Source organism: Mytilus galloprovincialis, chromosome 14 (genome assembly GCF_965363235.1).
Source record: "Mytilus galloprovincialis chromosome 14, xbMytGall1.hap1.1, whole genome shotgun sequence".
NCBI classification, from domain to species: domain Eukaryota; kingdom Metazoa; phylum Mollusca; class Bivalvia; order Mytilida; family Mytilidae; genus Mytilus; species Mytilus galloprovincialis.
In genome coordinates this window covers 48,037,993-48,182,171 of record NC_134851.1, presented here as the reverse complement: position 1 = coordinate 48,182,171, position 144,179 = coordinate 48,037,993, and the positions used below count along the sequence as shown (strand labels likewise).

General features: G+C 32.5%; 2 protein-coding genes and 2 long non-coding RNA genes across 4 annotated transcripts; 2 read left to right on the top strand and 2 right to left on the bottom strand.

Moving 5' to 3' along the window:
* Positions 1-2,265: 2,265 nt before the first annotated feature.
* LOC143058769 (high-affinity choline transporter 1-like) lies at positions 2,266-9,375 on the bottom strand. The gene is made up of 6 exons (XM_076232212.1): positions 9,246-9,375; positions 8,112-8,260; positions 7,452-7,598; positions 5,919-6,048; positions 4,396-4,613; positions 2,266-3,213 (listed from the first exon to the last, which is right to left on the bottom strand). Exons 2-6 carry the CDS (start codon positions 8,226-8,228, stop codon positions 2,680-2,682), a joined length of 1,146 nt encoding a protein of 381 aa, XP_076088327.1. The 5' UTR covers positions 8,229-8,260; positions 9,246-9,375; the 3' UTR covers positions 2,266-2,679.
* Positions 9,376-38,747: 29,372 nt separating this feature from the next.
* Positions 38,748-98,479, top strand: LOC143058105 (uncharacterized). The gene is made up of 17 exons (XM_076231567.1): positions 38,748-38,855; positions 40,095-40,141; positions 48,726-51,623; positions 52,524-52,594; positions 53,272-53,327; positions 53,986-54,055; positions 54,563-54,626; positions 54,909-54,968; positions 75,495-75,696; positions 76,452-76,529; positions 82,632-82,843; positions 85,251-85,294; positions 89,982-90,049; positions 91,074-91,166; positions 92,179-92,285; positions 93,854-93,995; positions 95,114-98,479. The coding sequence occupies exons 1-17, from the start codon at positions 38,748-38,750 to the stop codon at positions 95,171-95,173; spliced, it is 4,380 nt and encodes a 1,459-aa protein (XP_076087682.1). The 3' UTR covers positions 95,174-98,479.
* A 14,854-nt stretch (positions 98,480-113,333) lies between these two features.
* On the bottom strand, positions 113,334-119,240 carry LOC143058854 (uncharacterized). The gene is made up of 2 exons (XR_012973256.1): positions 119,137-119,240; positions 113,334-115,605 (listed from the first exon to the last, which is right to left on the bottom strand). It is a non-coding gene; the product is annotated as an uncharacterized LOC143058854 (long non-coding RNA).
* Positions 119,241-128,724: 9,484 nt separating this feature from the next.
* LOC143058389 (uncharacterized) lies at positions 128,725-139,735 on the top strand. The gene is made up of 2 exons (XR_012973039.1): positions 128,725-128,782; positions 136,768-139,735. It is a non-coding gene; the product is annotated as an uncharacterized LOC143058389 (long non-coding RNA).
* Positions 139,736-144,179: the final 4,444 nt, after the last annotated feature.

Sequence of the window (144,179 nt, the reverse complement as noted above, 5' to 3'; positions counted from 1 at the left end):
ATAATAAAAAAAAACATACAATGACAGAAATATTGAATTGCTTAGACATTAAAACAAGTTTAAAAAGACAAATTCAAAAGCGATTTGATTTCAAAAAGAAATTATAATAGCTTCCGGCCTCACAATGTTCAAAACGTACCTATATCGTTTACATAGTTTTATAATATAGTTAATTGCTACCTCAGTTTTATATTAATAAGAATTAAAATGTGCTTTGTTATTAAATGCAATATCAGTATTTAGTTCAAATATATAATCTTAAATTAATCCTAATTCTATCTTATTCATTCTTATGTGACGTCATTTTTCATTTTTTGATGCTCTGTTTTACTAATTCAAATGACGTCATTTTTTCGTCATTTTTCAGTTTCAAATAGGACGTCACTTGGCGTAGAGGTTTAAACGTATTCGGATGTATCTACTTTTGTGTTTCAAATGTCTGGTTATGTAAATGTATTTCAGTTGTTTCCTGTAATTAGTTAATACTTCAACTTTATCATGTACATCTTTTGTATATTCATTTTATTAAATTTACTGTTTGCAAAAGTATAAATTACTCTAAATTATAGGGATTTTCTGGTAACTTAACAGAAACCCTTGCCGTTTTTGGCACAACCTTTTTGATCTTTTGGTCCTCGATGCTGTTCAACTTTGTACTCGTTTCGGCTTTCAAACTTTTGTATCTGTGCGTCACACATAGGTCTTGTGTGGACAAAATACACTTCTGGCGTATAAAAATTTTAAACTTGTTGCCTTTTGTTGGCTGTTGTTCGTGTGATTCTTTGTCAATTGTGTTCTCCAATTTATTTATATTGTAGTCCTGTGTTGTCATTTTGATGTTATATTTCATATGGCCATAAAAGTGCGAGGTTTGGCATGCCACAAAACCAGGTTCAACCCACCATTTTTTCCTTTAAAAATGCCCTGTACCAAGTCAGGAATATGGTCATTGTTATATTATAGTTCGTTTCTGTGTGTATTACATTATAACGTTGTGTCGTTTGTTTTCTCTTATTTTTGAGTGTAAATTCACATTGCGATAAGACGTGTCACGGTACTTGTCTATCCCAAATTCATGTATTTGGTTTTGATGTTATATATATATGTTATATTTGTTATTCTCGTGGGATTTTGTCTATGTGTGTTACATTTTAGTGTTATGTCGTTGTTCTCCTCTTATATTTAATGCGTTTCCCTCGGTTTTAGTTTGTTATCCCGATTTTGTTTTTTGTCCATGGATTTATGAGTTTTGAACAGCGGTATACTACTGTTGCCTTTATTTAGTGGACAAATTGTAAGACACTGCAGTTGTTAAAAAAAGGTTTCTTTGAGGAAGCAAACTTTCTTGAAGTACACAATCTTTAAAACCAAGTTGAAACAAAATATAAAATATTACTTTAATATTTTTAGTACGAATACTGGCTTAGTTCTTAAGGTGAGAAGACATTACAATTGAATAGGGATACTACATTTTGAAGGGTTTGTGATATAAAGTTAAAAGGTGCCTTTCAGTAAAAACAGCGGATATCAAATTAGAACAAAAACATACTTCTGCTGCCTTTGAGCGAACAGGATCCTTCCTTCCATTGTCCTGGATAGAACTAACAAATGAAATCAAGGCAAAATACTTTGTGAAATGACTAGTAGAATTTATTTTAAATATCTGTTCTTAAAAGCTTCGTTTTAAAATGTGTACACAATTTGTAAAGATGAATGGGATCCAGGTCGCTAAGATTTCTGATAAAGATATTGGACACAATTTTTAAAGTTGAAAGTCGCAAATATTGCTGAGAAAGATATAAGATATGCATTTATTCGTTTGGTGTGTTTTAACTTTTGATTGTGCATTTGATTAGGGATTTTCCGTTTTAAATTTTCTTCGGCGTTCGGTTTTTATTTTAATATACTTTTTAGTGCTATTTTGATCTGATCGATTTCACACGGGAAAGGTTCAGATTTAAAAAAAAACAGTTCTATCAACCATATAATTGAATGTGCCATTCTAATTCCTGAACATTGTTAGTGGGTGTTTTTGTCTATATATGTTTTGTTCTCTTATGTGATGTGGTGCTGATAGCAGATATTTGAATTCAGTTACTTTTATTAGACACAGGATAACTTTGATTTTAAAGAATACAACTTTGGCACGGAATGTATAAAAGAAAAATTTACGAAATGTGCGATGTCCGAGTGTTTAAAAATAGAATTTGTTTAATGTTCACGGTAAATACTACCAACTTAAAAGATGAACATGAGAGGCAAAGCCTTACCTAGTGATATATATTTAAACATTTTTAGTGATTTAAAATATAACTTTTTTCAAATCTTGTTACTCCTTGTCACAACTGCATGGCTGTACTTAAAGGGTCTGGTGCTGAGAGAGTCCGGAATTTGTCCGTCACTAGGAATTTATTTAAAATATAGTTATTCCTTTTTTGCCGCCAACCGATTACTTTAAAGGCTACAATATGTACATTTACCAACATTTAACAAATTATGAATTCTGTATTTCTTTTATAATAAATTTTCTGTATCCTACAGCAAATTGTGTAGCGGATCAAATAACCACTGTCAATTTTTTTTTCAGACGTCATTCTGTTGTACATTTGCATCGCGCAAAAGTTAATATTAGAAATTGAAATCCGCACCTATATTTTTGTAGATCTACGAAAACTCATTTTAAAGGAAAACATCAAGTTCATCCTGTTTTTCATCAAAAATGTCATCTGTTTTTAATTGAACAGCATTGCTTTGATGTCTATCTTTTTGTTCAATCTCGTTTTGTTGAAAGCAGTTGAAAATATCAAATTTCTTATCAACTTTATCATTTGTGAAAATGTAATCTGTGAGAAGAGAAACTGATATAATTGAAGTAAAACAAGACATCATTGCAAATGTTTTATGTGGAAATAGCTGTCCCGCTGCTGGATCGTACCAAGGATATTTGATAACTGCTGGAAGTGATAAAACTGGTTCTCCACCAAGTATGCGTAAGAGCAGACCAACAATGAATCCTACTAAAGAACCATAACCGTTAGCCTTTTCAAACCATAATGCACATGTTAACTCTGGCATTTGGATTACATACATGGCGTCCACACATAAAATAAACAACCCATATACACTTTCAACGGCAATAGCGATAACTGCTCCCAATATTCCTGTCAATAGAATGCTGATTCTGAGAACCCAAGTTAATTCCCGCTGAGATGCCTAAAATAAGAATTTATTATTTACATGTCAATGGCTAATGAAAACCAACTTTCTCTTCAATAAACTTTAAAATGTATTTCAATAAAATAAAGATATCCTACACACTCATGTCAACAGTTTAAGTTCTGCTTATGAGAAGTCGCCTTTGGTATTTGATTGTCATTACGAGAGTGAAGTGAAGATTTTAGTGAAAATGGGACGTTATTTAGATATTCTTCGCTAACAATTTAATATTAGTTATTCTTGATCATGTTGATAAAGGTTATCAGGTTAGGTTAACAGTGATTGTTTGAAGAGACTGTCATACAAGTGAGAGGTTTATCTAGCTTTAAACCAAGGTTTTATCCACCATTTTCTACATAAGAAAATACCTGTACAAAGTCAGGAATATGAAAGTTCTTATAATTATCTATTCGTTTGATGTGTTTGAGCTTTCGATTTTGCCATTTGATTAGGGACTTTCCTTTTTGTATTTTCCTCGGAGTTCAGTATTTTTGTGATTTTACTTTTTTCTATGTCTGTCAAATTGTCAGAAATAAAGTCATTTACTGTTTGCTTGACTACGGACCTACTCAACAAATAAATAATGTATATCAAATGTCTGCGAAAAGTAATTAACAAACTCCGAGGAAAATTCAAAACGAAGGTCCAGTTTAAAATGACAAAATCAAAAGTTCAAACAATTAAACTAGTGGAAAAACAATGTCATATCCCTGACTTGATACAAACATTTCCTGCAGAAAAATTGTAGATCAGCTATGTTTCGTCAGTCGTAGCTGTACAATGATTCATTTTGTATCATAGCATATGATATTTTAATGTACATGTCATGCGAAACAACATAATTTATGTATATAAAGCAGGAATTGCTCACATTTCTGAAGGGTCTTGTTCCTTTTAACTATTGATTGATGATTATGTTTCTGTTGTCGGTTTTTGTCTCATGACGTTTTTATGCCATCAAGCCAACAGAATGTAGTGATTCAGTCTGAAATCGCTTTTAAGTGATGTTTTATAGCCAGTAACACTTACCTTGAAACTCTCCTCAGTTTTTTATATAGGGTTGCGTGCTAAAATGGATTTTGACATCTGTTAATACTGTTATCTTTTATTTTACTTTTCCCCTATTGTTCACTCTTTCATTTCTTTGTACGAAGTTTTGAAAACGTTTGTTTTGTTTACCTTTGGTCTGAAACAGTTTTTATATAAGTTATGGCTGATAACAGATCCAGCTGCCAGTACAATAGAATCTGCTGATGACATCACGGCAGCACTAACTGCCCCTAATCCAAAAACAGATACAGCCATTGGACAAAGATATGCTAGCACCATAGGTAAAACATTACTCCATTCATTTTGTGACAATTCTGGGTTTCCATTGTACATAGTCTGATTCCAGTCTACAATGTAAAAGGGTGTAGATGGGGTTAACAGTATAAAGAAAAGTATACCAAAATCTGCAGAATTAAGGACCGAAAATATTAAAAAACAAAAGTTGAGAAATACAGGGTAAAAAGATACAGAATCGAGAATAATTGCTTGCTAAAATATAATTCTATTAGAGAACAACAGGCAAAATTAAGAATAAATAGTGAAAAATGGCCTCAAAACTAAAGAATACAAAAATGAAGGACCGGATTTTTCTTGGTGATTTTATTTTCATAATAAAAATGACAAAATACTACTAGTGAACATGTCTTTTCCTTAATATTGCACCTCCTAATTTTGCCGTGGCTAATATTCCCAGATTTCAAAACTTTCTTCTTTGTACTGTTTTTGTGGACCGCTGTTTGTCTATTCATCATTTTCGTTTGGTCATTTTTTTTCTTCGTTGTATGTTTTTCGGTCGCGCCGATATGTTCTCCGCTTGATAACTGCACAGTAAATAAATACTTGAGGAGAAAAATTAATGTTTAGTTCCAAGATTTGCTGACAATACGTCAAATCATAGACTTGATGCTGGCAAGAACTAGAAAATGTATTTTGTGTATTCAAAATCAATGAATAAACTCATCATAGATGCCAGTATTAGATTTTGTATTTACGCCAGACGCGCGTTTCGTCTACAAAAGACTCATCAGTGACGCTCAAATCCAAAACATTGTAAATGGCCAAATAAAGTACGAAGTTGAAGAGCATTGAGGACCAAAATTCCTAAAAGGTTTCCTAAATACACCTAAGGTCATCTATTCCTGAGGTAGGAAAGCCTTGGTATTGCAAAAATTCAAAAGTTTTGTCAGCAGTTAATTTATAAATAGGACCACATCAATGATTATTCATGTCAGCACAGAAAGTATCTTTACAGTACATTGTGCTGAATTGTATGAATATTTGCCACTGGGCGTATCATCGCAAACTACAATCCAATCCAGTTATTCACTTTCAAAATAGAAGTACATGATTTCGTATTTCGATACCTTTCAGAATGCTTTTCAGAAACATAACATTAAAGATTTTTTTATCAGGTTTTGTTTTGCAAAGAGGGCCGTTACAAGTGTGTTTGGAGTCTGGGTCAAAAGTACATACAACCCACCTGTAGCTGCTCAAATTACACCTGGTAAAGCTGGTGGAACACCCATCAATAAAGCTAATCCAGCGCTGACTAATACTGAATCTCACCTGTAGCTGCCCCAATTACACCTGCTATGGCTGGCGGAACACCCACCAATGAAGGTAATACAACGCTGACTAATACTGAATCTCACCTGTAGCTGCCCCAATTACACCTGTTATAGCTGGCGGAACACCCATCAGTAAAGCTAATACAGCGCTGACTAATACTGAATCTCTTGCAATTCTAGTAGTTTTACATGCATGTACACGCTGATAGAATCCCTAAAGTATTGAAATATAATAAAGTTACATGTTTTCTATAAATATTCCTAATAATTTATTAAAATGTATTATATCGTTGATCAGTATAATAATTATCAAAGGTACCAGGCCTATAACATTACGCCAGACACGCTCACGAGTGACGCTCAGATCAAAATAGTTAAACAGCCAAACATTTATAAAGTTGAAGAGCATGGAGGACTCAAAATTTCAAAAAGTTATCCAAAACACGGCTAAGATAATCTATGCTTGGGATTAGAAAATTCTTAGTATTTCGAATAATTCAAACTTTTCCAAACAGTAAATTTATAAAAATGACCATATATTTGATATTCATGTCAACACCGAAGTGCTGACTACTGCATGGGCGGGTGATACACTCGGGAAAGAAACGTCTACCAGTATTGGCATCAACCCAGTGGTGTTAATAGTTATCAAAGGTACCAGGCATATCATTCTTTTACGTGACGATCCACCTTAGATATTTTTCCATTGCACCAGCTACCATTTTACTTCTTAGGTGAATCATACATAATGTTTTACTATTCAAAATATCAAATAATGTACTGCATTTACATAGTAGATGTATACATTTCAATATATATTTATTAACGAATAAATAACGTCCTTAACCACACATGGTACACTGTTCGGCATTGTGTAAAATATCAAAACGCATTGTATCATATATCATAACGCGTTGCAGCATATATCATTAGGCATAGTAGCATGAACCATTACGTATTGTAGCATATACCGTTACGTATTAGAACACTCACCATTACGCATTGAATAATAATCCATTACGCATTGCAGCATACATCATTACGCATCCCTGGATGCACCGTTATTCATTCCTATGTACACCATCACGCATTGCAGCATACACTATTATGCATTGCATGCAGCATATATCATGACGCATTGCAGCTTGCACCTTTACGCCTTACCTCATATATCATCACGCATTGCAGCAAATACTTTTACGCATTGCCTGATATTGCATTATGCATTGCAGTATAAACCATAATGCATTGTAGAATATACCATAACGCATAGTAGCATTTACCATGATTACTCATTGCAGTATACACTATTACACATTGCAACATACTAAGACGCATCATTTCTAATTAAGCGCACGAAAAAACGTTCTTTAATTACACAATTCACGTTTCATTGGGAACGTTTTGTCACAAATCTCCTGAAGTTTTTAATGCTTTCAATAATTTGGTTTCACTGTTATGCATCATCGGCTTTTAATAGTTTGGTTTTACCGTTGAAAATATTATTCACACAGAAAAGGTTTTAAAATTGAAATAACTGAACGGCCAGTTTACCTTGTCTTTTAGTTCCTAAATTTTTCATTATATACAAGTCTATTAAAATGATGTAATTCTTACCTGCCACGTGAAACATCCCCCAATTGTCAGTAACCACAAATCTATATATACACCTATGAACCCTGGCTCCAAAGATCCTTTCCATTTGTCCTTTAATCTGCTCATATCAACAGCAGGATTTGTCCAGGCAAATGGTATTATCAAAATCTGTGTATAGATTAAATGTATCAAACATTATTCGTTTGTTGCTTTGTTATATATTTGTTTTTTCGTTCATTTATTTTGTACACAAATTATGACGTTAGTTGTCTCGTTTGTATGTTTTACATTTGTTATATATCGGCCTATGCGGTATGGGCTTTGCGAATTGTCGAAGGCCGTGCGGTGATCTATAGTTGTTAATTTCTGTGAAATTTTGTCTCTTTTTTCTATTTATAGGTCAACATACATGAATGTATAGCATGATTCGAACACGTATTAAAAAAGTATCAAGCAATTACACCACTAGAAATAATACTTAACCTACTGATATGAAATCATACCGCCTTACACTAATAGGTTTGTTGTTTCGTAGACATCATGCTGACGGGTTGACATAAATTTGGTACATTTCTCAATGAATGAACTTGCGTTCATTCAACTAACTGGACAAGTATATTGATGTCACGAATAGGTCATAATGAATGTATGAAAGTGATTGTTACATAATGAACTACGTACCAGTCCAAGTGACATTAGAAAAAATTGTGCTATATCTGTATACGCTACAGAGTATAATCCTCCAAAAAATGTATAAAACACTGCCACACAGGCAGACACTATTACAGCCGTCGACATATCTATACCAAGTATTATACGTAAGGTCGTACCTGTCAATAAGAAAAAGATGGAGAAAAATATATAAAACACAAGGCAGTAGTATACCGCTGATAACACACTGCCACACAGGCAGACACTACTACAGCCGTCGACATATCGATATTGAGTATAATATGCTAAGCCGTACCTGTCAATCAGAAAAAATACAGAAAAATATATAATTAGTTATCAAAGGTACCAGGATTATCATGTAATACGTCAGACGCGCGTTTTGTCTACATAACACTCATCTGTGACGCTCAGATCAAAATTGTCATTAAGCCAAACAAGTACAAAGTTGAAGAACTTTGAGGACCAAAAATTCCAAAAGGTTGTACTAAATACGGCTAAGGTAATCTATTCCTAAATGACATCCACAGACAGACACTACTACAGCCGTCGACATATCTATATCAAGTATAATATATAAAGTCGTAATTGTCAATGAAAACGAATACAGAAACATGTAAGAATCACTTCAACAGGCAGACGCTACTACAGCCGTCGATATACATATGCTTAGTAGTATACGTAAATGTATATATATTAGTAAACATGATAAAGTCGTAATATTTAACGTGGTACCTAACGTAGAATTTACATATATATATATATATATATATATCCAACAGTTAAGACCGCTATAGTAACTTAATATGTGGTAGCTGAGCACAAAGCATCATTTTAATGTAAGTGTCATCTGAATTAATTTGTATTCTATTCGGCTACTTTCACAATTTCAAAACTCGTATATTAATGGACACATTTATAATAAATAGAATACGTGATATTAAAACACTTTAAACTCCGTAACTTTCTCAGATATACTTTTTCGCGTTTAGTTCATTCTAACCGTTATTGAGGCGATTTATTTTTGCGATTTCCTTAACTTGCTAATTCGTGTATTCAAGAAAGGGAAAATCCGTGCTTTCCAAAGATTTATTGTAATAACAATTAGTTCATAGATCTAAAACTTGTGTGATGATATGAGCATACCTAGAGCAGAGAGTATTGCAGATTCCCAAAATACATCAGCCAATAACTCGTTGAAAAAAAGGAGTCCACCAATTCTTTTTCCATATTTGTCTTGTAATATGTCGAATATTGTTGTGTAATTCTTTTCTCTTGCCTTGGGAACATACACCAATGCAGCTTAAAATAGACAAGATGTAAAGATATGTATGTCGATGTTGTGACGCGGAGCGAGGATTGCAGATATTGAGATATACATGTTTCTTATATTGTACTGTTATACCACTGTCCCAGGTAAAAGGGGGTTGGGATCCAGCTAACATGTTTAACCCCGCCACATTCTGTATGTATGTGCCTGTCACAAGTCAGGAGCCTGTAATTCAGTGGTTGTCGTTTGTTTGAGTGTTACATATTTGTTTTTTGCTCATTTTTTGTACATTGATTAGGCCGTTAGTCTTCTCATTTGAATTGTTTTACATTGTCATTCCGGGGCCTTTTATAGCTGACTATGCGGTATGGGCTTTGCTCATTGTTGAAGGCCGTATACTGACCTCTAGTTCTTAATTTCTGTGTCATTTGGTCTCTTGTGGAGAGTTGTCTCATTGGCAACCATACCACATCTGTTTTATATCATGTATAATGCTGTTGTATTCATATATTATATATATATGGCATTATCGTTTTTCTACCTGACATTTGAGTCTTTCTGTGTTCAATATCTATTTTTGTTATCAAGATTTTTGAATTTAGTATTGACAAATTGTCCTAGTTACACCATAACACATCGATGATATATAGTTTTGATGTTTAGCTTACTTTAAGAAAGTAAAACTGACATTCGAATTGGATTCGTTCTTTTCATTAGCGAAATAACATGATCCCCCGAGATTTATGAAAAATATTGGTTTTGCATTGGATTGTTTACTGGAAATTGCAAGAATAACATTTAAAGAAAATCATAACTCTAGTAGTAGTAGTAGTAGTAGACTACAAAGATGCTGATAATTAAAAAGTTGGGAAAACTGAAATGAATGCGAGAATGAATTCTAAATCTAATTGATCATCAAGTGCGTGGTTGATATGGGGTTTTTTTTAATATGATAGCGGGGTTTCATTTAGGAAGGGGTTCTGATCCCGGACCCCGCTTATCGCTTTATCATTTTCACGCAAATAATTTGACTTTTAAAGTATAACGCTTACAAAACACGTGTATACTATTATTTAATAATCAATGTTAAAAAGTCACTAATATGTGCTAATATTAAATTTTCAAGTGTTATTCGGTCATTACAAATGTTATTCTGATAATAACAGTGTTATTCGGTCATTCGAGGTACCGCAAAAATAGCTCAATTGTTTTACGTTTGATAGATGTCAAAAAAATAAGCCAAGGATTTCTTGAGACCAACTATGGAATTTTAGCTCCCGGTGAATAAAAAAATATATATAATAATATTCTTACATGTTTGTTGAAAAAGTAACGTTTTACTCTCCTACCTATAATGATTCCTATGGTAAAACCGACAGGTGCGACACACCAAATTAATCCGTCTCTACCCATAACTTCCGCTGTTCCGTTAATGTAAGCACCTCCCACTAGTGTTGCTGTCAATTGATGAATAATAATTAAAAAAAAAAAAACAAGTATGGTTTATTATTTTTATTACCAAAAAAAATGATTCTGTCATCATCATCATTCTATTTCTTTTTCAAGCATAATAAAGACATTTCGAAATATTTGTTTTTAAAATTGAGAACAGAAATGAGAAAAGTGTAAAAGAGATGCAACAACTTGACAAAAGTGTAACACCCGGTTATAGTAAATCTTAGATCATTAACTTTTGTATGCTTCAATCGGGCTTCCATCAAGGTGGCTATTCTTGTAAACTTATTATTGAAATACATCATAAGTTTACTTATAATAAAAGGGAAAGTATTATTTGGTTAGAGGAAAGCTAGAAAGTTTTATCGAAATTATGTTAATCGTCGGAAGAAAAAGCCGCTTGTGTCGTCTGCCTATATGAAAAGCATGTGTAAATTCATTAAAAATATTCTGTACAAACATATCACCTGTATACGTCATGACCGCGACAAAAAATCCTAGATTTCGTCCAGCCAATAGCAATTCATCTGTATCGCCTGTTTTGTTCTTCTTTCTGCCAGCGATTAGTCCAATTACCAGGATAAGGAGGTAGAAGATAATAATACCTATTAGTCCGGGTATATGTATTGCCATTGTCCTTTGGGTCTGAAAGAGAAAACTTTGCCTAAATCACATGACACAATAATATTTATAGTCCGGGTATATGTATTTTCATTGTCCTTTGGGTCTGAAAGAGAAAATTTTGCCTAAAACACATGACACAATAATACCTGTTAGTCCGGGTATATGTATTGCCATTGCCCTTCGAACTAAAACACATAACTTTGCAGTAGTCAACTTACAAAATGATATAAACATTTAAAAAGTTACAAAGATAAAATTACAGGTCTATATTAAGTAAGGCAAATGATACGACGTGGAAGAAACATTTTATAGATACCATTTAAGATCATAGGCTATTTAAAAGATTCTCCTGCAATCTAATATTGTAGTAAGATCGTTGACAATTGTCGTTATCGATCCTTTAACATTGAGTTTATTTTTATAGTATAATCATGTTTATTCATAACTTAAACGAGTATTCAAAAATGATCAATATATGAACACTTATACTACAGTCTGTCGATTTTTATATTTTGGCATGGTACAAGGCCTTCTTCGATTTTTAAACTGCTTATGACATCTTCACAAAGAATTTATTTGAAGGCGTCTGATTTCAATTTCTGGTTATTGAACAAGCTTTCAGTAATTCTGAGTACTATTCAGATTATATCCCCAGGTAATGACTGCCGAAGCCTAATTAGCACTTTTAGGGACTTTCGGTTTTTTTATTTTTGTTTTTCCTTTTTTATTGTGCTAAATACCAATCTGAACAGTCAAGCCTTTCCAAACTGATTAAAAGTGGTTTCTTATGCGTGCTGGTTACCCCCACTCTATCATGTTCGGAGGCGTTGAAAAAGTATCGGAAGATATTAAGTATAGTTTTAATTTACTGAAAACAAAATCAATATGCATACCATTAAAACAAATACTAAATGTATAATAATTACAGTGTTGAATTGGTAACTTTTAGAACAAATTGATGTAACGTCAGACGTCAAACGGTCTTTTTCGGCCATCATAAACGATTTAAAGTATTTATCTGGGGCCTTTCAAAAGTCGTTTTTACCAACCGTGCAAGGGCTGTTTAGCCGGCCAAGGTCGTTAAAAATTGTTGCATTTGTTTGTTTGCAGTCGCTTTTTATCGTTATATTTTTTGTTTACAATTTATCGTCATGCATTAAAAATAACGACCCGTTAACATCATTTTTCAAGATTTTTTACCAATATTCGCAATGAAGGTTCCTCCATTACAACCATCAAATAACATCAACGTAAACATTAGGATGTGCTATTTTGTTTGAAATAATATTTCTACAGAAACCGCCAAAACCGAAAATTTGTATCCTATGGAAAAAATAGTAAAGGTTTTAAGTAATTTGATACCATTCATTGAAATCTAAAACGTCACTACATACAAAGACTAGCGAACGAATTGCGACATATTTATAAACACCGCAAGACGTTGTTAACGGAAATTCGTCGTAAAAAAAATAGAAAATCGTCCCTTGTTTTCTTCGGATAGTTTGGAGCACTTTTTTCTGCCATTTTAGCTTTTTATGAAATGAGTGAAAATATTTCTTCAATATTAAAATAAAGAGTAATATGGCATGATTGAAAATAAGACAACTATCCAATAAAGTTTAAATGAAGGTGATGCAAGCAGTTATAGACAATCATAGGGTCTTCAACAATGAGAAAACCTCATACCGTATAGTCGACTTTAAAAGGAATAGACATGAACAAGATGAAACTATATATTCAATTTAGAAAACTAACGGCCTGATTTATAGCGACACAAATTTACGAAAAACATTCGATGCTCAACAATCAACTAATGACTTTGGACCGGATCTTTTTTTTATATAGAATACAAGTTCCTATTCTATATGTATTTTTTATGTAAATGAAAGGAAAACGTTATTGGTTCCATCGTGCGCTTAATGCATAAAACGCAATAAACGAGGCGTCGAAAAAGAATAATAACAGGAGGAAAACTATCATTTTGAGCCGTCTAAAAATAATACTTTAACCCATAAAGATCAATTTCATCCCGTTCGGGGTTTTAATTTAAGTGTTTGTTTTGGTCAATTTAGAATAAGAAAAAACATACACGTTAAACTGTTAGAATAGAGCCTTGTTATATCCTAAAATATGTTAGTGAATATAATTCGAGCTCGTCGAGGTAACACAACGAAATTCATGTATTTGATCTGTCTTATAAAGTAAGTATTTCGCTTGATGAAATCGGTTTTACATATTAAGTTAGATAAATACTTAGAAAACATTATTTAAGAATTGAAGGCTTCTTTTTGTAAATTCATTGAGGTGTAAAAGCGTTGACCGAAGTACATTGTGTATGAAGCGCGGATGCTCTTCATTCTAAACATGTGCTCACTATCAACGCTTTTACAACCATATAAAATTACAAAAAGAAGCATTTAATACTTAAAATTACATTTTTTAAAACTACGATCATGAAAACACGATTTCTATCATTATTTTTTTTAAATTTACCTGACGTGCACTTCATTGTGGGACTTCATGTCATCATGAATGTTACATCTCATTGTGTAATGAATGTTAATTTCTGAAGGACGCGAGAGTGCTTTTAGCCAATTGGAATAACGTATCATTATGATACATACATGCAATGTAATTATTCAGTAGTGAACATTTGGAAACTGAAAGCATTTTACATAGTAATTTTAGTTCTCTGTCACATCATCGAGGACTTATGAAAATGTAAGTCAATCCTTTAACAGCTTGACAATATCGTATATAAAACTTTAAAATCTATCTTAAATATCATCTAATTATGATATTTTTACTTTTAATGTAGGCTTTTGAAGTTTGATTTATGTGCGTTTATACGTAGTTCTTGTCCCAGCCACTTTTTAAAAAATCTGTTTGATCTTTATAAGTATTTTTTGTGCAGTTAGTTCATTTAATTAGATATAACATTTTTAAGCAAGGAAACATACTATTTTTATAAGGATTAATTAGATATTGATTCCTAAATGGTTCAATATAAGCAAAATGGCATGTCCTTAGACCTCCAATTCAACATTCATACTCTAATTTATTGTAAAGAAAGGTAGACATAAATGTTATTTTTACTTAATATAAGTTCTTTAATTATTCAACAGTGTGTTTAGAGCCAACATATTTTAATAAACCGTTTTTTACAAAAAGATTTTTAATTTTAGAAGATGTGTCCCTGACATTTCTGACAAAATGTCCGCTACGCAAAGAAGTCATTAAACTTGGCTAATAAACAGTTTTATAACATCAATGTTTGCAAGATATATAAACATTAGGGTCTTACAATAGAAGTGATGCTATTATAAAGGCAGTTAAATTATTTGCCCCAAAAAAATGAGCACATCAAATTGACGCCCTTATATGTGATTTAATGCAGCTTAAACGCGCCCGTCGAATAAAAGCTACAATTATAAAACAAAACATTGCAACTTACTTTTAGTTCAAATGAAGAACCATCTACCTATTTCCAAATGAAAGCTGCATGTCTAAGTTGAATAGTTTATACTCAAACTGTGTCCAATAGAAAGCAATAATAACCAAATTTAGCCTTACACGGTCTGCAGACTGATGAACAGTACAGATATAACAAATAAAAATTAATGGGCTCTAACAGTATTGTCATAATTGAATATTAAAAACTAATGAAACCACTAACCGTTATGAATATTTATCAAAGGTACCAGACTTATAATTTAATAGCCCAGACGCGCGTTTCGTTTACATATATAAGACTCTTTAGTGACGCTCAGATCAAATTATAGTTATAAAGTCAAACAAATACAAAGTTGAAGAGCATTGATGACATAAAATTCCAAAACGTTGCTAAATACGACTAAGGTAATATATATCTGGGATAAGAAAATCCTTAATATATACTTTTATAAACATATTATGGTGTTTCTTATCTTGGATTGAAATCAGAGAGGTTTCAGTCAATTAAAGTGTAATATATTTTATATGACATCATAAAACTACTGTATTTCTAAAGCAATATCTAAACATAGGTCCACAAAAACATCAAACATAAAATATGTACATGTAAATGTAATAATTTAAAAGTATTACGAGCCACACCACACACAGTGGGTGAGATTAGGTGCTATCTTCTAGTCAGCAGATTTTGCTCCAATAGTGACAACCATCGTACTGCTCATATAATAGTTGGACTAATGTGAATGACATCGCCTTAAGCGTTCTCACGATTTAATTTCCTTTTTTTTTTTGTTCCACTAGTATCTTAACGATTGATCGATCGTTGGTTGCTTAATGTCAAAATATTTTATGTACAGAGTGTGGCCATAAGTATTCGTCACTTGAGATTTTTCGCTATTATATTGTATATAAAACTACAAAAGAAACTTTGTGAGCATCCTTCAAAGACTCATCATTGCTACAGAAGTCATCTGATAAAATTCCAAGTGGATATGAAAATCTACTTTATATTTCTAAATGTCTCAAAAGTTATAGTATTCAAAATGAAATAGGTATTGCAAAAAATATTCTCTTTTCAATTTTGTTTGCTATATGCATATGTTTCAGTGAATTTGTAAAATCCCTGAAATTTCAGGATTTTATATAATCACTTAACTGATTAGTGATTTTATAAAATCCCTGATAATTACCAGGGATTTTACAAAATCACTGAATTAATTAAGATTTATTTTACAGATTCCCTAATTGATTCTGATTGAATTCAGTGAATTTGTGAAAGAAAATTCTTTTTTGTAAAAAAATCTTTAAAACAGCAGTAACACTAATCAAGTTTGAGGTTAGTTTTTTTTACTAAGTAAGCAATTTTCGCTAAACAAATGACATACTGTAGAAATGTTAGTCTTTACAACAAGAGCAAACTTTCACACAAAACTGAGTCATTTCAATAATCCAGGGAAACATTAAAATGTAACATATGGAACCAAGAAACATATGAAGAAATTTTCAAACATTTTGCTAAAAGCCCACAGAAAAGAGACAATATAAGCTCTTCATTATTTTCCTTTTTCGAAAGTAAGTTAATATTTATCATGTAGTGTTATTATTAAAACATGTAAATAGGCGAGCGACATTTTCAGAAAAGACGCTTAGTTAGTGACTTTAATGCACCCACCTAACACACAGCTGAATTTTTTATAGGCGTTTTTCAATAAAAGCGTTCCTTTCAGACCTAAAATAAATGGAAAATCAACTAGTCTAAAATTTATTTTCAAGAGTTATTTTGAATACCTCTATTATAGACCTGTTTGTAAACAAAAAGTGCAATCTTAAATACTCTTTAAAATTATATTATTTTCATAATTTGTGTACTGTTTCGTAGGGGACAAAAACGAAACTGGTTCTAAACACACATATTTTTGCAATTTTAAATGTTTCCTATAGACATTCCAGTTTGTTTACTTTATATACTAGAAAAATCTCATTTTTTTCATAATTGGAGAACCATTTTTTATCGATAAAGATTAGACAGTACTTCACATATGAAGGTACTACTCATGTTACGTATTGGACATTTTGATGCGTTTCGTAGTTGACAAAACCGTTTCGTAGTGGACAAAAAGTTTTGTAGTTGACATCAACCCTATTCTATGTTAATAAAAACATAATAAAAATTACATGAAACTAACCTTTGTTCTTTGCTTTGCACGAATATAATTGAAAAAAGAGTAAAAAAAGACTGCATGGTAGTGGTAGTGTCCACTACGAAACGTTTTTCTCCCAAACTTGTTTCGTAGGGGACCGTTTCGTAGGGGACGTATTCACATGTTTTACTTTTTTCTCACAACCCCAATATTGCAATAGTAACGTTAACAAGACTGACTGTATTCATCAAAGCGTTATTAAGCTTTACACTGATATTTTTTTCATAATTTTAAAACCAGTTACTGAAGGAGATTTGATCCGTTTCGTAGTGGACATTTACAAAAATACGGTATCACTCTGGTCCATTTGATGTGCTCAATTTTTCTTACCAACAGTTTAATTACCGTTATAAAAGCATCACTTCTTTTGTAAGACCCTAATGTTTATATTTCTTGCAAACAAAAAATTACATTGATTTTATAAAACTGTTTATAAGCAAGTTTTAATGACTTCGTTTCGTAGTGGACATTGTGTTAGGGACACACCTTCTGAAATAAAAAATCCTATGTTAAAAGCTGTTTATTAAAATATGTTGGCTCTAAACATAATTTTGAATTATTAAAGAACTTATATTAAGTAAAATTAATATTTATTTCTACATTTTTTTACGATATTTGAGAGTGTGAATGTTGAACAGGCGGTCTAGGGACATGCCATTTTGGTTGTTTTGGACCATTCAGGAATCAATATCTTATCAATCCCTCTAAAAAATAAACTGTTTCTTTGCTTAAAAATGTTATATCTAATTCAATGTACTGACTGCACAAAAAAATACTTGCATAGATCAAACACATTTTTTTAAAGTGGCTGGGACAAGAAAGTACGTTTTTATTGAAAAACGCCCATATATGTTATAGTATAATATCTAAACTTCCTTTTTTGGTCGGTCGTAAAAAATCGTACGGTGCAATTTTTGTAAAAATTGAATTAAAATCGAGAAATAATTTCAAGTTGAAAAATGACCAACAGTGTTAAAGCGTGAAAAATTAACATGTAGCTTTATTTTCTGTTGTCACAATGCACAAATTGTGTACGTTTAACATGTCAATGTATAAAAAAATACTTTTCAAAAATAAAAGAAGTAATTTTTGCGAGAAAAAAAGAAGATTTTTGTAACATTTTTGGAATTTTTCATAAAAATGGTGCCAATTTTCATATTTTTCTTCATTTCTTAGAAATTTTCGAAATTAATGATGTTCGTATTATTCAAAAGTTCATTACTCGTTTAATAAATATTGTTTTCACTGTATCATTCTGGATTTTATACACTTTTACATACTTCCCCTTTTCAATCAAATTTCCGAAATCGCTTTCTCTGTTAGTTTTCCTCAAGTTAACGGACCTAAATGCTTCGAAAAAGAGTATGAATAACCGTGAAGGCAATTTTTTTGGTACAAATATAGCGCAAAGTATTAAAAAAAAATCAAAGGACCATAGAAGCTGAGATGTCAACGTTTTTTAGTCTTGGTAGAAAACCAATATCTTATTATTCTTAGTCAATTTGCACTTACAAAAGGTAACGATTATGAATAACTATTGAAAAATACTTCTTTCTCAATTGATCAATGCACATTTTAGTTTTGCAACTAAAAGTACGCAAAAATGTGTCAAGTCTGATATTTTCCCAATGAAATTTTAAATTTCCTACCGTTTTAACCATCGCATACGGTAAACTTATTGATGATGCAAATATGTTCAGTATTTTAGAGGAAGCATAATGTATGAAATACAATAAATGTTCTACCTCAGGCGTATATATTACCTAAGCCGTATTTTAAATAGGATTACGTGTTTTTAAATATTCTTCGAAGTTTTACTTGGTTCGAGCGTCACCGACGAGTCTTATGTAGATGAAACGCGTGTCTAACGTTAACAATCGATCATATGCCGGATATCTTTCAAATTGATTTGTTATTCATCATAGTTGTCGTTAGTTGCTTTTTATGATTTTTGCTTTTGTTTGTAGTTTTGAGAATGAATCAAGCTTTTGGGTATCTAATTAAAATTGTTTTAGAACCTTTATAGCTTATTATACAGTGTTGGCTATTGCTTCTTGATTTAGGCAATACGATAAGCTATAGTTGTTTACCTCAAATCATTTAGTCTCTGGTATACAAAGATCATAGTGTCCTTTTAATCATACTTACCAAAGGTACTGGGCTCATGATATGATATTTTCAGGCTTCTTATTCTAAATGCGGATTAACAAATTAAGAGGACTGAACTGAATTCAAAATTTTGGGACAATTTTTCTAGCGGTAAGGGAACAACCATTTGACTTCAAAAGGGGTGGGGGGGGGGAATGGAAATATTCCGATCCCCAATTTGATAAAAAAAAAATGATCATACAGATGATAAAAGAAATATTCTGAATCAAAGAGTTTCTCCATACATTATAGTGTTAGATATTGAAAAAAATGTATTTGATCACCAGCATCGAAAAAAAAGGAATAAAAACGTACGCGCGAAAAAAAAAATCTTACTCAGATAAAAAAAAATAACCCTCCCCCTTTTTAAGTTAAGTGGTTACTACTTTATGAAAGCCATTTTTATAATTTGCAGTAGTTTGAATATACTAGAGATGTCTCGATTACGCACTAGAAAACGTTAGCTGCAGCAGCGTGCTTACAGCCGAAAAAAAAGGATTGAGTTATTAGGGATCTCTAAATTTTTATCTTTTCTGTTTGTTTCAAATGGTATTTCTTCTCCAAGAAGTATTTGATAAAAGAATAGGGTCACGTTTTTTTTAATTTATTTTAAGTGTTATTTAACGGATCTGAGATACTAGACAAACATATCATTTACCCCACACTTTTTTTAGTCATGCATTTATGCGTGAATCGTTGTTTGAGTAAAGACCAGTGGCAAATATTTCTATGTACGTCAAGTCGATTCGGGAAGACCTTTTCAAATGAATTAGGCAGCAACTATTTACTTCATTTTTAGGGAGGGAAAAGGGGGGTAGAGGGGCGTGGGCTATTGATTTTTCCAGGACAAATTTTGGTGACAAGTCGAAATCAATTTTAGCATTATATATATATAGTGGCAGCTGAGGGTGAAACAAACAAATTTTTTTTCAGGGCCAAAAACTGGAAACATTTTTTGTTTCCAAAACAAAATCCATAGCTCACCCCCATCCCCTTGCTTTTATGTTTTATACTCAACTATAATAGCCCCACCCCCATGCCTTTATGTTTTATACTCAACTATAATAGCCCCCCCCCCCCCATGCCTTTATGTTTTATACTCAACTATAATAGCCCCCCCCCCCCCCCGAAAATCAATTGGTTCCTGCCTTATGGGTTCGGCAATGACGCTGCATTGAGTCTTAATCAGGGGGTTAATAAAGTACGTGAATTTGTTTTTAACAAAAAAAAATCTGTAAAATTTAGACAACAATTTCTGTAAAAAGTAAAATCACAAAAATACTGAACTAAGAGGAAAATCAATTCGGAAAGTCCATAATCACATGGCAAAATCAAATAACAAAACGCATCAAAAACGAATGGACAAGAACTGTCATATTCCTGACTTGGTACAGGCATTTTCAAATGTAGAAAATGGTGGATTGAACCTGGTTTTATAGCTAGCTAAACCTCTCACTTGTATGACAGTCGCATCAAATTCCATTATATAGTCACCGATGCGTGAACAAAACAAACAGACATAATAGGTAAAAATGTCAAAAATAGGGGTACAGCAGTCAACATTGTGTTATCATCTTAATCACTATAAAAACAACAAATGTAACGAAGAAGCACAAAAAGGCATACATCAAATTAACATCCTCATTTTGATTATATTATATGATTATATTTGTCTATGTAAAATGCACCCATCAAGGAAGGAGGGTATGGGTACTGGTGTAAAATTGCGCGTTTGAAATTCGCACAGGTAGACATGAAATAATTTTGTCGTTCAAAGTATGTCGAACTATACTAATAATTATCAAAAATATCAATTTTACTCAAAAATAGTTTCCTCCTTAAATATATACACGGTAAAACTAATGTCCTAAATGCTTATAGTTTTGTGAACACTTAACCTACACAAGGCCTACATTGACTATCGACTGTGTGTAGATAAAGCATGATTTAAACTACATGTAAACATTGAGTTTTATCAATGGGAACGCAATTGTGTTTAGTTTACGTGTGAGTTACACTAACACAACACCGAATTTAGGTCAATGTGAACACGGCCTAAGTTACAGGCTGATTTAATTCGACACGGGCCACAAACAAGTGGGGACTGACGGACGGACAGATTTAAAATGTGATTCGTGTATCCTCTTTAACTTTGCTTGTGGTTGTATTAAACATGTACGATAGTGATTTCCGATCTTGACACGGTTTGTAGGCTGTTAACAAACAGGAAACTATTGTCACTGTTGATGTGACAAAGACGTCTACTTTTTACTCTCTTTATTGCGTTGTTTCCTCTCCCTTTTACTCGTCCAACTTACAAATATTTCATCATATTTTTTTTAATTTTGCATGGCACACCATCAATAATAGTAAATATTAACACATTTAAGGTCAAATATTTGTTATTGTACGTCGTTTTTGTAGAAATTACCGTTTCACATATAGCAGAGTGAAAACGTCAAAACGTAAATTATCGCCAAACCATGAACGATATGCAACTAAGAATCAGAGAGACGTTATCATAGTATCGTGTAAAGTCAAATTTGAATGAACTATATTACCAGCTGCTTCAAATATGAAAATAATACTACAAAAGTGTTATTCTTTCAATTTTATATGAATGACATTTGACCCCAATTTAAAAAAAAAAATGCACCATATTTCACTTTTACGACCAGGAAAAATGGAATCTACACATGTTTTCCTTTCGAATGATATATAATATAGCTGTGTGTTAGATAGGTGCATTAAAAATACTTTTTAGGTCTGAATGTCACTCGCCTAAAACCATTTAAATTAAATTCATAGGCAAACATTGGGTTCATTGTCATAATGAGAGGGAAAAAAACATATGGAAAGAGTATGACATGTATTTAATTGTTTACTCAGTTTCAAAGTAATTAACTTTTCAAGACACAGGTTTATACAGATAGGGGATTAATAAAGGAATCCAAAGAGCAAAAAATATATATAGGTCACCGTGCTTGTTTTCGAGATATTAGCCATAGAAAATTTGGCGGGAAAATATTCTCTCTTGACTTTTCATAGCTTTATCATTGACAAGTTGAAGTTCTAAAAAACTGTTAAAAAGTAATTAAAATTTTATTATACTTTTACAGATGGCTAATTATTATACATGTAAAAGATTTACAGAAAGAAAAATGGGGGTCACCGGGGAATTTTTTCCAAGGCATTCAAATGGATAAAACCAGAGGATTCCGAAAATCTGACAAAAAATCTAAAACATGACAAGCCAGCTTCCTTAAGCTATGTCACAATGATCCAATGGCAACATTACATGCATATCAGGTTGATGATATCTCATCGTGACATGGATTATTAATAGATATAAAGCAAATAATTAAGTTGTATTATTAATGTGCAGCTCATAAAAGTCAAACATGTATATTACCGCAAACTTATAATATAGTAAAACAAAAAGACAACAGATAAGTGGAGATAACAAAATTTGTTTAATTTGTACTCGAATTAACTTCTTACTTCATCATATCCGTCAGATACTGCCTTAAACATGTATTTTATCATTAAGTGATAAATATTTATAAAGTTTTTACACTTTCTCCATTTTTTAGACATATTAGATGCAATTCAAATTAAAAGTAAATATTATACAATTAAAGCCTTTGTATGAGATCGATACGAGGTTATATTATTAATCGAATATTTTTAAGTGATTCGTTAAAACTAGATGACATAAACATTTGTATTTACTCGGTTAATACTGTTATCGACCTCATTCAAATACTACAATTGTATAAAATCGACCTAAGAGAAGCATATTGACTGAGAACGAAGTCCGAGGTCGATATAACATCGTATTGAACTCAACCAAAGGCTCCAATTGTTATTTTATTAATCAACAACTATTGCATGAACTATGTAAATTTGGGAATTTCTAGAATGTATTTTTAGTAACATTCTGTATGCCCTGTGTAATATGCTGTTTTTGACCTACAAAAAACTAAACACAACAGTATTGGCGTGCAAACTGAGTAAAGACAAATGTTCATGTGATCAAGTTTTAACGAATCACAAATCCTTAAAAATATTCGATTAATAATATTTGTATGTATGAAGTTCTTCGGAATGTGCATGGAGATGCGAAAAAAGTACTAAAAAAATATTCATCATGCAAAAATAAGTAAATTGCCGTTTTAATATTAATTCATATATTCCTATTATCATTTATAATCTCTGTAAAATAGTTTAGTTAGTTATTTATTAATCAAATATATTTCAAAACCATTGGTCTTTTTGTATTATGAAAAATACATTTCTATCCTCAAGTTTAAACCTTTAATCAGGAATTTACAAAATCCCTAGCAATACTTTCAGTGATTTTGTAAAATCCCTGACATTTAAATGATTTCGCAAAATCACTAAAACTGTTAGTGATTTTACATAATCACTTATTATTCTAGGGATTCTACAAAATCACTGATCTAACAAATTCGCTGTAACATATACACATATAAGTGATACCGGCACAGTAAGGCAGTTTTTGATGTGGAATGAAACTGTAGTAATTAACATACTAGTATACTGGTAATTCACACAAATTAAGAAATACACGAATGAATGACAAATGCTGAACAATGAAATATGTTTTTTTGAAATTATTAGGCCAAATAGGCCTCATGAATTTTGTTCTTTGTTTTTATCATACTGAATGACCATTTACACTCTGGACTGAGTCGTCAGTAGGATAAATAAACAGCTGCGCCATTGACGCATGGTACGCCCGTCACATTGTCAAAGAATAAAGTGCAATTACTTCTCAATGTCATATTAAAAATTTATGAAAATCAAAAGGGAACTTAAATCGATAGATATAAACAATTCACCAAATTTTAATTAGAATTGCTGAAAAACATTTTTAAGTTATTGCCCGAAAACTGGAAAATCACCCCTTTTTAAGGAATAAAACCCCATTTCTCGGAAATGTAAAATCTAAAATTTACAAAAACTGTAAAGGAACTTACATCAACGGACAAAACGATTCCCCAATGTTTCATGGGAACTGTTGAAAGCTTTTTTGAGTTTCAGTACTTTCGTTTTTTATAAATTTTAAATTTCAAGTTTCCGAGTAATTAATTAAACAAGAGGGATTTTCAAGTTTTTAAACAGTAACTATAAAAATATGCTTTTAGCATGCAGTTTTCATGAAACTTTGGTGAATTGTCTATATCTATATTGACGTAAGCTCCCTTTTAATTATTCTTACTTGTAGATTTTACGTTTCCGAGTTATGGGATTTTATTCACAAAAAGGGTTGATTTTTCAGTTTTCAGGGAATATTTTAAAAGTGCTCTTAGGAGTTTCAATGAAACTTTGGTGACTGGTTAATATATATTTAAAAGATATAGTTCCTTACATTTTCTAACACAAGTATTGTATTATGTCTCTGAAAACATGAAATCCCGAGGTCCCGAATATAAAGAAATTTAAATCCTGACATCCCGAAATTCAAAAAAAGAATTCCTGATTCCCGAAAGGATCAATCCCGAAATACCGAGCTTAAAATCTCCCGATCCCGACGTCCCAAAAAGGGTCCTGCCCCCCCCCCCCCCTTTTCCCCCCGAATTAAAGCACAGGCGATATGGGAAACCCCCCTTTTTCAATTTATGTATTTGTTTGTGTTTTATTTTTTTGAATGCATGTTCTTTTTTTTTTTTTTTTTTATCATAATTGCATTATAAAATCTTAAGGATAATTAGGACACATTCAATAAGAGAAAATAAGTGGTATTTAAAAGTGGTAAACTAGGATTATTGATTAAAATACAAACAAATAAATATTCTCTGACTGTCTTATGTATGCTGATGATGTAGTATTTTTTTAAGAAACACAGGATGGCTTGCAAAAGAGAATTAATATACTTCATGAATATTGTCTAAAATGGTGTTTTGATGTTAATTTAAAAAAGACAAAAAGTATAATTTTTAACAAGTTAGGAATTTTTTTTAAATGCTGTATACATTTTAGAGGTAAAGAGATTGAATGTGCAAAATTATATAGATATCTTGGAATCACATCTAGTGGTATATTCAAGCCGTGTAAAAATGAATTACACAACAAATCTTTAAAAGCATGTTTTAAGCTACATAGATGCTTGTCATCATTTAACCACAGTATTGCCACTTCAGTTTTACATCTTTATGATCATACAATTAAACCCATACTATCATATGGCAGTGAAATATGGGGAATGTTTCGAACGAATTCAGCTGCATGTAACACAGATAACGATTATATATTAGAAAAAGTTTTTGGTCAGGATTCTTCTAAAAAAGACCATAACAAATTTATGAAATATATTCTTGGATGGTGTAAACAGAAAGTCGTGATATAGATGTAACATCAGAGTTTGGTAGATTTCCTATGTATTTTACTATAATTTTATCAATGTCAGTAAAATATTGTCATAGACTGGAACATTTGAAAGAAGGATTATTATTTGATGCATTTACATGTTGTAAACAGTTACATAGCTTTAATGTAAATATATATGGTATTCTAGTATACATGTAGATTATATTCAGAGAGAGATTGAATTGGCAAATTTTGCCCAACCACTTGGTTCTTTATGTCAGTATGTTAGAAATAAACTATTATCCCTCGGCCCATCATCCCTTTTTCCCTGTGTCTATAAAGGGTTTATTCCTTGTGTGTGTGTGTGTTTTTCTAATCTGAGTGTGATTTTGATTCAGCAGATCATTTTGGAATGAACATTTCCCGGCATCATTTTAACTGCCTAAACAGTTCGTCAATAGTGTGTATTTATATAAAAGACGCCACTGTGCAGAAACGTCAAAATGCCACCCTTGGACATAATGGCTAGACATAGGGAATGTTTTCCGAAAAAAATGTAAGGTCATAATGTTTGTGAAAACACCCGACTCATTTAGCCATTTGTATGAACTTATAGTGTGTATCTTATAAATATGTTAGTTTTGTATTATAAATGTACATTTAGTATTTATCATAACAACATGTTTCACCTAAGGAATGGACAAAAATTACGTTTGGATATAGTGGCTAGACATTCGATTTTTTAAAGGGAAACTTCGCAAAAAAATCAAAAATTGATATTATGTTCATTCTGTATAAAAATGTTCAAATTCATAGATATTAAAGTTTTATTCCGCTAGATAAGCGATCACCATCGATTTAAAATTTAGAGTATCAATTCTCCGAGATCCGCCATCTTGTCTTCTTTCCCGATGAATAAAAACGATATGTCTATAAACCACAAAGAAACAAAACTACAGTAACCGATGTAGTCGTAATTGCGTGTCGATATCTTGTCAATCGTACGGTTGTTTAATACGACTAACTAACTTGATACGGAAAATATTCTTACTTTTTTTAAATTACCATGGTCTGTTGTTTTTAAACTGTTGATATTGGAATTAGGTGAAAAGTCAAAGTTGAAATCATAAATAAGTGTTCCGTGAAAATTGTTTTCGAAAATCTAATTTGTTCATAATTCTTTAAAGTAATAAACTTTTTTCAAATATATTTTGATCTTCCCTTATCTGATCACCAGCATGGCTAAAGGTATTACTTCCAAAGGTATTGTGAGGGGTGTGAGGTGACACGTCCAGGTATTCAAGCGATTTCCTGTCGGGCTTGCAAGTTCATGCATCGTTTCACTTCTGCAGGTATTGATCAGTGTACACGGCTGATAACTTATAACTTATAACTTTCCATTTTGAACTATCAGATGTATAATATACAACTCTGTCTTACTTGTCATTACTAAACTCATACGCTTGTTTATAAATAACATTTCTGGTGTAAAGAATATAATTCATAATATATAAATAATACCCAAAAAATAAGATTTGATGAAATTAAAATCTATTTAAATATTTTTTCCAAGGGTGAATTTGGGAAAATGTAATATATAGTCATTGTCAATAGTGAAGGACAGATTGGAACAGACCAGAAATATTGATTTAAAAAAATGTACGCACTTGCCGACGATTCGTTTATACGACTGGATATAAAGTTACGGAACTATAGCGCAATTTAAAATATATACGTGTATACATTGAACATAAGAAAAAAACATATATTTTGAATAAATAGGGGTAAAAGTGTTGTAAATAGACTAGCCAACGTATGCCAACAGTATGTAATCATCGAATGTCGATAGACTACAGTTGTATACCAAAAGAAGAAGAGAACCAATTTGATTTAAATACAGGTCGATGTATAACTTTTGCTTTGGTTCATTGAAGCTGTGGACCTAGGAAAATCACAGATTTATATTTCAATAAGATTGTTCTCAAACAAAGGAAGGAATTCGTCATCACAATTGTTATATATGCCACTGGACGAACACTAATTATCCCCAGGGGATGTGAATATTTTGCTGGGAAACTTTTGAGTATCAAAGTTTCAAATTAATTTCGGGATTTATTTTCTTTCTTGGTATTCAATAACCGAAAAAAGAATAAATTACTTGTTCGCTAAATAGGGATATTCTTGTCAGATAAAAGAATTTTAGTTATATTTAAAAAATAGGGAAATATGACATTAAATTGGTTCTGTCTTTTTTTAAACATCGTTAAAACGATGTGTGTCTAAGGTGAACGCCACAAGAACCCTGTAATACTAGTACGAGAGTATAGCATGTAAACATTCCTTCTCAATAATATGGTTGTATTGGAAAACTTTTCATACAGATTGACAACTCATTGTCCGATATGCATGTAATATTTGCCACATGACGCCCATAGTTCTTTCTACCATCATCACCTTATTCCTTGATATTGCTGTTAACATCGATGGTTCACACCCAAACAAAATGGGAGTAATGAACCTTCAGAGCTTCTCCGTGTCATACACTTGTGAAATATATAGACGAAATTTCTGTATTGAAATGAATCTACATCTCACAAACAGGATTTTCAAATAACGATTTTGAGTAATCACCTTACAAACCAATATAAACGTATGGCAAGATATAACCATGAAGGAATTTAGTTTTTGTCAGAACTCATCACTATATCATAAACGTATACGTATATATATGCATGCAGTTTCAAATATCAAGAACAAGCGTTCGATGTCGATAGTCTGTTCTCTAACTGTTCAGAGTTAGACATGTCACTTGTTCATTCTTGGAAGCCTTCATATTCCCCGTCTAACGATGGGAACTCTTTCTGATTGTGTTGACTATAAATGCTTGTATGGTAATTCTGTCGTTTATCTGTACAAGCGGTTGCATTTCCTCTCCTTTCCCAACAAACAAACGAACGAAACGCAACTAGTCTGATTTCTCTGGAGCTCATCCTCAATGGCTCTTATACGTCAGGAAACTTACATGTATACTAATAATGATTGTTTCATGAACAACGATGTATGAACGAACTATTATAAATTCGTCAATATCTGTAATGCATGACTAAAGTATAACTTTTATTACAACTACTGTATTACTTATTTGGATTAATGACGGCTATCATGTTCAACATTGCACAACTATTATCATAGAATTTTAAAAAAAAATCCTCAAAAATCCTCAAAAGATATAATGCCTTAGCTTAGATAATTAGTATTCTTTTCACAAAAAGTTCGTGTAAATGATTGTCAAATGAATTTAATTATGTAAGAATAAAATGTTAAAAAGAAACTAAAAAAAAATTATGCATGTTGTATGTTGTATTTTTTTGTCAATTAAAAACTTTAAAATTGCAATAGTTTTATTAGCATTTAAACACAGCCAGATTTGAATACAAGTTAAGAAATTCCGGTAAAGTCAATGATATCAAACAGATGTACAATGGTATATCAAATTGGGTAATATTGCATTTAGTTTTTATTAAAGATTAAAACTACTATTTTTTGCTTCATATTTGAATCTTTACGCCAATTGCCGCTAAGAAAGTAATCAAAAATTGTTTCCTTTTATTTTTATACACTTTCGGAATTACGAATCTGAATTTTATTTTCAATCAATTTACACAATTTAATTATTGTATCTTTATTCTCATCGTGTATTTAATCTTAGTGTATTAACATCATGACAGCATATACTCTAATCCTTTCTATTTATCCTTTCCAAATAACAACATTTATACCTGTGTACGCTTGAACTCACACCTGCGGCTAAATAGCTACAAGGTAAACGAATTGACCTCAAGCCGAGAATTAACAGTGACCTTTACAAAATAATATACACACTCTGCTCACACATTAGTTGCATTGAAATGATTATCAAAACAATAACGGTAAATAGAACTGAAATATTTTCAGTTCAATATCAGTAAAAATATTCAATAAATATTTTATGAAAAAAATCTCAACAATAATTAATTAAATTTATTCAAAAACATTTACTAGAGATAATTTTATAGGAGTTTAATTCAATCAATACAAAACGGTATATATATGCATATTCACTTTCGTTCATTCTTATATTGTGGTTTATAACTTCGACCATTCGTCAGCTGTGCGCTTTTAATTACGTATATTGTCGATAAGCTATAAGAGTTAAACAGATTTTATTTTTTCCCAGAATTCAATAAATCGGGCTAATACGTCACGACCCACTCGAGAATTCAACCAAAAAAGTTACAAATACTTGATTTTCTCCGTTATTAGAAGGAATATAAATTTAAAACTTTGCAAATGTGTTTTTTATGTTAAGATGAACATAATTAGATGATAAGTAAAAAATCGCGGAATTTCCCTTTAAAATTCTGCGTCAAGAATTTTTTTTTTTACATTTGAAACTTTGAAAATGTTTATCTTTTTCAGAACTTTCTATTGAGTATAGTTTTAATATGATTTGATTATTTTATAGGGATAATAATAAAACTGAAATTTTGATAAACTTTCCTCGTAACACATTTAGACAGGTTTCTCTGCTGAATATTTCGTTGAAGGCTTGCTCAAATTTCAGCCAATACCAAAAAAACGGGTATGATGTTATAATATAAATCTAGTAGGAAGCTGATATACTAAATTTCGCAGATTTTATGGCCGAAAATTACAACGGAACATAGAAGATGCATTTTAATTATTTAATCATAAATGTTACGCCGGACATGAAATTTGTAACGCAAAAGTAATATTGGTGAATTCAATAAAATAAATGTATGGTGCATGCAAAAACTTGAAAATTAAAGAATTAACTTCAAATAAGAAAAACATGTCCGGGCCTTTCTGTAGATATATGGATGTTGGTGATTTTATTTTGTATAGGCAAATGGTTGCTGTTCTAAAATCATATAATAACATAATTTTAATTTGAACGCACTACCGTGCATAACGTCGTATCTGATTATATATGCCCTTTATGGGCCCTGTAATTTGGAAAATAAAAATATTCTATTCTATTCTATTATATTCGTATAGAAAAGGGAGTTTCATTTACCCCCAAAGAACTTGTGGATTGATGGGCAATTCAGAATGTTGCTATCCAAACAACAAACAATACGGCGAATTAATTGGTCCCTTGTTGGTCATAAAATGCGCAATTCAGGTATTCAGATACTTTTATGAAGGCATGCGCAGTCACCAAAAAGCGCGCAATTTGAATTTCCGTCACTTTGAAAAATGAGTGAATGTAAATAATGAAATGAATGACTATTTCTAGACCAATAGCAGAATATTTTCTAAACTATTAACACATCTATTCAGGTAAAACCAACACATATGCAATGTTGAAAGGCAATATAGTATAGATTCCATAGAAAGGCAAGAATTTAGAAAAAAGGGGGAGTCCCAAGTGAAAACTGATAGATTCAATCTAAGATTGCATGCAATAGTAAAGGTTCGACTGCCCCCCCCCGTATTTCCTTCGACATCATGCCTTATGACATGTATGAAAGGTCATCCCCTTTTTCTTTACTTTTCTTTCGCATGAAAAAGTGACATTGCTTGTTTTGCAGATCCAGATTAACACTCTGAGTCTGACATAGAAGAGTGATATGTTTTTGTCCTCCATATTTCATTGATTTTGTATTTCCCTCTTGTACATATGATTTTTTTTCTAAAATTGGAATGGATCAACACTACATCAATGTCATCATGCACAGGGGCATGCATCATAGACATAGATCTATGTAGTTGGGCGGAAATATATTCCAGTCAACTTTTATGGGTTATACATTGCAACAGTTAAAGCTACATCAATTGCCTCTCCGACAACATATATTCAAGTCATGACTATCATAATGTGACCATTTCCGTCAAAAGTCTTCAACTTGAGATGATCACGGTTCTTATAAGTTCAAATAATTAATAAAACACCTTATCGCTATTTAGTCCTATCCGGGAAAAGCAGTCATTTATACAACTTCTCATTTCGAATAAATAAATAGCATTGTTTACATGAAATCTTATCTTATATCTAAACACAGCTGGTTTCAACGCTGAACTCTAATCAAAATAACTACGCATATGTGTAGGTAAATATTAGCAGCTTGTAATTGCATGCAAGGAAGTTTTCAAATGCTTATCAATAAAGCTTGCATCATAATAAATTTAGCATTATATGTAACATATCTCTATAGCAACTTTAAGATGCTCATGCTTATTTGACAGGTCAATTAATAAGCTATTGCACATGTATATAACTAGTGGCCATAGAAAGAACAGATCGGGTTGTTGTCTCTTTGGCACATTCCCTATTTCCATCCTCAATTTTAGATGTATTCCGAATAACATCCAGTGTTTCGAAAGACTACATCGTCCATTAGGGGTTTACGCAAAAACAAATCAGCTGAGTGATTACGCAACATCCTTGGATGAAAAACGTCGTAAAATGGTGATGCTCTGTTTCTCGTTTCAATAGTTTTGATTGTTGAATCCATGGATGGTCAAAGTCACAGTTGTATTTATTTCACTTAAACATCAAAAGTATAGTCCTGTGTACATGGTGTAGCTTGAAAATTTCAATTTTCCTTGTCACCTGTGAATCTTGTAAAATTCAAGTTGTCTCCCTTTTACTGATTTTGATAGCGATTTGACTTCGCCATGAAGTCAGTCAGCCAGCGAGTTAAGTGATTTTCAAAATTCCTTGGCGTCTTAAATTGTCATTTCGCCAGCAAGATTATGGCCTGACATTTTGCTATGACAAGGTCCCTTCGTTTTGTTTCTAAGCTGGTAAAACAACATCGTTTTGGGTAGTTTGTTTTTTATAAATCTAAGCAGCAACATCAGGGTCAATTACATGCCAAAGTAATTATTTACTAATCAATTACATTGGTTTTTGTCGAGCCTGCAACTTTGGTCACAGAAAGCTGGACATATGGATAGTGATCGGGCGGTGGGGGCGTTAGCTTACTTTTTAAAAGCTTTATTTTTAAGAAGGTGGAAGAACTTGATGGTAAAAACTTTGTTTATAGATGCCTTATGTCAGTCAGAGATATATAACTCTATAGGGTTATTACAGAAAATAACTTGCGTGTGTTATTACAGATTTTCTTCCTAAAATTTTCGAAATCTGCATAACATATGTTTGTTATTTGTAAAATTATTTCATTTATAGTGGGCTCTAGGGAACTCTTGAGACTTTGTGCAGAAACTAAATGCATAGCCTTGATAACTAATTTCTTAATTATATTAATACATTTTTGATTAACCATGGTAAATCAATGAGACAAGGCTATTAAGGGATAAAATTAGCTGTAATAACAAGGCTTAGTTATTAAAGGAATGTAACTTATTATATAAGACACTTGGGAATTACTGAGAAACATGTGCAGAACCTCATTACATGCTCTGGTCATTATTTCTTACAATAAATTAAAATACATTGTAATTAAGCATGATCTACATTGTATGTCTTGAGCAAATCCTTTGAAGTGATATAGAGAAGCTGTGATAACACCCTTTAGTTATTACAGGCATATTTTTTCTGTGATAACATATAGGTGTCATGCAAAATGGCAAACTATGAACTGTAATATCTTTCAATAGTTAAGTATACATATAGACAAAAGTAATATCAATAGAACTTTTACAAAGGAGTAGGTCCGGTAAGGACCGATTTCGGCCTCAATTTTCAAGTTCATCGAACGAAAGATTTTGGGCAATTTTTAAACACTTAAGTGTCTATTTCAATTGATTCAATTAGTTTATGTGAAAGATTTTAACTGATTAAGTCATTCAAAACGCTTCGATTCAAGCTTAAATATGAAAAATCTATCAAATATGCCAAAAATCGTCACTTTTCAGATGGTTTTTGTCAAAAATGAAAGTGGCCGCATCCGTGTTCATCCTCAACCTTTATATATATTATGTATTATCATCAAATACAACTTACATTTCAATATTATGAATGAACACGAATGCGGCCACTTTCATTTAAGACGGAAACCGTCTAAAATTTAACTAAAATGCTAAAATTGTGAAGATTTCAGTAATTTAGCATGACTAAATGATGCTAGTACCCGATTTATGTGCATTGTATTGTCAAAAACAGCCCATATCTATGTAGCAGAAGCATTCTGCTTTTCAATTAATATCTTATCGATTGCATTTTCACATTTTTCTAAAACTGCTATATTTTGGGGCCAAAAAGGGGTCTTACTGAACCTACATGTTGTACTCCTTTTAACGAAACTAATGATGTACATGTATATTGTCCCTTTGAAACATGTAACATACGTTTGTTATCACAGTTCTTTGATTTTTAAGTCTACAATAACAAATGTATGTTATTTTCCTGTAATAACCCTATAGAGTTATATCCCTGACTGTATGTTGCAAACTTTCTGTCAGTCACATGTCCAGTGTCCTTGACCTCATTTTTATGGTTAAGTGAATACTTGAAAATTAAGATTTTTTGTAATGTTAAATTCTCTCTTATTATTTTATAGGTAATAGGATAACTATATTTGGTATGTGGGTACCTTGCACGTGACCTCGACATAAAAAGAGGTGGTGCACACTAAATAATAACTCGCTACGCTGGTTATTCAGTGTGCACCACATTTTTTATGTTATTTCTTCATAGACAGAAAAAATAATACAGTCATTCCTTAAATAATTATCAAATAATTGTATTGAACACAGTGTCAAAGTGGATTGGTACTTAAATGGTTTCATTGTGCTAAGAAATATATCATTTGCATGATCAAAATTTAACAAATATTCATTTATTAAGGCTTATGAACAAATTTCCTAAACTTAAAAATGAATATAGTAATAAAAAGAAAATATTTCAAGATCTTTCTCTATATGTATTCAACAATTGTCAAAAAAATATTTGTGACTTTTTGATATATATATATGTGACTTTCTGTCCGTTTACTTAATTATACCCCACACAACGGGTTGCTGAAGGTATAATGTTTTTGACCCGTCCGTCAGTCCTGTTTCTTGTCATCGCAACTCCTCTCAAACCACACAATAGAATTTCACGAAACCTTTTCAGATAATAAGGACATACTATTTAGTTGTGCATATCGATGGGAAATTGCTATTCAATTTTTTTTCTAGGAGTTACGCCCCTTTGAACTTATTTACTTTAATGTACTACTGCAACAGTTTGTCATCGCAACTCCTCTCAAACCACACAACAGAATTTCACGAAACCTTTTCAGATAATAAGGACATACTATGTAGTTGTGCATATCGGCGGGTAATTGCGATTCAATTTTTTTTCTAGGAGTTACGCCCCTTTGAACTTATTTACTTTAATGTACTACTGCAACAGTTTGTCATCGCAACTCCTCTCAAACCACACAACAGAATTTCACGAAATCTTTTCAGATAATAAGGACATACTATGTAATTGTGCATATCGACGGGAAATTGCTATTCAATTTTTTTTCTAGGAGTAACGCCCCTTTGAACTTATTTACTTTAATGTACTACCAGTGTTCTCCCCAGGATTTTTGGATAGCACCATGGTAGCGCGTGACAAGTTCTATAAACGTGTTGACTTTTGTGACGCGTCGCATAGTTTTTTATGGTGTTTTATTCATAATATGGTTATACCCTTATGAAAGGTTAGTTTTTGCATTCTTTTAATTGTTTTCTTCTTAACCCTGTTCTAAGTTTGACATATTCTGATTGAATAATTGAAAAGCAATAAAGATTTAATATTATTTATTCAAGAATAATAAAACAAGATAAAATACATGTACATAACATATGACAAGCACTAAGGAAAGTTACTATTGTTTTCAAATTTGCAAGTGCTCACTGATTAAAATCTAATTATTCTTTACTTTCTATATAAAACATTTAGGCTTAAGAACTAAAGTTAAAACAATTTCATAAAGTCAATTTAAAGCAAATAAATAACCAGTAAATAAAATTATTTCATTTCACAAGAAGTTTTATTATTATTTAATTTCAATAAAAAAAATACTGGAAAGGCACTGGAAAGGTTTATATTAAAACTAAGAAAGGAAGGAAAGGATACCTTTTTCATCTTGGGTAATAATTTAAAAAAATACTTGAAAGATTTATATTAAAACTAAGAAGGAAGGGATGGATACCTTTCTTATCTTGGGTAATAATTAACCAGGGATTGGTCTTCTGTCAATCACTGTCTATACAAAGTTAATAACAATTCTAAATAACAAGGGATGTTGGTGTGGGGCTTATCGCGCCCTTTATTTTACAATTTTAGTTGGTTTTTCCGCTGGGCTCCAGTCATTATGAGTTTTGATTCCCCATTTTCGGTATCGTATCATATTTATGTCAAGTGAAGCTTTGACCACGTGCTTCATGAAGAATCAAAATATGTATGATCCTTAAAATATATTCTTAATCCAACAATAATTCATCTTAATCCAACAACGTTATGTAATTGTATCACTTCCCCGTGGTGTGTACAACTGTCGGCACTGTTTGTGTACAAAGGTAAATTTGCCGGTGTCACTGGTCAATGCTTGGGTGGTGAGTGAAGCCATAAAATTATAATCTCCAGTCATAAATTAATCCAAAATCAATTAAAACACAAAGGAATTCTGTTACAAGCGATAATCAAGTGATTAAATCCAATCAACAAGTTTCATCGATCACCTGTTGTGCAGCTCAAATAACGCCCGGAATTTTAGACCGCGGATAAAATCCTACCGATTTAACGCTTTTTCGAATACAATGTCCGGAAAAATATAGCACCTCGGTCAAAAATTATAGCAACGCGGCAAGACCAATAGCACCGCGGCCCAGAAATATAGCACCGCGGGGCCGCGGTGCTTTAAGGCCTTGGGGAGAACACTGACTACTGCAACAGTTTGTCATCGCAACTCCTCTCAAACCACACAACAGAATTTCACGAAACCTTTTCAGATAATAAGGACATACTATGTAGTTGTGCATATCAACAAGAAATTGCTATTCAATTTTTTTTCTAGGAGTTACGCCCCTTTGAACTTATTTACTTTAATGTACTACTGCAACAGTTTGTCATCGCAACTCCTCTCAAACCACACAACAGAATTTCACGAAACCTTTTCAGATAATAAGGACATACTATGTAGTTGTGCATATCAGCGGGAATTTCAATTTTTGTTCTAGGAGTTGCTCCCCTTTGAACTTACATGTATTTACTTTAATGTACTACTGCAACAGTTTGTCATCGCAACTCCTCTCAAACCACACAACAGAATTTCACGAAACCTTTTCAGATAACGAGAAGGCGAGACATTTGAGCGTGTGCACTCTTGTTAATTACCCGAGGTGCTTGTATGACTGTGAATAAACCTTACTGAAATACAATGGGAGGCAGGTTTATTATATGGTATTTCTGTTTACCATGTTTACTTTACTGTTGCAAGTTCGAAAAAGTACATTGTACAAAAAAAAAATGAAATATAAAATATGAGAGAATCCAGATTGTTAATTTTAATGATAGGTGTAAATTCATATATATCCCAGATAAATACAAGTTTATATTGATACTAATATGGAATTTACTTTTTTCAGTGAAAAATGAATATCAGTAATTTAATGGAATTTTCACTGATGGATGAGGAAGAAAATAAATTCAGTGTACCTTCATTGGCACAGACTCCTGTAGTCAAGAACTCTATACTGAAACCATCTACAAAAGATAATCTCATACAACTGTCAACACCTGTTCATAAAAACCTCAAGGTAAGGGCATGTGTTCCTCCATTTGGAACAGACTCCCGTAGTCAAGAACTCTATACTGAAACCATCTACGAAAGATAATCTCATACAACTGTCAACACCAGTTCATAAAAACCTCAAGGTAAGGGCATGTGTTCTTCATTGACACAGACACCGGTAGTCAAGAACTCTATACTGAAACCTTCAACGAAAGATAATCTCATACAACTGTCAACACCAGTTCATAAAAACCTCAAGGTAAGGGCATGTGTTCTTCATTGGCACAGACTCCGGTAGTCAAGAACTCTATACTGAAACCTTCAACAAAAGATAATCTCATACAACTGTCAACACCAGTTCATAAAAACCTCAAGGTAAGGGCATGTGTTCTTCATTGGCACAGACTCCAGTAGTCAAGAACTCTATACTGAAACCATCTACGAAAGATAATCTCATACAACTGTCAACACCAGTTCATAAAAACCTCAAGGTAAGGGCATGTGTTCTTCATTGGCACAGACTCCGGTAGTCAAGAACTCTATACTGAAACCATCTACGAAAGATAATCTCATACAACTGTCAACACCAGTTCATAAAAACCTCAAGGTAAGGGCATGTGTTCTTCATTGGCACAGACTCCGGTAGTCAAGAACTCTATACTGAAACCATCTACGAAAGATAATCTCATACAACTGTCAACACCAGTTCATAAAACCTCAAGGTAAGGGCATGTGTTCTTCATTGGCACAGACTCCGGTAGTCAAGAACTCTATACTGAAACCATCTACGAGAGATAATCTCATACAACTGTTAACACCGGTTCATAAAAACCTCAAGGTAAGGGCATGTGTTCTTCATTGGCACAGACTCCGGTAGTCAAGAACTCTATACTGAAACCATCTACGAAAGATAATCTCATACAACTGTCAACACCAGTTCATAAAAACCTCAAGGTAAGGGCATGTGTTCTTCATTGGCACAGACTCCGGTAGTCAAGAACTCTATACTGAAACCATCTACGAAAGATAATCTCATACAACTGTCAACACCAGTTCATAAAAACCTCAAGGTAAGGGCATGTGTTCTTCATTGGCACAGACTCCAGTAGTCAAGAACTCTATACTGAAACCATCTACGAAAGATAATCTCATACAACTGTCAACACCAGTTCATAAAAACCTCAAGGTAAGGGCATGTGTTCTTCATTGGCACAGACTCCGGTAGTCAAGAACTCTATACTGAAACCATCTACGAGAGATAATCTCATACAACTGTCAACACCGGTTCATAAAAACCTCAAGGTAAGGGCATGTGTTCTTCATTGGCACAGACTCCGGTAGTCAAGAACTCTATACTGAAACCATCTACGAAAGATAATCTCATACAACTGTCAACACCTGTTCATAAAAACCTCACGGTAAGGGCATGTGTTCTTCATTGGCACAGACTCCGGTAGTCAAGAACTCTATACTGAAACCATCTATGAAAGATAATCTCATACAACTGTCAACACCAGTTCATAAAAACCTCAAGGTAAGGGCATGTGTTCTTCATTGACACAGACTCCAGTAGTCAAGAACTCTATACTGAAACCATCTACAAAAGATAATCTCATACAACTGTCAACACCTGTTCATAAAAACCTCAAGGTAAGGGCATGGAGAGTTGTCTCATTGGCACTTGTACCACATCTTCTTATTTATATATGAATAACACATGTCAACTTGACCCTGTATCTGACCAGGCTTACTCAATGTATGTTGGGCATTATTCTTATATTCCCATTTTCATTTTTGGGAAGTTTCTATGGAAAAGTTTCTTTTATTGTGATCACAAGGCATAATTACATTGTACCTACACAGACAGCTAACATGGCTAAGATAATGTTTAAAAGTAACAAATGGCTATTTTCAAGGATTAGTATTTAGAAAACAGGTAAATACATACATGCATATATGGTGCTTTAAGTTTAATGCAGACAATTTCAATGAATTATCAAGGGCTCACAAGAACCCTGCATTTAAATATGAAATCAAAATTAGTTCAAGGGTACTGTGGATTCATTAATATTTGTTGGATATGTAACTTTTCGTTGTATGCGTGGGAACAGGTGAGCAATGAACATGATGATTTCAAATGTTCAACGAATTCAAATTTTCTAAATGCTTTGTATGCACATATATATGCAAAACAACGAATATCCATGCAAATGCAAAATTCCCAAAATTGACACCCACAAAAATAAATGAAACCTGTAAGTTGATGATTTTGAGAATCCTACATGATAACTCTTAAATGGGAATGAATCCTTAAACAGAATCATGCTGGATTAATTAAAAAAAGTAGGGAAACTCTGAATAACTTTGAAGACTTGGATGCAACTTTATATGGTACATTTTGTACATTTGTAGATAAGCATAGCACATTTTTTCTCCAGCAACACTTTGTTCAATATTTTATTTTGACACAATAACTAAAGTATGTCTGTTGTTTAAAAGTTCTGGTAAAAGAAGGAAGAATTTAAATATATTTTAATGACAAAAATGAAAACAACTTGTTTTTAATTTCATTCATCTGAATCGCTTGTCTGGATTTACCTTTAAATCAAGAACCCTATAGGACTTTGAAATATTTGAAGGACAGTTGCAAGGATGTATAAAAAATAACGTTGAAGAGCTATGAATTTATACACGATTGACTTTCTGGTACATTTCATGGGTTTTTCAAGTGAAGTTATAATTTTCATACTTAATTCGCTACTTTTTTTTCCAGGTGAAATTTCAGACACCACAGACAGCACACAAAGTGACACCCACAAGGTACGAACAAATTAAAGAATTAGATGATCAAGAAAATTGGGCAGAGAGAACAACAGTGGTGTTAAAGTGTGATCACGAAGAAAATACTAAGAATGCTCAAGCTATTTTACATGACCTCATTTACCAGGTTTTAGATAGGTAATTGGACAAATGTGTAATTTAGGTATTTATGTATGTACATTTAATGAACATGATGAAAGTGCAGGGGTCACCACACCAGGCAAAGTGAGCGACAAAGTCACTCTAGGTCTCCCCACTTCGCTCTACATGCTCTAGAGATGCTCCAGGGAGAAGTTTATGTCGCCCTCGATTTTCAGTAACATTTCCCAATGTCGCCTCATGGTTTTATGAGAAATTCTCGATTCAAACGTAAACGACCGATAGGTATTGAAATACAAAGCATGTTTTCCTCAAATTCAGAACTGATCTCCGCGATAGTATCATACTTCAACATAAAATTTGCTTGCCCGGATGTACTATAAGTAAGAAAAAAGAAAAATCTTGATTTTGTTATGATTTTTATTGTCCACCATCTTTGTTATTGAAAATTGTAGATGGCGCCATTTCATCTTTTCAACTCTCATCATTTACCTAATCCATATTGATATGCACTATTAATTTTGATTTTCTTATATTTACTGACAATATGTGAGGCTTAAATTAAAATATTGATTGTTTGCCCTTTACTGACCGACCCTATAAATTTGTTGCGCCTGAAAATCTTTTATTTGTATTTACCAGCAAGATTTTATTTTATTTTATTTTTTCGTTCCTACCAAAAATCTTATATTTGTATTTCCCGCTCAAAACTATTTTATCCGAAATTCTCGGGTTTTATCTTCAACGTATAAGGTCCAGTCCGTTTGGTATCACCTGAGCGTTTGACATGAACACTTGCATTTGAAGTTTCAAAGCATTTGTTTGAAATCGATGTTCAGCATGTGAACGCTTCTCTGTACCTTTATACTTAAAGAGCAGGATTCATTTTCAAAAAAGTTTGTTTGATACAAAATTATCAACGTGTGTACAAACTAATTTGTAACGGACGTTGTATTCTATGTAGGGATGGCCTTTTGTGATCCGCAGATCAGGATGATTATGTTAACGATGCCGCTATATTATTTATATCTGACATGAACCAAAAGTGACAAAACCCTGTAAAGTGGAGAATATCTGGCAGTAAAATCGCCAAGTTGTCCATACAGATGGGTGGAATCAGAAAAAATGAAGATTTTAACATATTGGGGCATATTGTTTCCCCCATTATATTTAGGAAAGTAAATTAAATGTCAAACCAACAAGTTCAATACCAGCTAACTTGCAGCCAAATTTCATTTAGATATCTTGTACCAGCCAAAAGTTTTATTAAAAAAACATGTCAAATTTGTCAGGAGTGTGACGCTTTTTGTGTGACAGGATTTTTTTTTAATAATTTACATGTTGAGTAAAAATTATTATGATGAATGCATGTATATGAAGATGGTTTATAATCATTCTTCAATACTAGGTTTTGTAGATTATAGATTGGTGTTATCATTGCACAAATATTATGTAAATAAATATACATTGTGAAAAGGTATGTACCAAAAATTAATATTGGCAAAATTTGATAATTTCTAAATTAAAGTGTTATGGTTGTATTTTAAAGGAGTATTTGTGTGTAAAACTGGTAAGTATTTATTGTATACATGTATAAGCTATCCATAAAAGGCTATACAGACATCCTGAGGTGCATAATTCACATATTGGATTAACTTCTATACAAGCACCCAAAAATGTCAGGAGTGTGACAACTGTCTTTAAACATCTACCAAAGGACTTAAATGTTTTATTTTTTTATTTTTCAGAAGTGGCTATTCCAAAGAGAAGAAAAAAAATCATTACCACTGTGATATGTTTATATCATAGATGTGGGAGTGCATTATATATGTCAGGAGTGTGACGCTTTTTTAAGGCATTTTCTGTCAATTCATAATTTCACAAGAACAAGTTCCACAAGTTTCTTTGTGTAAGAAATGTTAACCAAGTAATATTCATATCATTTACCTCTTAAATGTGTTATTTATCATGATTGTTTTGGCACAATCAGTTTTAATTAGTCATTTTTCTATTTTTTGTGCACTGAGTAATGCAAATTTATCAAAGGAAATAAGTGTGTACAACTATAATATCATATAGGAAAGTGAGGAAATGAATTTTGTACAAAATAGAACAATTATTTTGATTTAAAATGGTATATTTAAAGATGTTTCAAGGATTAACCATTCAGATGTAATTCGTCACACTCCTGACATGAATTTAACAATTTAAGAAAAATATGAAAATTAGCTTTATTTTTAGGACAGATAGTTGAAAGACAGCTAGTAATTTAGAAACTTTTGGTAAATCTTCCATTCCTTAAAACATCCACTAGACTTGCTGACATAAGCCAGGCAAAATTATCTGGAAGAAATGATTCAAAGAAAGAGACTTGGAAAGAGAAAACCCGCAAATATTGGCTGAATATAAAATTAAAAAATTATCAAAGGAAGTTGGACAATCTTAAACAAAATAAAAAACTACAAAACCATGCTAACAAAAAAAGGCTTAAAGAAAGAAGAACTTTGAATTCCAAATTTGATAAACAATATAAAGAAAAACAAAGGCAGTAGCAGAAAAACAGTAGAAAAAAAGGAAGAAAGATAAAAAAAGAAGTTGGGTTGAATAAGGACTTAGAATCGAACAAAAACAGCTCAAAATTCAAATGAGAACAGATCTGTAACTGTGTCAGATTCCAGATCTACAGTGAGAAAACCTGCACAACACACAAGAAAACAACTGCCACAAAACCCAAATGCTTGGACGAGTTCTTTGAAACACATCATAAAAAATGCTACACCCAGAAGGGACTTCTAGAAGGGATCATTTATAAGCATTTTTGTTTTGTGGCAATTGTTTTCTTGTTTGTTGTGCAGGTTTTCTCACTGTAGATCTGGAATCTGACACAGTCACACAGATCTGTTCTCATTTTAATTTTTGAGCTGTTTTTGTTGATTCTAAGTCCTTATTCAACCCAACTTCTTTTTTATCTTTCTTCCTTTTTTTCTACTGTTTCTCTGCCACTGCCTTTGTTTTTCTTTATATTGTTTATAAAATTTGGAATTTGAAGTTCTTCTTTCTTTAAGCTTTTTTTTGTTAGCTTGGTTTTATAGGTTTTTATTTTAAGATGGTCCAACTTCCGCTGATCAATTTTTAATTTCAGATTCAGCCAGTATTTGCGAGTTCTCTCATTCGAAGTCTCTTTCTTTGAATCATTTCTTCTAGAAAATTTTGCCCTGCTTATTTCAGCAAATCTGGTAGATGTTTTAAGGAATGGAAGGTTTACCAAAAGTTTCTTCATTTTACTAGCTGTCTTTCAATTATCTGTCCTAAAAATAAAGCTAATTTTCATATTTTTCTTAAATTGTTAAATTCATGTCAGGAGTGTGACGAATTACATCTGAATGGTTAATCCTTGAAACATCTTTAAATATACCATTTTAAATCAAAATAATTGTTCTATTTTGTACAAAATTCATTTCCTCACTTTCCTATATGATATTATAGTTGTACACACTTATTTCCTTTGATAAATTTGCATTACTCAGTGCACAAAAAATAGAAAAATGACTAATTAAAACTGATTGTGCCAAAACAATCATGATAAATAACACATTTAAGAGGTAAATGATATGAATATTACTTGGTTAACATTTCTTACACAAAGAAACTTGTGGAACTTGTTCTTGTGAAATTATGAATTGACAGAAAATGCCTTAAAAAAGCGTCACACTCCTGACATATATAATGCACTCCCACATCTATGATATAAACATATCACAGTGGTAATGATTTTTTTTCTTCTCTTTGGAATAGCCACTTCTGAAAAATAAAAAAATAAAACATTTAAGTCCTTTGGTAGATGTTTAAAGACAGTTGTCACACTCCTGACATTTTGGGGTGCCTCTCTTTGTGTTTTTTTTAAATGGTCCTAAAAAGAAAGTCCTGTTCTATGGGTAAAGATATCAGAAATTGAAATCAATGATATAGCAATGTGTTTAGTGATTTTTTGTGAAAGTTTAAAGCATTTTTCAATCTTTATAAAATATGTCAGGAGTGTGACAAAATACTGAAAATAGAAGGCTTTTTCTACATACAATTACATTAAAACGGTACAATGAAATGACATTTTGTTTTTTGCAAATGATCACAAAATCTCAGGGCTTTCAAAGTTTACTATTGTAACTGAAATATATTAAGATTCTTTTTATTGGCAAAAACTTCAATCACTAGTTACTATTATTTTTTTCAAATTAAGCTATTCAATTTGATTGTTATTATATGATTTAGCAGAAAAGATGGAAATTTTGGTTTTAAAATTTTCCTTTTTATATTGACTTTCATTTGGAAAAGGTCTGAGCAATGTTTTCTTGACTGTTTTATTACCAAACTTGTTTTTAAGTAGTATGGTTTCTGTTAAATATTTTTGAGATGTATGCTATTAAAATTTAAGATTATTCAATGTGTCTGTTTCGTTCAGCCTGAAACTTTGGAATTATAAAATTTAAAGTATTGGTAATAGGGCAAGACAAAAAGAAATACAAAATATTAAGTTTGAAATTGGACCCCCCATGTCACACTTTTGCTTCATTTTTGTCGAGCCTTCGACTTTTGTCGAAAAAGCGAGACTAAGCGATCCTACATTCCGTCGTCGTCGTCGGCGGCGGCGTCCACAAATATTCACTCTGTGGTTAAAGTTTTTGAAATTTTAATAACTTTCTTAAACTATACTGAATTTCTACCAAACTTGGACAGAAGCTTGTTTATGATCATAAGAAAGTATCCAGAAGTAAATTTTGTAAAAATAAAATTCCATTTTTTCCGTATTTTACTTATAAATGGACTTAGTTTTTCTGCGAGGAAACATTACATTCACTCTGTGGTTAAAGTTTTTAAAATTTTAATAACTTTCATAAACTATCCTTGATTTGTACCAAACTTGGACAGAAGCTTGTTTATGATCATAAGATAGTATCAAGAAGAAAATTTTGTAAAAATAAATTTCCACTTTTCCGTATTTTACTTATAAATGGACTTAGTTTTTTTGCCAGAAACAAAACATTCACTCTGTGGTTTAAGTTTTAAAAATTTTATAATGTTCTTAGACTATCCTGGATTTCTACCAAACTCAGACAAAAGCTTGTTTCTGATCATAAGATATTATTCAGAAGCTAAATTTGTAAAAAAAAAATTCACTTTTTCCGTATTTTACTTATAAATGGACTTAGTTTTTCTTCCAGTTAACATTACATACAGTCTGCAGTTAAAGTTTATAAAACATTTATTAGATTCATAAACTATCCTGAATTTTTTACCAAACTTGGAAGCTTCTTTCAATCAAAAGACAGTATCGAGAGGGAAATTTTTATTGATGTTTTTCCTCATTTTTGTTGAGTCTGCCATTAACAGCAGAAGTAGGCGAGACACTGGGTTCCGTGGAACCCTTACAAATTTTTTCTGATTCCACCCAGATCATTTATGAATGCGATGTAAAATACGTGACAATTGTCAGAGTTTTTTAAAGTCTTGTAGCATTTTTATTGGAAACAAAGGCACACACGATGTTTTTAACACTCTTGGGACTTTTTCTACTAGTAATGTATGTCTGCCCGGATATATCTTATCAGTACAAAGTTATCTTTTACAGAAAATCTTAAGGTAAGCATACAAGGTACGTAGTACAGAATAAAAGTGCAAGTTCAAACTGATTTCCAAACTCTTCAAAGTTACAGGCATATAAACGTGTTGAAGATATGCGGCACAGCTCTATTTTTTTTATATTTGAAAACAAAATAGTAGTGCATATGAATTAGCTTCACATTCTGTGTGATATTTTTTTTAAACTAATAGTCCCAGAAAACTTATTTGCAAAAACAAAACGGACACAAATAACATTTTGCAGAGTTTGTATCTATAATATAGGGTTATTGCATGAATATTGGGGAATATTGTCCCGAGTAGAATTTTATATTGCACGAGCTTGCGAGTGCAATATATGTTCTACGAGGGACAATATTCCCCAATATTCATGCAATAACCCTTTTATTGTATAGCAATATAATATTTGAAGTAAAAATTGGTTTAAACTAAGATTTTATCGTTGATGACGTCATGAATTTTGAAGATTTATTGCACTAGTGAAATAAGGGAATTTATTGCACGCTAACTTTTGGTTACTTTCTGTGGGAAAAATTATATTGCTATGCAATAAAATAAAATATTATACCTACCTGCCTACCAATGACAAATAATATACCGAGCCAAGTTATTTTTTGGGGGAAAAAAATAAAATATTTTACCTACCTACCTACCCTGTTTCAAAACATAGGGTCGGAAAAGGGCAAACAAACAATATTTTAATTTAGGCCTGATGCCCCATAAAAAAATTCAGATTTCTTTTCAAAAAAGGAATATTATCAACTGACATCCGTTTGTATTTTTACTACGTACATTGCTTAGTACACTGCCGGGAACCAGCACAAAAATTATAAACTACAAAACGCAGTCGGTTTTTTGTTCAGGATTTTGTTTAACAGACCATGCAGACTGATACATGTGCTTTGTTTCAACTAAAGGTCCTTTAAACAGTATTTCAATGAATATCTGCTAATGAATTTGATTAGGAAAGGCAATATTTACTTTCAAAGTCGTATATATTTTTGAAAAATATAAAGTAAGAATTTTTGATGGGGATTGCACCGTATTTGTTTTTAATTTACAAGTACCAATTCAATTCCAGTTATGAAAAATACGACTTTTCCGATCCTACTTTTTGTGATTTAGTCATATTTAAACACTCGTGTAGTGTTTTAGAATCAATTACATACATTTCTAACGGCAACTTGATTTTGGAAATCGGCATTTCCATGAAAATACCACAAACGTGTGCGAATTACATGTACACGATTTGAAATTAACAGTTTTACTTTACATTTTCAACACGTCAAACAGTTTTCTCTCTGAATTCTTATAGAATATTATTTTAAGAACAAATACATTTTTGAATCATGATTTTAGCTATGAAAGACAGTGAAACCGTATTTTAACTTTTCTTAATTGATTATTATTTTTTTTTTTAAAGGTTCTTGGACTTGGTTTAATTTTAAAGTCTTTGAAATGCAGCATAATTTGATCCATGTCAAATTCAATTCATTTAGACCTACCAGAATAAACATAGCTCTAGATCTTATGCCATTAACTTATGGTCCTTATGTCATGATTTTTTTTGACAATTTGCATAGGTACACATGTAAATAAAAAAGTATTTCAGACTACAAGCATGGCAAGACAAGGACTTACAAAATGTACTTCCTTAGCAATTGTCATGCAAAAATGATTAGAAAAATAACAAAAAGGTGTAGATTCTTCGAATATTTTATTCATAAAAAGTATAAACGCAATCTGTTGATTTTACCTGAAGTCTCCCTGTTGGGCCTTCACTTCTCCCTGAAGTCTCCCTGTTGGGTCTTCACTTCTCCCTTTTTGGCTGCCAGGGTGGTGACCCCTGAAGTGATCAAGATTTTGGTGTTTTTAATGAAACACTTTATGAAACTTTAATTTAAAAACATTCATGAGTCCAGCCAAGCGGCTTAATTGCAAGGATTTTTTTAACTAGGCCAGAAAAAAAAAGTACTTGTGTTTGTTGGTTGGTAGGGAGTTTTTTCGTTTGTTTTTTTTACATTGAGTCTAATGGGAGCAACATTCTGACTTTAAAAGTGCTTAATCAAAAATGGCCAAAAAAACTTTAGGGTAGGAAGGGGTCATTAAACACATTTTTTTTTTGGCCCTACCAGTTTTTGAAATTTGAATCAGACAGACATTGTTTATTTGCTTTATCTAAATAAATTCACTGAATCTGAATCAGTTTCTCTTCCCTTTCAATACTTTAAAGTTTACATCAGTTTTCCTTGAGATTATGGTTTTCATGTACATAAATTATATCCAATGTAGATAAAAGCAATGGCTTTGACAAGTTCGAGTATCAGTGTAGATCCATCAATAGGACATATGCACATTGAAAAAGTATATAATTTCATATCTCATTGTAATCTCTCTCATATAAAAAAGAAGATGTGGTATGATTGCCAATGAGACAACTCCCCACAAGAGACTAAATGACACAGAAATTGACAACAGTTATAGGTCACTGACAGCCTTTTTTAAAGGAATAATAACCACATGATCAAGATAACTTTAAATAGACAAATGAAATGTCAAGATCAATACATTGAGTAGTGCAAACATGAAGCTATAAAATAACATGAACTGAATTATGCTGTAAATGTAGAAATTTTTTGTGCAATTTTGGAAAAAAATTAACACATATAGTTTGCAAGATTAGTTATTTCGATTTTAGGAATTAGTAGATATATTTCACAGTAATACATGTACGACTGTAGGTTAATCATATTTTTTTAAAATTACAGGCACTTCATGCCAATATCAGTGCTGATATTGGAAATTCTGTATGTTTTTATTTAAATAAAAAAGTTTTATCTCTTTACAGCAAGGAGAAGAGTCAAGTTACACCAGTGACAGGGACTTCATTACCAATGGTTTCAGAAGAGATGCAGGACACTGGTGATGATTGTAAAGAAAAAGCTGACAACTTATCATCTCAAGGTCATGAAAATGTGCAGCAAGTTGAAAAGGAAACACCTAGTTCTCCAATCATCCCAGCTAAGTCTGGGGCATATTCGGTAGATTTTGATAATTTGGATACTATTGATCCATTTAAAAACAAAGGGGGCTTGTCGAGTTCTCCCTCTTCACAAAAAATAGAAAAAATAACTTCTGAGGATAATCAGGCTGAGAGTGATAGTGAAAAGCTGTTAGAAGACATTGAACTACCTGATATAAAATTAGAAGATATTGCTGATGTCACTCTCTCAGAATACGTGCTCTGTGAGGAAGGGGACACAACTGTTATTGAAAATAAACATTCAGGAGAAGGGGACATAACTGTCGATGAAAGCAAACAGACAGAGGACAAAGACTTAACAGTGATTGAAAATAAGTGCAAAAATGAAGTTGATGATATTTCACCCAAAATTGAAGAAAACAAACAATTGCATGACATAGATCTTGAAAATATAAAAGATCCCTTTGCGACAACAAAACAATTAGCTAATTCGCCACAGGTTAATACAACAAGTGGCACTTCTGAATCAACACTTGTGAAAGAAAACCCATTTGCCGCTTTAAAATCAGATATTGGATCGGTTGAATCAGATGGCGATTCAAATTTTCTCAACTCGCCTTTAAAATTGCCAGCTGACTCGTTGGTATCAGAACCAAACATCATAAACTCACCATTGTTAAAAAGTACAGAAAACCAACCTTCCATTGATGAAGAGATGAATCCATTTGCCACCAAAACTAAGGTAGCAAATTCACCAGCTGTATCTTGTGATCCTTTTGCCCCAAAGTCAACAGTGGCAAATTCACCGTCTCTTGATGCTGATCCTTTTGCCACAAGGTCAACAGTAGCAAATTCACCTGCTGTTGCTGCCAAGCCTTTTGCCACAACGTCACCAGTTGCAAATTCACCGTCTCTTGATGCTGATCCTTTTGCCACAAAGTCAACAGTGGCAAATTCACCAACATTGGATAGAACACAAGATCCAATGGCCACAAAGTCAAACGTTCCAAACTCCCCAAAATCTGATGGTGAATCAATGAATACATTTGATATGAAGGCTGAGTTACCTAAATCACCAGCACAAAGTACCCAGGATCTGTTTGCTACAAAGACAAAGGTTGCAAATTCACCGGGAATCAATTCAAATGAAAATCCTTTTGAAACAAAATCTAAGGTTACAAGTTCACCAACAATAGGTTCTGAAGAAAATCCATTTGCAACTAAATCAATGGTTCCAAATTCACCAACTGTAATTTCTGAGGTGGACCCTTTTGCTACGAAATCAAATGTTCCTAACTCACCAGCCATAAACACAGAAGTGGATCCTTTTGCTTCAAAAGCAAAAGTTCCAAATTCACCAGCACTTAAAAGCTCAGAAAAAGATCCTATTACAACGAAACCAAAGGTTCCAAATTCACCAGCACTGAAAATTTCAGAAGATGATCCTTTCACAACGAAAGCAAATGTTTCAAATTCACCAGCAATAAGCGCAGAGGCTGATCCTTTTGCTACAAAAACAAAAGTTCCGAATTCACCAGCAATAAGCACAGATGCTGATCCTTTTGCTACAAAAACAAAAGTGCCAAATTCACCAGCACTGAAAAGCTCAGAAGATGATCCTTTTACAGCGAAAGCAAATGTTTCAAATTCACCAGCAATAAGCGCAGAGGCTGATCCTTTTACAGCAAAACCAAATGTTTCAAATTCACCAGCAATAAGTGCAGAGGCTGATCCCTTTGCTACAAAAACAAAAGTTTCAACTTCACCACTTAAGAAATCAGATGATGATCCATTTACAACTAAATCAAAGGTTCCAAATTCACCAGTAGTAAGCACTGAAGAAGATCCTTTTGCAACAAAAACAAAAATTCCAAATTCACCAGCAGTTAGCTCTGAAGAAGATCCTTTTGCAACAAAAACAAAAGTTCCAAATTCACCAGCAGTTGGCTCTGAAGAAGATCCTTTTGCAACAAAAACAAAAGTTCCAAATTCACCAGCAGTTAGCTCTGAAGAAGATCCTTTTGCAACAAAAACAAAAGTTCCAAATTCACCAGTAGTAAGCTCTGAAGAAGATCCTTTTGCAACTAAATCAAAAGTTTCAAATTCACCAGTAGTAAGCTCAGAAGAAGATCCTTTTGCAACAAAAACAAAAATTCCAAATTCACCGGTAGTAAGCTCAGAAGAAGATCCTTTTGCAACAAATACAAACATTCCAAATTCACCAGCAGTGAAAACAGAGGAAGACCCATTTGCTACAGAAACAAAAGTTCCTAATTCACCACTTAGAAATTCAGACAATGACCCATTTACCAGTAAATCAAAGGTTCCAAATTCACCAGTAGTTAACCAGAAAGAAAATCCATTTGCAAGTAAATCTAAAGTTCCTAACTCACCAACAATTAGCACTGAGGAGGACCCATTTGCCACAAATTTGAAAGTTGCTAATTTACCAGCTATTAACTCAAAAGATGATCCATTTGCAACTAAATCAAAAGTTCCTATTTCTCCAACAACAAGCTCAGAGGAGAACCCATTTGCACCAAAATCAAAAATTGAAAGTTCACCGTCAAAAAATTTAGATGACATTGACCCATTTGCAACTAAATCTAAAGTACCCAGTTCACCAAAGAATGATGAGGTCAAAATACAGGACAGTTTAAAACAGGCAATTGGAGCAGATGCCTTTTTAAACAACAATCCTTTCTCGCCACAATGTCCAGCTGTCAACATCACTTCAAAAAGAGGCGCTACAGAATTATCAGGGTAAGTTAATAGGAGGTAAAGAATATTGTGGATTGATTTATTTTCGTAGATTGAGAGAAAACTGTTGTTTCAGATGTATATATTTGATTTCATGGTTAAATCCCCTAATCCCAAGCATAGCAAGCTATAGTAGATTTGTGATTTGTTGTTTACTTATCCACAAAATAAACTAAAAGGGCCTATAATCATAATGAATCCACAATCATGACAATATACAAAAATCAAATGTAAATATATTTGTCAGGAATGTTTGTAGTTTTGTGAAAAATTGTTTGAATATGTTTTCAAGAGGCTTATGATTTATAAAAGGAACATTTGTTTTTTGGTTTATGGTCTTGAAAATTTTAACTGTTTTACATTTTGTCGTGTTTAATGAAGGGAGGTGTCCTTTTATAGCTTCCTAGCTAGATCATAGAGATGTTATGTTTTTTTTTGCTTATTTTTTTAAAGGCAATCAGTTTTAACATCTGCATTATTTGATCTCTGGTTAGTAGTTGTCTAATTCAGTAATTGGCAATCACATCATATCTTGTAAGTGCGAAGGATAGCTTGAATCACAGCAGAAGGTCAAATCTTATTGGCTTGCTATTTTTAGAACTTCTGAATTGATGCTCTCTCAAAAGTTAAATAATTAACAAATAACAATTGATGCTCTCTCAATAGTTAAATAATTAACAAATGTCATATGTATTTCAAGGTCCATCTGGTAGAGATAAAAATTGTTTGTTTTTCACTATCTTATGTATGTTGTAAAAGATCTAAAAAAATTACACTGATAGTCACTTTGACTAGTATCGGGTCTATTTTGTTACAGTCACATAACTGTGACAGGACAGGTACCAAATAACTTTTTACTTGTAGTGTTTGCTATAATACCAGGATTTTTTTTATTTTCTTCAGAAAACAAGATGGTGGATTACTAAACTTAGGACTTAGCATTGATGAAGACCAGTTTAAACCAGCTTCTGATGGTAGGTTGAACTAATAAGGATTCAAAGACTCATTTGGTCTATCAAAAAAAGCTTTAAATTGACAAGTTGCTAGATCTAGCAGTTTAACTTAGCATTCATTAATCATTAACATGATTAAGAAAAAAAAACAGAAAAGTATTGAGAACTAAAATTTAGCATTTCTCATCTACTGTTTCTGAAGACTGTTTCATCATTCAAAACATACATACATGTAGGACCCAGGGAAATTGTAACTATGAGTTAATGTCAAATACAGTAATGGAAATTCTGATATTGGTTCTATAGATTGTAGCCCCATTTTATAATGACCCAATGTTAATGTTATTTCCATCTTCCTTGAGATGTTCCTATAGATACTTCTTCAGACAGATTTTCAAAAATAATTGACCGATTTTTAAAGTAATTCTCTACCTTGTCACAATTGCAAACATCTGGAAGGTTGTTTAACTTTTGTATTACTGCAGATTCATTTATTATTCTTTGGATACCAATTTTCGTGGATGTCGTGAGTAAAGGTGAACCACGAATTCAAATGTTCAACGATTTACATATTTTCAATAGCTAGGTTTTCAGCAATCCACGAAAATTGATACCCACGAAAATAAATAAATCCACAGTATTATATTTACTTATATTCACTTATACATTTGTATTTACTTACATTTACTTTTTTCCAGTTTTTAATGACACAGCCTCCTGGGATGCTTTAGAAAGTTTTGGATCATGTACATCAGTAAGTGAACACATTCAATTGCTTGGACCATTATCTCATTTCATAGTATATTTAATCGTTGATTTGAGACATATTTTCTGCCAACAGCTGGCATTGATTGTTGTAATTAGATTTATATGATAGAAAACAGACTAAACTTGGGCCATTCTCTCACTTCTAAGTACATTTTATTGCTGATATGAGACATATTTTCTGCCAACTGCCATCTAGATATATCTATTGATTATTTATATGATAGAAAACAGACTTAACAGGATTATATCAGAATATAATATTTAAAAATGAAAAGCTGTCACCTTAAAAAAGATGATAAAATTAAAAGAGTAACATAAATTGAATTTTGTCTCGCCTGACTGCACCAACTATTGTTAAATTTTCTGCTAAAGTTAGTTTTATAGGAGTTCTGAACTACTTGTGACAGATCAATGATATTTTCTGTAAAGTTGCATCAGGGCCTTTTATAGCTGACTATGCGGTATAGGCTTTGCTCATTGTTGAAGGCCCTACGGTGACCTATAGTTGTTAATGTCTGTGTCATTTTGGTCTTTTGTGGATAGTTGTCTCATTGGCAATCATACCACATCTTCTTTTTTGTATTACTATCCATTTGAAAAATTGCCCACTACTGCTTTAAACATTTGTTCATTTTCTGTTTCAGGATCCCTCAACATTGAATAGACAGTCATTGTATGTGAAGTTTGACCCACTTGTCAATCTACCCCCAGATGGTAAGGTTATGTACTCGAAGACTAAACAAAAAATGTGTATCAGTTTAAATATTGCAACAACAATGAATTTACCAGACAAATCAATTTCATCTGCATCTTCCATTCATATATATATCAAACAGAATTTTCCTTATGCTGCTGGCTACTGGCTGTTCCATGCCTTTCTTTTAACAACCCTTTGAGATCACATGATTGTTCGAAAAAAATAGTGTGAAATATTACTGTGGATCTATTATTATTTGTTGGATGACAATTTTTGTGGCTACAGGTCAACCAAGAAGTATAAATTTTCTTTGTGTATAGGCTTGTATGCAGACATTTGCAGAACTTCTCCAGTCAAATAATCACAAAAATTTTCCTAGATCATCAAAAATTGATTCCCAGGAAAATAAATGAATGTACAGTAAAAGGATGTTGCACTCAAAGATATAAAACATTATAACTTATTTTGATCGCACATTAAATAATGTATTAAAGTTTTAACAGAAGATTATTTTGTCTTTATAGATCCAAGAAGAGCTAGCATAGATATCAGAAGAGCAAGTATGAAACTGGAGCGACTGAGGGAAATGTAAGTAGCATATGTATGTGAGATAAGAATTGTACATGTAATATGTGGTCAATTTATTGTGCAAAAATCTTCCTCCAATAGTAATCGGAAAAGATAGGATAATTAGAAAGCACTTACGCCAAAAAGTAATGGCTCTGATTAAATTATTGAGAAAAATCCTTTTAAAAATATATGAATTTATAATTCATCAAAAAAAATTGAATGCGAGTATAAATATTGCGTTTATAACCCTGTTGTATTTTTCGCAAAAATAAAACTTCACAATAGTTTCTGAATTTTCAGTAATTTAAGATCACAGGAAACACATGAAACAGCAGTAATCCCGATAGTCAGAACTACCATGTATGGTTTGAGATCGTTTCACTATTATACTGCACAAATCTGGAATGAGCTGCTTAACCGTTGGCTTATGGAAACATCTTTTGACCAATACCAAAAAATGTTATAAACATGGGATCCAAATAACAGCTCATGCCAGTGCAGTGCATGGATATAGTGTTTTTTTATGGAAAGCCAACGGGGTCAAAATTCGTAATTCGTAACTTGTTAATTCGTAACTTGTAACTGTGTAATTTCTAAATTGTTAATTCGTAAATTTTTTTTTTTTTTTTTTTTTTTTTTTAATTTTTATTATTTTCAAGATTTACAACAAATACAACACATCAAACATACATACAGTAATATTAGCGATAGATTTGAATATATATTTATTTATGACAATAAACATTGTTGTAAATTAATTTTTTCTATTTATATGAAGAGAAAAAAAAGAAGCAAGAAAATACAGAAGAAAATATAATTAGAGTTAAATGTTTATGTACCACTGTGTGGCACTTGAGAATTTTAAAGAATTTTATAAAAAAAAAAAAGAAAAAAAAAAAAAAAAAAAAAAAAGGAAGAGGTTAAAAAATATCCCGTAAGATTTTCAGTACGTAATAAATTGTGCTATTAGATACAATAATATTTAAGTCTCCCAAACAAAGTTTGGAGACTTATTGTTTTTGCTCAGTTCTTATTATTTTTATTATTCTTCTTCTTCTTCTTCCTCTTCTTCCGCCACATTAAAAAATGAACTTGTCCGCAGCGTTTCTCCAAAACCGCTTGTCAGATTGACTTGGAACTTCATAAAATGGTAGACTAATATGTCTAGGTGAGCCATCAACCTTTCGTTTGTGCATTGGGGTCTATTAAGGGGTATTTTGGGGGGTAGAAAGGAGGAAGGGGTTTACTATAGAACCCTATGGGATTTTATTTTCTAAAATTTTCAAATGAATATAACTTGAAAACTGTAAGTGATAGATACATGCAGTCTTCAGAATTGATTATAGGACAATAAAACAAATCACATGAAATATAGGGGGAGTCCCTGGGAGTTCATCCCCACCCCCTTCAATTTGAGAATATGCTTATATTTTGTAAACGGTCCAGATCCCCACCCCTAAACCATATATATTCTTGAATGGGACGATAAAACAAATCAAATGAAATTAATGGGAGGTCCCAGGGGGTCATCCCCACCCCAGTCAATTTGAGAATGTGCTATTATCTTGTAAACGGTCCAGATCCCCACCCCTAAACTACATATATTCTTGTAGGGGACAATAAAACAAATGAAATGAAATTAAAGGGAAGTCCCTAGGGGGTCATCCCCACCCCCTCTTGTTTGAAAACTTGTAAACGGTCAACATCCCCACCCCTAAACCATATATATTCTTGTAGGGGACAATAAAACAAATGAAATTAAATTAAAGGGAAGTTCTTAGGGGGTCACCCCACCCCCTCTTATTTGAAAACTTGTAAACGATCAACATCCCCACCCCTAAACCATATATATTCTTGTAGGGGACAATAAAACAAAGAAATGAAATAAAAGGGAATTCCGTAGGGGTCACCCCACCCCCTCTTGTTTGAAAACTTGTAAACGGTCAACATCCCCACCCTTAAACCATATATATTCTTGTAGGGGACAATAAAACAAATGAAATGAAATAAGAGGGAAGTCCCTAGGGGGTCACCCCACCCCCTCTTGTTTGAAAACTTGTAAACGGTCAACATCCCCACCCCTAAACCATATATATTCTTGTATGGGACAATAAAGCTAATCAAATGAAATTAAAGGGAAGTTCCTGGGGGTTGCCCCACCCAGTTCAATTTGAGAATGTGCTATTATCTTGTAAACGGTCCAGATCCCCCACCCTTAAACCATATATATTCTTGTAGGGGACAATAAAACAAATGAAATGAAATGTAGGTAAATTCCATGGGGGTCACCACCACCCCCTCCTGTTTGAATACTTGTAAATGGTGGAGATCCCTACTCGTAAGCCATATATATTCTTGTATGGGACAAAAAGTCAAATCAAATGAACATGGGACCATATGAATGGCGAGTTATGGGAGCTTTGTTTGGGAGACTTCGTAACAGCATCCTGTTACAATTACTTCTTGTTTATGTTGGTTTTGACAATAAATATAGATTGTAAAAACAAATGACAAATTGAATTATAAAAATAATACTTTAAATGCATTCCACATGGTATCACACATGGTATCAAAGTGTTTTTGTCTCTTATTTTTGACTGCCATTATTTTTTCTAAATTGTACATATATTTTAACTTTTCTTTAATGGCACTGACAGAAAGATCCTTTGAAAAACATCTACTGTTGTATATATATTGTTTCATGTATAGAAAAATCAAATTATATGGGTCACCTTTTCGAACTTTTGATATATCTCCAAAAATAAAATTCAACTTATTCAATGGCAGGCTTACCCCACCAGATAAGAACCAATAATCTACATCTTGTAAAAAATTTTGGATAATCTCACAATTCCACAGAATATGTTCAACAGTTTCATCTTCTAATTTACAAAAAGTACATAGAGGGTTATCGATAAGTTTGATTTTACATAAAAATTTATTTGTGGCAAGAATACTATGGTTGATTCTGTACTGAAGCCACTGTAGTTTTGTATTGACAGTGACTGTAAAAGGTAGTTTGAATATATGTTTCCAAATGAGATCTTCACCTAATATTTCACTCCACTTCAGTTGTCCTGTTGGAGTCACCTTGTTACTTATGAGTATTTTGTACATATCTTTAGTACCTTTTCTACTTTTAAAAAAGACTTGTAAGCAAGCTGGAATAAATGGACAACATAACTTATATGAACCTTTTTTGTAATTGTTTGCTGCTTTTTTAATAGCAGAAATAACACTCATGTAATTCAGAAAATTTACATTGATATCATAACATTGCTGTAACAATTCTAATGTAATAAAACATCCATGTTCATCTATTACATCATTAACATATTGTAAACCATGATTAAACCAATGTTGATAAAAAACAGGTTTATTACCAATTCTGATCATATTGTTAAACCAAATAGGACTTGATAAAAAATATTCATAGTCCATATTTCTTTCTTTATCAGTGATCATTTCCCATGCTCTGAATACATCTTTCCAAAAACTGTTTTTGATATATAAACTAGCTTGACTGATATACTGAACACCACAATTAAAAAGTTTATTTTTATCAATATCAGACATCAAGATACTTTGCCACTTATTATCTCTCTGAAAAATCCTTCTTATCCATGATGATTTTAGTGCCATGGTAAAACTATAAAGATCTATCATTTTTAATCCTCCCTCCAAATATTCTTTAATCAATATGTCCTTCTTCACTCTATGAATAGGAGAATTCCATACAAAAGAATAAAAAATGTCATTAATTTTTTGGAATACACTGTTTGAAGGATTAGGCAAAGACATAATAAGGTGGTTTAAAATAGGTAAAACAAGAGTTTTTATCACAGTTATTCTACCTATTACTGTAAGGTTTCTTTTTGACCATTGTTTTATTATGTTCTTAATCTGTATAATTTTATCATTATAGTTGATGCTGACAATATTGTCTAAGTCCACATCAAAATTTATCCCAAGTACTTTAAAAGTTGTCTCCCCCCATGAAAGGTTAACGTTGGGACATAAAATTTCCTTGCTATACTTTTTATTTCCAAACCAAATTACTTGTGTTTTCTCAAAATTTATATTTAAACCAGATATTTTTGCAAACCATTCCAATTCAGATAAGGATTCATATAAAGATTTTTCACTACCATCCAAAATCAATGAAGTGTCATCAGCAAACTGTGACAACTTATGCTCAACTTGAGTTACTTCAATACCACTAATTTCCTTATTTCCTCTTATCTTTAGTGCAAGAATCTCAGCACAAAGGATGAAAAGATAAGGTGAAAGGGGATCACCTTGTCGGCAGCCTCGACCTATGTTAAAAAATTCAGAAAGGTTACCCCCTTGTATAACTGCAGACTTGATATTATTATAAAAAGCTTTTATCCAGTTGATAATTGATTCCCCAAAATTAAAGAACTCTAAAACATTTAGCAAAAAATCCCAAGAAATAGAATCAAAAGCCTTTTCGAAATCAATTAACAACAAGAGTCCAGGTATTTCGTGGTCTTCTGTGTATTGCATGATATCATATAAAAGCCTTATATTTTCTCCTATGTACCTCCCACTGATAAAACCAGTCTGATCAAGGTTAATAAGTTTGTCAAGGACAGTCTTAAATCTGTTTGCAATTACTGCTGACCCAATTTTATAGACAGTGTTTAAAAGGGAAATAGGACGCCAATTTTTCAAAAAATGACGTGGTTTATTTCCTTTTGCTAGGCAAGTAATAATTCCTTGCTTTTGTGTTACTGACAATTCTCCCTGTTCTGAACCATAATTTAAAGATTCAACCACAAAAAAATGGAGATCTTTCCAAAAAAATTTAAAAAATTCAGTAGAAAAGCCATCAGAGCCAGGAGTTTTATTATTTTTCATATTTTTTAATGCCTGTCCAGCCTCTTTGACTGTGATTTTACCCTCCAAGCTCTCCTTCTCATCATTAGAAAGTATTGGAACATTTACATTTTTAAGATCTTCTTTCAGATCAGCTACTGAACTTGAGTTATCTCTCTTCTTATATAAATTTTCATAGAAAAGTTTTACTTCTTTTAAAATTTTGTTCTGATCAGTAAGTATTTCCCCATTTTCTCTTTCAATTTTTGGTATAATTTTACTCATAAAATTTTTTGACTCCAGTCCACAAAAATAATTTGTTGGTTTTTCACCTTCCTCTATCCATTGAACACGTGATCTGACTATTTTACCCTTTAATTTTTTAATACGTAATTGCTCAAGTTCAATTTTTTTGCTCTCAAGTTTAGTTATTGAAAGTTCGTCAACATTCTCCTCTAACTATATAATTTCATTTCGTAAAGTTGTTTCCCTTTTTTCAGATTCCCTTTTTTTGTAACTGGAATAAGAAATACTTTTCCCCCTGATTTCCATTAATAAAGTTTCAAGAAAAAGTTGGTGATTAATTCTCATTTGAATATCTTCATTATCTATCTCATCAATATTGTCAAAATCATAAACTAGTGCACAATATTGTGCTTTGATTTCACTAATCTTTTGTTTAACTGTATTTATGTATTCTATATCATAAAGTAAGGAGTTGTTGAACTTCCACAAACCTTTTCCTCTAATAAAAGGATTAAATTCCAGTTCAAGTAATACCATAGAATGATCTGAACGATAACTTGGATGTACTTCACAGTTTTTGAGACTATTTAACATATTATCTGTAAGAAGAAAGAAGTCCAATCTAGCCTGTTTAAATGGAGTTCTTTTTCTCCAAGTATACCTTTGGACATTGGGATAAAGCTCCCTAAATGGATCTATTAAACTTCTTTCTTCTATGATTCCTAAAATACTATCTCTAGACTTAGGATTATTAGTATGTTTGTAGTTACAATAATCTATATAAGGGTTCTGTACAAGATTGAAGTCACCACAAATTATGTAACTTTCATTTTCAAAATCATCAACAATGCCCATGATATTATCAAAAAAATCAGGACTATCCATATTTGGTCCATATAAGCACACTAAAGTAATTTTTTGATTTTCTACCAAAATTTCTAAAATCAAATAGTTACCATTTATATCTTTTTTTTCTTTTAACACTTTGAACTCAAAATTATTGTTGAATAATATAGCAACTCCTCTAGAATTGGAACTGACAGAAGAAAAATAACTTTCATATCCCCACATAGATCTAATACTATTTTCTAAATCTCTTGTAAAATGTGTATCCTGGATACAGTAAATATTACATGCTTTTAACTTCAGCATATTAAAGACATCTTTTCTTTTAACTTTATCTCTGAGTCCCTGACAATTAACAGATAGAATTTTTAAAGAACCCATATTTGTAATAACTTTGTATCAATATACAACATAAAATATTTTTCAAAAACAGCACAACATTGCTGACAGTAACAGGATATATAGATATCAAACATGATAATTAACAGAAATTGAAGACAGTAAATTTGAAGAAATTGTAATGAAAAAAGATTAAAAACATATGTAAATGATTCAATATGGCAACACAAAAGTATCATTCTATACTTTTTATGTCAAAATTTATAGTATTGCAGAATTTATATTTTACAACTAATTTTGCCAACCTAATGTTTGAACAATAATTTAATAGTATTTATATATATATATATATAGTTTGTTTTCAAATTTCTATGTTAGTATATATATCTTATTCAAAAATTATCAATTTATAAAGTCAAGTGTTCATTTTCTTTCCTGCAGTCTTCTTCGAACGTCATCAAAAAGTCTATATTTCAGTTGCAGTCCATCTTCAGTTCTTCCAAACACCCCACAATTATAATACCACACTGATTCAAAGCATTCCATGTCTCTAAGTTTGGTAATCAGTTGCATATTTCTCCTTGTGACGTCATCAGAGAATCGTACCTTGTCCTTCAAGTCTTTTCTAACTCTCATTATGCTCCTTTTAACGTCACTATTGAAAAGTCTAACAATGACAGGGTTGGGCCCAGGTTGATTGGAGGGCAAGCGATGGATAGCGACTACATCTCTCTCTTGTAACTGCACATTCAGATCTCTCCTTACTTTCTGAATGAAATCTGATCTTAAGTCTTGTTTTTCATGTCTTGGAAAATTCATAACTTTTATATTATTTTTCCTTGAGTATTGTTCGTTGTAATTTGCACTTACAATTGCTTCTTGTGTATAATTAACAGTGTCTTTTAAAATTTTCTTTTCATTGATGACTGTTTCTCTTACTTGATTAATTTGTTTTCTAAGGTCTTCATTTTCAACAGACAAAGCTTCAATTTTTTCTTGCATTTCTTTTTCTACCTGTGCTACCCTACAATTGATCTTTTTGTCCATGGTAGACTCAAATCTTTGGAAAAGTTTATTTACAATTGTAGTAACTACTATCTCCAAATCATGTGTTCTAACTAGATCTTTTGTAAACATATCAAAATCATCTTTCTTTGTTACACCCTTAAGGTTCAATTTAATCTCATCAAGGTCTTTTTGTAAATTAGTTAAACCACTTAACTCCATACTGTTATCTGACTCACTTGAAAGTTCTGAATGAGTTCTTTTTGGGAGTTTAGGATTCTTTTGTGAATCCAAATCTTTTCTAGCTGAAAGTTAATTCGTAAATTGTTAATTTGTAACTTGTTTCTGTGAAATTCATAATGCTTAAATCGTAAATTGTCAATTTGTAACTTGCACCTTTGTAGTTTCAACATTCTTAATCGGTAAATTGTCAGTTTGTTACTTGTAACTGTGCAATTTCATAATGCTTCATTCGTAAATTGTCGATTTGTAACTTGTATCTCTGTATCAAAATTCAACATTCTTCATTTGTTAATTGTCAATTTGTAACTTGTAGATTTCAAAATTCTTTATTGGTTAATTGTCTTTTTGTATATTGATGTTTTGTAACTTGTAACATGTGACTTGTCGATTCGTGAATTGTCGATGTGTGAAATGTCGAAGTGTTAAATGTCATCGTTGTATTATGCTAACGATCATTATGACGACAGATGGCGCTCGGCTTCTTCTTCTGTGTATAAGCCTCTTGTAAGTAGGATCACCGCCATATGGAATTTATTCCAAAGGAGTTTAAATCAATTATGTACAGCGCATACATATAAAAGATAACAAATTGATAAATAAATTGTTTGTTTTATATGGCGGGTATGTATAAAAGGGACTCGGTTTTATATTGATGTAACCTCATATAAACATGTTTGTTTACTGTACTGGTCACCTAACCTGCAATGGGGTGTGTCACTTCCTTTATTAAGGTATATAGATGTGTCGCTGGAACGGGCTTCCTTATCAACTTCGCAAATATATTTCTGTCACTTGGAAAGAAATTTCTACTTAATATTTAACCGGGTCAAAACAAGACTAAAAACATGAAATATAAGACGGTGCTGGAAAAATACTAATATTGTCCTGGGCCCGCAAATTTTGGACTCAATGTATAATGGCAGAAATGGTTTGACAACCATCATTCATTAATATTATAATCTCAACATTAAAATTTCAGAAAAGAATGTAATTATCTAATGATATGTTTAAATACAAGAAACAAATGGACTTTATTTATTTGGCTCCTGAGTATAAATGAACATAAATCAGGAATCTGATGTACAGTAGTTGTCGTTTTTTTATGTAATTTATACGTGTTTCTCGTTTCTTGTTTTTTATGCCCCACCTACGATAGTAGAGGGGCATTATGTTTTCTGGTCTGTGCGTCCGTTCGTCTGTCTGTTCGTTCGTCCGTCTGTTCGTTCGTCCGTCTGTTCGTTCGTCCATCTGTCCCGCTTCAGGTTAAAGTTTTTGGTCAAGGTAGTTTTTGATGAAGTTGAAGTCCAATCAACTTGAAACTTAGTACACATGTTCCTTATGATATGATCTTTCTAATTTTAAAGCCAAATTAAACTTTTGACCCCAATTTCACGGTCCACTGAACATAGAAAATGAAAGTGCATGTTTCAGGTTAAAGTTTTTGGTCAAGGTAGTTTTTATACGCCCGTCGTCTTTTAGACGGGGCGTATTATGGTATACCGTTGTCCGTCCGTCCGTCTGTCCGTCCGTCCGTCGTCCACACTTCGGACAATAACTCAAAAACACTTTCACCAATTTCCATGAAACTTAAGTGAATTGTTTATATCTATTGACGTAAGCTCCCTTTCGTTTTTTTTTAATTTCAGATTTTAAGTTTTGGATTTATGGGGCTTTATTCATAAAAAAGGGGGGATTTTCAACACTTCGGACAATAACTCGAAAAGGCTTTCACTAATGTCCATGAAACTTTGGTGAATTGTTTATATCTATTGATGTAAGTTCCTTTTCAATTTTTATAAATTTCAGATTTTACATTTCCGTGTTATGAATTTTTATGCTTAAAAAAGGGGGGATTTTCCAATTTTGGGACAATAACTAACACTTTCACAAAATTTTATGCAACTTTGATAAATTGTTTATATCTATTGACATAATCTCCCTTTCCATGTTTATAAATTTTAGATTTTACGTTTTCTTAAGTAATGAATTTTTATACTTAAAAAAGGGGGATTTTATGAAACTTTGGTGAATATATTAATGTAACATCCCTTTTGATTTGTATATATATTTCTAGTTGATCATATAAATTCATTTAAAGCATAAAAGACAAGTTAAAAGAGCAACGGGCGTATCATGCGCTAAAGCGCAGCCCTTTATTGATGAAGTTGAAGTCCAATCAACTTGAAAGTTAGTACACATGTTCCTTATGATATGATCTTTCTAATTTTAAAGCCAAATTAAACTTTTGACCCCAATTTCAGGGTCCACTGAACATAGAAAATGAAAGTGCATGTTTCAGGTTAAAGTTTTTGGTCAAGGTAGTTTTTGATGAAGTTGAAGTCCAATCAACTTGAAACTTAGTACACATGTTCCCTATGATATTATCTTTCTAATTTTAATGCTTAATTATATTTTTTATCCAATTTCATGGTCCATTGTAGTGTTGGATAATCGGTTGAAATTACCAACCGATTATCTATTACAATCGTTTGACAGCAACCAACCGACTATCGGTTATAATCGCATCAGAATACTTTGCCCTTTTTTTAAATGAAATCATGCATTTTAGTCTCATTGGTCATGTCTAATGTGTATATTCCATTTCATTGCAGAGTTTTATATGTTAATATTTGATCTTCTGTTTCCTTTTCATATTTTATTTAGCAATTATAAAAATGAATTAATTAGAATCCAGATTCAGATTGAACATATTTTATCTCATAATTACAACATTAATTACCAAGAGTGACACTAACTTTTCTAAATTTCAATGGTGTAACTCACATTATAATTTCAATAACTTAGCAGTATAAACATTTGAATGTTTCACATTAAGAAAAGATATATATAAAGTATTTTACTTTAAGAAATTTAAGATTAACAGAAAAAATAAAACAATGCATTTGCATTGAAATATATACAGTAAACAAAGAGGATCCAGCCAATGTCTGTTAATTTGTGTAGAATGCTTTTTTTTCACTTTTATGATCATCATTTTCTGTCAATTGTGTCATTCGAGCGTCTGAACTTATAATTGCAAAAATGCAGAATTATTACATAGTTGAACCGTATCCGATCCGTGATTCTAATGTATTTCAATGGCGGACAAATTTCAGAAAATTTACAAAATTAAACGATGTTTGACAAGCAATTTGGGAAGGAATATGACGCTTTTGACGCTATTAATGGATAAAACATTAATAAAAGCCAAATTGCGACACGCTCTAATGAAGTAAAGAAATTATTTTGTCTAAAATCTGAATGATTTCATGTACGCTCTTAAGTAACATGTATCCGGTATTGAGAGAGTATTTCATACAAAGTTATTTATTGTAAAGATCAATCTGTATATATATAGTCAATACTTTTGTCACTTTTTAAACGGGAAAAAATGGTTTTGTCTTTAATTATAGGATGTTTGACATTATTATTGTCATCGACTGATATTTTTCGTCGCAATTTGTTTGACTGAGCAAATAAAATTCAAACCGCAAATGGACCGGAAGTTGATACGCAAAAAGTCCGGAAACTATAGCGACAATCGATTGAACAAAATCCCAATCGATTATCGACATCGTGAGGCCCAACCAACTGATTTCCGACTTATTCCGATCATCGGAACAACACTAGTCCATTGAACATGGAAAATGATAGTGCGAGTGGGGCATCCGTGTACTTTGGACACATTCTTGTTTAATTATAGATTAGACTGTTGGTTTTTCCGTTTGAATGGTTTTACACTAGTAATTTTGGGGCCCTTTATAGCTTGTTGCTCGGTGTGAGCCAAGGCTCCCTGTTGAAGGCCGTAGCTTGACCTATAATGGGTAACTTTAATTTATAAATTGTTATTTGGATGGAGAGTTGTCTCATTGGCGCTCATACCACATCTTCCTATATCTATAAAAAAGTACTTTGCAAAACAAACTGAATGAAAAATTATTTAAAATGAGTCACTTAGTTAATGTATACTATATATCAAAACTGTGTTGAATATGAACTATTTTGTAATAAAATCTAAAGGAACCAGAAAACTAATCGAGGCCCTAAAATTTGAGATATTGTCAACCGGAATGCGAGAAAACCGCATATATTTTAATAGTCAGGCCCATAATGGGATATCATATCGTCAATAGTATGGGACCAGTTCACATCTACCCAGCTAACACATAATATTTTCATGATATTATTGACTGGTTATATGTATGTTTGTCAAAAATATTTACCAAAAAATATTTTATAGACATTTTTGTTTACATCAAAAATTATACATGAAAGATATTTTAACAATAATATTTCATCCCAATGTTTTATTGCTAATATAAAAACATTTTTTGTTAATGTTTTTTTATAATAAATAAATAAATATTCTTTGCTGATGTTTTTAAAACGTCAAATAGACAGTTTTATAAATGAGAACAATTGTATGTCGAGCAGATATTTCTTTGCAGTATTCAATTAATATCTGATGGACATTTTTATATATATATTTAATATATATATATTTTAGATGTGTAAAAGAAATATTTATAAAACATTTTTGATTAATATCTATGTAAAGCATAGGTTTGATGTATAATAAAATATCTTTTTGATGTATAATAAAATATCTTTTTGATGTACATGTACCATCAATATAATTTTCTTTTCCTAATTAAAAATATAAAAATGGTAATATCTAATGAATATTTCAATAACATCATAACAACATATTTGTTCGATTTTATTTAGAAAACAATAGTTAAAGACTGTTTCATCAACATTTTAGGATAATATGATTAATAGCTATTTGTAAGATGTTTGATAGAAATGTTTTCCAAATGTTTGTTAGTGATATTTGAGTGAAGCACATGTTTGATATGAAAAAAGAAATATTTTATAAACATTTTTACACAATATTTCTAATTGATATTTGTAAGATGTACGACAAATGTTTTTCTAATGTTTGTTAGTGATATTTGTGTGAAGCCCATGTTTGATATGAAAAAGGAAATACTTTTTTATATAATTTTTTAATCAGATTAACATGAATGTCTCCTCATTTTTGGTAGAAGAGTTTTAACAATTCTAATCTAACTTAGATGAAAATTCCAATTAAGTCAAAAGAAAAATTATCTAGCGAATAGCGATTGTATTTGAAGAGCATTGAGGACTCAGTAAAAATTCAAATGATAAAGTCATACCAAATAGGACTACGATAATCTGTGCCTAGAACTAGAAAATTCTTTGTATTTTGCCTAATTCAAAGTTTTTAAAACAGTGTTTATAAAAAAAAATATCATTGATATTTCATGCAAATAAAGAAATATAAGCCAACATTGTGCCAACAATATGCCAACTTATTAGGTACTTATCTCCCCCCTTTATACCATATAATTGAATATTTTTTTATATATTATTCCAACGTTTTAACAAAAAAATGTGCTCTTCATTTTCTTTATCTAACATTTTCAAATCTGTGTAGTCATTTAAATGTATTTACCTAAATGATTGAATAATTTTATGCACAAACATAAAATATTTAAAACCAGCCCAAAAAAACAAATACAATTTGAATATACTTTCATTGTTTTCATCTTAATACAAATGACAGGAGTGCATTTTCTTGACAGTTGTGAAATTACTGAATATATATAATATAATATCTACCAGTAAATTTCATGAGTTGTCTTATAATCATTCTATACAATGCATCAACATTTCATGAAAATGGGTATATGGTTGACAGACTGTATTTAAAAAACATTTGGTAGACATCCATAAAACATATCCTAGACATGAGAAGAATATTTTGTCAATATGTTTGAAAGATGTTGTCTGGGTATTTTCAATTGACACTGAATAATATCAAAACTATGTTATTTCAATATAAAATCAAGATATTTAAAAATAATGTTCTTTAAACATTCAGAACAAATATTTCCAGAAAATATGCTTTTCACATGAGTAAAGCTAGACATATCACGTCAAAAACATGTTTTTGAATGATATTTTTGTGACATTTTGCAATATATTTAAAAAAATATCAATAACATTTTTTTGTCCTACCTGGGTACAAACATCAATAAGCTTGAAAGAATACAGCGACAACCTGTGAGATTTATAACAGGAGAGTACAAATCCAGAGAAGTTGGTTGCGTCTCAAACACGCTCACCAAACTGAAACTACAAGACATACAGACAAGACGCTCAAGTCAGAAGCTAATATTTCTGTACGAGGTGGTCGCAGTGCTATAGAACCAGACAATTTTTAAAAAAAAGCTCGTCCAAAAAGAACACTAAATTGCTGTCAAGGGCCCGATTTAACAATTATCAGTCAAGAAATGTTGTGAACAAACATGCAGATAAAAAACTACACGAAGTGTTTTGAGATCTCAACGAGTAAAATACAACAATATTCTAACTCATTTTTTCGTAAAAACAGTATTCGAATAGAACCACATTGAAGAACCGTAGTGCGTTCACCGAGCGTTGACAGCCGTTCAGAAACTACTCTCGTGTATCGTCAATACATAAACTGCGCTCTCTCTACCGTTGTATTAACAACGTTCTCCTACAGATACAGATCTAAAATGATCATGCATGGTACAAGATCGAAATATACTAGGTCCTACTAGGAGGTGTCCCCTCTATATATTTTTTAATGACCATGATCGTTTAACTATGAAACTGTTTACTCTTTACTACACGCGTCACCTACATAAATTTGAGAATGGAGATGGGGAATGTGTCAAAGAGACAACCCGACCATAGAGCATACAACAACCGAAGGCCACCAATGGGTCTTCAATGCAACGAGAAACTCCCGCACCCGGAGGAGTCCTTCAGCTGGCCCATAAACAAATATGTATACTAGTTCAGTGATACCGGACGTCATACTGAACGCCGAATTATACACAAGAAACAAAAATCAAAAATCATACAAGTCTAACAAAGGCCAGTGTTTTTTTTAAATCTAAAACCCCCCTTCCTAATGCTCCCAATTTTAAACAAATTGACGCCCTCTCCCTCTGACTTGTCAGAGAAAAGATCTTGCCATATCGCCATTTGCACGAAACTGGCAATTATCTCTTATATGCTTACACTAATTATACCCCACGCAACGAAGTTGCGGAGGATGTAATGTTTTGACCCGTCCGTCTGTCTGTCTGTCGTTTCGTCCGTACGTCAGTCCATCGGTCTTGTTTCTTGTCATCGCAACTCATCTCAAACCACACAACAGAATTTCATGATAATAAGGACATACTAAGTAGATTTACATATCGACAAGAAATTACAATTCAATTTTTTTTCTAGAAGTTACGCCCCTTTGAACTTATTTGCTTCGATAAACCTCTGCAACAGTTTATCGTCGCAACTCCTCTGAAACCACACCACAGAATTTCATGAAACCTTGTAGATAATAAGGACATACTATGTAGATGTAATTATATCGACAGGAAATTATGATTCATTTTTTTTTCTTATACAACTTTTTTTTCTTACAGTTATTTTATTTCTCCAGTGACAATGTGGGGACGTGGGGCATGTGAGCGCGCTCACTAAGGTTCTTTTATTTTATTTCTCCACGAAAATAGTTGCACATTATTTGGGGTTTGGCCAAAGGAGTATGTATTTTGTCATTTTAGAGTAAAATGATAGCCTGGGATCCAGGCTGACTGCTCGACAGAAGAGCCAGGCGGAATACAACCTGGTTTGTCAATAGGATATTAGAATTATATTGTTACGAATTCATTGCAAATGATTTTTTATTTTATATTTGACATGCAAATTTTAAAAAAAAATAGGTACAAATGTATATTGATTAACAGCGTGAATCTTTTCAGTTAATTAACGATTGACAACATGTTAGATTTAGTAAGGTTGCCGGGCTATAAGGAGGTGTGTGTCACCAGGTGGGGTTCATATCGGGAGTACGGGGCATTTAGCAGCTTTTGAAATCGAGGGAGTCGTGAATATTTTGGTCTTTTTGGTTGTACATTTTTATTGTAGGAAATCTGGTAGCGGCAATTTTTAAGCTTCTTGACCAGAAAAATTCAGTAGGCATATATATTAATACATAAAATTGAGAATGGAAATGGGGATTATGTCAAAGAGACAACAACCCGACCATGTAACCGACAACAGTAGAATAGAATATATATGTAAGCCCTTTCCTGTCAGAATAAAATGATCCGATAATAGCATTTTATGATGAATGGAAATCGTTTATTACTAGTACCTGGGGTTTTCAGTAATGATGTAGCCTTTCAAAGCCGACTATATGGTATTAGGTTTTGTCATTGATGAAGGCCGTAGGTTGGCTATAGTTGCTTACATTGACTTTATTGTACTTCGCGTTGGTGGGTAGTTGTCTCATTGGCAATCATACGATTTATTACCACATCTCCTTATTGTATATACCTGAATAATCCAGTCGTAATATTCCACTGACCAACGACTATTTCATTAACCCCGTATTTAGGAGAGATCAATTACGTTGGGGGACTGAACTAATCGGGATGCTTTTTTTATATAGTTTGCGTTCTCGAACGAAAGTCCACGTCAGTAAACAAAATAAAACTGGGATCCTGTAAACATGAAATTTTTGTTTTGCTTTTTTTAGACGCATTTTCTGTAATTAATGGATTCAAATAACTTAGGTATGTATTCCACCTGGAGGTACTCCTACTTACAGGAGGATTATACACCGAAGAATAGTGTTGTTCCGATGATCGGAATAAGTCGGAAATCAGTTGGTTGGGCCTCACGATGTCGATAATCGATTGGGATTTTGTTCAATCGATTGTCGCTATAGTTTCCAGACTTTTTGCGTATCAACTTCCGGTCCGTTTGCGGTTTGAATTTTATTTACTCAGTCAAACAAATTGCAACAAAAAATATCAGTGGATGACAATAACAATGTCAAACATCCTATAATTAACATGATTAAAGACAAAACCATTTTTTCCCCTTTAAAACGTGACAAAAGTATTGACTATATATATATATACAGATTGATCTTTAAAATAAATAACTTTGTATGAAATACTCTCTCAATACCGGATACTTGTTACTTGAGAGCGTACATGAAATCCTTCAGATTTTAGACAAAATAATTTCTTTACTTCATTAGAGCGTGTCGCAAATTGCCTTTTATTAATGTTTTATCCATTAGTAGCCTCAAAAGCGTCATATTCCTTCCCAAATTGCTTGTCAAACATCGTTTATGTTTGTAAATTTTCTGAAATTTGTCCGCCATTGAAATACATTAGAATCACGGATCGGATACGGTTCAACTATGTAATAATTCCGCATTTTTGCAATTATAAGTTCAGACGCTCGCTTGACACAATTGACAGAAAAATGATGATCATAAAGAGAAAAAAAAGCATTCTACACGAATTAACAGACATTGGCTGGATCCTCTTTGTTTACTGTATATATTTCAATGCAAATGCATTGTTTTATTTTTTTCTGTTAATCTTAAATTTCTTAAAGTAAAATACTTTATATATATCTTTTCTTACTGTGAAACATTCAAATGTTTATACTGCTAAGTTATTGAAATTATAATGTGAGTTACACCATTGAAATTTAGAAAAGTTAGTGTCACTCTTGGTAATTAATGTTGTAATTATGAGATAAAATATGTTCAATCTGAATCTGGATTCTAATTAATTCATTTTTATAATTGCTAAATAAAATATGAAAAGGAAACAGAAGATCAAATATTAACATATAAAACTCTGCAATGAAATGGAATATACACATTAGACATGACCAATGAGACTAAAATGCATGATTTCATTTAAAAAAAGGGCAAAGTATTCTGATGGGATTATAACCGATAGTCGGTTGGTTGCTGTCAAACGATTGTAATAGATAATCGATTGGTAATTTCAATCGATTATCCAACACTACCGAAGAAGAACCCGAGCGCCATCTGTCGTCATAATGATCGTTAGCATAATACAACGATGACATTTAACACTTTGACATTTCACACATCGACAATTCACGAATCGACAAGTCACATGTTACAAGTTACAAAACATCAATATACAAAAAGACAATTAACCAATAAAGAATTTTGAAATCTACAAGTTACAAATTGACAAATAACAAATGAAGAATGTTGAATTTTGAAAAAAAGATACAAGTTACAAATCGACAATTTACGGAATGAAGCATTATGAAATTGCACAGTTACAAGTACCAAACTGACAATTTACCGATTAAGAATGTTGAAACTACAAAGGTGCAAGTTACAAATTGACAATTTACGAATTAAGCATTATGAATTTCACAGTAACAAGTTACAAATTAATAATTTACGAATTAACAATTTAGAAATTACACAGTTACAAGTTACGAATATACAAGTTACGAATTAAGAATTTTGACCCCATTGGCTTTCCATATTTGTTAAGCATTGTTTTTTCTCTCTGTTTGACTGTTTAATTGTTTTATATTTTTTTAGTTGTTAATTTTTGCTGGGCTTATTGTTCTTACTTAAGCTATGTTATAAATGAAACCTGGAATTGAATTCAATTGTTAAAAAAATGAGAGAGTTACAGCTGGGAAACATCCTCTTGTTTGATGAACTATAAGATAAGGCCAAATAAAATATATGTGTGGTTCCAGTAACCCTACCGTCCCTACCTTTTCAGCTTAAAAATAGCCTACCCTAAAGATTTTAATGTCTTTTTTCATTAAGCACTGTTAAAGTCAGAATGTTGCTCCCATAGACTCAATGTAAAAAAAACCCAACATAAAATAAAAAAAAATCCCTACCTACCTACCCTAACTTTTTAGCTCACCTGGCCCGAAAGGGCCAAGTGAGCTTTTCTCATCACTTGGCGTCCGTCGTCCGTCGTCGTCGTCCGTCGTCGTTAACTTTTACAAAAATCTTCTCCTCTGAAACTACTGGGCCAAATCAAACCAAACTTGGCCACAATCATCATTGGGGTATCTAGTTTAAAAAATGTGTGGCGTGACCCGGTCAACCAACCAAGATGGCCGCCACGGCTAAAAATAGAACATAGGGGTAAAATGCAGTTTTTGGCTTATAACTCAAAGACCAAAGCATTTAGAGCAAATCTGACATGGGGTAAAAATGTTTATCAGGTCAAGATCTATCTGCCCTGAAATTTTCAGATGAATCGGTCAATCGGTTGTTGGGTTGCTGCCCCTGAATTGGTAATTTTGAGGAAATTTTGCTGTTTTTGGTTATATCTTGAATATTATTATAGATAGAGATAAACTGTAAACAGCAATAATGTTCAGCAAAGTAAGATCTACAAATAAGTCAACATGACCAAAATGGTCAGTTGACCCGTTTAGGAGTTATTGCCCTTTATAGTCAATTTTTAACCATTTTTCGTTAATTAAAGTAATCTTTTACAAAAATCTTCTCCTCTGAAACTACTGGGCCAAATTAATCCAAACTTGGCCACAATCATCTTTGGGGTATCTAGTTTAAAAAATGTGTGGTGTGACCTGGTCAACCAACCAAGATGGCCGCCACGGCTAAAAATAGAACAAAGGGGTAAAATGCAGTTTTTGGCTTATAACTCAAAAACCAAAGCATTTTGAGGAAATCTGACGGGATAAAAATGTTTATCAGGTCAAGATCTATCTGCCCTGGAATTTTCAGATGAATCAGTCAATCGGTTGTTGGGTTGCTGCCCCTGAATTGGTAATTTTGAGGAAATTTTGCTGTTTTTGGTTATTATCTTGAATATTATTATAGATAGAGATAAACTGTAAACAGCAATAATGTTCAGCAAAGTAAGATCTACAAATAAGTCAACATGACCAAAATGGTCAGTTGACCCGTTTAGGAGTTATTGCCCTTTATAGTCAATTTTAACCATTTTTCATAAATTAAATTAATCTTTTACAAAAATCTTCTCCTCTGAAACTACTGGGCCAAATTAATCCAAACTTGGCCGCAATCATCTTTGGGGTATCTAGTTTAAAAAATGTGTGGCGAGACCTGGTCAACCAACCAAGATGGCCGCCACCGCTAAAAATAGAACATAGGGGTAAAATGCAGTTTTTGGCTTATAACTCAAAAACCAAAGCATTTTGAGGAAATCTGACAGGGATAAAAATGTTTATCAGGTCAAGATCTATCTGCCCTGAAATTTTCAGATGAATCGGTCAATCGGTTGTTGGGTTGCTGCCCCTGAATTGGTAATTTTGAGGAAATTTTGCTGTTTTTGGTTATTATCTTGAATATTATTATAGATAGAGATAAATTGTAAACAGCAATAATGTTCAGCAAAGTAAGATCTACAAATAAGTCAACATGACCAAAATGGTCAGTTGACCCCTTTAGGAGTTATTGCCCTTTATAGTCAATCTTTAACCATTTTTCATAAATCTAAGTAATCTTTTACAAAATCTCCACGGAAACTACTAGGCCACAATCATCTTTGGGGTATCTAGTTTGAAAAATGTGTCCGATGACCTGGCCATTCAACCAAGATGGCCGCCACGGCTAAAAATAGAACATAGGGGTAAAATGCAGTTTTTGGCTTATAACTATGAATTCAAAGCATCTAGAGCAAATCTGACAAGAAGTTAAATTGTTAATCAAGTCAATATCTATCTGCCCTGAATTTTTCAGATGAATTGGACAACTGGTTGTTGGGTTGCTGCCCTCCAATTGGTAATTTTTAAAGAAATTTTGCCGTTTTTGGTTATCTTGAATACTATTATAGATAGCGATAAACTGTAAACAGCAATAATGTTCAGCAAAGTAAGATCTACAAATAAGTCAACATGACCTAAATGGTCAATTGACCCCTTAAGGAGTTATTGCCCTTTATAGTCAATTTTTAACAATTTTCATTAATTTGGTAAATATATGTAAATTTTTACCAAATATAGTTCTCTGTTACTAATGGGCAAAGTTCATTATAGATATAATTGTAAGAAGCAAAATCGTTCAGTAAAGTAAGAACTTCAAACACATCACCATCACCAAAATACAATTTTGTCATGAATCCATTTGTGTCCTTTGTTTAATATGCACATAGACCAAGGTGAGCGACACAGGCTCTTTAGAGCCTCTAGTTTTCAGATGTAACTGGAACCACACATACTTTTTTATTTGGCCTAAGTATATTTAAAAAGATTTCTTTTTCTCTCATTTCCTGTCTAAATGTTCCCAAATGTAAATTATGGTTGTTTCCAATTTCATTAATCCAGTCTTTATAAGAATAGATTGACATTTAGAAAATACTTCCAAACAAAGATAGTCAAGGAAAAGAAAGTCAGTTTATGTCTAGTATATAAGATTGGAAAATGAAAACTTTATTCAACTTTTTTGAGGGAAAAAACTTGCAAGGAGATCGGATTTAACATTGAAGTATTTTGTAGAAATTCTGATGAAAGCTTCCTGCTGTTTGGAACACCTCCAAAGTCTTCCTCAGTTCGAAATGTTGGTATAGTTTCACAAGGTCAATTGGACGGTGGAGCTAAGAAAAAGACACCTGCTAAAACACCTGTACAGGAATTGAAGAAATCAGCTGTGGATTTGTTATCTGATTCACCTGACATCCTTAGTATGAGCATAAATGTGGTTGGTATATATTTTCAAAATTGCAAAGTTGTCTCCCATGCTTTAACTTTCAAGAGTTGTCTCTCTTCACTCAAATAAGTAATGAATAGATATTTTGGCAATTTTACAAGCAACTAGAGCATACAGAATTGAAGATAGATATAGAAGAGAGAAAAAAATGGCAATTGTAGTTCTTTCATTGGTTTATTTTACATAAATTAAACATCTTTATACGTTTTGAAATTAATTTTATGTTATTGTTGGATTTGAAACTTTGTTTTGTATATTTTTTTACTTGTCCACGGGCAACCAAGACAAAAATAATTACTTGTCTGGTTGTTCAAATGTACGAGTCGGGCATAGCATTTCCACACCCCTGACATGATTGCCAATTAGGGCTGTTCCAGAAAATACTATGTCCCCCTCAGGGACGGCACTTTTTTTTAACCCCCACCACCCACAGAAATAAAATTTAATTAGAACAGCACTCCCTTTGCATTTTGGTATTTCAAATACAACCACCCACATAATATTTAAAAAAATTGCCTTCCCTGGGGGGGACATAGTATTTTCTGGAACAGCCCTTAAGACAACTCTAAACAAGAGACCAAATGATACAGAAATTAACGTCTTTATTTCACTGTATGGCCTTCAACAATGAGTAAAACCCATACTGTATAGTCCGCCATAAAAGGCCCTGAAATGTTATCTTGTAAGATAAAGATAGCACATTGAATGCTTTAACAAAAACTATCTCTTTGTTTATTTTTTTACAGAATCGACTTGGTGAGCAGGCAGAAGGAATTAAAATGAACTTAGCTGATGTGCAAGACTCAGACTCTGGAATTGTTGAGGTATTTATCCCAGTAAAAAAAATACCAATCAACACCCATATATGGGCTATTTCAAAAAAAATGATGCCTTTCCTTTAAACCTTTGTCAGTCTCTTGTATGATACTATATCTGTAATGTTTTTAGGTCAGATAATGTATTATGATTAGTTGGTCCTAACTACCAAAGATAATAGCAGTATGTGCTCTGTTTAAAAAATATTGTCCAAAATTGTACCTCAAAATGTCAGGAGTGTAACGCTTTTAGTGTGACATTTAGAAGAAAGCATGTGCATTCATTGATGATATAGAATAAATAAGGGCAGATACAATACCAAACAATATCTTTCATCCAACTATTATATCTTGACTATGATTTCTTGTTTAATTCTTCCATATAATTACATTTTTATGAGCCTCATAAGGTAAGTCAAATAAGTTTGTGTTAAAAAAAAATGTTAGTAAAAGTCAATATGCTGCCAGAAAATGTCTTTGTAGGTGAAATAACATGTTTCTGTACATCTTGCACAGTTTATTCTTTTAGGTAAGTATCATAGCTTGGCACAGGTGCATCCAGTTGACCCTGAAGTTCTACTACTGGAATATTATGGTTACAATAAGAGGACTACCCAGGTCTGTCAGGAGTGTAACAACTGGGTTAAGATGTATTTTTTTTAGAAACAATGTTGTTATAGTTGTTGTTTTTTCTTGAATTTCAGTGAACATTACCTGTTACAGTTTATCAGTAACAAACATGCCATTATTATGGCCTTCATTGCTTTTGTATGCTCAATACTTCAATGTCAGGAGTGTAACACAAAAAAATGCCTTATTTCAATCTTATTAGCAAAGGTAAGTTATTGGAAGAAAAACAAGCTGACAATTATTATAAAATGACATTACTACACCTCAGATTAACACAGAATACAAGTCTACATCATTACTTTTGAAATTTTTGAACTACAATTGCAATTGAACTAGCTTGTTTAAATGTGTTACAGTCCTGACATACAAGTATTGAGCATAAACAAGCAATAAAGGCCATAATAATGGCATGTTTGTTACTGAAAATATGCAACAGATGGTGTTCACACTCAAATTCCAGAAAGGAAAACCAATCATAACAACATTGTTTCTATAAAAAATAACATGAATGTTACACTTAAACATTTTAAAGCGTTACACTCCTGACATTTTTGGGTACATTTTTGGACAATTTTTAATATACAGAGCACATACTGCTACCATCTTTGGAAGAACGAACAAACTTATCATAATACATTATCTGACATAAAAACAGCATATATATAGTATCAAACAAGAGACTGAACAAGGTTTAAAGGAAAGCCATCTTTTTTTTTTAAATAGACAATTAGCAAAATTTGTAAATATGTAAGAAGTATATAATTTTTTTTAACCTGTTCTTAATTTGCACTAAAATAATATGTGAAATATAAAGACTCTACATGATTTCAGGTCAGTTTCAGGTTAAAATATGGTAGCAATAAATTATGGTCAGGAGTGTAACATTTGTTACACTCCTGACAAGTTTCTGATGTAGCTTATCTATAACAAAATTCAACATGATTCTTTATTAAAATAATTGTAACATCTTTACAATGTTATGAGAAAGCTGATCTGTCTTGTAAAAGTGATTTTTCTGCACACTATTCACCAAAGATTCTTAAAAATTAAAGTGTAATTCTCATTAAACATGTTAAAAGTTTGCTCTTTGCTCAGAAATTAAAAAAATATGTAATCAAATATCTAATAAATTTATTTATTTGTGAGATTGTAAATTTAAAATAGATATCATTACTGATTTTCTAAACATTCCATTAAAAAACAGTCTTACAGTTACTGAAAAAATATGTCAGGAGTGTAACAAAAGGATAAAAAACACATGTTTGTATTTTTTAAATGAAGAAAACTTAGAATTGACTGAAGCAATTGTTGTGAAATTTTCAGAGGATGTAATTAGATCATATATGTTTGCTTCCTTATACTTTTTATATAAAATTAAAGCTTTTGCAAAGAGATATAAAAACTTTTGAAATAAGATATTAAAGAATACACTAAAAATTGGTGAAATTTACATATTTAAAAAAAAAAAACTGTTTATAAGTAAAAAAAAATTGCAGGAAAATCATTTAGTACCTTTATTGCAACAAACAAAAAAATTACATTGATATTTATATTCTTATTTATGTTTGTCAGTTGATATTATTATTATGTTGTTTCCTTTGAAAAGTGGATGAATTCTTATGAGTAAAATGTTGTTAAAATTTTTGTTTTTATTATTTTGCATTAACCCTTGGTAGTTTTGTAAACTTGAATGTCTCTGGATTAAAGAAAAATGATAGAAAAAAGATTAGCAATGACTTAATTTTTTACCATGTTTGTCACACTTTAGCATCATTTTTTTTGAAATAGCCCATATTGTTCCACACAATGTGAAGCCTCTTTGGTCTTGTTTGCTGCGCTCACTTAACAAAAAGATTCATATTGTCAGTAAGGGGTACTACTTGTACAAGTACTTTTTATTTACTTGAAGAAATAAAATAAAATATACTTATATAAGTAAATTATAATGTTTTAATAATCTCCCCTTAATTAAAAAATTAAGTGATTTTTTTTTTTTCAATCCTACAAAATTTGTCAAGTTTTGAGATTTAAAAAACATGGCTTTGATGATTTTTCCTAGCTTAGATAATACTTTTTTTATTAGGGTTAAATGTTTCATCTTATTAATTCAACAAAGAAACTGATTGCGTAAAGATCTTAAGTATTTGCTCAAGGCCTTCAAAAATTGCTCCTTAGGGGCTTGTAAATGAGCAATGTTCTGAAGATAACAGACAAATTCAGTTTTCATTGTCAATGAAATACACTTAAATGATTAGTAAAGACATCTGCAATTCTTGGCAAACAATTTAAAATTCTATTAGAGCAAAGAAATCCTAGGAATTTAAGAAAAGAAGATAGGATCACTTTTTCACCTATAATATAAGTTAAAAAAATCTGAATGTCAAAGGGACATGACTAAGCCATTTTTAGCTCACCTGGCCTGAAGGGCAAAGTGAGCTTTACTCTTCACTTGTCGTCCGTCGTTGTTAACTTTTACAAAAATCTTCTCCTCTAAAACTACTGGGCCAAAATTAAACAAACTTGGCTACAATCATTATTGGGATATCTAGTTCAAAAAATGTGCCTGGTGAACCGGCCAACCAACCAAGATGGCCGCCATGGCTAAAAATAGAACATAGGGGTAAAATGCAGTTTTTGGCTTATAACTCAAAAACCAAAGCATTTAGAGCAAATCTGACAGGAGGTGAAACAGTTTATCAGGTGAAGATCTATCTGCCCTGAAATTTTCAGATGAATCTGATAACAGGTTGTTAAGTTACTGCCCCTGAATTGGTAATTTTAAGGAAATTTTGCTGTTTTAGGTTATTATCTTGAATATTATTATAGATAGAAACAAACTGTAAACAACAATAATGTACAGCAAAGTAAGACCTAAAAATAAGTCAGATGACAAAAATGGTCAGTTGACCCCTTTAGGAGTTATTGCCCTTTATAGTCAATTTTTAACCATTTTTCATATTCTTAGTAATCTTTTAGAAAAATATTTTTCTCTGAAACTACTTGGCCAAATTAAACCAAACTTGGCCATAATCATCATTGGGGTATCTAGTTCAAAAAATTTGTCCGGTGACTCAGCCAACCAACCAAGATGGCCGTTATGGCTAAAAATAGAACATAGGGTTAAAATGCAGTTTTTGGCTTATAACTCAAAAACCAAAGCATTTACAGCAAATCTGACAGGAGGTGAAACTGTTTATCAGGACAAGATCTATCTGCCCTGAAATTTTCAGATGAATCGGATAACCGGTTAAGTTGCTGCCCCTGAATTGGTAATTTTAAGGAAATTTTGCTGTTTTAGGTTATTATCTTGAATATTATTATAGATAGAGATAAACTGTAAACAAAAATAATGTACAGCAAAGTAAGACCTAAAAATAAGTCAGATGACAAAAAATGGTCAGTTGACCCCTTTAGGAGTTATTGCCCTTTATAGTCAATTTTTAACCATTTTTCATATTCTTAGTAATCTTTTAGAAAAATCTTTTCCTCTGAAACTACTGCCCTTTATAGTCAATTTTTAACAATTTTCATAAAATTTGTGAATTTTCACCAACATTTTCCACTGAAACTACTGGGCCAAGTTCATTATAGATAGAGATAAAGCAGCAAGAATGTTTAGTAAAGTTTGATCTACAAACTTATCACCATCACCAAAACACAATTTTGTCTTGAATCCATCTGTGTCCTTTGTTTAATATTCACATAGACCAAGGTGATCGACACAGGCTCTTTAGAGCCTCTAGATTTTATACCTAGACAAGTAAATCAAATTTACTTGTCTAAGTAACCTACAAATTTACTTATATAAGTATATTAATATTACTTCTTCGTGTAAATGAAAATAACATGTTCAAGTACTCCCCCTGACTGATTAAGACTCACAGCTGATATTTAATGATATATATATGCAGACAACCTGATAACCAGTACTTATTTTGTATGCAGTATTTCCTGTAATAGCAATGGTCACTTTTTTACCATTGTTTTGACCACAATAATTATAGTAGTAAGTGCATACATTTTTTTCTAAAATTAAGGTGGTACCCAACCAGGGCTTCCAAAAAACATTTGAGCCAGCCGGACATTTTATATCTGATCCCGATTTTAATCCCTTAAGACTAAGTCACAATTATGGTAATCAGATGGCCATTCCAATGATAATGACATTAGATTAAAAAACGATTTTAAACTTTACTTTGTTTTGGATGTTTGGATGTAAACTGTTAAATTGGCAGTGCATCATTCAAAGTGTGCACTTCAGCGTGCTCATATCTGCCATAGACTCTTTATTTGTGCAAAATGACATGTCAAAAACTTCATTTTCGTTTTGAAAATCACATTTTTCTAAAACCGGATGTTGACTTGACAATGGTAAAACATGGACCGTAAACGGATACGTAAAATCCGTGTACGTTTGCAAAGCATGACTGAGTGAAGAAGCTCTTTCCACGTTATTTCTTCAACAAAATGCTTGAAATGAACGTTAAGATAGAGGTATCAATGATAATTTTAGCATTTTGAAGAAATAAAGGATGCATAATTAAATTTCCCACCTTTGCACATGCGCACATGTGTTCTAGTTCATTCGACGTAGTTCTGACGATTTTTCATTTAAACCTTTTAAAAAATTTTATCAAATCATGTAGATAAACTAATTTCTTATAATTTTAATCTTTTGGACTAAATCAATGAACTACAAACCGCTGAAATGTAAGAAAATAATTGTGAATAGACCGATCAATTTATACGATGTCCGGTACTGAACATAGTTTACCTGTCAACTGAACAGGTAGATATCACCTGTCCAACAACTAATTAGCCTTGATTAAAATTAAAAAGTATTGAAGTAGGGGTTGTTTTGATAGTAATTAATCATCATGTCACTTTTATGACCGGAAATGTGTAGATGTTAAAGGTAAAAGGTTGGGTCAAAAAGAATGTGACTTATGTTAAAATGACCGAAAAAGCCTTGAAAACTAAAATGTATATGACCGTTTCATGCTTTGCCCAGCCGGACTTTTACCGGACATTAATCAAATGTCCGGAATATATGACCGTTTTGGAAGCCCTGTACCCAACGCCTTCACTAAAATTGATTTGGCTCGTTTAATTTTCATAAACTTTTGACAAAGTATTTATTTTGTTTGACCCTTTGACAAAAATACAAAAATTTCAAAAAATTTGAACCAACCATTTTATCTGACAGAAAAAATACACTGGTTATATAGCAGTTTGACAAACACTAATTTTGATCATTGAGCAGCTTGATATTCCCTAAAAACACAACGCAATTAAAATGTTAATCTGATGGATTTTTAAACTTCTGTGACAGAGTTCTCAACATCTCTTTTCCACTGGTCTATTGCATTTATCATTGTTTATTGCCAATACCAAAATTAAGTTGTAACTTGTGCAAAATTTTGATGGTCAAAACCTTAAGACCACCACTTTTCCAGAATTAGTTTTTTTTTTTTTTTAAAGGTTCTTCAATACACAGAGGCAGATTGGAAGAAGATGCAACATGCCCTGTTGATGGAAGTTCAAGGGAAAATATTAGCAAAGGAAAGAGAATATGCCTTGATAAAAAAACAGTATGAAGATCAGATGAAAAAGATAATGGAAGAACATAAGACAGAATTAGCTTCCAGAGACGAAAAAGCTAAAAAGAATGCCAAGAGTTTTGATGAAATCATGTAAGATTAAGTGTTGGATTTTTTTGCTCACCTGGTCAAAGATTTCTGCTATATTTGTTTGTTATTTTGTTATCTCCTTGTTAACTGAAATCTGCCAAAGTTGTGCCAACTTTTCTACACAAGAAGTTGTAAACTGGCTACTTCATATTTGAATTCTGTGTATATTTTTTTGGTGTTTGCAATTCCAAAACATTTCTTGCTAATTTATTTGAAGATGGCAGGTGACACATAATCATTGGAAAATAGTGTTGGATAATCGGTTGAAATTACCAACCGATTATCTATTACAATCGGTTGACAGCAACCAACCGACTATCGGTTATAATCGCATCATAATACATTTTGTACCTTGCCCTTTTTTTAAAAATGAAATCAAGCATTTAGTCTCATTGTACATGTCCAATGTGTATATTCCATATCATTGCAGAGTTCATATATTCATATTTGATCTTTTGTTTCCTTTTCATATTCTGGCGTACTAAATTATAATCCTGGTACCTTTGATAACTATTTATTTAGCAGTTAAAACAATGAATTAATAAGAATCAAGATTCAGATTGAACATATTTTATCTCGTAATTACAACATTATTACCATTACATTATTACAGTGACAATAACATTTCTAAATTTCAATGGTGTAACTCACAATAAAATTTCAATAACATAGCTGTTTAAACATTTGAATGCTTCTAATTAAGAAAAGATATATAAAGTTTTAAACTTTAAGAAGTTTAAAATTAACAGAAAAAAATAAAACAGTGCATTTGCATTGAAATATATACAGTAAACAAAGGGGAATAAGCCAATGTCTGTTAATTCGTGTAGAATGCTTTTTTTCACTGTTGTGATCATTATTTTTCTGTCAATTGTGTCATTCGTGCGTCTGAACTTATAATTGCAAGAATGCGGAATTATTACATAGTTGAACCGTTTCCGATTCGTGATTCTTATATTTTTCAATGGCGGACAAATTTCGGAAAATTTACAGAAATAAACGATGTTTGACAAGCAATTTGGAAAGGAATATGACGTTTTTGATGCTACAAATGGATAAAACCTTAATAAAAGGCAATTTGCAACACGTTCCAATGAAGCAAAGAAATTATTTTGTCTAAAATCAGAATGATTTTATGTACGCTCTTAAGTAACAAGTACCGGTATTGAAAGAAAATATTTCATACAAAGTTATTAATTTTAAATAACTTTCCACCAATCTGCAAATATTTATGGTCAATGCTTTTGTCACGTTTATAAAGAAAGAAATTGGCCATGTCTTTAATTATAGGATGTTTGACATTGTTATTGTCATCGACTGATATTTTTTGTTATTATTTGTTTGACTGCACATATAAAATGCAAACCGCAAACGGACCGGAAGTTGATAAGCTAAAAGTCCGGAAACTATAACGACAATCGATTGAACAAAATCCCAATCGATTATCGACATCGCCAGTCCCAACCAACTGATTTCCGACTTATTCTGATCATCGGAACAACACTATTGGAAAACTCACATCTTTTTATTATTTATATGGGTAGTTGTAAGGCACTTTTTATGCCCCACCTACGATAGTAGAGGGGCATTATGTTTTCTGGTCTGTGCGTCCGTTCTGTGTCCGTCCCTCTGTTACGCTTCAGGTTAAAGTTTTTGGTCGAGGTAGGTTTTGATGAAGTTCTAGTCCAATCAACTTGAAGCTTAGTACACATGTTTCCTTTGATATGATCTTTCTAATTTCAATACCAAATTAGAGTTTTTACCCCAATTTCATGGTCCACTGATCATAGAAAATGATAGTACGAGTGGGCATCTGTTTACTATTGACACTTCTTGTTTTTAGTGCCATCACTCATACAATTGCCTTTAACTTTGCTAAAAAAAACACACAATTTGAAATTCTTGATCTGCCTATCACATACTTAAATAATTAAAGTGCCTTCCAATCCCTTATATTTTTTTTTTCTGGAATAGTCCTCATTTCATTGGCTCTTACAAAATAATTCATATGTTAAAAAAAGATTTCATAATAAGGTACATTATCACAAAGGTTCCTGGTTAGATTCCCGTTTGGGATGAAAATTTCAGGAACTCAATTTTCAGCTCTCCCTTGACACCATCTGCAAGTATGGTCTTGGGGAAACGATGATAGTCCGTCGGAAGGGGATGATAAATGGCTGACCCGTGTTAAAAGAGAGCCATATCTCTTGCACGTTAAAGACATCCTTGTAGATTTCGAAAAAGAGAAGGCTAATGCCGCTACAAGACAGCACTCACACCCACAAAGTGGAAAGGGATTAATATAAGTTGCAAAACTTGTTTCCCAATCCACTATAAATAAATATGTTTAAACTAAGGTACATTATATAAGATTTATAAATATTAACTGATCTTTTTTATGTATTTGTAGGGTTATATTGGCTGAGTATGAAAAGACAATTGATAATTTAATTGGTAAGTTTTCAGTTTATGATTGCCAAGCATTATTGAGGAAACTACACTTTTGTTTTTATATCCTATTCTGGTCAATATTTTGATGTATATATGTTTGTTAGCTCACCTGGCCCGAAGGGCCAAGTTAGCTTTTCCCATCACTTGGCGTCCGTCGTCGTCGTCCGTCGTTGTTAACTTTTACAAAAATCTTCTCCTCTGAAACTACTGGGCCAAATTAAATCAAACTTGGCCACAATCATCATTGGGGTATCTAGTTTAAAAAATGTGTGGCGTGACCTGGCCAACCAACCAAGATGGCCACCATGGCTAAAAATAGAACATAGGGGTAAAATGCAGTTTTTGGCTTATAACTCAAAAACCAAAGCATTTAGAGCAAATCTGACATGGGGTAAAATTGTTTATCAGATCTTTCTGCCTATAAATTTTCAGATGAATCCGACAACCCGCTGTTGGGTTGCTGCCCCTGAATTGGTAATTTTAGGGATTTTTTGCTGTTTTTGGTTATTATCTTGAATATTATTATAGATAGAGATAAACTGTAAACTGCAATAATGTTCAGCAAAGTTAGATTTACAAATAAGTCAGCAGGACCAAAATGGTCCGGCCAACCAACCAAGATGGCCACCATGGCTAAAAATAGAACATAGGGGTAAAATGCAGTTTTTGGCTTATAACTCAAAAACCAAAGCATTTAGAGCAAATCTGACATGGTTAAAAGTGTTTATCAGGTCAAGATCTATCTGTCCTGAAATTTTCAGATGAATCGGACAAACTGTTGTTGGGTTGCTGCCCCTGAATTTGTAATTTTAGGAAATTTTTGCTGTTTTTGGTTATTATCTTGATTATTATTATAGATATAGATAAACTGTAAACAGCAATAATGTTCAGCAAAGTTAGATTTACAAATAAGTCAACATGACCAAAATGGTCAGTTGACCCCTTTAGGAGTTATTGACCTTTCTAGTTAATTTTTAACCATTTTTCGTAAATCTTAGAAATCTTTTACAAAAATCTTCTCCTATGAAACTACTGGGCCAAATTAACCCAAACTTGGCCACAATCATCTTTGGGGTATCTAATTGAAAAAAATGTGTCCGGTGACCTGGCCATCCAACCAAAATGACTGCCACGGCTAAAAATAGAACATAGGGGTAAAATGCAGTTTTTGGCTTATAACTAAAAAACCGAAGCATTTAGAGAAAATCTGACAGGGTAAAATTGTCTATCAGGTCAAGATCTATCTGCCCTGATATTTTCAGACAAAACAGACACCCTGTTATTGGGTTGCTGCCCCAGAATTAGTAATTTTAAGGAAATTTTGCAGTTTTTGGTTATTATCTTGAATATTATAATAGATAGAGATAAACTGTAAACAGCAATAATGTTCAGCAAAGTAAGATCTACAAATAAGTCAAATGACCAAAATTGTCAATTGACCCCTTAGGGAGTTATTGCCCTTTATAGTTAATTTTTAGCATTTTTCATAAATTTTTGTAAATTTTTAGAAAATATTTTCCACTGTAATTACTGGGCCAAGTTCATTATAGATAGAGATAATTGTAGCAACAAGAATGTTCAGTAAAGTAAGATCTACAAACACATCACCATCACCAAAACACAATTATGTCATGAATTTATCTGTGTCCATTGTTTAATATGCACATAGACCAAGGTGAGCGACACAGGCTCTTGAGAGCCTCTAGTTTTTGTTTATATTATTTTTACCTAAGTTAGAAGCAGACATACCTGAGTTTTCTACATGGCAACATCATCCTTTATTATTATTTTGGTACTATCTTGATTCCATACTAGAATTAATTTTACGAAAACATCCAAGAATGCTATCAGAAAAAAATGGGTGGAAGAGCTGTGTGCTTTCACCATTGTTCACTTTCACTTACCTAAAAAACACTATCTAAAATACTGACCTTGATTTTATTGTTTTTAGCTCACCTGGCCAAAAGGCCAAGTGAGCTTTTCTTATCACTTGGCGTCCGTTGTCGTCTGTCGTCGTCGTCCTGCGTTAACTTTTACAAAACTCTTCTCCTCTGAAACTACTGGGCCAAATTTAACCAAACTTGGCCACAATCATCATTGGGGTATCTAGTTTAAAAAAATGTGTCCGGTGCCCCGCCCAACCAACCAAGATGGCCGCCATGGCTAAAAATAGAACATAGGGGTAAATTGCAGTTTTTGGCTTATAACTCAAAAACCAAAGCATTTAGAGCAAATCTGACATGGGGTGATATTGTTCATCAGGTCAAGATCTATCTGCCCTGAAATTTTCAGATGAATCGCAGGGGTTTCATTATCTTTCATGTTGACTGGTACTTTCCACGTTTCTAGGTGGTACTTTTCAATTTATTCCATGAATATCTTATATAAAAACTCCTACATTTAGGCGGTACTTGTCAATAGCATAGTAGGGTAAAAGTACTGGGTACCGCCTCCTAATAAATGGCCTGGAATCGGACATTTCGTTGTTGGGTTGCTGCCCCTGAAATGGTAATTTTAAGGAAATTTTGCTGTTTTTGGTTATTATCTTGAATATTATTATAGATAGAGATAAACTGTAAACAGCAATAATGTTCAGCAAAGTAAGATCTACAAATAAGTCAACATGATCAAAATGGTCAGTTGACCACTTTAGGAGTTATTGCCCTTTATAGTCAATTTTTAACCATTTTTCGTAAATCTTAGTAATCTTTTAGAAAAATCTTCTCCTCTGAAACTACTGGGCCAAATTTAACCAAACTTGGCTATAATCATCATTGGGGTATCTAGTTTAAAAAATGTGTCTGGTGCCCCGCCCAACCAACCAAGATGGCTGCCATGGCTAAAAATAGAACATAGGGGTAAAATGCAGTTTTTGGCTTATAACTCAAAAACCAAAGCATTTAGAGCAAATCTGACGCAATAAAATTGTTCATCAGGTCAAGATCTATCTGCCCTGAAATTTTCAGATGAATCGGACATTCCGTTGTTGGGTTGCTGCCCCTGAATTGGTAATTTTAAGGAAATTTTGCTGTTTTTGGTTATTATCTTGAATATTATTATAGATAGAGATAAACTGTAAACAGCAATAATGTTCAGCAAAGTAAGATCTACAAATAAGTCAACATGACCAAATGGTCAGTTGACCACTTTAGGAGTTATTGCCCTTTATAGTCAATTTTTAACCATTTTTTCGTAAATCTTAGTAATCCTTTAGAAAAATCTTCTCCTCTGAAACTACTGGGCCAAATTTAACCAAACTTGGCCATAATCATCATTGGGGTATCTAGTTTAAAAAATGTGTCCGGTGACCCGGCCAACCAACCAAGATGGCCGCCATGGCTAAAAATAGAACATAGGGGTAAAATGCAGTTTTTGGCTTATAACTCAAAAACCAAAGCATTAAGAGCAAATCTGACAGGAAATAAAATTGTTGATCATGTCACAATCTATCTGCCCTGGAATTTTCAGATGAATCGGATAATCGGTTGTTAGGTTGCTGGCCCTGAAATGGTAATTTTAAGGAAATTTTGCTGTTTTTGGTTATTATCCTGAATATTATTATAGATAGAGATAAACTGTAAACAGCAATAATGTTCAGCAAAGTAAGATCTACAAATAAGTCAACATGACCAAAATGGTCAGTTGACCACTTTAGGAGTTATTGCCCTTTATAGTCAATTTTTAACCATTTTTCGTAAATCTTAGTAATCTTTTAGAAAAATCTTCTCCTCTGAAACTACTGGGCCAAATTTAACCAAACTAAGCCATAATCATCATTGGGGTATCTAGTTAAAAAAATATGTCCGGTAACTCGACCAACAATCCAAGATGGCCGCCATGGCTAAAAATAGAACATGGGGGTAAAATGCAGTTTTTGGCTTATAACTCAAAAACCAAAGCATTAAGAGCAAATCTGACAGGAAGTAAAATTGTTGATCAGGTCACGATCTATCTGCCCTGGAATTTTCAGATGAATCGGATAATCGGTTGTTAGGTTGCTCCCTGAATTGGTAATTTTGAGGAAATTTTGCTGTTTTTTTGTTATTATCTTGAATATTATTATAGATAGAGATAAACTGTAAACAGCAATTATGTACAGCAAAGTAAGAACTAAAAATAAATCAGTATGACCAAAATAGTCAATTGACCCCCTAAGGAGTTATTGCCCTTCATAGTCAATTTTTAACAATTTTCTTAAAATTTGAAGATTTTCAATAACATTTTCCACAGAAAGTACTGTTATAGAAAGAGATAATTGTAAGCAGCAAGAATGTTTAGTAAAGTAAGATCTACAAACACATCACCATCACCAAAACACAATTTTGTCATGAATCCATCTGTGTCCATTGTTTAATATTCACATAGACCTAGGTGAGCGACACAGGCTCTTTAGAGCCTCTAGTTGTTTTATTTTTTCAAATAAGAAGTAATTAGAACTCATGATTAAATATTGAAAATGTATTTTTTTTTTAATTTTATTTAAACACCATGCTATCATTTTTTAGCAATGAAAAATTGGCATGATCAGTATTGTTGTGTCAGATTGAAATATTTAAAAATTTCTTTTTTTACATATTTGTATTTTTTTTTTTTACCAATCACAAACTTTAACCAATTCTATTACAAATTGTTTCCAGTGTGATTAACTTTAAAAAAATCAGTAATGCAAATATTTTGTTCCGTATTTCAGGAGAAAAGGAAAAACTAAAAGAAGAAAAGGATGAAGAAATCAAGAAATTAAAAGATAAAATACAACAAGTATGTGACATTAAAGACCAAAAATATATCTTTGTACTCTTACCAACTGCACACAGACCTACATATTTGCTGCCAGTCTGAAATTCAATAACTTGTATCTCAACATTTTGATTATTTTAATTTAAGAAACAAAATTCTTACTCTGAATATTCTTCAAGTTACCTTCTAGATTTTTCTAGCTAAGAATAGTAGAATGGACTTCATTATGTTAATAAACCATATAATTTATTTGGAATATATAATGAACTTCAAATCTTTTGGAAAATTGTACAAATTGATAAAATATTGAACAAACTACTGTTATCATGGTTATGGATTTGGGTATCCACCAAAAACCATATTCCATTTAAAGAATATAGGGGTATGGAAAGGGAATTCTCCCCATCCCTCTCATAACCAAGAGAATTCAATCATTTTGCACACATGACAAATGTTTTAATGAGCATGCAAAAGGACAATTTCCCCATTAAATAGTTATCAGTTTAAAATTCTTTAATTTTGGGCATACAAAAAGGTATATATTTCATGTATTTGGACATTGGTCTTTGGTCGTCTATAGTTCTAGATCTGTTTGTTTGAATCATATGCACATCTTAACAAAGAAAACATGTTGTTTGTGAGGGGTGTTTGAAGTCCTTGCCAATTTCTCCAAAATCCCTTTAAATGGGATAGCCCTTACCACATTATTAAGAAAAAAGGATATGTTTTACATTGTCTTATCGGGGCCTTTTATAGCTGACTATGCGGTATGGGCTTTGCTCATTGTTGAAGGCCGTACGGTGACCTATAGTTGTTAATGTCTGTGTCATTTTGGTCTTTTGTGGATAGTTGTCTCATTGGCAATCATACCACATCTTCTTTTTTATATATGGGGTATCTATCTTTGACACAAAATCAATACATGCAGAACAACAACAAATAAAGGGACAAAAGCAAAGGAACAGCACTTTTATTGCTGTTTTTCATCTCAAAATCACACAGGCATTCTTATATTTGTATTTATTTGATTGCTTTTTTGTTGTAGCTAAATACTGATGAACAATCAGTTGAAACAACATTGTCACTTCTTCACCAGCGATATGAAAAATTAAAGACAGTTCTTCAAGGATATATAACGGTAAGATAATTTTATTGCAACTTATATCCTTAATCTCGGGCCTTGATGGCTAAGTGATCTAAATAGTTCCACAGAGTCCACTAGCCTATCAGCACTTGAGGTTGTGTGTTCAAATTAAGCTTACAGTAAGGTTTAAAAAAAATCAGAGAAATGTTTGTCTGAAAATATTTAGTGCTGTATTTTGATTGGACAAAAGAAATGCTATTTTTCACAAATTTTCTAGTTATTCAGATTGTTTTTCTTTGCCAGTGTATTTGTCATTTAATAGGAAATGCTGGGGTATTTTTTGTTATATATGGTAAAAATAAATATTTCAGTTACTATGAGATAGTGGTCAATTGTAATTAATCGTGAGAATCATTATAAGCTGTACAAGTATGTCTGACCGGGGTCACCTGAACTTGCCCTAATTTTTCAAAGTAAAGTATTCACTGTGAATGTTGGAGGCCATTTTAATAGGGCTTGTAAATTTTAAAAAAAAGTGATGATTGGTCTTGATATATATGACATTCCTCATCAGCATGATCAGGCCAAAATTAAAAATATGTTTGTTTCCCCTCCCCCCACCCGGGTAAAAAATAAGCCCCCGGGTCAAAAAATTATTTTCCACAAAAAAATCGAAATTATTTTTTTACTGGAAATAATTTGTTTCCATTTTTGGAAAGTGCTTGAAAGCAGAAGGATTGATAATCTAAATAAATACACTCAAATTGAGCACAAACAACTGATAAGTGGCATGGACTGGACAAGTCAAACCATTCATGTTACCATGCTATGACAATCACATCCAGTTAAAAAAAAAAGAAAAAAAAAAGAACCTGCCTTCCTGGTCTGTTTACAAAGGGTAGACCCGGGGGAGGGGAAACAGACATTCTTTTAAATGTGGCCTCAGTCAGTCATAGTGAAATATAATTAATGTGTTCATCCTCATTGAATATTTTAACATTGATCATATTTCAGAGTCAATGAATGTGAAGGTGAGGTTTTAAATTCTTAGTTTGTAAATTTATAGAATGAAGAAACCTTGAAGAAGTATGGAGATGAATGCACAGCTAAAGTGAAAGCTACAGAAGAGAAAATGCAGGCTTTGAAAAAGGATGCAGAAGCAAAATTACAAAAGTAGGTGGATTTTTTATTTTATTTATTTTTTTCAGTTGGAATTTACATGGTTAAAGTCATAAGAAACCTCAAATTAAAGAAAAATAATGCATATGTTTTAATAACTCAATGGATAGTTTTCATTATAAAACTTATGTACATATACTTTTTTCTGAAGAAAATTCTTTAATTTGTTCATATTTAGAAGAAGTTTACTTTATTTTAATTGCTTCCTTCCAGGAAGCAATTCCCCGACATATTTTCCATATGCAAAGTGACATCAGTGTGACCCATCTCGTTAAAATCCGGTGATCGCAATACGCATGGATGTCCTTAAAATAAACTATTATCTGATTGTACATGTTAAACACGTACTCAATATGCACACTTTTTTGTTGTTTGTTGACAAACTTCGGCTTCAAAACACAAACTTTAATTACCTGCCATATTTTCACAACAACACTGACCAATTGAAAAAAAAATGATAAAATCGTGCACAAAAGACTAAGTTTATGATGTTTGAATGCATTGGTTCAAGAATTGGAATAACATTATTTTTCACTGGTCACTCGTTTATTATGACTTTAACAATATTTTTATAATATCATTTTATCGTCTTCTTTTAAAACATTTCCTTTCTACAAACCATCAAATGATTCATGAATATCTTGATATTTTTGAATCCTCATATTCATTCAAGGAAAATCATGTTTGCATACAAATTGAAATTATAAAAACATTGCATCAAAGAAAATTCAATGCAAGGCCTAAGCCTATCGAGTGCCCAAGGCAATCAGATTTTTATCTGGGCGAATATTTTATCATCCTGATTGCCTAGCTGAGGACAGTAAGATATTTTAAAGTGAATTCCATTTCTACCCATTCCCCTAGGATATAAACAAAAACGCATAGTCTAATCAAAGTGGGAAAATTAAAATGAGAATTTTCAGCAACCAGTAACTTCATTTTAATGACCACAGTCAGATAACTAAAAAAAGTTTTTGGTGCAAAGTCAAGATTTGATATAGACCCCCTTCTCTAAATACATGTTCTCACCTCTCTTAAAAGACTCTTTTAAAGCTGTCACAATTATCTCATGATTGTTTATTGTTTTTTCCTAAACATTATGGTTGTCAAAGGACTCAACAGTCATTACAAGCCTGCTTTTTTAGGATAACTTGTCCAGGCATCGTCTGTATACTATAAAAACAAAACGCAAAATCTTGTAAATAAATATCAACATATATAGTTTGCTGTCCATTCTTCAATGAATTGTAATTGATAAATACTATAATTTGAAAACCTTGATTTGAAATATCATTTAATGATACATGGGAACAGCCATGTCAAAATGTAAACAGGAAATTCAAATTGAAGGGAGACAATTTTGGTGGAAATGTACTAAAATCAGTAATGTCAAGTCTTGTGATATATTTCTGGGGATGATAATTAAAATATTATAAAGTTATGACATATATATCTTTACCGGTTTCAATAACTACATATAGAATAATCTAAAATTGTTTTATTACTATATGAAAAGTACTTTCAACCTTTTTGATTTAATAATTTTTTTCTTATTTGTATAGAGCTAATACTGAAAACGAAACATTGAAATCAGAGGCTGAGGCTGAAGGATCAAAGTTGAAAGTTGCTTTGAAGAGGAAAGAGATGGAATGTCAACGTAAAGAAAATGAAAAACAGAGTCTACAGTCACAGATAGAACAAAAGGTAATTTTTATCTTAGTTTTCTAATTGAAGGTAGACAGTTTTCACTGGGCATTCCAGCTTCCTCCAACAAACAGCACAAAAGAGACACTTAAAAGTGCTGTAATTGCCAACCATCAATCAATTTTTTGTCATTACCAAGGTTGATTTGGGGTATGGAAAAATAGAAACTTGGACAGTAGTAGGTTTGGTATTTGTATTTAAGTGCTCGACTGAATCTGATTGGTGTAGTGATGATCTTTATAATATCTGTTAACTTTAACAATTAGAAACATAGATTCCATCACTGCAAAGATATTTTTCACTCGAGACATTTAATTTTAATATTTTAAGCGTAACGCTTGCACAAAAGTTACAGTGGTGGAATCTGTTTCTATAATGATTTTTGTCCTTCCTTTTGCATAAAGTTGTGATGTCATCTGGCATGTTTGTCATTTTACTTGACATTACAATGGGAAATTTCAGAAGAAAGCAAGAAAATTTGATTTCACTTTAAACTTAGACCAATTATTTAAGAAATGTGAAAAAAAGCATAAGAAAAAAACATATATCCTTTGCCAGAGCAAGAATTGATAGATTATAGACTCCTGCACTTTTAACAATCAATAAGACGCATGCATCAATTCATTGGTTACTGTCTGTCATTTGTTCTACATTCATTGTTTTTTCATAAATACAGCTGTTTTCTTTCGAATTGTATTTAAACTTGGGTGCCTAATAGCTAACTTGACAGCACCCGGTTTAAGGCCATACTGTGGCCTGATGTTGTTTTATGTCTTCCAAAATTGCAACTTTTTTTTTGTTGGCGTGACCTTTTCCATAAGTTTTTTGATTATCCAATGTAAAAGTTTATAATAAATAAACTCCTCATAGATACCAGGATTAAATTTTGTATTTACGCCAGACGCACTTTTCGTGTACAAAGACATTGTTATCAGTCATTTCTGATTCATAGATAAAAAGTTTTACAAACAGATTCAACGATCACATTGAAATTTTATCAATTGCCTCTCATCCATCAAACTTCTTATTACTGCAATGTGCAATTGTGTTTGTCTTCTGTGTACACAACTATTTCTAATCTAATAATTACTTTGAAATGATTTTCTTTTCCTTTTCAGATACAAGAAAATACAGAACTAACAAGTTTATGTGATGAACTTTTATCAAAAGTGAAATAAACACTGTAGTCAATATTCATAATAATCAGTACAATTATTTTGAAGATCCTGCACATAGTCATAGTTTACATTTGGCAATATAGCTCAAAATGCTGTTTTTTATATGACTTGCACATAATAAGCCACGTTTATTTTTAAACATCAGTTTTGATTTAGGTTGCGTATGTGTGAGTATGATTTGGGTAACTCGAATTAGTTATGAACCAAATTTCATGCATAATGTGAGTTGTTAAATAAGCTGTTTTTTTATTGCAAAGTGCAATATTGCTTTTGCCAATCAGTATAAAGCTCCAATACCAGGCAAAAAAGAATGGAAAGTTGAAATTTTTTTTAAACCTGTCACTATGCCATACTGGTTGGATTGTCTCTATCAAAGCATGCTTTAATGTAAAATTAATAGATCATTTCTGATTTCTGTCTTTCTTCTTTCTTCTCTCTCTTCTTGATTTTTAAATTATTTTTGTTGATATTGTTGCTCATATATTTAGTGCTTTATTTGATTATTTTCTGCATATTTAAAGATATCCATGTAGTTGTGAATTTTATACAAATAATTAGGAAATGTTGATGAAAACAAGTCAGAAGATCTTGTTTCATGTTCACAATTCTTTGCTTTGTATAATATTATATGACATCGAAAAAAATGATCTGACATGATTTAAGATTTGAACTTTAAAAAAACAGGTTTTGATCCTTACATAGAATTGTGATACTGGGACAGGGCCTGGTATATTCTTGATTTTATAACTTAATGTTGTGCAATTAAATATAGATATTTAAAAGTATAAAGTAATATCAAATGAAGTTTCTTGTTATAGTTTTACATGGACTCTTTCATGAAGGAGTGGATGAAGGGAAAGGGTCAGTGATTTTTATGCCCCATTTATGGGCATTATGTTTTCTGGTCTTTGCATCCATCCTTTGGTTTGTCCGTCTGTCCAGCTTCAGGTTAAAAATTTTGGTCAAGGTAGTTTTTGATGAAGTTGAAGTTCAATCAACTTTACATATGTTTCCTATGATATGATCTTTCTAATTTTAATATCAAATTAGAGTTTTTTACCCCATTTTCACGGTCCACTAAACGTAGAAATGATGGGGCATCTGTGTACTGGGCACACAGCTTTGTATTCTCTTACCATTTAGGTATTTTTTTTCTATCCTGTGTACAAAAAATGCCCAACTTTTTCTCATTTTTTTAAAAATTTTAGCCAATTTAGTGTTTTGGTGCATCATTCTCGTTATGCAAAACCAATCCAGACCCTCTTTCGTTTTTGATCAAAGATGTGCCTTTTTGCTTGCGTATAGCATATGGGTCATTTTCAAAAATTGTCGAATTTTCAGTACACCCATGCTAAAATTTGTATTTCTAATGGAAATTTCAGTTGTAATGGTTTAAATGAAAGCTTGTCGAATTTGTGATTCAGAACATTAATAATAAACACACATTACATCTATTTTGATAAGATTAAACTGCATTTAAGTCCGATTTTGGGGGTATTTGTGTGCGTACATTGTCAGAAAAACACATTTCAAATGATTTTTTTCCGATTTTCTGATCGCCTTGATATCTGCAAACGGGACTTTTTAAGAACGTTAATTATAATTCTAACGAAAAATCGTAGCTTCTTTATAATTGTATGTAACAGATTATCTACAAACTAAATTCAATCAGCGTACAGGAGGTTCATGTCTATCCTGTTACCGCTACTTAAATCAGTCGTTAAATTATTCTCCCTATGAATATTGAATCAGTCAGTGTTGATTTCAAAAATGCAAAGTAATCTTTACATTTAAAACGCCTCGTTTCCTGAACGACAGTGTAGAGAAAAGAAATTTCAAGACATTTAGTGAAAAAAATAGAGCGTACTTTTTTTTCATGTCTGTGCTGTTACCAATCATTTTGATTAATTACTCTAACAGTATGGTTGTAAAAAGTGCAATAACGTGTTGGAAACCAAATTCACAATAGAAAACCATAATCACTTCACCAAAGGGAGTAGTTATTTCACAACAGCAATCAAAAATGAAGAAATTTGTCTATCCTGTTATGTCTATCCTGTTACTATGGTTGCTATGGTTACAGTAACAGGATAGACAATTATAGACAAAAACGTCGTTAATTTTTTTATCTTAACATGTAGGTGGAAAACGAATGAAATATTTCATTGTTTGAACTCATCTTAAGGTTATAACGTCTTAATCTTGCCAATTAAGCATTTGCAGGTGCAATACTGATATCGGTAACAGGATAGACAAAAAGGTAACAGGATAGACTTTTATATAGTGATATATCAGAAACGTACGTTCCTGTTACCAACGAAATAAAGAGAAAAGTAAATTAACTTATGAGGGATTTACTTGATGTTGGGTTTATTTGAAAGGGTGAAAAAAGGCCGAACAATATAAATTGCTATCTTAGACTTGCATTACTGGTGGTAATTTTTACAACCTTTGAAAACCAATTTTTAGAGCCATTTTTCAGTACAACCTAGAAAATTGGCAAACAATCTATTATTTTACAGAATGAATATATATAGAAGTTTATTCTCTTGAAAACCATCTAATTGGTAACGTAAAACAAGCTTAACATTTTATCTAAACCTTTTCTTAATAACCCAAAATTTCTTTTGAAAATGGTAACAGGATAGACAAAATATTGTACCACCGATCAAAAAATGTTTCAAGATATTCTTGTATGAAATCATTAAGATTGCATCTTTTAATATGTTGTTCTTAAAGTACTGTTTGTTTTGATTTGCTTATGTAGAAGGTTGTTTGAATAAGTAACTTTTAATAAATTTTTCAATTTCGAAATTCGACATTTTTTGAAAATGACCCATATATGAAAAAGTGTTATAACGATTGGAAACAAAACCAGATAACTTAATTATTGCATGTAAGTTTATAGAAAAAGTTCTGAATGTATACTACAGTGTATTTATTTATTTTCTTGGGTACCAATTTTCGTGAATTAAAGAAAAGTTCCATTTTCGTTGATTTTTGAATGTGGTTTTGCTTTCAGCAGCACATACTTCTATGGAGCATTTGTAATTCATTGAACATTAAGATTAGAGGTTTCCCTATACACACAAAACTGGAGAATTGGAATCCAAAGAATAGTGAATCTACTGTATTGTTGAAAACTTAGTCTTTTACATAGTTTAATGAGTATTTTGTGATATGCAATCTATTGTAATCACATTTATATCTAACTTCTTATGTCTTTTATAAACATACAAAAAAGTTGATATCAGCACATGTACATTGTAAACAAATGATTTGAGGAAATAAATGTAGAAACATGTAGTTTTTGAATGACTTTGTAATACAATTTGGGGCACTATGGGGGGAAAAGCAAAATAACAAAAAAACAGAACTGCAAGGAAAAATCAAATCTCAAACAAATCAAATGAATGGGAATCAACTGGTATATTTTAGACTTGGTACATTTCCTTATGTAGAAAATGGTGGAATAAAATCTGGTTTTATAGGAAGCTAAACCTCGCACTTGGATGACAGTTGAATAAAATTACATTATATTGGCAACTATGTGTGAATAAAACAAACAGACATAATAGTTAACAAGAGGCTGTCAGAGCGACAGCAAACCAGATTTATTAACATTTATTTGTGTCCTAGCATTTTTCAATATCACAAGGACCATAGCAGATGAACAGTGATAGTGAAAATCGTCAACATTAAATTTGACCACAATTTTGTCATCAGTAAAAACATATTAAAAAATTGAAAAGCTTTGGTTGAATGGTTCATGAGTAAATGCAACAACATGACTGGAAACATAATTTTTCCATCTTTCAAGAACCATTACTCCTGAAAGGTAAAAGTAAAAATCGTCATTATTGAACTTGACCTCCATTTTGTCAACATTTGTCTGCCGCCCGTCGTACATCCCCAAATCAATAACCTTCACTTTAATCACAAAAAAAAAAAACCAGTTAAAAATGCAAAAAATAAGTATACAGCAGTCAACATTGCGTTATAATCTTAATCACTATAAAGACAAACAAATATGTAAACAAAGAAAAACAAAATGGTATATATAGACAAAACAGCAATAAATGAAAGACAAGAATACAAAAATGACCACAGCAAAATAACACATTGCCGGGATGCATATGTCAAGTAACCACAAAGGATATTCAAACAACTTTCTGTATATTAAGATGTTTCTACCCCACTAGTGGCACTAAAAGTTTTGCTCGTGACAAGTATACATCTGATGATAAGTAAGGAATAAAGGATAGAAGTTATGGGTACACCTAGTGAATACTGGCAATTCGTTTGTTTTTTGTTTATTGAGGGACAGTTGTATTTCCATGGCTTTAAAAAGTCTGCACATAAGCCTATAGACTTAATTTAAATGCATTCCAACAAACAATAACGAATCCAAAGTATATCAATGTTTATCTGAAAGTTAATGGGAAAAAGTGATGTCATTGTGTGCCAAAATTTTGAAAAGAAAACCTAAATTATACCTTGTTTTAAATCAACAAAACCCAGATAGGAAACACGTTGTTTGGAATAAAAAAGCTGTCAATTGGGGACATATGTGGAAAGTTGATATAAAAATGCATAATTACACCTTATGTAAGAATCCTGGGTTTTGATTGGTTGATAGCCAGTTTATTTTTCACCAATTTACTGTAATCAAATGAATATCTTTTTTAACACCGCCGGGGTATATGCAAAAAGGATATGGCTTTCTTACCCTCTCTGTCGTGGTATTTGCCAAAAACTACTCTATCCGACTGGACGCTTGTAACGTCACAATCATCAATGCGTTATGAAAACATTAACATTCTGTGTAATTAAACAGATGTAGCATGTTCTTGAGGGGTATTTGTGAAAAATACCAGTCTTGAAAATGAATTTCCTTCGTCTTACGGCTCACTAAATTTAACATTCTCTCGACAAGTATTTTTCTCAAATACTCCTCATTAACATGATATATCTGTTCAAAATTCACTATGTGGTACTGAAGACCTCTTGTGTTTTTGAGTTTCGAATGATTGATGTCTGTTTGTCCGTGTTCATTTGACCTTAATGTCGTTTACATGGATAATTGAAAATGTTCAGTATATATGATGTGTGTAGTAAAACCTTCACTTCACGGTCTATATAAATTCATCATGACAAGTAAAGTACATTTCTTCGTGAACATTAGGCTAACTGCTGATCTGTGTTAACAGTTAAAATTATTTCTGTTTTCCATTACTCCATTTTTATGCACTCGGCTTGAGAGGAAAATTCTTCAAAATTTTGTAAGTATTATATAGATAGTTGGACCGGGATTGATTAACCTGGTTGATCGTATATCAAAGTTTGTGAATCAAATATATTTTTTTTTCGTGGAAAATTTTCAACTGATTTTGTTCATTAGACTCGGAAATGGGCTCGACCTGAACATGCATAAAGTTTTGCCACTGAACGGTAAGCAATCAAGAACCTATGAATCAATCGAAATGGAGTTTTTAAGCCTTAAGCATTCTCGGAAAATTGAATAAAAAACACATACAATTGAGAATTGAAATAGGTAATGTGTCAAAGAGACAACAACCCGACAAAGAGCAGACAACAGCAAAAGCTTCAATCATCAGAGGAAAGTCTTGCCAAACTTACGGAACAAACATCACACATCAAACAATATTCTTCTGATATAGAGGTGTTTCTTGGAACGTGACAGGGTAATAAGACGATCGTTGGCGGAGACGGAATCCATCGAAAATGCTATTTGCGCATCTAAAGATTATGAATTGAAAATACATATCAATAGTATTATCGCAAATCTGTCGAAAAATGTTCAAGATTATGGCCAGATAAAGATTTCAGAAAAAAGAGCCAATATAGATTTCGGAGATCCCAAAACAAATCTAGAACAGATAGTGATCATTGTCCAAACACCAAGAAAAATCTAACATACGGCTGCAGTTAATCAAAACATTTAGAAAACCAGTGAGGGAAAAGAATGCCGAAATGAATATAACTGGTTGCGTCATGTTGTGTAATGGACATCTACTAAGGGTGAATTGCGCAGGTAAATCTTAAATTGAGTATACCAATAATGGTGAACATATTCGTGAAATTCTGGTCTCTAGTACGCCTTTTGGTATTGCGGTCATAAATCCTCAATTGTATTGTTGTGAGCTACGATAACGCAAACCTTTAAACAATAATAAAATACATTACTTTCAAGGTCGAAAAGAAAATCCGTTTTACTAGAACTGCTAGGGGAATATCTCAAGAGAATGTAAGAATGTATGTTGTAAGTGGAAATGCTTCAATACAAGTCCTGGATTATCAGGGAGACAAATAGAATCACTGAAAATTGCATCGTATAGTGTAATGAACCTCACTACTAACAGAGACAAGATATTCTACACAGACTACAACAGTAATAAAATTCTTTGTCTTATGAGCGGAGAAGAGTTGTGGCAGTTTAAATGCGAATCCATTTATTATGAATTGTTTGACATTTATAATAATGATGTACGAATCATGCGCGTAGCTACGCTTACGTCAAAACGCCCGGGCGTACACTTGAATTTGAAAATATTTTTTTTTTATCTAAAAACTGGTCAAAAGCACATGAGTCTTGTGCTTGTCTCTTCAATGGATTGTAATTTTCAATAAAAAGGGACTAAATTTACTTTAATCAAATAGTTCATTTTATATATTTGTTCCAATTTGCTGTAAAAGTCTGAACTTACTGTGAATTCTGCGAACTTTTTTATATTTAAAGCAATTCATTATCTGCTGAGATTCGATATGCGGTTTGCATTGTTGTCGAGCATGTGACTTATGTCGCAAAAGCCAGACAGCGTCGTCAGCGCCGTCAATATTTAGGTTCCGAATGTGGACAAAGTTTTTTTTAATGACTCTCTGTTCAAAAAACTGTTTATGATCAAAAGAGTATCCAGTGCAATATAATAATGCAATTATTTCTTTAATTTTCCCCACTTTTTACGGATAAAAGGTCTTTCTTTCTGCAATTAATAAGTGGTCACAGTTTGGATAATTTTTTTTTTATTTCTTAATTACATTAACTACTTGTCGAACCTTCATCGAATTTTATGAAAATTTGAAAGAAGTTTTTTCTACGGTTAATGTCTAAAGCAAAATTTTGAAAGCATCTGTTTTCGTTCATTTTTCTGTTCTTTACTGATAGCTGGATTTTTCCTTGCGCAATTAATTGTTTTACATACTCAATTTATAAACCTTCATAAAATGTGATATATTGGCACACGTCTAGATCAAGAAAATATAATAAAAAAAAATGTTGATTTTTTTTTAAATTCCTGGAAAAGACTGGTAAATTGATTCACTTCTTATGGAAAAAAATCGTGTTTCAGAATTTTTTTATATTCAGTGGCATCTCTAAGAAATATTTTTTTCGTGTTCATTAAAAGGTGCTTTTGTCGATTGTATGTTCACTCACGACTTTAAACAATTTGAAAGTAATATTGGTTTGAACGTTTTCTCTAAAACTAATGTCCGTTAGCTTCCAATTAACACGATGAATAAGTTCTCAAAATTAAACATAATAACATACCATTTAAATTCCAAAGCATGTTACTATCAATGATTTTTTACTGACAGGAATGGTGTGTCATTCTCGATAACTCTATCGCTTTCGGGGCTCCGTCCCCTCGAACCCACTACCAGCAGGGGGTTGGCATTGAGCGGTTTGTCATCCCTTTATACTCCTCGCCAAGGTTCGAGCGTACACGTAAATATGACCAAGCTACACCACTGCGAATTTCATAGATATCTTCGATCACTTTACAGACACCAACACAATCGTGTTAATCGTTATGGAATATCCATTTCACAGATGACAAAGTCGCAGTCTGATAAATATTACAAAACCTGTAAATTAATTGCATACTGTTCAAATTTATAATCGTTTAACAATTAAGTTGATGTGTTTGTTGAAAACGATTTGTCAGAAATTAAAAATTTTCTTTCGTGTCTCCAGGCATATACGATGTGATGTGATGGCTTCAATAAACTAAGTTACACTAAAAAACACAGTATGACAGATTGTAATTCTGCATAAAATGAAAACTAAAAGTCAGGATAATCGTTTTACAAAAAAAATGAAAAAAAAAACACATGAACAATTTTGATTGATGATAGCTATTTGTAGTCAGTATTGCTATATTTAACTCGTTTGCACTTTTCATCTCATATGCTGTATAACATAGAAAGAGGAGACGTCTGAGTGTGTAATTCAATTACTTTGTTAACTACGTGATATGTATTCAATACTAGAAAGACATTTTACAACGTTTTTGTAACATAACTGTAACACATGCTATGTAATATCCATCACTTCTTTGTAGTCAAGTTCATTACAATGTTAAGTATGACGACCATGATGCCGGTTTTGTTTAGTATGACGACCTTGTTGCCGGCTTTGTTTAGTATGACGACCATGATGCCGGCTTTGCAGATGACTGCTAATATTTCATCAAACACCCTTTCAAATAGCACGGAACTTTTATCGAGTCTAGGTCATCGAAAACAAAAGGATGAAACACAAAAGGACCAATTCAATATTACCACTGACAGTTATAACTATGACCAAACAATCAATAGACTCACAAGGAGAAATGATAGAATTCGGAAAAGAACCAAAAAGGAACGGAAACCAAAACCGAAGCAAATTAAACTTAAAAAACCATACCGTTTTAATAAGGTATGGCTGTTTCCTACACATTGGATTACCTATGTTATGACTGTTTTGGCATTAGAGATTATATGTGTAAATAGTTTTATAGTGTATGTGTTCTTACAAAAGCAAAATGTATCTCCGGTTACTGTGTTGCTTATATTTTTAGCAGTTTCCGATGCCATTACTGCTGTTATCATGTCAGGGCTAAACTTGTCCGTTTTTATAACTGCGAAAGGTGATTTTGATTTTAAAGAAGATAAACTACGTTATAAATTGCCGTATCCTCTTTGTATACATGTGAATATAGCATACACAGTTGGACGGGCTTTTCATTTTGCCTCAGTGTTACTAACTGCTACATTGTGCCTGCAAAAAGCCATCGTGTTCATGTGTCCATTTACAAACAGTTTTAATACACGGAAGTCAATGATCATATCATGTTTAATTATTGTGGTATCTATCATTTTATATATTCCGGAAGCCATATTTAGATATGGAATATTTGGCAAAAAAAGAAACGGATATTGTATTAATACAGATAAAAACTTAGAACGGTTTACCTCAAAGTTGAATGAATGGTCCTGGTGGGTAATTTTTGTTATATATGTAGTAATGCTTACCTCAGTATTGCTATCCACAATTTACATTTGCTTCAAGCTTACATGTCTCAGGCGTAATTTGCCATGGAAAGATACAACAGTTACTCAAAGAAAACATCGAAGGTCTGCATTACTAGTGATTTTAATATGTGCCGTGTTTATTCTTTCGGAAATAATGAATGTAGTTGTTATCATACATGATGTGTCGACTAGTTTCTTACTGAATAAAGACGTAAGAAATTTCTTCAGACGATATAAAGCTTTTAGCCTTGAAATTGGTTTTACTATGAACTTCATTGTTTATCTTCTGATCAGTGAGCAAATACGAAATGAAGTTTGCAAAAGTTTTCGAAAACTTTTAAATCGATGTACTCTGAAAAGTGGCTAGATAATATGCCGATAACCACGATAATTCGACATAATGCGTCCTTAAAATATAGCATTGAAGTGTTCATATAATACATTTTGCAAAGTGACTAATTGATTATATTTGATAACGATATATTTTCGTCAATTGTATTTGTTCGTTGTGAGAGTTCTTTCTTCGATAATTTTATACATTGAGATGATTATATGATATTTTTGACAAACATAGAAAATATTAGTTCAACAATGTTTTTGTGAAGCCTATCCTGAAATCTTAGTAGTGTATAGAGTATTTTTTGTTGTCAAGAATTAGTAATATTTTGTAATTAACATGTAAACTATTGTCTGCTATTAATTTAAAAGTGTTTTGCAGACTTAATTATAGTTAATAGTGTATCTTTCTATGTTGTGATGTAATTCTATTGTTTCAGATAAGGTCGAAGGTTAGTACCTATTAAAACGTTTAAACCCACTGAACCTATTTGCATTTGTTCTATGTCTGGAATAGGATGTTCAGAAGTGTCGTTTGTTATATCTTCTTATATATCTATGTTAGATGTTTCGTCTACCGTTAAGGATGGGTAAACATTTCAAAGGGAAATCATCGATGGACAAGGTTTTCAAAATCATGAGTTACAAAAAAAAAAACACTCAATGGTTCGTGATTCTCGAATCAAAACATTGTAAAATTACATCAATTCATAGATTGAAAAATTTGCACCTAGAAACTACAACATGTGCCCACTCTGGATTCACTTATATGTGATGCTGCTTAGCTAAACATTATTCCTGACAGTGTTTCAACACGTTTACAGGTAGCTTACGCATCAGCGTTGTTTACGCCGTTACATACATTATGTTTTATTCACTTCTGATACCATGGAAATCAGCTTAAACCCCTCATTTACCCTACTTCATACCAACATTTTATGCATTCAATACATGACTGTTATGTCTAGATATTCACAAAATTAAATTTAGTTTCGTTATGAAATATATGTGGTACAGAAGACCACGGGTATGTCTACCTCTGTATAAAATTCTATTATTTCCCTTATGCAAATGGCGTGTTACAGGTAATAACAAGTAGGTTCTAGTAGTCGTAGCAACCGTCCTGTCCTTATTTTATCGTTTATGACATCATCGATGTCACGTGTTACAGGTAATTACAAGTATGTTCTGGTTGTCGCAGCAACTGTTCTGTCCTTATTTTATCCATTATGACATCATCTGTTGTGACGTATCACTGTTTGTGTTTCTACCATGCGCAATACACCTAGTTACACATATGTTAATGTCATTGATCTTTCAACTCGTCTGAGATACAGGTTTCGTAGAGGTTCTGTTTTTGTCTTTTTTTTTGTAAATTTTCTATTTTGTAGACTACAAATTTTTTTTCCATCGTTGTTTATATGATATTCAACTATTATCTCTAATCAAATAAGATATTACGCTGAATTTGTGATGTTGGTAAGAAAAAGTGTTTCGATCGAAATTATGCTTCAAACCACAACAACTGTTAACACTTGCGTGGCCAGATAGGTTTTTCAAGTCAAGGCACTGTACCAATATTTTTGACATTTTTACTTATTGTGTCTGTTTGTTTTGTTCACGCATTGTTTTCAATGAAATATAATTTGATGCGACTGTCATACAAGTGAGAGGTTTACCTAGCTATAAAACCAGGTTCAATCCACCATTTTCTACATAAGATAATGCAGTACCAAGTCAGGAATATGTCAGTTTTTATCCATTCGTTTGAGGTGTTTGTGTTTGATTATACTTTATACATACCAAACTTACAGATATTTTTTTTTAATTCTGTATTCCTATGTTTGTGTGATTAAATTTGTTTTGAATTTCACTTTATTCGTTATAAACAGTTATAGAGCATCAGTGGAAAACTTTAAAGTCGAATTATCTAATTTCAACATACTGATATACGAGCCTTCGGCGAGTGTTTTGTTACTATTTGAATTAAAAATTGAGAGTTAATATCAGCTGATATCGAACTTCAGCAATTGAGGTTAAATTAATTTCTCTTATGGTCAACACTTCAATATGTCCTATTAAGCTTGATCTAGGCTTTTGTACATCCCAGTAAAACGTCCTATGACTTTTCCGGTGTCAAATTTCAACATCAGATATTATTGTAAATTTTATGTTTTATACATGTACACTTCAGAATGTAATAAAAAAAAAAAAAAAGAAGATTGTAAGGTAAAATGTGATTTGTATATTATTGAAGAAACCACAACGTATTTTGACATGGACGAAATTACATCGGATTACCCCTTGAAAGTCATCATTGACCTAAAGAATAGTCAATGGCAATGTCATACTATCTTCTTGTAATGCTGTATAAGCCAAATAGATAAACATAGATTTTCGTATCACTTTTTCGTTTTATCTTCATGCAGTGTGATACAAGAAATATCTATTTTTTACAAAATAAAAAGAAAAAAAAGGTCAAAACCATAAGACAACAGCTAATATTACACAAATAACTGAACAGTATATTGTCCAATTTCTCTTTCTCTCTATCGAATATCAAATTTAGTCACATAATTATGTCGTATAGAGGGATCTATCAATATTGTATAAATATTTTAAATACATTTTCCTCGGGTTCAATCTAGAAATAGTATCTTGATTTTCCGCCATTCTGAAGTAATTAAGTCACCATCACGCAGTTGGGGTGACATTCTAGTATTGTACGTTTTTTTCATATTATTATTTATTTTTCTTCACTCTTTTGTCCAGCTTATATCTTAGAATTGGATAAACCAATTGTTACCACAATGTTAACCAGCATGTGCAGATTTGCAATCAGGGTATGGCATTTTCAAGATGGCTACCGTTGCCATGGAAACTGTTGAAATGCGAAAAAAGTCTAAATTCAAAATCTTTCATTTTAAGACCGATCTGGAAGATCCTTATAGAAATGTCACCTGTTATGCCTAGATGTACAGACAATATTTAGAAGTCTAAAAATTGCAGCCAATGTCTAGAAGCAGGGTGAAAGTTTTACATTGGCTATGTAGAAAAAAAACACATTAAAGCTGCATTTCCTTAAAGAAATTAGGCATTACCCGATAAAACCTAAAAGATATCATAGCACGCGTGTTTAGAATTTGGAAATGGTTACTGTTACGATGGAAACAGACAAAAAAATCAGATTTTACGAATTTTCACAACAGTGTTAAATGTCATGTGAAAATACACGCCCAACTTCGGAATTTACAAAATGGCTGCCGTTACCATGCCAATACAATGCGATAAAAGGTTGCTATCCGTTATTGCTAGCAATTACAAACCAGTTAGAATTCGTATTGTGAGCAAAAAAAATATCTGAGATTCAAATAATGAATATCATGTTTATAGGGAATGCTACATCAAAATGTATTTCATTACTGCAATAAGTGTGTCACGATATTTCTTCACTCGGGAAAATTCAGTTTCAATATTTAAAGTGCGAGGTGTATCTCCTCATAATATTTAACTGTTGAGAGTGGATAAATATCGTAATACACGAGTTTAAGCTGTGAAATCTGTTTCCCTCATGATTTTTATACTTCCATTTCAAACGTTTGCAGAAAGTTGTGTTCTTTTTGTGGCGTCATCAGGCAAGGTTGCATTTTTAGGACATCACAACAGGAAATTCAGAAGATATCAAGGAAATTTAACTTCATAATTAAATTTCGACTTATCATTTGCTGAGAACTTATTTTTCAGTAGTGATGAGAAATATTTTTCTCACACCACTCAGGAAAAGTGAAAACAGCACAAACTTTAGAGAAACATAACTTGACGATAATCATCTATCAGAGCAACAAGATTTACACACAATACCATTTTTTAAGTTAGTTATAATATTGGTATTGCAAAGGATACGTTGGAGAATAAGATTGATTGTCATTTGTTAAAACATATATAAAAAAATGGATAACAAATGTCATATTCCTGATTTGGTACAGACATTTTCGTAAGTAGAAAATGGTGGATTTAATCTGGTTTAATAGATAGCTAAACAACTTACTTGTATGACAGCTGCATAATAAAGGCAACGGTAGTATACCGCTGTTCCAAACGCATAAATCGATAGAGAAAAAAAAACGAATACTGGTTACAAACTTAAACTGAGGGAAACGCATCAAATATAAGAGGAGAACAACGACACAACAGAAATACAACATTAAAATGTAACACACACAGAAACGAACTATAATATAACAATAAAATTGAGAATGGAAATGGGGAATGTGTCAAAGAGACAACAACGTTAACCCGACCAAATAAAAAACAACAGCAGAGGGTCACCAACAGGTCTTCAATGTAGCGAGAAATTCCCGCACCCGGAGGCGTCCTTCAGCTGGCCCCTAAACAAATATATACTAGTCCAGTGATAATGAACGCCATACTAATTTCCAAATTGTACACAAGAAACTAAAATTAAAATAATACAAGACTAACAAAGGCCAGAGGCTCCTGACTTGGGACAGGCGCAAAAATGCGGCGGGGTTAAACATGTTTGTGAGATCTCAACCCTCCCCCTATACCTCTAATGCCCATTTTCTTTACTTGGTACATGACATTTAAAGAAAACAATGGTGGGTTGAACCTCGTTTTGTGGCATGCCAAACCTCCCGCTTTTATGGCAATGTTTAATATAGCATTAAAATGACAACATTACATAACAGAACTACAACACAAATAAATGGGAGAACATATAGGACAGAGAAACACACAAATTATACCTAACAAAATAAGAGAGAATTAGGATTGATTCAAGATTATAGATCTGTAATACTGATATTACATTTATTAATAACAATGAAAATTACAATACTTATTTATATCAAATTGTGGTAGTAATTAGATAGTTGCATAATATTCCATTATGTAAACAATAATGTGTGAACATAACAGACATAATAGAAAAAATGTCAAAAAAGGGTCACAGCAGTCAACATTGTGTTATAATCTTAAAAAGCTACAACAAACAAATATCTCAACAAATAAAAATAAAAAAAACATCTAAACAAAGCATATTAGTTTAACGATAGACAAGACTACACGAAATAACCATAGAACAATAACATAACGACAGGATGTGTTAGTGGTGTGTCCTCAAGAGGTATGTCCTCAACGAGTTTGAAGAAGTGCATATAAAATTTACCGCTACACTTCTCTGAAAAAACTCAGATCATTGTAACCTCCTCCTCCTCTTCGTCTCATCCCACATCCGCATACAAACAAAAAACATCAAATAAAAATGAAAAAAAAATGAAAACTAAGCAAGTATGATTTGAAAAAAAGTAAAATTAAAAAATACTGAACTTCATGGAAAATTCAAAACGGAAAGTTCCTTATCAAACGGCACAATTGAAAGCTCACTCAAACATGTGTCAAACACATGACACGAATGGGCGAATGGACAACAACTGTAATGTTCCTGACTTGGTACAGGCATTTTCTTAAGTATAAGATGTATGATAAAACCTAGTTTTATAGCTATACGAACCTCTCACTTGTATGATAGTCGCATACAATTCAATCATAGAGTCTGTTTTTCATGTTAAAGGTAAGCAGCACTAAACTTGTATAAGGGTGTAATGAAAACTGTAACAATTATAATTCCCTAAGTAGTCGAATGATCAATAGATCCTTATCGGAATTACAATTAATCAATTAATAATCCATGAAGTTTTCCTTAGACTTAATTGACTCTGGAAACCGAGCCAATGTTAGCAAGTAATAGTAACTTTTTCAATTATTTCAAATGTCCCAATGGATTAACCACATGTGATGTACAATAAGACGAATGTATTTTGGCACATATCAGATAGTTATCAAAGGTACCAGGCTTATAATTGAATACACCAAAAAAATTATCCTTCTTATCAAATATGCATATTTGGATAAATATTATTCAAACCAAATAGCATAATTGACATTCTAAAATGATTAATAAGCAAACATATATTGTCGGAATAAAAGAGGGACGAAAGATACCAAAGGGACAGTCAAACTCATAAGTCGAAAATAAACTGACCACGCCATGGCTAAAAATGAAAAAGACAAACAGACAAACAATAGTGCACATGACACAACATAGAAAACTAAAGAATGAACAACACGAACCCCACCAAAAACTAGGGGTGATCTCATGTGCTCCGGAAGGGTAAGCAGTTCCTGCTCCACATGTGGCACCCGTCGTGTTGTTTATGTGATAACAAATCCGGTAAATAGTCTAATTCAATAGGTCACATTCATGAAATAGAAGGGGATTGTAGTTACGACGTAAGGAAAATATTCGATATCATTTGTGAAACGGTTATTCCATAACGGTCAACCAACTCGTGATGGTGTCCGTAAATTTTACGATGGGATGATTTCAACTTCACCATTTGGAACTTTTGGTTTAATAGCTTCCTTATGAGCAGCAACCCTCTATCAAGAAAATCATGATAGGAAATGCAAGCACGGGAATATCGTATCAATTGGGAGATATATACCCCGTATGCAGGTGCTGCTGGAATGTTGCTACTTAGAAATGGAAAGTTCACAATTGGAAAGCTGAAATCATCTCTTTTGTCATTAAGTTTTGTTTTCAACCGACCCTCATTGTCAATTTCTAGATGTAAGTCAAGATATGAGGCCGACTTAACTGTATCTGTAGTATCCTTTATCTCTAGTTCGATGGGATAGATGCGTTCCACTTAGAATTATTTAGTGAAAGAACATCATCTATATAGCGGAAAGTAGAGTTAAAGGATATCGCTAACTTCTTATCTTTCGTTCTAAGAAGTTCCTGCATGAAGTCAGCCTCATAATAATAAAGAAACAAGTGGGCAAGTAAAGGGGCACAATTTGTTCCCATTGCAATGCCGACAGTCTGTTGAAAAACACGTCCTCCGAACGTAACACATATGTTGTCAATCAAGAAATCAAGCATTTGATAATATCAATTTCAGAGAATTTTTTGTTTGAATTAGAGTAATCCTTTACAAAGTAGGATTAATCCCTTCCTAAGGCAAGATACTTGTATCTACGTTGGCCATTCTTTTTTATGAAGCAAAGACATACCAACTCTTTCAGTTTGTCTTTTAGTTTGGAATGTGGAATACTTGTGTAAAGAGTAGAAAAGTCAAATGTTTTAATACTGTTACAAGATGAAAGAGAGTTAGATTGTATGTACTCTAAAAGATCTGTGGAATTTTTAAGTATGCAATCTGATTCACGCCACCTCTAGAATAGGCAGTTTCACAATAACTTTGAATCCCATCTTTGATTGCTGATAAAATAGATGGTAATAGTTTAGAAGGAGGTTTCGTGGACCACTTAGAAGAACAAGCAATATACTGTTGTTTGTAAGAACACTTAAGTAGTTAGGTTACCAATACAGTGATGAAAGATCCAGTTCTTCATCTTTGGTTGAAATTCCAAAGGAACATAGAGCAGACCTATGATTATTTAGGATTTCCTCTTTGGTAAGTGTCATGGGGGTATATGTTGAGTTTCCAAGTGAATTGTCAATACCTATTTCGTTTATCAACCAGTTAATGTAATGCGTTTCCCTCAGTTTTAGTTTGTTACCCCGATTTTGCTTTTTGTCCATGGATTTACGAGTTTTGAACAGCGGTATACTACTGCTGCCTTTATTTATGTACGTCTTCCTTCTCGCGCTTAGCCAATTGCCTGGCATAATCCTCGATTGAATCTATCAAAATTTTAAAGTTGTATTTCCAATTGATGGATTTAGGCTCGCGATATTTCGGACCTTTCGATAACACATTTCGTAGAGAAATGTTATTAACAATGTTGAGGTCACCGGTAATAACGTGGCCAGCCGGATTATATGTGAATTGGGAACTAGAACAAGTGCAATCAGGAGGTTTAGACTTGAAGTCGTCAATATCGAGATATCGATAAATGCGAAGTAATACACATGAGTAAAGTAGTTTATTTGAAATGTACATGTATGTCGTATTTAATGCAGTTAATGAAAGTGAAAGCAGTGTGTATTCATTTTGGTTCAATGAAAGAAACTTGTACACATTCTGCATAAAAATGTTCAATAGGTAAAAAACCAACACCGATTATATCGATTTAAATGACAGCATGTTCACATACGACACTTAGTAGCCGACTTAAGGGACTCGGTAACCATATACAACAACCATCACATGCCTGTCGACTCGGATGTTATGAGTTCAATTTCGTTCTTGGTGAAGTGTGAACTAATATTTCGATAGACTGTTGCTGCATTTGATAACATGATAACACGCTTTGTACAAAATTCGCACTTGATTGAAGATATATAGGTTTTGCGAGTTTTTCTAACAACATGTGATTAAAGGAAAGTGAACTGTGTACATTTTCACCAGCTGCCCAGGATGCAGACTACTGATCCACGTTCGTTCTCAATTAAAAAATCTGTCCGGCAGGAATAGGCTAAACAAAAGTCCACGTTGTTCTTTAAAATAATACAATGTCAGTATTTATAATTATTACATTAAAAAAGGTATGATAACAATAGTAAGTATTCTTTTTAATGACAATAAATGGAAAACACATTTTTCTAGAATGTAATACTAAATAATATAACCTTTTAACATAATAGAGTACAACGCTGAATAATGGAAAACGGAGGTACAGTTTTAATAATGTGCCATAACCATGATAACTGATGCACAATTCAACATCAGCCCCTGATTTTAGCGTCTAACAAATCTACTGCAAATAGATTAAAAGAAAGCTTTTTAAAACAATTTAGCTTTGACTTTGCTTGTTAGAAACCATTTGTGACGCTTTAAATTGTATTGTTTTTCAATTAATCCCGAAATACGTCATTGGCTAAAATATTATTCGGTTATTCAAATCTCAGACACTACTTTTGGGTACTGTACTCTCCATCAAATACAACTAGTTAAAGTCAAAACTAAATGTATATGTGTATGTTCAAGATGTTGTAATATAGTGTCAATATATGTATACATTGTCTTTCGTAGGAAATTTTCCTGAACACAGGAACTCCATTTCATGATCTGAAAACTTTTAAACGACTTTATACAAAAAAAAGGTTCCCCCTTGATTGCATATGAGCAGTGTTCTTTTCTCATTGTCATAGTACACAGCACGTGGACTTTCAAGTCCATCGGATTCCGTTAGTAATATTTTACTGTCTTTTCCATCATGTTGTATTATTGTTAGATTATTAGAATGAAAATCTACGACGTACACGTTATGGTTACCGTCTGCTGCTGCATCGCGAGGACATATAAGGTTTTTACTTTCAAACTTCCATAACTCTTCTCCATTCATAAGGAAACAATGCACTTTGTCAGTGTAGTAGAATATCCTGTCTCCGCTAGTAGTGAGGTAAGTTGTGTTACTAGAAGATATTTCCAATGTTTCCAGCTGTCTTCCTGATAGATCCAGGATATTTATTGTACCACATCCAGTTACAACATATAATCTCCCATTCGCTTGAGATACACCCCTAATTCTTTTCTGAAAACTGATTTTCTCTTCGACCTCAAATGTAATGTTATTCATTATATTTAAGAATTTTGCGGTACCGTAAGTCACGACAATACGATTAGAATCCACCATTGCAATACAACACGGCGAACCAGAGACCTGGATGTCTCGAATGTGTTCACCTGTATCGCTGTATTCGATTAAAGATTTACATGCGTTATTCGCTATTAATAAATTACCATTCGGCAAGATAATGCAGCCTGTTATACATGTTACATGCATTTTTGATGACATTCTGTTTTTCATTGATTTTCTAAATGAAGTTAGTGTAGATGTTGTGATTAGCTGAAGCTGTTTGTTGGATACATTTCTTGATAAAGGGACTGGGATACCTATCTGGGCTTGTTGGATTTTATGGTCTCTGAAGTGTAACTGAGAAGAATTGTCGGATACCTTAATTTGGCCAAATTCTTGAACTTCTGCTAACATTTTTGTGATTTGACTGTTGAGATCTACTCTCAATTCATAATCTTTACAAGTATCCATGGCATCCTTGATGGATTTGATCTCGCTAGCAAGCGACTTATTACCCTGATACGTTCCAAGAAACACCTGAATGTCAGAAGAAAATTGTTTGATGTGCAATGTTTGTTCCCTAAGTTTGGTAATCTTTTCCTCTGCTGATTTTAACCTCCGAAGGATTTTTGCATATTCTGATTTACAAGAACGAGAAATTGATCCTAGTTCCAGTAACAATTTTTCTTCCATCTTGTCTAAGTGGGAGTTAATTTTTTGCCGCATTTGAATAATCATCTTTGTAATTTCTAACTCTTGTTTTTCAATTTCCTTTGTAGCGGACACGCGTTTTTCTATACACTGTTTAAGGTTGCTAAGTGTTCCATCTATTGACCCTACAAAGTCAGACAATGCTGCTGATTGACTGGCATTTCTTGAAGCAATATTTATTGATATAACATCGGAACATGGCTTGTGATTTGATGTGACACAAACCATGCAGAGGGATTTATCGTGAGTTTTACAAAACCACTCAAGGTTTTCTCCGTGATTCTCACAAACCTCAGAGATAGAAACTTTTTCAATCTTGCGGTAATCTTCAATCGAAATAATCTTATGGTTTCTCAATATTTTGTGTTTTATGTGAGCCTTTTCACAGTCTTCACACAATCCTTCATCACAATTAGTACACCATCTTCTCGCTTCCTTAGTTGCGTCATCATACCCACATGGACCACAAAGTAATTGAATAGTCGATGCCATCAGAGTTCCTGTAAGGTAAAGTAAAATGTGGATCAAATTTATTCATTCAGTGTATGTTTATTTGTGTTGCTACGACGTTTGATTGAGTTAATCCATTCCAATTGATATTTAATAGTGTGTCTTTCTTTGTTGTGATATTTAACTATTGTTTCATATAAGGGGAAGGTTTGGTACCATTAAAACGTTCAAACTCGCTGTATTCGTTTGCACCTCAAATCAGGAGTCAGGAATCTGATGTTCAGTAGATGTCGAATGATGTGGTTCATAAGTGTTTCTCGTTTCTATTTTTTTTAATAGATTGGACCGTTGGGTGTCCCATTTAAATGGTTTACACAAGTAATATTTTTGGGCCCTTTATAGCTTGCTGTTCGATGTGAGCCTAGATTCGATGTTGACTTGGATTGAGAGTTGTCTTATTGACACTCATACCACATCTTCTTATATTTATTGAAAATCCTTATCCATTTGACCAATCCTTCATAATTTATAAATGTTACCTTTAAATAATTTGGAACTGAATGAATTTTGTCGAACCAGTTTCTGGAAATGAATAAATGTGAAAATTCATTAGGAGTAATTAGGTTTAGCTCACTATTATCTTTGAAAAATGTCTGTACAAAGTGAGGAATATGGTAGCTGTTTTTCAATAATTTAATTGGTTAATAGCGTTTGATTTTTTCATTTTTTATAAACTTCTCATATTTCATTCTGCCTTGTATTTCGCATTTTTTTTTACCTTTTTCACACACCAAAGATTCTCATTGTGACTTGTGACTAATAATTGATGTTGAAAACGCGATTATCTATTCGACAATGCTATACATTTTAAAAAAATAAATATACATTGTAATTCCTGCTTGTGAAAACAAAATGGATTAATTGCATACTATGTCCCCTGACCTTGGTCTCATTCTAAGACCTTAGTTACTATGGTAAGGCTCGGTCATTGCTTCACCAACAATTTAGTGTCTCAAACTACCGGTGCCGAATAAGACCTGTCCTGCCTGACAAATAAGATTCGTTTGAAAATTAAAATACAAAATAACTGGATGCGTAATACCTGCATAATTTCATTTGAATAGTCCTACTAGGAAAATAGTTATCAACGAAAAAAAAAAAAAAATAGTGACAATTTCAAATAATGGTACCGCGCAAATCCCAGAACAGGAACACACAGTTGTTGACATGTAATAAAAAAATTGCAATAGAGCTGGTACGTAGTTCTGTTAATAGAAAACAGGGACGAAAGATACCAGAAGGACAGTCAAACTCATGAATCGAAAATAAACTGACAACGCCATGGCTTAAAATGAATAAGACAAACAGACAAACAATAGTACACATGACACAATATATAAAACTAAAGAATAAGCAACACGAACCCTCCAAAAACTGGGGATGATTTCAGGTGCTCCGGAAGGGTAAGAAGATCCTGCTCCCCATGTGGCACCCATCGTGCTGCACATGTTATAACAAATCCGGTAAATAGTCCAATTCGGCATGTCACATTCATGAAAGGGAAGGAAATTGTAGTTTATCCGATATTATCTGTAAAACGGTTATTCCGTAACGGTCAACCAACTCGTGATGGCGTCTGTAAAATTTACGAAGGGATGATTTCAACTTCACTATTTGGTTTAATAGCTTCATTGTGAGCAGCAACCCTCTATCATGAAAATCATGACAGGAAATGCAAACAATGGAATATCGTATCAATTGGGATGTATATACCCCGTATCCAGTTGCTGCTGGAATGTTGCTGCTGGAATGTTGCTACTTAGAAATGGAAAGTTCACAATTGGAAAGCTGAAATCATCTCTTTTGTTGTAATTTTTTATTGTTTAGTTTTCAACTGACTATCATTGTCAATTTCTAGATTTAAGTCAAGATATGAAGCCGACTTAACTGTATCTGTTTATCTCTTGTTCGATTGGATAGATGCGTTCAACATACATGACAAAGTCACCCACTTTTGAATTATTAAGTGAGTGAACATCATCTAGATAGCGGAAAGTATAGTTAAAGGATATTGCTAACTTCTTATCTTTCTTCCTAAGAAGTTCCTGTATGAAGTCAGTCTCATAATAATAAAGAGAAAACAAGTCGGCAAGAAGAGGCGCAAAATTGGTTCTTATTGGAATGCCAACAGTCTGTTTAAAAACACGTCCTTCGATCGTAACAAATATGTTGTCAATCAAGAAATCAACCATCTTGATAATGTCAGATTCAGATAATTTTTTGTTTGACTGAGAGTGATCCTTTACAAAGTAGGATTTATCCCTCCCTTAGACAAGATACTTTTATCTACGTTGGCCATTCTTTTTTATGAAACAAAGCAATACCAACTCGTTTGTCTTTTAGTTTGAAATGTGGAATACGTGTGTAAAGTGTATAAAAGTCAAGTGTTTTAATACTATTGCAAGATGAAAGAGAGTTAGATTGTTTGTACTGCAAAAGATCTTTTGAATCTTTTAGTATCCCCATCTGATTCACGCCACCTCTAGAATAGGCAGTTTCACAATAACGTTGAAGCCCAGCTTTGATTGCTAATAAAATATAATTATGTTAATAATTTAGAAAGAAGAAAATTAGCCATTGATTTCCAGTTAATAATTTTCGGTGAACATGAAACTAGATTGTACTAAAGAGATCTTAATAGTTAATACAATCATACCACATCTCCTTGTGGTATATATTGTAAACCATTTAAAATGTTTCCGTGTTATCATTTATAACAAAAGTATGTCGTTAATTACAATTGATTTTTCTTGAAAAAAACAAGGAAATATGTCACATGTCCATTTTTCTCTTGGTATTGCTATGAATATATGTAAATCATTTTGATATGGGCAGTAACTTGTATTATATGCTGTGACTGTAGACGTCAGTATATATTTAATTGACCGCTCTATTTATTAATATATATATATAACAAGGAAGTCATTTTGTATGCCACATGCACCTTTCAATAAAACGACCAATATAGGCAAATATGTATGACTGCTAGTGCTCCTGCTTGTAAACGTTACAATAAGGCATAAGAAAAACAATGAGTTAAAGCTTGATCGTGCACACATTTCTAGCATTAAAAAGTAAGATTACAAAATTAACGAACTCAAAGAAAAACTATAATGGAAAGGTCCGCATAAAATGGCAAAGTCAAACGTTTCAAAATATCAAACGAATGGAAAACATTGTCATATTCCTGAATTAGTACAGACAGTGACGTATGTGGAAAATGGTGAACTTAACCTGGTATTACAGCTAGCTCAACCTCTTCTGCGCTTCCTACACACTATAATTCGGATAAAACTTTTATATCCAAATAAAATTACCAGAATACATTCAATTTTAGAGAAGATCCTATTCATCAAACTAGGAAGTGGAATACGTTATAACAAAAAGATGAAAAAAAAACAACAAAACAATCGTCTTCAATTTTTCAATAAATTATGAACTCACAGTGTTTGAAGTAAAATTCAGTTGATGATAATTTATAGAATTTAATAAAAAAACAGAATTGATGTGAGATATTTTACCTGATAATTGTTAAACTATTTGTCCAGACACATATTCTAAACGATGTTTGTTTTCATGAATAGTTAGGAGACTCGCCTTCATTTACTTGATCAGAATAAGACTTGAAAGCGCGCTATGATAAAAGATTATCAATTTCCGTCCTTGTATATATTTTAGTCAAGAACTGTTGACAGCTAAAATACACTTAATTCAACCCATAGAAAGCTGAGGAGTTCATCCTTGATGATGACACACATTGAAATGTCACAATTTTGATTTTGATTAACCTTTTTAATTAAATTAGATATTAGATATTATGCCATCTTTATTGAATTTACATGCTTTAAAATGCATAATAGTCAAACTTATACAGTTTAAAAAATCTCGACTAAATTAGTAAAAGTAAAATTCTATGCATAACGTATAAAATCTTCGAAAAAGCAGTTTATACAGAATCATAATAGATCATAATATACATTTTTTTTTACTTTACTACTCTGGGAGTTTTTTTTAAACGAAAGCTTATGACTATTTTATTTACTATTATAACTATTGTTTGTCATGAGAGATTGTTAATCTACACACGTTTTCAGAATACATTTTGGGTAAAAATATTGATTAAAATATCTCTATTTACATTACATTGAAAATAAATCTTATTTCCTGTTTTCGGAGATTTTATGATAAAAATCTTAGTTTTCGACCAAGAATATTATTTTGGTCATGAAATTTTGTCACTTTCCTTTCAAAATGATGATTGCAGTGTTTTAAATAAAGTTAACTTTGTAAAAACTTCCGGTTTCCTTTTTTTGTTGTTTCTATTAAAATCTTAAGTTGCCTCAAGAACCTAATTTCCGATTATGAAATTTAGTCAGTTTCCTTATATCATCATGTCTGTGATGTTCCTAACTTAGTTGAATTGAAATGCAATATAATGCTTCATTGAGAACATAAAAACGTTTATTTCCCAATTTTGATAGATTAAAGTTGGGACGATACCTCTTATTTCAAAAAGATGCAAATACTTGAAAAGGGAACATCAAGTCGTTGCCTTCAATTTTACATGTGGTTGTGTTATCTTTTGGAAATTATTACTTTAAAAAAAGTTTTCTTCCTGTATTATATGGGGTGGTTGTTGGGTGGGGAATTTTTCAATCCAGAGAAAAACACCATGCTTCAATTTATGGAAAGAATGATGAAATGTGCATCACAAGTATGTTATGTGTATTTATACATTTATAGTTGTCTTTTTTGAATGTTTATTATTTTTATTACGTGCCATGATACATATACCTGGATTAAAGTCGAATAGGTGCTTTAGGTTATGTAGTGAATACTGACATCGTTAGCATTACTTAAAATAGAAAGTTAAAACTTGAATATTAATCTCATTATTTATGGAAATTCGAACATGTCGTCGACAAAATAATATCACAACTAGAGTCAAGATTCTCGTGGGATCCAAATTGCAAAAAAAAAATTCAAAACGTATAGTCCTTAATCAAAAGCTCAAAAGTTTGAGAAGCCCCCCTTATATAATAAATTTAGTGAACTGTATTGATTTGACATGGATAAAAAAGAGACAATAGGTGATTATAATAGCAGTGTATTTTCATATGTCATAGATGCATCGTATTTAAGTAACAGGGTAGCTTTTGTGGTATAAACAGGATAGTTTCTGTTAACTCCTGTTGATGGACATTATCGGTGAAGTCTTTGTTTACCCATTGTTGCTAAATGTAGTCAGGATACGTCATTAAAATCCAATATGGACACTAAGCGATATACACAGAGGTTCTCTTCGAAAGTAAGTGAAACACGGCTTTTAGTAAATAATAAAAATAACAAACTTTCTGTTATGTCATGTTATTTTATGAGGAATTATTCAACTTAAAGCTGTCATAAAAGCTTGCCTGACGTCACGGAAAAGAAATTTTTGAATTAGACCAAACACAATATATTAAAACAAAGTTTGCTTAAAGTGTATTCAAATCATCGTATGACCTTCAGATTAATGTGATCTGATGTGTAGCACAAATATAAAAAAAGAAGATATGGTATGATTGCCAATGAGGCAAATCTCCACAAAAAAGCAAAATAACACAGAAATTAACAACTATACGTCACCATACGGCCTTCAGCAATGAAAAAAGCCCATACCGCAAAGTCAGATATAAAAGGCCCCGAAATGACAATGTGAATCAATTCAAACGAGAAAACTAACGACGTTATGTTGATATTGGCTCTTGAAAACTATCCCATAGGTCACTTATGCGAGCTAAGGATATCTTGATATCTCAGTTTTGAATATGTTTTGAATATGTTTTGAATATGTTTTTCATTTCCCAGTATTGGTGTTTATAGTACGATATCAGCACTTTATTACTCCAAAGTAAATTTAAAACGAGGCAGCTATAAAAAATTACGAAATCAAACGTTAGACTTTATCAACCAATGAATAGACACCAAACTGTCATTATCCTATCGTTGTGCACGAGTTTTTCGACAAATATGATAATTTAATACAGGTTTTATATGACAGTTGGTTTAATATGTTAAAGTATCTTTCAAATTTGAAATTAAAAGGGACGAACGATACCAGATTGACATTTAAAATCATGGATCGAAAATAAATTGACATCGCCATGGCTAAAAATGAAAACAAGACAAATAGACAAATTATAGTACACATGACACAACATAGAAATCTTAAGACTAATCAACATGAATCCCACCAATAACTGGGGTATCTCAGATGCTCCGGAAGGATAAAGTTCTATCAAAACATATTTTGGCAAAATTTTGTGATTAATCGGATGTTAACAATCAACATTTTAAGTACGAAGTGTAAATACAAGAAAGTAAACACAAAAGGCGAAACACCTCTACATTTAGCAGCCAAAAATATAAATCTTGGTGGCTAATATTCAATCGAAAACCAATTGACAAAGGGAGTAGAAATCAATGCCCGTAATAATTGGGGTCAAACGCCACTCCACTATGCTGCAATAGCTGGTTGTTATAAAAATATTGAGACCTTGACAAAGTCGTCTGGTATTGATGTCAATAGTAGAGATATAAACGGATACAATGCACTTTAAAGTCTCATTGCTTCAAACGATGGTGAAAGTGCCGATTCAGATGACGATCTGGATGACTATTTATTTACAACAATGTACAATGGAAAGTTATCTTCAGCGTGTACAGTCATCAGATCACACAGATGATGTCGAAATGCCTGAAGTGTCGATCTAAGAAAGTCTTTGCAAGTTCTTGTCAACGCTGGAATTGATGTGAACAATCAGACTGTATTTGGAGACAGTATCCTTCATCTCATTGCATTTAGGGAGGATAACCCGCAGTTATTAAAGTTTTTTATTTCAAATTTTGCAGACATTAGATTAAATCTAATTAATAAAGAGAATGAAGACTTTTTGCATGTATACGTTTCCCATGAAAGTTTGGAAGATATTGTGAAATTGTTTGAATTGATTGCAGACAAGTACTCAGGATCTAGTGTGAAAGATTTGTCATCCAGTAAAGATATCCGTGGGAAAACGCCATGGACTTTAATGATTGGCAATACAGGTGAATATGCTGATTTTCAAAACATTCTTGACTATGCCGTTTCACCTTATGTTAATGATAACATTGGAAACACAGTTTTGCATCAAACTTGGTATTTTGTATGGACGGTCGCACGCAAAGTTTCTGGAATATATGCTCAAAGGTGGTGCTGACTTAGACGCACAAAACATGCATGGAGAACCTGTATTGTCGCTTACATTAGATGAGGAAGTCTTCGAGATTTTCATACAGTTCAATCCCAATTTTGAAGTTTAAGATAGATGCGGAAGAAGTGCGTTAAGTTCTATCATGAAATACCGACCTCTTGCGCATTTCCTGAAAGCTTTGATGGAAACAGGTACTGTAAATGTTAACACTAGAGATATATACGGCTCTATACTCCTGCATTTTGCAGCGTATAACAATTTTATAGAACAGATAGAGCTATTGTTGAAAAATGGTGCAAATATAAATGTTCGCGATAATCTTCAAGAACGACCACTTGACACAGCAAGAAGACACAAAAGTTTATCTTGCATTGCACTTTTAAAAGCGGCCGACGTAACAGAACAAGGACATACCATTATAGATACTCGAATAACAAACCTTGGAGTTAGGACGTTCGAAGAAATTCTTTGTGGACTTCCAGAGGCGATAATATCGTCTTGCATCCAATCACCACAAGATATTCAGACACTACTGCATTTACCTTTACATTTAAAAGACTTCATGAACTATCTTCTTGAATCGTACCATACAACAAGTCCAAACTACTGCGCTGAAGTAGATTCATTTACACTCGATGTAAATAATCTTATCAAGTCGCTTTCCAAGCAAATCGAGAAATATGGTTCTAGATTTGAAATGTCAGTTTTTCCATCTGGAACCATGGCTGAAAGAACAAAAATTGGCCGTCCCGTTGAATTTTATTTTATTTTATGTCTTGATAAGTTAAAAGATATCACTGACATTGTTATGGCAGACAATTCTATGAAGAAAGGATTTGCGTTCCTGTAATTTAAAGATATACTAGATGTTGACGATTGTTTGCCGTTTACTGATGCTGATGGCTATTTCTTGCCAATTTTATTTTTGAGGTTATTCTATGAATATTTGAAAAGAGCACTGAATGAACCTCATTTGTGGAAGGAGGGAAATTTATACTTGAATGTTGAAAATAAAGTAGGGACAATATTCCCCAAACCAGTGTTGAATTTTGATGTATATTGGTTCGGTTCTGTGTGGGAAAATGCACATGCGTCCGTACTTTCTGTCAAGTGACAGCAATGTCTTTGAAAAATCAAAGGAGCTTTCCTTAAACAAAACATTTATTTTTCATTTACAAAGAGAATTCAGTATGAAGCTCGTGCTAGGTTTACTGAATGCTCAATTTTCGAGGGATTGTTTGGCTGCTAACATATTTAAATTAAGCAATTAAATCCATAAAATTCTATGTTACTTAAGAGGTCCGAGATCACAATTATTTCGTAGTGCATTTCGTTTAGAACATAAATCAAAAATAAAACAAAATCCCACCTGCGCTTTCTCAATTAAATTGTTACAGTGTTTTGTACTACTTTTGGGACAAATTGTATCAAATTATAGAAAACTCCATCGGCTCTAACTCAAAATATGGACAATTTTATGTTTAGGGGATCTTAAAATCTGTTGACAGCTTCCGAAGTGTTAATTTTTAACCTTTTTCAGCTGGACCAAATCTTTACTTCCCTTTAAAATTCTGGACCAATTTTTGAATAAAACATGGAGAAATAAATTTGGAAGGGGTATAAAAAAAAAATTGGCAAGAAACCCTCTGCCAACACTAGAGACTATAAGATTTGCTTTAGATATCATCCACACACGCCTAAGCCAACATTTAAACCAGTTGACACTGTTATCGAAAGAAAGATACATCTCCATAAAACAACGCACATCTGCATATATATTTGATTGTAAATAAATATTCCGCGCGGACATATAGATGAAATTGTCAATTATAGGAAACTGTACCAACATTGCAATACTCTTCAACTTCGAACTTTAGTTGGACTTTTTATTATATTTTGATTGATAAGCCTTTTGTAGATGAAACGTGCGTCTGGTGCAAATATTAAAAATTCAATCCTGGTATATATGATAAGTTTTATTGATACACATATAAACGATGCAATGATTAATGAGTTATCAGCAGTTTCAAAATGTAATACATTCTGGGATACAGTATATTTTCAAAAGCGTGGACAAAAACGTTGTGATTGACTAACAAATAAAGGCAACAGTAGTATACCGCTGTTCAAACACCCATAAAAAAATCATTTAATCATTGATGTGATCTTATTTTTCGTTTTCTTCGTAGGACATGTAGGAGTAATGATGCTACACATACATTTTAGACGCTTAAAAGATCGTTAAACTGTACCAATTTTCTTATGTATCTAATAATTGTAAACCTATGCTTAGTATTTGATGAGGTGCTGATCAAACAAAAAGACCTGAAATATGACCAAAAAACATGAGTCTGCAAACCGCTTTGAGTATTATTGATTAATTATGTAAGTTTATGAATTATGTACTAAATACTAGGAATTAAAGGCTGTCCGGAATCTTACACCATAAAGAAAAATCAAATCAAAACTGTCTTATAAGATCCACAGATAAAAGTTTACACAGCACTACTTATCTTATCCGACACAATAGAGGACCAAATAATTGCGTTGGATTTTACAGGGTGTAGGCATACTCGGGTTTCTCTTTTGAACGAGGCACAACAATATCAGTAAATTGCTTTGTGTTTCTTTGCGCCAGCATTTGCATATCATTTAGACAACAAAGTATTTCAATCTCCATAATTATTTAGATGAAATCGAAAATCTTTTTTTATTTCCATCAGAGTTATTGTCATATTCCTGATTATAATTTTTTTTTATTACATTTGACACTGAAATAGCATGGTATTGGTTGCAAAAATTTGATAATTTTCATTTAAATGCAATATTTTTATTCCAATGGTAAAGTAGTTTTTTTTTTATATGTATGCAATAATTGCGTTATGGGTTATTTTCTGACGTCACAAGGTCAAATTAGCAACAACTGTTGTGATTGGTCGGTAATTGTTTTGATTTCTCAGATTTAGATTATTGTATAGAGTATATATATGCGAGTATTGGCAGTAATTGTTATGGTGTGTAACTGTGTGAGGAGTGGGGTTGTGTTCAGATCAAATAGTTATCAAGGGTACCAGTATTATAATTTGATACGCCAGGCGCGTTTCGTCTTCATACATCTCATCCGTGACGCTCAGATCAAAAGAGTTATTAAGCCAAACAAGTACAAAGTTGAAGAGAATTGAGGACCCATAATTACAAAATGTTGTACAAAATATGGCTAGGGCAATCTATTTCTTGGATAAGAAAATCCTTAGTTTATCGAAAAATGCAAAGTTTTGTAGCAGGAAATTTGTAAAAATGACCATATAATTGATTTCCATGTCAACACCGAAATGCTGACCACTGGGCTGGTGATACCCTCGGGGACGTAACGTCGACCAGCAGGGGCATCGAACCAGTGGTGTAAATAGTTATCAAAGGTACCAGGATTATAATTTAATACGTCAGACGCGCGTTTCGTCTTCATAAAACTCATCATTCTAATGCAACAACGTTTGTAACGTTCATTTTGATTGGATAACGTCACTTTCTTACATGGCATCAATTGTCAATTGACAATTGATGCTATGGGACGTACGCGCAGACGGCATATGACAGATTTTAAATACATGTTTTAACGTTGTTTTCTGTCAGTTTCATTAGAATGAAGATAACAATATTGTATTTTAAGCTCCGACGGCATCAATTTGGGATTTGATGATCGCAAATACCCGTTTACTGTCTCCGCTAACGCGTCGCCAGTAAACTTAATTTGCAACCATCAAACCCCAATTGATGCCGTCGGAGCATAAAATACAATACAGTTATCTCCTAAGTGACGCTCAAATCAAAATAGTTATTAAGCCAAACAAGTACAAAGTGAAAGAGCATTGAGGACCGAAAATTACAAAAAGTTGTGACAAACATGGTTAAGGTAATATATTGCTGGGATAAGGAAATCCTTAGTTTATCGAAAAATTCAGTGTTTTTTAACAGGAAATTTATAAAAATGACCATATATTAATTGATTTTCATATCAACACCGAAGTGCTGACTACTGGGCGAACGATACCTTTGGGACGAAACTACCAGTAGCATTGGAATCGACACAGTGGTGTTAAATCGTTTCTATCATTCTATATCTTTTATTTTTTACCATTTGACGCTATTCTTTATCCTTTGATCTCTATCATGTGACATGCATGAAATATTTGCAACTATAAAGCGACCAAAAAAAAACAATCAACGTAATACTATTCTATATATTTCATCATTTCTTTATTATGTTATCTATAGGGTTGGTCCCACCCCTTATCTATTTTTTGCACATTATTCTCTCTATGAAAACCCAATTCGTCTTCTGATAAATGGTGACTCATGCATAACATCATGTCTAACCGACATTGATAAATTTATGAATGCAGATATATAAGAATGTGAACTGTTTTATAAACGTTTTATGGTATGACTGCCTTAGTAGGACATCACTGTAGGACGATAAGCTTGATAAATATAAGAACTACATGGACAATGACAGTTAAGGGACAGTTATTTGATATTTTAGGGAAGGGATGTAGATTGATTGGTGTTTAACACTTCTTTCTACACTATTGGGCTTTTCCGTGGTGGTCCGTTTAAATTTATAGATGAAGGATGGGGACAGAAATTATTCGTTATTATTCATTTTAATCTGTCGCCAATCATGCCTATTTTCAGCTCTTACCAAGCAACCATATTCATAAATGAAATCCTTCTGTCACCCACCCCAACAAATAAATAAATATCAAATGGTTTTCCTCTTATTTAACACCAGTTTAAATTGATGGATTATTTGTTGCTGATTTTTAAAGCCCAGTGACAAATAGTTCATACTTGTTCAAGAAAATATGAGTTTAGAAATCAGGTATCACAAAAAAACCTTACCACTTAGTATACTAATGTGATATCGGCTCTAGATATATAATATAAAAACCAAGAGATGGGATATGATTGCTAAAAAGTCAACTATCCACCGGAGTATGAAGTGGATGTAAGCAATTATAGACAAACATGAGGCCTTCAACAATTACAAAAACCTGATACTGTAAAGTCTTCTATAAAAGGCCGACATGAAAAGTGTGAATATTTCAAACGAAAAAAAAAAACAATCTAATTAAAATTAAATCTCCGCACTCGCGCATTTTTTTTTTTTTTTTTGCTTGGTCGCTGCGTGGGAAGAATATAAAACTACTTTCATACGAACAGAGCAATAATACATGTATGCTATCATATTTCAGCAATGCTTTATTTCTATCAACGACTTAAAAGGAGATATGAAGTATATGTAATTAATATAAACAGTAACCCAAAAAACAAGAAGCAGAAAAATTTATTTCTAAAGTTCAATCAATATTATGGTCTTCTGCAATGTACATGTCATTACAATATTTATTTTTAAAGTTTTTTCCCATTAGATATATCTTAAATATCCTATTAGCAAAAAAAACCCCCAAAAAACACACAAAACATTTATACATTATTTAAAACAATGAACAGGATTAAGAAAAAACTTTTAATAGTTGATTTGAGGTTTATTGACTATTTTTACTATTTTTCAATCTCTACACATGTATCGCCTATTGTGAACGAAAAACATTCAGACGAAAGCGCCACCTTTTTCTAGCACAATTAAAGAAGTAAACAAACAACCAAAACAACTTATCTGTTTAGAAAAAAAGTTAAAAAGAGACAAACGATTAAGACACGAGTTATGCCATCACCCCTAGCATTACCCCCCAACACAAGTTAAATTATATTAGCCTTTTATAGTTTTGCATACACTTTCCAATTTCATCAGATAAGAGACGACTAGCTTTTGAGAAAAGCTATTACTTGTTACTAAATTTAGATTTGACACGTCAGGGAAATTCCAATATGGAAGTTGCTCAAAGTCACAGGCGACATCCACACAGTAGTAAGTGCATCACGGCTTTTATTCAATAATTAAAAACATCCTTTTTCATAATACTTATTACCTATTGCTTCCTCAAACGGATTTGAGTCACAAATTCTGCATGTGATGTGAATATGTGAATTCGTTTTGAAATAGTAGCTTTCCAAAAAAAGCTCGCCTGACGTCGTAAAAACCATTATTAAATCAGATCGATTACTCATTTATCCACATCATGACATATAAAAGCAACAGTAGCTGTACAAAATTCAAAAATCAATTTAAAGAAATCAAAACCGGGCTTCAAACTAAAACCGATGAAAACACATCAACTATAAACTTTGTAACTAAATATTTTATATCAAATCAAATGTAGCTATACATGTATAATGATGTTTTCATATGACAGTTTTTTGCTGGTTGAAAATAACAATGTTCATAACACAATCATGTATATTATAGTATATAATGGCAATTCAGGTTGCACTTAAATAAATTATTTATTCATTCATTTATTCATATAAGAGGAAAACAACCGGAACAACAGAAACCGCAAACATACACAGAAACGAAATTTTTTTATAACAACCGCCTGTTCCTGACTTGGTACGGGACATTTAAAGACAAATGGTGGATTGAAGCAGGTTTTATGGGTTTTATCCTAAACCCGCATGCAGTTAAATGGCAGTGTAAATAATATCGCGAAAAATGACAAAACTAAATGACAGAAATACAACACAAACAAACATAAGAACAGAAAAACGCACAAATAAATTATAAAATGCTCGTTAAATGACTCGTTAAATGCAAAATAACTGGGGTTCACAACCAGTTTTTTATACGACCGCAAAAATTGAAAATTTTTTGGTCGTATATTGGTATCACGTTGGCGTCGTCGTCTGCGTCGTCGTCGTCGTCGTCCGAATACTTTTAGTTTTCGCACTCTAACTTTTGTAAAAGTGAATAGAAATCTATGAAATTTTAACACAAGGTTTATGACCACAAAAGGAAAGTTGGGATTGATTTTGGGAGTTTTGGTCCCAACATTTTAGGAATTAGGGACCAAAAAGGGCCCAAATAAGCATTTTTTTGGTTTTCGCACTATAACTTAAGTTTAAGTAAATTGAAATCTATGAAATTTTGACACAAGGTTTATGACCATAAAAGGAAGGTTGGGATTGATTTTGGGAGTTTTGGTTCCAACAGTTTAGGAATTAGGGGCCAAAAAAGGGCCCAAATAAGGATTATTCTTGGTTTTCACACAATAACTTTAGTATAAGGAAATAGAAATCAATGAAATTTAAACACAAAGTTTATGACTACAAAAGGAAGGTTGGGATTGATTTTGGGAGTTGAGGTCCCAACAGTTTAGGAGGTAGGGGTCAAAAAGGAGCCCAAGTAAGCATTATTCTTGGTTTCGCATCATAACTTTAGTATAAGTAAAAAGAAATCTATGAAATTTTAACACAAGGTTTATGACCATAAAAGGAAGGTTGGATTATATTTTGGGAGTTTTGGTCCCAACAGTTTAGGAATAAGGGACCCAAAGGGTCCAAAATTGAACTTTGTTTGATTTCATCAAAAATTGAATAATTGGGGTTCTTTGATATGCCGAATCTAACTGTGTATGTAGATTCTTAATTTTTGGTCCCGTTTTCAAATTGGTCTACATTAAGGTCCATAGGGTTCAAAATTAAACAGTTTGATTTTAACAAAAAATGAATCCTTGGGGTTCTTTGATATGCTGAATGTAAAAATGTACTTAGATTTTTGATTATTGTCCCAGTTTTCAAATTGGTCCAAATCGGGGTCCAAAATTAAACTTTGTTTGATTTCATCAAAAATTGAATAATTGGGGTTCTTTGATATGCCAAATCTAACTGTGTATGTAGATTCTTAATTTTTGGTCCCGTTTTCAAATTGGTCTACATTAAAGTCCAAAGGGTCCAAAATTAAACTAAATTTGATTTTAATAAAAATTGAATTCTTGGGCTTTTTTGATATGCTGAATCTAAACATGTACTTAGATTTTTGATTATGGGCCCAGTTTTCGAGTTGGTTCAAATCAGGATCCAAAATTATTATATTAAGTATTGTGCAATAGCAAGAAATTTTCAATTGCACAGTATTCAACAATAGCAAGAAATCTGCAATTGCACAGTATTGTGCAATAGCAAGAAATTTTCAATTGCGCAGTATTGCACAATAGCAAGAAATCTTCAATTGCACAGTATTGTGCAATAACAAATATTTTCAATTGCACTGTATTGCGCAATAGCAAGAAATATCTAATTGCACAATATTGTGCAATATCAAGAAATTTTCAATTGGAGTTATCTTTCTTCGTCCAGAATAGTAGTTGAATCAACTTAGATCATTGTTTTATACAATATACAATGTATATTCACTTTTACTACCAACTGATAAATTAAAACAATCTTTACCATTCAGTGATAACAAGCACTTTATTTTACATTTTAATATTTTATGATGTATTTAAATTAGTAGTCATTGTTGCAAACTCCATTAGAAATTTGAATTGAGATCAGTTTTGGAAAAAGGGAAAGGGGGATGTGAAAAAAATGGGGGGGGGGGGTTAAATTTTTTTCATTTCAGATTTCATAAATAGAAAGAAAACTTCTTCAAACATTTTTTTGAGAGGATTAATATTCAACAGCATAGTGAATTGCTCAAAGGCAAAAAAAAATATTTTAAGTTCATTAGACCACATTCATTCTGTGTCAGAAACCTATGCTGTGTCAACTATTTAATCACAATCCAAATATAGAGCTGAATCCAGCTTGAATGTTGTGTCCATACTTGCCCCAACCGTTCAGGGTTCAACCTCTGCGGTCGTATAAAGCTGCGCCCTGCGAAGCATCTGGTTTATTCATGCAAGAACGATCTATTGTTTATAAGAACCATCGTGTTGTTGACCTCAAAACACAGCCATACAATTATTCAGGTAAATGTGAGTTGATGAGTAAAACAAATGCACATCTTGCCTTTTTGTACTTATCTAGTACGTACATTCCACGAGATCAACATGTTTTGATATCTCACTTTTATATTTGATTTTTTTTATATGTCTCACAGTGTTTTTTTTGTTTTGTTTTTTTTTTCTCATTTTTTATAGAGATTATACCGTTGGTTTTCCCGTTTGAATGGTTATAGACTAGGGGCCCTTTTATAGCTTGCTGTTCGGTGTTCAGTGGTTACAGATGAGTTTTTGTGTTTTGGTCTGTTTTGGTCTGTTTTTTATACAATGTATGCAATAGATCTACTATATTTGGTGTACCGAATGATTGTATGGTTTACATGTCTAGATGGCAGGTGTTTTCTGACCCTGACTTTAATTTTCATGGTGCAGTGGTCAAAGTTGATTTTTTGTCTTTTTCTCTAATTCTATTTGCAATAGGTCAGCTATATTTGGTGTATGGAAATATTTTATGATGTAAATGTTAGTATCGCAGGTTTTATTTGACCATGGCCTTTTTTTCACGGTTCCTTGTTAAGTTTTTGTGTTTTTGTCAGTTTTTCTAATACTATTAGTAATATGTCAACTATCTTTGTTGTATGGAAAGATTGCAAGCTGTGCGTGTCTGCCTGGCATGGTTCATCTGACCTTGACATCATTTTAATTGTTCATTGGTTAATGTTTAGTTTTCTTGGTTAAGTATGTTTCTTAGAAACTATAAGCAATAGGTCAAGTACATTTAGTGTATTGAAGATTGTTAGGTGTATATGTATTTCTGGTTTGGTTTATGTGACCTTGACCTTATTTTCTTGGATCATGTCAAGTTAATGTTATAGTTTTAGTAAAGCTTTATATTAAAGACTATCAACATATTATCAATGATTCGTAAAAAGGCGAGACATTTCAGAATATTCCCATACTTTTTTCGTATGCAATGGCGTACTATGATTTGATGGTATTTCACTTCAAATGACGTGCTTCATTAGCTTTGTAAATTAAAGAAACCATACTTTATTATCCAATAAAATTAGTTTGCACATGCGTATATTGACTACGGCAGAAAAATGAATTTTATCAAATTGGTATGCATTTAATGTATTCCATTAACTTAAAACACTTTCAAACTCTAAAATGATACACATTTTGTTACTAATACTTTCACAATGACAACAATGTGTTACAATTCGAAATTGACATATTTGACCTAGATACCACAACGTCCATGTTGGATGTTCCAACTTCAAAACCCCTCCCTCTGAAAAACACGTTTCATCTATCGTCTGCTTGTTTACAAAATAAAATGGAGTATGCGAGAACAATCCCCTTAAAAATTGGACTTAAGGTAGAACATAAAGGACAAAACTACACAATAATTGACCATTACAACCAGAAACAATCTGTTCTACAGTATATTATTAGGAATATCTGATCAGGACACACAAAGAGAGTATTCAGACACGAAATATGTGATGCATCAGTTACGTCAATGTTTGCCAGACTAACTGATGCCACAATATACCAGTTCGAGCAAGAGAGCTCGCAATCAGATGACGAACTTTCAACTGTTGCTGAAGGAGTTTCTGAACCAGTAGAAGAACCACAGCCAAGGTTAGAACTAGAACAAGCTTTAGAACCAGAACAAGCTTTAGAACCAGAACTAGCTTTAGAACCAGAACCACCCCTAAAGAAACCAAGGTTCAAAGAAATGCCAAGCAGAGAGCACATAGATATGTTGGCTCAGGCCAGAGTAGAAGAGACAACTAAGCAACAAACTGATTGGGGAGTGCGCCTTTTCAGAGGTAAATAAACTGACTCACATCACAACAATTAACTATCATTGTATATACATGTATATATTATTATGATTTTTCCTGCTATTATGACTACATTGTGTCCTCACTATTCCTGTTGCAAAGGCATGTATATAATAATTTCATTGAAACATATGATGTAAGTAAACGATAAAATATGAAATGAATTATAGGTTATTATTACTGTCGTACTGAAATGACAAAATTGTTCCATATTTATGATAAAATGGATTGACCCTAGCAGGGAATCGAACCCCATTCTCCTATAAAAAAAATAGGCGTAATTACCAATATACCACCAAGGTTTCCAATCCATTTACAAATGCAACAAGATTGTCACTCAGTTTGAATTTTAATCATCATTAGAAAAACAAAATTTATCAGCAAAAAATGTATGCATTTCATGTGACGTACATGTACATGTATTATGAACTGTGAGTCGCAACAAGACTATTTACAAATCATTCAACCAATAAAATAAAGAATAAAGGCCTTAAAAGATCATATTGTGACATATATACATTTCCAAATTTGCATTTATTATAAAAGTGAATATTATTTAAACTTGATAAAATATTAATTTAAATTTCAGGATGGTTGACAGAGAACCAATACAGTGACAAGTTTGAGAAACTTGAAAGCTCCATATTAAACGACAGATTATGCTTTTTCTATCCAAGCCTGCAAACAAAAAAAGGGACAGATTACTCTAAATCAGCATTAGTTGGAATACTTGCAGCAATATCCCGTCATCTCACATCTCCACCATACAACCGTAATGTTAATTTAATGAAAGATAATGCCTTCATGACATCAAATCATGTTATAACGGGAATGATAAAAACCCTAAAGAGAGCCGGCAAAGATGTTACGGTACACAAAAAACCTGTAGCTCAAGGAGACATACAGCGTTTATATTCAAGTGGGGGTTTCAACACAGATTCACCAGCAACACTACAAAAGAAAGTATTCTGGGACTTAATGTTGAATTTTGGAAGACGAGGCCAGGAAGGGTTAAATAGTTTGACAAAGTCATCTTTTGGTAATTTCAAAGATGACAGGGACCATACATATTATAAAATGACATACAATGAGGCAAATAAAACTCACCATGGCGTTGATTCCCATGAAAACCGTCAAGAGGTGCGTATGTATGACATATCAGGAGATGAAAACTGTCCAGTGGCAAGTTTTGATTTTTATGTATCTAAATTGAGTCCTAAATGTAATGCGCTGTTTCAACAGCCATTGCTTTATCCAAAACCTAATTGCTGGTATGCTAGACACTAGTTTTTTGGTAAAATCTGGAGTGAGGCAAGGATGTGTGATGTCATCTCTCTTGTTTATCATTGCAGTCGACTGGGTGATGAAATCAACAATGTCAAATACCAACAACGGAATAAGGTGGACACTCACTTCAAACCTAGAGGATATAGACTATGCAGATGATCTAGCATTAGTATCCCATACTGAAAATCAAATGAAAGAAAAAACAGAGAGATTAGAACAGAATGCCAGAATGATTGGTCTTAAAATCAACTCTAAGAAAACACAAATAATGACAGTAAACATGCTTAATACACCAGACATCAAAGTAAATGGAGAACAACTGGAATTGGTACAGTCCTTCACTTACCTAGGTAGTGTTGAAAACATCAGAAGGTGGAGCTGAACAGGACATCAAAACTAGAATTGGCAAGGCAAGATCAGCCTTTCACAGGCTAAGAAACATCTGGAAAACACCATCAATCAGAAAAAAGACCAAACTGAAAATTTATAACAGCTGTGTAACATCAGTTTTACTTTACGGAGCTGAATGCTGGAGAATGACCGAAAAAGACATTAACAGGTTATCCAGCTTTCATAACACCTGCCTACGTAGAATCATGAAGATATACTGGCCAAACAAAATAACAAATGAAGATCTTCATAAGAAAACAAAAAGCCAAGATATTGAAACCACTCTGCTACAGAAAAGATGGAGATGGCTTGGTCATGTCCTAAGAAAACCACAAGGAGACATGACCAAAGTTGCATTAAGATGGACACCAGAGGGAAAAAGGAAAAGAGGACGACCAAAAACAACATGGCGTAGAACAATAGAAACAGAGATGAAAGAGAGAGGTTACACCTGGGGAACTATTGAGAAAAAAGCAGGAAACAGAGAGGAGTGGCGGCAACTTGTCCTTGCCCTATGTGCCAAAAGGCATAACAAGGACTATCGCTCTGGCAAAAATAATCACGAATATAATGCCTACCCATGTTAAAAATACAATAAAGTATAGCTGCCATCAATTATTTCTTAAATTACTTCGCAGTTCAGTTATTTAAGAGAAACATATTCAAAACCATTGCCATCAGAGTCCGGTTATGTTGTTGATATTTTATCCATCTGTTAAAAACTATGACGCAGAAATGAAAATAATATCTAAAAAACCCACTCTAAATAGTTATCTAAAGTACCAGGATTAAAATTTAGTACGCCAGACGCGCGTTTCGTCTGCATAAGACTCATTAGTGACGCTCATATCAAAATAATTATAAAGCCAAACAATACAAAGTTGAAGAGCATAGAGGATCCAAAATTCCAAAAAGTTGTGCCAAATACGGCTAAGGTAATCTATTCCTGGGACAAGAAAATCCTTAGTTTTTCGAAAAATTCAAAGTTTTGTAACAGGAAATTTATACAAATGACCATATAATTGATTTTCATGTCAACACCAAAGTATTGACTACTAGGCTGGTGATATCCTCTGGGACAAACTTCCACTAGCAGTGGCATTATAATTTAATACGTCAGAAGCGCGTTTCGTCTTCATAAAACTCATTAGTGACACTCAGATCAAAAGAGTTATTAAGCCAAACAAGTACAAAGTTGAAGAGAATTGAGGACCCATAAGTACAGAAAGTTGTGCCAAATACGGCTAAGGTAATCTATTCCTGGGACAAGAAAATCCTTTGTTTTTCGAAAAATTCAAAGTTTTTTTATCACGAAATCTGAACATTGACCTCAGTACGATCTAATGCTTAGCAGATATCAGTTCGGTCACAAAAATGTCAATCTATTGACAAAGCCCATATTTTAGTGTGTATATCCGTTATATATGGTAAAATAGGATTTCATTATATATGGTAAAATAGGATCTCATTATATATGGTTGAACTAGGATTACAAATATTACAAATTCAAACAATGTTGTATAATTATCATTTTGTTGCAGATATTGTGAGCAAGACATTCTATTCTGCCTGCCAATGATTGATGCAATTTCTGAACTTGTAAATCTAGTTCAAATTATGAAGCCAACTGCTAGTATGCAATATAGGGAATAGATAATTGAGATGGGAAGTGAAACATTACTGTGGGCTTTTCAACTGCTGAAAATAATACCTTTTTGAGAGGTTTACTAATTGAAAAATGGCATCAAAAAGTGATTTTCGCAAATACAACAAAGTAAATACAAAAGGTGAAACACCTCTACATTTAGCAGCCAAAAATGAAAAACATGACGGGAAAATTGACATTGAGAAGTTATTGACAAAGGGCGTCGACGTCAACGCCCGTAATAAGTGGGGTCAAACACCACTCCAATATGCTGCCATAGCTGGTTGTTTACAAAATATTGAGATATTGACAAAGTCGTCTGGTATTGATGTCAATAGCAAAGATATAAACGGATACAATGCCCTTCAGAGCCTCTTTGCGGCAAATGATGGCGAAAGTAACAATTCAGATGACAATTTGCCTGTAATGAGTATTTGCCTTCCAGGTGATGATAACGATGACGCTGACATATTCAAAATGCCACTTCGTTTATACGGTCGTATGAAAAAAACATTTAGTATCGATCTAAGAAAGTCTTTTCAAGCTCTCATCAATGCCGGAATCGATGTTAACAATCAGACTACATTTGGAGACGGTATACTTCATCTCATTGCCACTAGGGAGGAAAACACGCCATTATTGAAGTTTTTTATTTCAAATTTTCCGGAAACAAATTTGAATTTGAATAATATAAAGAATGAAAACTTTTTGCATGTTTATGTTACCCACGAACTATTAGAAGATATTTTCGAATTGTTTGAATGCATTGCAAAATATGATCAATCTAGTTTAAAGTCATTGTTATCAAGCAGAGATGTTTTTGGAAAAACACCATGGAATTTAATGATTGGTGGAAAAGGTTACACTACATCAGCCAAAAATCTTAAAACAATTCTTAGCTATGGTGTGTCTCCTGAAGTCCATGATACATTTGGAAACACAGTATTGCATCAAATTTGTGGTGTTTCACATGGATATGTGTATGGCGATGTATTGGAATATCTCCTGGAAATTGGTGCTGACATAAACGCACAAAACATGTACGGGGAATCTGCTTTATCCCTGACGTTAAGTGAGCATATTTTCAATATTTTTTGTGAGTTCAATGCAGATTGCAAAATTTACGATAGATGGAAACGAAGTGCGTTGATTTCTATCATGAAATATAGACCGATGCCAGATTTATTTAGGACTTTCCTTGTAAAGGGGATAGTTAATTTGAATACCACTGACATGTATGGATCTACGCCACTGCATTTTGCAGCATATCACAATTATGAGGAACAAATAGAAATATTGTTATTATTTGGTGCAGATATGAATGCTCGCGACAATCTCCAAGAGAGACCTCTGGACACAGCAAAGAGACACAATAGTTTCCGTTGCATTGTACTATTAGAAGCAGCACACAGAATGGCTGAAGAACACACATCCTTTCGAAAATCAATGCATAGAGACAAGACGTTCGAAGAAATTCTTTATGGACTACCGGAGAAGATTATATCGTCTTGTATCAAATCACCACAAGATATTCAGACACTACTAGAACTACCCTTGAATTTAAAGGACTTCATGAACTACCTTCTCGAGACGTTCTATACCAGAAGTCCAAAATATTCATCTGAAGTAGAATCTGTCACATTGGATGTAAATAATCTTGTTACGTCACTTTGCACACAAATTCAAAAATACGATTCTAGATTTGAAATGTCAGTTTTTCCATCTGGAAGTATGGCTGAAGGAACAAAAATTGGCCGGCCTGATGAATTCGATTTTATTTTATGTCTAGATAAGTTAAATGACATAACTGACATTGTAATGACAGACAATCTTTTGAAATCTGGATTCGCTTCTCTCAAATTTAAAACTACACAAGTTTTTGACGAGTATCTACCATTTACTGATGCTGACGGCTATTTCTTGCCTATTTTGTTTCTGAGGTTATTCTACGATTATTTGGAAAGAGCACTGAATGAATCTCATCAATGGAAGGAGGGAAATTTCTACTATAATGTTGAAAATAGCATGGTAAAACTTTACGCCAAACCCGTGTTTACTTTTGATGTATATTGGCTGGGTTCTGTTTATAAGCAATTGAGAATCAGTATAGATCTTGTTCCTGCAGTTTACAAAAGAGGATGGTGGCCAATAAATACTGATATTTACAAAATACCTCTCGTTAGTCCAGACATCAAAGCAGCTGGCTGTTTCCTGACGCTGCAAACAAAAGTGCACAAAATTCTTCTTCGCGACCACCACTGTATTAGCCGAACCTGTAACACTAAAGAACCTGAAAAGGAACAAGCAAAGAAGAGATTGTTGCGCATTTCAGCTGCTCCTGCAGAGATATGTCTTATGAAGTCATTGCCCGATGATTTTCGGCAAGCTTATGTCTTCGCAAAAGTTTTGAAGAACGTATGTCCTGATATTAATATTGAAACAAAACAATACAAGCTGGAGGAGGAAGACAGCGAATATGAAAAACCATGTCACACAAGACCATCTGAATTAATTAAAAGCTATATTTTAAAAAATAGCGTGTTTTATGTGCTGGACCAACTGAAAATGAAGAACCAATTAAAAGATGAACTGGAAGTATCTGAAATAACTATAAAGATGTTCAATTTTCTTCTGCGATTTGTTGATGGGGGATTTTTGCTCATGCGTCCGTACTTTCTGTCAAATGATATCAATGTATTCGAGACATCAAGTGAGCTTTCCATTAACAAAGCATTTATTTTTCATTTAAAAATAGAATTTAGTATAAAGCTTATGCTAGGTATACTAAATGCTAAATTTCCAAAAGAATGTTTGTCTGCCTAAATAATTAATTTTAGCAATTAAAGCACTAGCATTCTTTGTTACTCATGTTATCAAACACAACAACTTGTTGATTGCATTCAAAGCACTTCTTTCGATGAGATTTCCTTACAATGACATCCGCTCACGATTAAGTCAACAATTAAACGTGTTTAAACTGGTAGCGGAAAAGTTACTAAGACACTTCATAAAGCACCGGACATCATCATATATATATATATACCGTATATTGGGTTATTTTCGCGGTGGTTAAATTTCGCGATTTTCATTAAATAATGTATACGAAATATTTTGTCGGTAATTACTTTGGCGGATTCAAAATTTTTATTACTACCTTTACATTTTGGTGATTTTGTTCTATCCGCGAAAATAAGCAACAATTTGTACCCCTCGAAAATAACCCTCTATACAGTAGTTGATTGAACATAGATTTTTAAACGTTAACCTACAAAGGTAATGATCAATTATAGGGAAATGTACCAACGTTCAATACAAATATACGATGCAATGGGCTACTATACCTTACTCGCCATTTCAGAATTGAATGCATTCTAGGATATAGTATATTTTCAAGAGCTTGCACAAAAACGTTCTAGAAATAACCCATACGAATTATAACTGAATGGTTCACATCTTAAAAATGCATGAGATATATTCGACTGAAAGCAAACTAACAGCAATCAGTCAATTAACAACAAACTTCTTTTTCTTTGCTTCATAGGTTTCACATTACTGTTTTGAATCTAAAGTTTACTAAAAATTCGTTTGTAAATTTTGAAAATTTTGTTCTATTGACAGAACAATTTGTCCTTCTGCCATCTTGACATAATAATCAGAAATTTACTACTAGAATCAAAAATACAAACTGAGTACATATTTGACATAGTTTCACTAAAAACAACACATCATACATGACATACAAACCTTCCCAGCAGGTTTTTGGAAAATAAATCAATTCTTACGATCATTAGTTATTTTCTTTGCAAGATATTGTGTTTTTGAGTTTTGTCATATGCATCACCATGATATCCTTCTTCAAATTGCATGAAACTGAATAGGCAATTTGTTGAATTTTGTTTCATAATTTCAGTCATATTAAAAATTGACTAGGTATTTTAAGTCATTTTGTATAATGCCTGTCAAGATTAGGCATTTTATTAATTGCCTGAAAATTCAGTCATTTTACAAAATGCCTGTAACATACATATAATATATTTCTGTATGTATCTGATCCAAATTAAGAGTCTGTAATTCAGTTATTGTCGTCGGTAGCTCTCTGTCAAAATTGAGTTTCGTTTTGTTTTCACATACACCATGACGTTGATTTACTCGTTTGAATAGTTTGCCATTTATATGTATGATGTATGAAATCTATAGATATCTTCGATAATTTTACAGACGCCAACATACTCGTGGTAATCGTTATTGAATATCCATTTCCCAGATGACGTCGGGAATGTTCCAACTTGTAGTAATTTCAATACCCCGCCCCACCCCCACTAAAAATCTTCATATTTTACAGGTATTCCAAGATTACTAATCATCAAGTTATTCCTGCAATGTAAATCGCAGTCTGATAAATATTACAAAACCTGTAAATTAATTGCATCCTGTTCAAATTTGTAATCGTTTAACAATTAAGTTGATGTGTTTGTTGAAAATGATTTGTCAGAAATTTAAATTTTCTTTCGTGTCTCAAGGCATATACGATGAAATTTGATGGATTCAATAAACTAAGTTACACTAAAAATACAGTATTCTGCATAAAATGAAAATTATAAGTCAGGATTATTCATGTTATTGTTTCACAAAAAAAAAAACAACAAAAAAAAAAACACATGAAAAAGTGTGATTGATGATCATGATGATAGCTACAATGTATTTAAAGTCAGTATTGCTATATCTAACTCGTTTGCACTTTTCATCTAGCTCATATGTTGTATAGCATAGATAGAGAGGAGACGTCTGATTGTGTATATCAAATAATTTGTTAACAACGGGATATGTATAACACGTTCTCATTTAAAATTAGATATTCTCATTAACGGTCATTTGTCATAATTCGTACTCAAATTGGTCGAATTATTGCTTATGCGAAATACTTATGCAAAAACGAGAATAATATAAGAAAAACATGTTTTTCTTTTATTCAAGCACATGAAAATCATGAATCTCGCATATTGAACACCTGGTGTATGCTGAAGTGAATTGTAATAAACTAACTTTCATTTCTCAGGTCTGTATGCCAGCATACGAACCTGGTGTATGCTAAAGTCTACATTTAACTTATACATTGTATTTCTCAGGTCTGTATGCCAGCATACGAACCTGGTGTATGCTAAAGTCTACATTTAACTTATACATTGTATTTCTCAGGTCTGTATGCTAGCATACGAACCTGGTGTATGCTAAAGTCTACATTTAACTTATACATTGTATTTCTCAGGTCTGTATGCTAGCATACGAACCTGGGTGTTTCCAAAAAATCCTTTACTTCAGTAGTTGTTTTCTTTTAAACTAAAAGCCTACCACTGACCTCTATATTTTCTCCCGATAAACTTGTAAACAGAAAATCGTTAATATTTGCAAGGCAAACCAGTAAAGCGTTCACGGAATACTGCCTAAATCTAAAAATGAAAAACAATTTTCAAGTTCCACAACTATGATCACTGTATTGACATGGCAGTTGTCTGTTTTTGTTTTTTTTGCAAATTAAAATTACGGAAAAATGAGGCGATCATAATATGCATGTACAAGCAAAGGTTCCAAGTTGTTGACAAAATTTTAAATGACGTCAGGGACCTTCTGACGTAAGGCGGAGGGAATTATAGACGGATAGCACAATGAGGGCATTGACTTATGTGAGTTACTTTTTACCAGTCCACTTAATTGAAATAATAGCAATTGGAGACTAAACACAATGTTTTTGTATACCTTGTATTGGTAATTGATAAAAAGTCAAAGAACAAATGGACTATTTATCTGCGTTGAATGACCAATAATAACACCTTATCACGCACTCCTACATGACGTCATTTATAAACAACATTTGTGATGAAGGAGTTCCCGTCACGGAGAAGAAAATGGACAATTCATTGAAAAATACGCTCTGTTATCTAGATTAAATACACCAGAAGCAAGACATACATTGACTGTAAGTAAACTTAGCTGTTTTTGTACATTTTCCACGAATTTCATAGAACACCTTTTTTTTTTAGAAGTGACTGACTCAATCCGGCTAGAAACTATAAAATAAGATTATTGATTACGGAACGTTTGTTTTCTCAAGGGGTTTGTCCACTTCAATCGATTTCATGCCAGACATCGTGTTTCAAAATTTACTGCCGTTTCACTATCAAGCTGCAACCCCACCCCCCCAAAAAAGCAACCTTGCAAGACGACACAAGTATTTGAAAGTATTTAGAGAAAGACGATTATGTGTACATATCATTCCATAGTGATGTCTCCTTGCATAAGTTACAGAGGCAAATTTAAAGGGTTGCTTTGTGTGAAAAATTTAGTTAGGGTTAAGGTTAGGCATTGGGGGGAAAAATTACAAGTCATGCTTATGTCCTGACACGAAAGGGTTAGGCTTAGCACCCACTGTAACCCTAGCTTATGTCCTGACTTTATTGAGGGAATCAATACTGGAATGGTCCATCTCTAAAGAAGTCAGTGCCCTCCCCATCCCACCCCCTTATGAAACTTCTGGATTTCCCACTGAGTTAAAGTCTCCTGAATTTAAAAAAAAGTATTGAAATTCAGCCCCTATCCAGATTTTCAAAATGCATGGCCAATGCCCTTCAGTTAACCCATTCAGGTCTTATTTTAACAATTTTTAGGGAAAAAATTGTCCCAGGTAAAACAAAGGGGGGGGGGGGGGGGAGATCGCTCCCATGTGAAAACTGGCCACACTAGTCTTAATGTGCCTGTCCCAAGTCAGGACCTTGTAGTTGAAGTTGTCATTGGTTTATATATCATATTTCTTTTTCGTAAATTGTTTTTCTATAAATTATTGTTTCTTAATTTTCGTGTTGGGTCCTTTTATCATCTGAATATACGGTATTGTTTTTTCTCATTGTTGAAGTCTGTACAGTTGCCTATACTTGCTTACATCCACTTCATTTGAAATTTGGTGGATAGTTGTCTCATTTGCAATCATCCCACATCTCATTTTTACAAGGAGGTTGTATGATGTGTCCTTGTTTTGGAAAACTGTACAGTACATTTGTCACATGATCACTACAGTATTATGTGATGTGTATAAGTAGGAAGTTGATACTTAACAGGGTAATTTATGAAAAGCTACCAACAAAATTGAAAGACAGACAGAAAACTTTTAAAATTTAGTAAGCAATAAAAAACAAAAAAAGAAGTAATCCAAACAAATTAAACATACATTTATAGCGAAATTATCGGAACAGCACATTTCAAGAGTGTCAGTCAAAGTGGAAAAATGAATGTTATTAGGAATCTTCAATCAGATGT

Bases quoted from the DNA above. Each gene is read 5' to 3' on its own strand.
- LOC143058769 (XM_076232212.1), bottom strand. From the start codon at position 8,228: ATGTCGACGGCTGTAATAGTGTCTGCCTGTGTGGCAGTGTTTTATACA. The intron at 7,599-8,111 runs GTACGTAGTTCA...ATCTATACACAG, and splicing joins TTCTAATGTCACTTGGACTG to ATTTTGATAATACCATTTGC. The intron at 6,049-7,451 runs GTAAGAATTACA...TCAATACTTTAG, and splicing joins GGGGATGTTTCACGTGGCAG to GGATTCTATCAGCGTGTACA.
- LOC143058105 (XM_076231567.1), top strand. From the start codon at position 38,748: ATGTGTTCTTCATTGGCACAGACTCCGGTAGTCAAGAACTCTATACTG. The intron at 76,530-82,631 runs GTATTTATCCCA...TTTTTTTTAAAG, and splicing joins CAGACTCTGGAATTGTTGAG to GTTCTTCAATACACAGAGGC. The intron at 82,844-85,250 runs GTAAGATTAAGT...ATGTATTTGTAG, and splicing joins AAGAGTTTTGATGAAATCAT to GGTTATATTGGCTGAGTATG.